The 142,841-nt window shown below is 46.9% G+C and overlaps 3 protein-coding genes across 16 annotated transcripts; all 3 read left to right on the top strand.

The window, feature by feature from the left end:
• The first annotated feature begins 296 nt into the window (after nucleotides 1–296).
• On the top strand, nucleotides 297–26,737 carry LOC134375546 (zinc finger protein 25-like). The gene is made up of 4 exons (XM_063094127.1): nucleotides 297–417; nucleotides 700–795; nucleotides 6,237–7,003; nucleotides 26,108–26,737. The coding sequence occupies exons 1-4, from the start codon at nucleotides 297–299 to the stop codon at nucleotides 26,735–26,737; spliced, it is 1,614 nt and encodes a 537-aa protein (XP_062950197.1).
• A 16,997-nt stretch (nucleotides 26,738–43,734) lies between these two features.
• Nucleotides 43,735–83,922, top strand: ELMO2 (engulfment and cell motility 2). Its single transcript, XM_063092028.1, has 21 exons — nucleotides 43,735–43,795; nucleotides 54,342–54,469; nucleotides 54,790–54,830; nucleotides 55,297–55,369; nucleotides 56,060–56,110; nucleotides 59,270–59,451; nucleotides 61,100–61,199; nucleotides 62,283–62,434; nucleotides 65,486–65,564; nucleotides 69,127–69,177; nucleotides 74,261–74,383; nucleotides 74,726–74,860; nucleotides 75,447–75,551; nucleotides 75,645–75,753; nucleotides 76,326–76,462; nucleotides 77,575–77,738; nucleotides 77,852–77,964; nucleotides 78,099–78,206; nucleotides 79,220–79,302; nucleotides 81,134–81,211; nucleotides 82,381–83,922. The coding sequence occupies exons 2-21, from the start codon at nucleotides 54,389–54,391 to the stop codon at nucleotides 82,579–82,581; spliced, it is 2,166 nt and encodes a 721-aa protein (XP_062948098.1). The 5' UTR covers nucleotides 43,735–43,795; nucleotides 54,342–54,388; the 3' UTR covers nucleotides 82,582–83,922.
• Nucleotides 83,923–85,521: 1,599 nt separating this feature from the next.
• On the top strand, nucleotides 85,522–105,249 carry SLC35C2 (solute carrier family 35 member C2). Of its 14 annotated transcripts, none has more exons than XR_010024414.1 (12): nucleotides 85,522–85,579; nucleotides 86,758–86,826; nucleotides 90,623–90,991; nucleotides 91,637–91,787; nucleotides 92,740–92,803; nucleotides 93,577–93,649; nucleotides 94,212–94,380; nucleotides 94,488–94,571; nucleotides 96,881–97,056; nucleotides 98,124–98,253; nucleotides 98,569–98,807; nucleotides 105,110–105,249. XR_010024414.1 is itself a non-coding variant. In XM_063107258.1 (11 exons), exons 3-11 carry the CDS (start codon nucleotides 90,872–90,874, stop codon nucleotides 98,694–98,696), a joined length of 1,095 nt encoding a protein of 364 aa, XP_062963328.1. In that variant the 5' UTR covers nucleotides 85,522–85,579; nucleotides 86,758–86,826; nucleotides 90,626–90,871; the 3' UTR covers nucleotides 98,697–99,368. The 14 variants fall into 14 exon arrangements, 12 of the variants coding, with proteins under 12 accessions (XP_062963328.1, XP_062963320.1, XP_062963361.1 ...); XR_010024415.1 differs by lacking the exon at nucleotides 105,110–105,249 and adding an exon at nucleotides 101,127–101,183; XM_063107258.1 differs by lacking the exon at nucleotides 105,110–105,249 and having other exon boundaries at nucleotides 90,626–90,991; nucleotides 98,569–99,368.
• The last annotated feature ends 37,592 nt before the right edge of the window (nucleotides 105,250–142,841 follow it).

Below are 142,841 nucleotides of genomic sequence, written 5' to 3'. Positions count from 1 at the left end.
TTATTTGCCTTAGTGCCTTCTGCAACTAGAACAGTTCCAGGTATGTAGAGGAAACTTAAATTGTTTGATGAATTAATAAATGAATTTATAAATAAATACAGAGACCTAGGATTCCCATTATGATTTCTGTTTCTCCCACAAAATATAACATAAAGGAAGATACATTTAGATAACTTTGTAACATTTTCTGGAAAACTTAACAGTGAACACAGTAGGAATTAGTTTCCTTGTGTATTCCCCGTGCCATCTGGTCTTGAGCACTTCAGATTGAGTGGATTGGACTATTACAGGGATCAATGTTGTTTGAGGATGTATCTGTGGACTTCACCCAGGAGGAGTGGCAGCTACTGGACCCTGTTCAGAGGCTCCTGTACAGGAATGTGATGCTCGAGAACTACAGGCACCTGGTGTCACTGGGTAAGCCCAGCTTCCCATGCAATTCCCAACAGCACACATTTTTCTATCTTAGGAACCAAATCATTGTAGAGGGTAATGAGTTTTCTGCTGGAAATTTTGTTCAAGACTCTTAGGGCACTTGAAAAAATACTGTATTCTCACTTCCCTGATGAAAGGGTCTGCTCTGATGAAGCACAGTTAAGCACCATCATTACGTAGTTTCTAAAGCTTCTTCCTTCTTGTCCTTCAAAGGGCCTGAACCCTGAGCAACTTTACCACGTCTCATGTCCTTTCCCATTACAGGGCACTGTGTTGCCAAACCTGAGCTGATATTCAAGTTGGAGCAAGGAGAAGAACCATGGATGTTGAAAAGAAAACTGCCAAATCAGGGACGCTCAGGTGAGTCGAGGTCAGAGAGAAAGAAGCTGGAGAAATCAGATCCGAGGTGGCTGGTTCAGGGATCGGTATCTTTGAAATGTATTTTAGAAATCTCTTCTAGAGGCTCTAGACTTTTAGAAGTGACTAAAGAGAGATGACCACCATACTTTAGGCATCATACCTCCAAATATCGGGGCTTCTGGATAGCTGAACATGTGGAGGTTCCTGAAGGGAGGCATGACCGGAAGGGGCGTGGAAGCTCGCATCCCTTCCCCTATACCTTGCCCTATGCATCTCTTCCATCTGGCTGTCCATTTGTGTCCTTTATAATAAGCCAGTAAATGTCACTTTCCTAATCTTTACCAGCCTGAGCTTCTGCCCGAGCTCACTCTCCATTTCATAGCCCACGTCAGCTAACTCATGCAGACCTACACCCAGGCCTCTTGGCACAAAGGGCAGATTTCATCTCCTCTCTCAATTTCATCACCAAGAGGGTTGTTGAGGTAGGACCCATGAGGCCACAATAGCAGAGGAGTGTAACGTGACCATTTCTGAAGACCTGGAAGCCCATCTTCTAAAAGGGAATCTGCTCAGGGTCCTCTAAGGGAAGGAGAGGAATCGAACCCCATTCCTGCTTCCTACCAGACGTGTGACTCTGGAAAATGTATTTACTCTCTGTAAGCCTGAACTTGTCCTCTGTAAAGTGGGAAACAATTGATACTTTCCCCACAGAGTCGTGTGGGGAAAATGTGAAAACCTGAATAAATGTTTGGCACATAGTATGACTCCAACCAATGTTTGTCCTGCCCACCATAATTCCTCTTCACCATAAAGACACTTTGACATAAAACAAAGAGCAGAACTGTCAGAGCATTAGGAAATGTAGCAATAAGAAATGAAACGCACAAGTATTTACATAATGTAAAAAAAAAACAACCTCCAAGTATCACTCTTATACATAAATGTTTGTTGATTTCTGTTTGACTTTAATAGAGATTTGCTTGGTTTTTATTGAATCCAGTTGCTGCTTTCCTCATCCTAGACCTATATTTCTGCTTTTCTCTCTGTTTAACACTCTGTAAACATGCATTTATTTCGTGCATTCCTTCACTCAATAAATATTTATTAAGCTCCTGCTATGCTCCAGTCACATTCCAAGCTCAGGAGATACAGGAGCAAAGTCTCCACTATCAATAGATCCACCTAGCAAATAAATGCATAAAATGTCCAGTAGTAATCAGCACTATGAAAAATTAAAGTCAGAGGCTGACAAGGAATGCTGTTTTAGGAAAAGAGGTTAAGGGAGACCTCTTTGAGGAGGTAAACATTTGAACAGTAGAAGGGAGTTTTGAATGAAGGGATGGAGTGATCCAAGGGTTATCTGAGAGATTCCCAGACCAGGGCACTGCAGGTGCCAGGCCTTGAGACAGGAGTGTGTTTGGTGTAGTTAGAGAACAGCAAGGAAGTTAGAGGGACCTGAGGGAGTCAAGTGAGGAGAAAGAAGCAGGTGATGTCAGGGAATTGGCTGGAGGAAAAGCTTTATAGGCCTGGTGAAGACTTTCAGTTTCACTGAGTGAGATAATAGGTAAGAGAATAGGCGACAACTTTAAACACTACATTTGGAGGTCAGGAGGACACAGGACTCTAGCAAGGGAGACTGAGAAGGACCATCCAGTGTGGTACGGGGAGAACCAGGAGAGAGTGGCATCCCCGGAGCCACGTGAACAAAGTGTTTTAAGAAGGAAGGAGTGGGCTGGCCGGTTAGCTCAGTTGGTTAGAGCGTGAGGCTGTTAACACCAAGGTCCAGGGTTCGATCCCTGTGCCAGTCAGCCCCCCAAAATAAATAAACAAAAGGCAGGAGTAAATTCCAATAGGCAGATGGCAGTGTAAAGGCAACATTGCCCCTTCTTTTCTTGCAAATTATCTAAAAGCCGCAAGGAAAATAAAACACAAAATGTCAACTCCATTTTCATTGGTGGTTGGAGGCAGCTGAAATCTCAAAGAATTTTTTTTGGTAAGACTATTTTTGTAGCACTTTTAGGTTTACAGAAAAATTGAGCAGAAAGTACAGGTGGTTCTCATACTCCTCCACCCACTCCACAAAATTTCTCCTTTTATTAACATTTTACATTAGTGTGGTACATTTGTTACCTTTATAAACCAATATTTAGCTATTATTACTAATTCAGTTTTCCATTAAGGTTTCCTCTTTGTGCTGTAGAGATCTATGGGTTTTTCCAAATGCATAATGTCATATATTTACTGTTGCAGTGTCATACAGAATAGTTTCACTGCCCTAAAAATCCCCTGTGTTCCACCTACTTATCCCTTTCTCCCTCCCTCCCTCCTGAAACCCTGGCTGCTACCACTGACTTTTTTTCCCATTACCTCAACCATTTATTATTTCTTTGCGTTGGGAACATTCAAAATCCTCTCTGCTAGCTAATTGATAGTATACAATAAATTGTCATTAATTACAGTCATCCTACAGTGCTATAGAACTATTTCTCCTGTCTAGTTGTACTTTTGTATCCATTAACCTACTTCTCACTACCCCCCACTCCCTTCGACTCTTTCCAGCCTCTGGTAACCGCCATTCTACTCTCTATTTCTATGTGATCAACTTTCTTAGCCTCCTCATAGGAATGAGAACATAAGAAACTTGAGAGTAGGTAAGTGGTTGGAAATGAACAATATATGGAATTTAAAGAGGCTTATCTAATAGGAGCCGACAACATTGTAGAATTGTGGGATGATCACTTGAACATGTATTGTGAATTTAGGTCTAATAATCTAGTATAAAATCTGAGCAAAAAAATGTAATGTCAAATTTTCTTTGCTAGCATATTGACTTCTATGTGTGTTTTACCTACTACAGAAAATTCATATGTTTGTAAGCATACAATCGATGTTACTGCATAAAATGTGAGTAGCAGAGGATAAAAATAATCATTCATAGACAGAATTGTTTGAGATAAAGACAAAAGTTAATAAGGGTGCTTGAACCGTGTTGAGTAGTCAGATGCTTGCTTGCGTTCTCATAGAAAAGAGAAACAAGAAAGGAAGAAAATATAAAAACATATTTAAAAATTAGAGTTCAAAAGTTATGACTGTGTAACGACCTGCACATGGATGCATATAGTATCTTCATTCATAATTGCTGAAACTTGGAATCAACCAAGATGTCCTTCAGCAGATGAATAGATAAATAAACTGTGGTACATCCAGACAATGGGAGATTATTCAGCACTAAAAAGAAATGAGCTGTCAAGCCATAGAAAGACATGGAGGAAACTTAAATGTATATTACTAAGTGAAAGAAGCTTGTCTGAGAAGGTTACATACTGTATGATTCCAACTATGTGACATTCCGGAAAATGCAAAACTATGGAGACAGTAAAAAGATCGGTGGTTTCCAGAGGTTGGGGGGGTGGAGGGATGAATAGGCAGAGCACAGAGGATTTTTGGGGCAGTTATAATATTTTGTATGGAGCTCTAATGGTGTACACATGCCATTTTGTCCGGACTCGTAGAATGTACAACACTGAATGAACCCTAATGGAAACTATGGACTTTGGGTGACAATGATGTGTCAACATAGGTTTGATTGTAAAAAAATATATGCCATTCTTGTGGAGGGTGTTGATAATTGAGGCGGTTGTGCATGCATGGGGATAGAGAAATTCTCTGTACTTTCCACTCAGTTTTGCCATGGACCTAAAACTGCTCCAAAAAATAAAGTCTATTTTTAAAAATCAGTATTGTGACAGAGCACAAGCATTTGGTGAAGTAAATCATCAGCAGATTGAAAGAAGGAAAAGTAGGATTGTCAATCAGGATATATTACTGTTAATTAACTCTGATAGAATCAAATGAGAGCACTGGCAATCAGAATATGGAGGTGAATTGGGTCCTATTGCGTGCATGGCTCATCCTCTTCTATATTTTAACATTCTCTTTGGACATTGTTTTTCCATATCAAAGCTGTATGAAGAGATGGGGCCTGAACTATAGGACTGACCACCTTTAGACCTGAGGAAACGAATCACTTCCTAACTTTAATTGAGGGTTGGTTTGCAGAATGGAAAAGAGGAGAGAGAGATTGGAAGCATGTAGAGAGGAGTTAGGATCCTCCTGCAGTAACTAAGGGACAGGGGAGAGAGGGATCAGGATCTAGTCTCTGATCTGCCTCCAAATCAAATCCTTGCTCTGATATTTCCCTTGATCACCTTTCAGTCTTCCTTGTCTCCCTACTCTGTGCCCCTATCTATACCCCATTTTTAAATTTCCTCCATCCTTGGGTCAGTCATTTTCCTGACATCCTTTGTTCTCAGTTCACCATTTCTCATGTTTTATTTCAAGCTCTCTACCCATTTTGAGGTCATATTTGTCACAAGCCAAAGCTATTTGTATAATTTTCAGCTTTCTCTCCCTTTTATATTACAGTATATGTTTTTGTCTTTGTTTTTGTATTATCAAACCAAAAGACTAGAATAAATATTTGCTTAGGACTTCTATCATTCCAGGAAATTGTGCCTGAAGCCCAAAAATCAACTCAGCATAGGGCACTTGTGCACAACCCCCTTCCTTAAGAAGTGTATTAAGATTTGCAATGTATGGTTAATTTTTTATATTTCTAGAAGTCCAGAAAGCCAATAACATGAAAGAAAGAAGCCAGAAAAATGAAGACAAATACTTGAGGCAAGCTTTATTTTTCAACAGCAAAACACTGACTAAGGAGAGAAGTAAGACCCTAAAAGAATCATTTAATATGGCCATGAACCCAGTGCCCTCCAGAAAAATCTCCTATAAATTTGACTCATTTGGAATAAGCTTGAAAAATGTTTCAGAATTAATTATTAGTGATAGAAACCAAATAAGAACAAAGTCTGATGATTTCAGTGGATGTGGGTTCCTTGAAACTAAGCATGAGAAAACTCATACAGGGAACAAACCCTGTGAAAATGTTCAAAAGAAGAAATCCCACAGTCATAATGAGGACTTTATTCAACGACAGAAGAATTCATCTTTGGAGCAATTTCTTAAAAATAATATTTGTGGGAAAGCCTTTCACAGAAAGACAGCCTTTGTTACATGTAAGAGAATCCACACAGAAGAGAAACCTGAAGGTAACAAACACAGAGGAGATTTTATCCAAAATTTAAAACTCAACTCTTGTCCACAAACCCTTAGGGAAAGGAAGCCACATGAGCCCAGTAAAAATGAGAAGTCCTCATGCATGAAATCAAAATGTGCACATCGAAGAACTCATATAGGGGAGAAACACTATGAGTGTAATAAATTTGGAAAATCCTTTAGGAAGAAGTCAAACCTTACTCAGCATCAGAGAACTCACACTGCAGAAAAACCCAGCAAGTGTAATGATAGTAAAATAACCTTAAAGAAGGAATCCCATCTTACTCTCAATCAGATAATTAACACAAGAGAGAATAACTGTAAAGGTGATAAATGTGAGAAATCCTTTTTTGAGAAGTCAAAATGTACTCAACATCAGAGAACACACTTGGGGAATAAACCTGATGAGGGTAATGAAAGTGGGAGGAACTTAAGTAGAAAGTCCCACCTCACACAAAATCAGAGAGCTCACAAAGGAGAGAAAACCTATGACTGCAATAACTGTGGGGAAAGCTTCCATAAGAAAACAGACCTGACTCAACATCAGAGCACACACACAGGAAAAAAACCCTATGAATGTAATGAATGTGAAAAATCCTTCTTTGTGAAGTCCAACCTCACCGAACATCAGAGAACTCATACAGGAGAAAAACCATATGAATGTAATGAATGTGGAAAGTCCTTCTGCCAAAAATCAGCCCTCACAGTACATCAGAGAACTCACACAGGAGAGAAACCATATCAATGTAATGAATGTGGGAAAACCTTCTGTGTGAAATCAAACCTTACTCAACATCAAAGGACCCACACAGGAGAGAAACCCTATAAGTGTAGTGAATGTTGGAGATCTTTCTGTGTGAAATCTAATCTCATTGTGCATGAGAGAACTCATACAGGAGAAAAACCCTACAAATGTCCTGAATGTGGGAAAACCTTCTATGAGAAGTCAGCTCTCACAAAACATCAGCGAATTCACACAGGGGAAAAACCCTATGAATGCAATGAATGTAGAAAAACCTTCAGCCAGAGGTCAGCCCTCACCAAACATCAAAGAAAAACACATAAGAAGAAAACTCCCATCAACCCTCTCCATGTGCCGCAACCTGCATCTGCAAGCCAAATCTGTTAAACATCAGCAAAATCAGAGGGCATAAGACCTTAGATGTCAACACACGTAGGAAAGTCTTTGTTAATAGGTTATAACTAATAGGAATTAGAGAATTAACATAGAAGTGAAACCATATGAATGCTCTGAACATGTGAATGCTTTCAACAAGTATTCAAAGTTGTCAAAGGAAAATATATAATTTTAAGAAATATGGATAAACCTATTGTTGTGGAAATACTGTTTAATGAGAAGTCATACTTCAGATGTGATACAAAACTTGCTATAGCAAGGATAACAGAAAATATTCTGTTCTTAGTAAAATGCAAAATGTGGACCTTTTGTGAAATCATGAATAATTCAAGTCATTGACACAGCAGCATTAAATATATATGTGAACACTTCCTGAAGAATACTGGGTTATATATGGGTATATAGTTTATGAATGTGCTATATCATATAAATTATCAGTGCTGATTTGCATATAGGAAGCCACCGCTGTCTCTGAATCACAATACAGTATGTAAGTGAAAACTGAATAGTCTTGTAACCTGTGGCCCAACAATTCCACTTCTAGATACATACCATAAAACAATAGTTCTCAACTGGGCATCTTCAAGGGTGTTTGGAAACGTGGTTTTGATTGTCAATATGACTGAGGGTGCTACAGGTATTTAGTAGGGTGGGAAGCCAAGGGTGCTAAATGCTATGGAATGTCAGTGAAAAGGCAGGAAATAAAGTCTCATCCACCACATGGATGCCAGTAGCTCCACCACAGAAAAACATTACCCTAGAGTAATTCTTTCTCATCTGCACCCATAAATATATGCAAGAATGTTTATTGCAACATTGTGATAATATTTATAATAACAGTTTTTTTTTAATGTTGGTATGATCATATGGTTGAAATAATTTACACCAATGCAGATGAATTAACCTCAGTTAAACACATCAACCTGGTCATATCTTAAAACGATAATGTTGAATAAAAAAGAGGAAAAATACAAATACTATCTTATTTCACTTATATAAAATTCAAAAACAAACCAATGGTACATTGCTTAGGAATACATATATAAGCAGTTAAACTGAACAGGAAAACAAGTGGATGATGGTCGCAGATTCTAGGATAGCAGTTACATTTGTAGAGGAAGGAGGGCTTACAGTTGGGGAGAGAGAGAAAAGAATCTTCACATTTCTTAAATGGGTCATGGGTACACAGGTATTTTTTTATTTTTCTTTATACCACATATATGCATATTTGTATTCATATATATTTCTGTTGATAGAATATTTTTTTTCAAGAAAAAGGCTTCACGTAATTGTATTAGAACATTAACACAGGTGAGGTATTGGTGCAAGAATCATTGTTAAGATTTTTTTCTTTCATTTATGATTTATCTGTAGCTAAAGTCTCCTTAATGACTTTTTCAAGTGTCTGTACCTCTAGTCATTTGGGCCTAGCCTTTTTTATTTTCTTGATTGTATTTTTTTCCCTTTTTTTCCTAGTAAAATTTCTCCTAATTTTAAAAAAAATAATAAAGTAAACATTGACCAAGAAGATAAAGAAAGTGTAAAGGAAAAGAAACCATCCAAGTACTGTAAACTGTAAACAAGTAAAAATGAAAATTAATAATGAAAGTTATCACAAACAACATGAGCTACTTGAATTCCCACGTCAAAGACAGAGGTAGTTTAATGGTGAGTTAAAAAACTAAATCCAATTATGTGTGGTTTGCAAAACATGTATCTAAAACCAGGTGACAAAGGGAATATAACTGTATAACTTACTACTGTATAACTTACTGATTAAGTTATATATAAGGGAATATATATATATATAAGAGAGCATCTGACTGTAAAAAATGTAGGAAATCCTTTCATGAATTACCATGTAACTTTAACAAACAACCGTATAACTTCAAGCAGCTGATTGAGAAGATGTCGAATGTTCCTGACACAAAGAGGTGACAAATGTTTGAGGTGATGGGTATGCTAAGTACCCTGATATGATCTTTGCATGCTGTATAAATGTACCCAAATATCATACTCCATAAATATATACCATTGTCAAGGGTCAATTAAGGAAAAAGAAAAATTAAAAAAGAGAAAGTTAAGGGATGGGAAAAATATATCTGGTGGTTTTTTTTTTCTCAAACATCCACCCACTAAAGTGTGACTACATAAGGGTAAGTCCTGTGATTATATTGTTTAACCCACTTGCAGGGAGTTGTAGTGTAGGGAGGATGTGGTTGTTTACAATGCTGTCTGCATTTGGCACATAGCGGCTGTGGCAGGGTCTGCTAGTTATCCTGCAGTAGCAGTATTCCTTTAATAGAATTCCCTACTGGACGTTAGAAGGGTATATGGCCATCCAGCTAGACTCTACATTTCCTAGCTTACTTTGCCACCAGAACAACAAGAAGGAAATGGCACTTACCTATCCATGGTAACTCCTATATGGATTATTGGGAAAATGTAACATGTATTTCCAATGAAGTTATTGAGAATTTATTCTCCTTTGGATAACACCAAAATACTGAAGGCCAACAAATATATAATAGTAGGGGATTTGCTAAATCAATTATGACACATCCAAAGGACAGAATGCCTTGCTATTTATTAACAATAGGTAATCTGCTATAGCATTTAACATTTATTTCTTGAGATCACTTAAGTGCATTTCACTGGCTGAGTACTCTAAAGAATTAGAAGATGGTTAAAGTCCAAGTCTCAGTTTTAGGTAGTGTAGTAAATTGGAAAGCATGAAGTTTGAAGTAAAGTAGTTCAGGGATTTAACCCCAGCATTTACACCTGCTACTTTTTGACATTGGATGACTTCACTTCTCGGAGCATCCATTTTCCTATTGAAATAAGGATGTCAATACCAACCTCACTGTAGATGTGAGGGTTCATTGATATGCTTAATTAAAATAACCTAGTAAAGTGTCTTGTAGCAGCAGTAGCAATAGTAATAGCAGTAGTGGTAATGACTCACCAGAATCTTGTTACACGGCAAGCAATAAAAGCAAGGATGTACATGCCATATCACATTTAATCTTCAAAATTGGCCAATGAGATAAGCTCTCTTTCCACGCCCATCTTAGAGATGAGAAAAACAAGGCTTATAGATATTCCCTAAAATTACTAGAGTCATGGGGAGCTGAGACCTCGTAGAGACCCCACTGAGTTGCATCAAGGTCTCTCTGGCTCCAACATTATTGCCCTTTCTTACATCAGTTTGCACTATCCTTGCCTTTTCCAGGTCAGAACATAATATTCATTCTCTTTCTAGCTGCTCTTTGGGAACTGACCTCTCAGAGTACCAGGCCACATGCTGGCCAGGCCACACTTGGGAAAAGCAGAGTTTCTAGAATCATTTCTTGTGCCCTTTAATGCACATTCCTAGGCTCCTATACAGCACCCTGCTCCAGATAAGGAAACAAATGCAAACCTAGCCCATGTGACCCTGGCCCACTCTGCAGCCCTGGAACCAGCATATCTGGAGCTGAGGCCATCTCTTGCCTCCCTTTCTCCGAGACCAAGTCCAGGACAGCCTAGGAAACAATAAGATTCCTCAATGTTTTTTTCTACCTCACAGTAACACAAGTCAATTCTACCCAACATCCTTCTCTTGTAGCCTCTAAGCTCTGCAGAGGTCCTATTCAAGCCACTTTCCTTCCAGTTTGGTTCCCAGGACCAGTACTTTGGGCCACAGAAATGTGGAGTTTTCCCCATAAGGCTGTAGACAGAGAAAGAGCAATCTGTCACCCCAAAATAGAACTGCACATGTGCAGGAGGAGCTGCTGAAATCTGTTCCTAGTGACTTCCTCTGGGTAATGGAAGACCCCATTTCCCATAAGCCTCTGTGGCTGCTCTATTAGTGATTATTCAAGAGTTTCTGCTTTATTGGGTACACTGAATGCTTGCTCCTCAAAGGTAATTTTTCCTGTCCCATAAATGCCTAATTCTTCCAGTATCCACAGATCTTATGATTAGAAATGGTTTAAACACAACCTCTGTGTGTGTGTGTTCATGTAGGGATGTAAAAATAGGAAGCCATCACAACAAATAAATCAATTTCATCTATTAATATAGATGAGACACATAAACTCTAGGAAATGTAATCCAACAATATATTGAAAGAAGAATAACAGTAATCAGCATTTCTTCCAGGAGTGAAAAAAACGACAAAAACAATCATTCAAAAGAAAAGCATTGGTCACCTTTGGAGAATGCTTTGAAAACTGGGAAATAAAAAGAAACAATTATTAATTCTGCCTTTCCTATATAAAGCATTCCTTGGGGCAGCCAAATATTTGCAGAGGGAACAGTTCTCTTTCTAGAAGTATTATGACTAACAAATGAAGAAATCATGTTAAAGTAAGCATATCACCATTTTGTAACCCCTGATGCATTAGTGGAGCTGGGTGATAATCAACAACTACTAACATTTAATAAAGAAGGGAGGCAACATTATCCCATGCCTCCTGATGAAAGAACACAACACCAAGTAATCATGCTTGAAACGTGAATCTAAATTTGATCAAGCCTCTAACTACCAATTTACATGAGGTGTCAGGAGCAGAGGAACATACTATGTGAGACTGCAGGGACCGCGGGAAAGTAAGACAAAGGACCTGGTTTCTTCAACAAATAAAGGGGAGGGGTGGAATAATCAATTGAAGAAGACTGTTAGATTAAAAGAAACGTAGGCGATCTTGATACGTCCTGATACAAGGAGGTGGAGCTTGGTTCCCTCCCCCTGAGTGTGGGCTGGACTTGGTGACTTGTGTTTGGTGAATAGAATATGGAAAGGTAAAAATAGTACCTTTATAGTGAAGACACCTGGTAGACACTACCTTACCCAGGTGGTAAGGTTAACATCACCAGTGACAAGTCGTGATATCATGTGCTCCCTGACATGAAGTGATGAAAGGGTACATCATACTCTGATATTCTCCTCAAAACCCATAACCCCAGCCTAATCTTGAGAAAACATCAGATAAACCTAAATTGAGGGACATTCTTCAAAATACCTGACCAATACTTTTCAAACATCATTGAAAAACAACACAAACTGTCCCAGCCCAGAGGGAAGACTAAAAAGACATAATTACTAAATGCAATGTGGTACCCAGGATTGGATCTTGGAAAATAAAGAGGATATTAGTGGGAAAACTGGTGAAATACGAATAGTATCGTACCAATGTTAATTTCTTAGTTTTGACAAAGACACCATGGTTATGTGAAATGACAACATTAGAGGAATTTGGAGGAAGGTTACACAGGAACTATCTATACTACCTTTGCAGGTCTTCTGTAAATCTAAAATTATTACAAAATTAAAAGTTTATTTTAAAAAAAATTTATAGAAACTACCATCCTCACGTATGAAAATTATATAAAAATAAGAAATCGTGTGTAAGACATATGTACCTGGCAACCAAGGAAATGGTTTTATTCAGGCTACTGCACTAGGGAGAATGTTCATTAATGAGGAATGTCTCAAAGAAAAGGGAGAAGACTTGGTATCCTATAGAACAAGGGAGTCATTAAGAAAAGGTGGAGGTGGGTCTTATCTAAGCCTTATAGGGAAGGCTTGGTATTTTTCAGTTAGCCAAATCCTGGAGCACAAAATTGGAGGGTTTTCTTAACCATCCCTATTTTCCTGAGCAGAGGACTCAGGTAGAGTTGAATGCATATGTTCAAAAGAAGAAACAAATGTTAGCATAATCTCACCTCCCAGGAATAACTACACTTAATATGGTTGTTTTTTAAATCTGTAACTATTAGGCAAATATGTCTTATGGCCATCTTTTTGCTCAGCAATATACTTTATAATGTAACTGTCCCATATGCCTATAATAATAAGATAGGGGGAAAAGTTCCCATTCGAAAGAACAGCAAACATATCAATATACCTAGGCAAAGCACTATAGGATATAAATGAACAATGCACAGAAGGAGAACTCTCAAAAGCTAACAGTCATATGAGAGATGCTCACAAACAGTAGTAATCCAAGAAATGCAAATTAAAGTAACAATGAGATATAATTTTACATATATTCAACTAACAAAAATTAGGAAGTTCAGTAAAGCTGAGTGTTGAAGGATGTAGGGATACAGGAACCTCATGCACTGACCTTCTAACTGGATACTTGGAGAATCCCCCAAGGTATACATCGTGATGGGAGACAGGCACTGGCTCCCACCGTGGATGCTTGAGGAACTTGTACATCTCCTTTCTGCACCCACTGACAGGCAGGGCCTGGGCATACTCCCTGGGATTGGCCACTCAGGTGAGTCTCTCCAAGACTTTGAATCAGACCTAATGGTGCAAAAACACCAGGACAGATGGAGATTCTTCCTAGAGGAGACAGTGGAGTCCAGGGCACAGGAGTGTGGCTTTGGTGTTAATACCTGTGGAAGTATCCTTCCCAGACTGTTTCTGTTTCTGTGGAGTATTCTCTCCAGCTTAGAGGCTCTGAGTCTCCGTTCAGGAGTGTTTGGTTCTTTGGCCCTTGACATCGATGTTGTGAGTCAGCCAACATGCTTAAAATAAATTCCTTTTTAGGTTCTGATGAAGTTACCTAGAGTCAATATCTTTTCTCTACCATCAAGAATCCAAACAGGAAAAGAAAAAAGAAAAAAAAGTACCAGGAGTGGTACATAGGTTAAAGCCCTCAGGAAAATGGATAGAATATGGAGTTGGTTACCTGGCCTGGTTGGAGTTGGAGGCAAAAAAAAAAAAAAAAAAAAAAAATCCCATTGATAATCAGAGACATAAATCTGGACTGCGGCATGCAGGAGAAAATCAGTTCATTAAATTATCTCCTGAGGTCACCTGGAATTAAGTGCTCATTCTTTTTGTAAACAGAAAATTCATCTACCCTTCAAATCGACTTTTTAACTTCTTGGTATTTGGTTTTGCACATATACACCAAGAGGCATGTCAAGAATGTTCCCAATAGCATAATTTGTAATAACAACAACCAAAAAAAGGGGTACTCAACCCAAATTCTCATCAACAAATGAATGGACAAATAAATTGTGGAATATTTACTTAATAGATTGTTATGGAGCAGTGAATACAAACGAACTATAGCAACACACAACATGGATAAATCTCTGCTGCATGTGTCGAGTGCAAAAATCAAAATAGAATGATACTCATTTTATAAATCTCAAAAACTAGCAAAACTGAGGGATATGGTGTTTTGGCATACAGATATGAGCAATAAAGCAAAAGAGCTAGGTGTAGACTTCTGCTTCCAGGAAGATGGAAGTTCTCCCAATTCCTCCATTAAGGACAAGTAAAACTGGACATTTGGGAAGTTTTCAGTCATTGTTTGTTTGAATACCTTTTCAGCCTTGCCTTCTTTCTCTTCTCCTTCTGGAAACCCGATGACACAAATGTTAAACCTTTTGTTTAAAGTCTCACAGTCCTTGAGACTGTGTTCATTTTCTTTTTTCAGTTTATTTTCTCTTTGTAGTTCAGTCTGGGCAATTTCTATTGTTATGTTTCCAGTTCAGTGATTCTTTCCTCTGCCTCCTCCATTTTGCTATTGAGCCCAACCATTTATTTTGGTTATTGTATTTTTCAGTATTTACAGTTTACAAAGCAAGCGTAAGAAGACTCTGGAAGGTGGAGAAAAGCAGACAGGCCAGCTAGGGCCCCAGGGACCTGGTGGTGAGTTCTCTGGGCTTTCGTTTTGCCTCATATATCCCAGACTGGGAACTGAAGAGCTGGCAACCTGGCAACACTTATGTATGGAGTGGGGGTGGGGAGGGGGGGAAGCAGCCCTAACAAAATCCTACTCTTTCTAGACAAAAACAAAAACAGAAAAGGGGCAGCCTTATGAGATGGAAAACTTTTAGACCACAACCTCTCTACTTCAGCCAAACGCCACAGAAAAAAACTGTGGCCCCCATCCACACTCACACTAGCAAAGGCAGAGTGGGGAGCCTAGATTTCCACCCTCACCAGGCTGTGAAGAAGCACCCCAACCCTCCCTGCTCCTGAGGGGTGTTATAGAGGGCTGAGTAGGGAGCCAGGGCTTTCACCCCCCAGCCCCCCACTCCCTGCAGTACCAGCGGGAACCACATGGGGCAGCCTGAACTTCCACCCCCACCCGGAAAACCTAGGGGAGGGTCAGGACTTTCACCACCACCTAGTGGCCATGAGGACACCGCCCCCAGTGGTGTCAGTGGAGGCCCCTTGGGGAGCAGTTCCCTCTGGGATGGGCAAAGGAAGCGGAGAAGAGAAGAAACTACACCACCTACATCACTGAGGCATCTGCCTTACATTTGTAGTGAGTACAGATTTTCAAAATCACCCCCCAAAATGGATTTCTTTTCTGTAACTTCATTTCTGCGTCCCCATTCTGCTAAATAAAGACCTAATCTAGTCCCATTCAGATAAACTCAGTCAAATTCTGAGATTTCTAAGCCACTTCATATGGAGAACTCAGACATATTTGAGATTATTTTCTCTCCCTCCACCTCCTGCTCTTTAGGATTAGTGCTAAACCCGGGGGCGGGGGAGGGGGGACACAGATACAGGGCCGAGGCAGTCAGGGCAGAGGGTGTTGCTTCTTTGCCCTATCTTGACAAAGATTGTCTCAATCTCTATCTGGCCTCCTGCTCCTAGGGCCGCAGGTGCGCAGTGCCCAGCTGGTCCCCGGCACAGGTGTTGTGTGGAGTTCCCCTGTATAGTGTCTAGATGGACTGATTCAGTGCCTCTTAGCTACCTAAACTGATCGTCCACGATATGGAGCGACGACATTATCAATCACTTACCAATCAGACTGTCCCTGCCATATCCTGACTCACGGAATGAAATTATAAATCAGCTTTATTTTTATTTTCCACTATCTATTTAAATCTGGAATACAAAACTAATTCTTTTCCTGCCCCTGGGTGAGATCTCAGGCATCCGCCTAACTCCTCTTAGGTAATACAACTAGTAGCTCGTCTTGCAGGCAGCTGCATAGGCAAGGAGACCTAGCATAGTTATGATTACACTGTGTAATTTCTTGCTCCCAGGGGAATGCGGTGGTTTATTTGCTATTTGTCATAGTGGTTATTGTTTGCTCAACACATGCCAAGCCCTTGGCCTTGAGTTCCTCAGCTTCACGGCAGGCCACCAGGTGGGTAGCATCTACCTGAGCCGTGGCATTGCCCCATGAGACTTGAAGTCAGGGGAACTGGCACAACTATGCTGATGCTCTTGCTGTTTCCTGCACTTAGAGTGACAAGCTTTCTCACTCTCAACATTGTCTGCTTTGGGCACCTCTAGAGTCATGGCAGGTTTGCTCCTGGCTATCTTCTGTGAGATTGGGACTCTTCTTTAATACCCTGGATGCTTTGCACCAAGTGAGAGCATGAAGTCCTTGTGGGAATCAACCTCCTGAGCTATGCCACGAGACTCGTGGGACACCTAACCCAAATTGCTCACATCTGTAAAACAGCCTTCTGCAGAAAGGCAGCCCTGGCAAGGCTTGACCCAAGTTATCCTCACCCCTCTTCTGCTCCAACTTCTAGGAAAAAAGGGAAATCATCAGCCAATAATGCCCCAAATATCCCATACATCTTCCACAATCCCACCCCTGCCTGGCCCTAATTTTTCTTTCAGTCTCAGGAGCCAAGGAGGTGACTCCCCTCTAAAGCTGGTCAGACATGGCTCTGGCTCTCCAGAGGGGGAGTCTGGATGGGCTTTGGATTCAGACAAACCTGACTCTCTGAATGCCAGTTTTACCACTTACCACTCAGTGGTTCTGTCTCAGTTATTAAGCCTCCTTGAGCTTCAGCCCCAAGCCTAGCTCTAAGCACGTGGCACATGAAGGGTAATAGCAGGAAAAATAGCAGCTAAATGAATGGGCTACATACCGGAGGATGTTCCTGAAATACCCAGCAGAGGGCTCTGGTGGCATGTGAGAGACTCTGCCACTTCTCTGTCAGGACTGAAAACTCTCTGCCTACCAAACAACCCCCTTCTGCTCATCTCATCACCCCATTTTCATTAACCTACATTAAGGCATACTGCTGGGGAAGCATTTTTTTGCAGTTAGTGTTTCATTATGCTCCACCAAAGAATCAAATCAGAATTTTACATTTTAATTACAATACCACTTTTCCCCTGCCTACTTTAATTTTTTTCTGATGGGAAAAAGTCATGCATTCTCAATAGGGCAATATAGCCCCCAAAGGGGTGAAATTAGTTCTTGGGATCGCCCCCAAATCTTAGAAATTACATTAGTTTGTGGCCCTCCGGAGAACCATAGTACATAACATATATACAGTATACTGTGGTGTTAAATTTTCATGGAGAGGGGAACAATTAGGAAAAAAAAAAATCTAAAAAGGCTCCTTGGGAGAGCTATAGCTTTAAAAACAAAGGTTGAGCCACACTGGAATAAGGGAACGTGAATCAAGAAAAGACACCATCATCATCCCACACTTGAACTGAGGGATATGTAAGGTAATTTTTTTTTCTAGAGTTTGGGGTATGCCATGATATTGTCAAACCTCAACAGTTCCTAACTGGAGATCTTGTCATTGTTCAGAGTGGCCTTACCTGTGAAGCTTAAATTCCCGTGTTTGACTCTGATTATCACCAAAGTTTCCTCCTACCCCTTCATACTCCTTCCTTCCCGTTACCTGTACCCTCCCCCCATCCCCAAGCAACCACTGATCTGCTTTGTGTCTCTCTAGATTAGCTAGCATTTTCCAGGGAGTGTATATAAAGGGAATGAAGCGCTATGTGCTCTTTCTTTTCTGGCTTCTTTTGCTCAGCATAATTATTTTGAGATTCACTCATGTCGTTGGGTGTATCAATAGTTCATTCCTGTTTATTGCTGAATGATATTCCATTGCAGGAATATATCACAGTTCATTCTTTCATTCACTTGTTAGTGGATATTTGGCCCTATCGTGAATGAAGCTGCTGTGATTGTTAATGTACAAGTCTTTGTATGGATATGTTTTCACCTCGGAGTGAAATTACCAGACTGTATGGCAAGTGTATGTTTAACTTTTTAACAGAGAGACTGATTATAAAGTCCCTTTCCCCAGGCAGTGGGGCCCTTTTTCCACTCCTCTGAAGAAAGGAGCCACCTTCAATGATTCAAAAGGATTTTTTCCTAGGAAGACTTCTTAAGTGATGTCAAATATTCACATCCATACTTCAGAGAGTACAGAGTTGACAACCACACCCAGTTATGCCAACATGATTTTCCGGAACCTCTCTCCAGAGGAAAGAAAACACACATAGACATGTGTAATCTCTGGCATGGCAGAATATATCTGCTAGAGAACAGAAATGTGGAAAATACATTAAAGTACTATAGGGGAGGGAAAACTTTACCTCTACCCTTTCAGCAATCTTTTCTGGCCAGGCTGGAGAATTAAATGACGAAAGACAGAGCGACAAGAGAAAAGAATACAAAATTATTTAATACAAGTAGTACCTGGCATGGGACCCTTCACATGGAAATAAAGGCCCAAGGACACAGCTAGAGATGAACACTTAAATACTGATTTAGTCAAAGAGTAGTAGGTTATACAAATGTGGCAGGGTGAAGGGGCTTGGGCTAGGGGAGTTAACTGGGTGGAGAATTAACTAGGAAGATAAGGACGAGTCTAGCCAGGCTTGTTTGTACAGATTCTCATTTGCCTCAACTTTCTGTTCTTGATGATAAAAATGTTACCTTCCTTCTGGTACAGGGAGGGCATCTTTCACATGGGAATTTTGTCTCCTTTTGAGAAAAAGAAGGAAGGTCAGAGAGATTTTCTTCTTGTACCTGCATCCTTCAAATGCCTTTAATGCGAAATAGTCACTATGCCCTAGTATCATATTTTTAACTCTTTCATTATAAAGAATAAAGTTCAATGGCCTGTAATACTGCCACTGAGAAGGACATATGGCGAACACTCTTCTGTATTTCAATGCAGTCTTTTTCCTGTGCATATTTTATGTAGAAAAGTATGACCCTGTATTTCCTGTACACTAAGATACACATTTTTCACAATTTAACTTTCCTGGTCAGGTGGTTGAGGGTGGTCACTCCACAAAGAAGTCACAGTCGTTCATCCATTTCAAGACCTGAGCCAGTTTGGGGATTTAAAACCCATCAGCTGAAGGAGAGGCTGGCTCCCTAGGAGAACCTGCAGCACCATGAAGGTAACCACATGCTGGGGAAAGAGGAACATGCAAACATTTTGAGAACTACTGGCACAGGATCCAGATTGAAATTGATACCCAGAGACCAAAACTGTTATTATGGCCTCCCTATTAAGTTGGGGGCATATGAAGGGCAGGAAATAAATGGAATCCTGGCCCAAGTCTGGCTTATAGTGGGTCCACTAGGCCCACGGGCCAACACTGTGGTCATTTCCGCCGTCCTCAATTGGAATAGACATATTGGCAATTGGCACAGCTCCCACACTCATTCCTTGGCCTGTGGGGTAAGAGCTATCAGGGAGAGGAAGGCCATTGGAAGTCTCTGACATAGTCCCCCCTCAACAGGCCCCCCCCCCCAACAGGCCAAGAGAGTAAATCCAAACAATACCACATCCATCCTAGGAGAAACGTCAGAGATGAGCGCCGGGTGTGGCAAAAATGTGAATGTGGTCCCTGCAAAACCCAGACATACCCTGGAGGATGACGATGGACCACTGCAAACTTGACCACACAGTAGCCTCAATGCAGCTGCCGTTGCCAGATGTGGCATCTTTGCTAGAGCAGATTAGCACAGCCTCGGGTACATGGTATGCAGCCATTGATCTGACCAATGTGTTCTTTCTCATTTCTGTCAAAAAACAGGATCAGAAGCAGTTCACATTCAGGTGGAATGGACAACAGTATACATGCACAGTCTTGCCCCAGGATTATATCAACTCTTTGGTCCTCTCTGATGATATAATCTGAAGAGACCTGGACTAGCTGGACATCCACAGAACATCACAGTGGTTCCCTCTATCGATAACATATGCTAATGGGACTCGATGAAGTGGCAAGAATGTGGAGGCCTTGGTAAGACACAAGTACTCCAGAAGGTGTGAGATAAACTCTTCAGAGATGCAGGGCCTGACGCATAAGTAGAAACCTTAGGGTTCTACTGTTCTGAAGCATGCTAGAACATCCCCTCCAAAGCAAGGGAGGAGCTATTGCATCTTTCATCTCCCGACACAGAGAACAAAGTGCCATACTTGGTAGGCTTCTTTGGGTTCTGGAAACAGCATATTCTAAATCTGTAAATGCTACTCTGATCCAAATACGAGGTCAAATGAAAGGCTGCTGGCTTTGAGAGGGGCCCAGAGCAGGAAAGAGATCTGCAGCAGGTCCAGACAGCGATGCAAGTGGCCTCAGAGCTTGGGTCATATGACCTAGCAGGGCCTGTGGTATTAGAGATATTAGTGGTCAGAAAGGACATGGAGGAAAGTTTATGGCAAGTCTCACTTGGAAAATCACAACTCAGATCTCTAGGGTTCTGGAGCAAGGCCATGTTATCTGCAGGAGAGAATCACACACATTTCAATAAATAGCTCCTGAGTGCTACTTGACCCTGGTGGGGATGGAGCACCTGACCAGGGGAGAGCAAATGACCATGCAGGCAGAACTTTCCACAGTGAGTCAGATTGTGTCAAATCAATCAAGTCATAAGATCAGGCGGGCCCAGCACACACCAGGATGGCAGGAGGACATGGGGATTGAGCACACGGAGGTCCAGATGGCACAAGGAGGCTGCATAAGCAGGTAGCCCAGACCCCCACCTCATCCACCTGTTGCTCCTCCCTCGGCTCACACCTATGGCTGCATGAGCTGGGGGAAGCATCCCTTATGACCAGCCGGCAGAGGAGGAAGAGCCCAAACTTGGCGTATTGGTCAGTTGCCCAATTTTGATGGTAAATGGACACATACATCCATCGTGGCCTCATACTGAGAATGTCATGGTGACCAGGGAGGGCTCAGATCCCTTAGGAATGGGGGGTTGGGGTTACACCACCTGGTAAGTCACCGAGGAAGGTGCTGAGGGTGAGGGAAGCTAGAATAGACAGTAGATGTTTTCTGAACAGCTATGCTCACTCTGCATTGCCTACCCTGGACTCTTGTTATGCAAGGAAACTTACATTTCTTACATATTTAAACCACTGTGAGTTGGGTGTCTGTTACATGCAATTCTGACTGACACAGTATTCCCAACAATAGCATATGGCTGGGTTTCGTTCTTCAATCCTATTCTGTGGATGTTGGGTTTTAATAGGAGAACTCTACTCACTTGAGGTTAGTGTAAAAATGGATATAAATTATTTTGTTTCTTCTCTTTTAATTTAAGTTCACTCTTTACTTTGTTATTTTTCTCTCTTCCTTTTTCTTTTTTTTGCTGGCTTGACAACATGGCCATTTGCTAAACTTTTTTTCTTATAGATTTTGATATTCTATACTTTCCCATCCCACAAATGATTATCATTCTTGTTTCACATTCAGAATAAAATACATAATTGCAATGATGTAATCTTCCATTATATGAATTAAGAATAACATCTATTTCCCCACATTAAGATGACCCATTTATAATACATCTCCATTCTCCCCACCCCCTAAAATAATTAAATGCTGTTATTGTCCACTCCATCTGTCCCACCCCCAAATATCAGGCTGAGATCTGTTAGTACTTACAGCCCTACATTACTCTCAGTCTTTCCTTAGCATTCTTCTTCTCTTAGATGTCTGTGGATATAATTACATCATCATTTGCTTCCTGTATGGCAGATGAGAAGTCCAATGCCAATCTCATTGTTTCTCTCTTTAAGTTACTTATTTTTCCTCTCTGGAAACTGATAAGCTTTATATTTACATTGCAATTTCAGGAATATTTTTCAGGACATGCCCAAATGTGGGTACTATTCTTTATAAGTTCTGTTTGGAATTCAGTGAGCCCTTTAAATCTAAAGATCAAGTATTTATTGGAAAATTTTCAGGGAAATTTTCCTTTATTATTTGATTAATTATTACCTATCTTCCATTTACTTCATTTTATTAATTTCCATTTTTCTGATAATAATAAATCCAACAGTGTATAAGTCAAATGTATATAATTATTTGGCTGCCTGCATCATTCCCTCAAACTTTGTATATTTCACCTCATAACTTTTATCTCTTTGAATTTTTGACTTGTGTTTTGTTTTTTTTCTCCATTTGATACTCCAGGTCAGGTTTCAATAGTGACCATCCTCTCCCCTGATTCATCTCCTGAAATTTTCAGTCTAAAAATGAGATTTTCCTTAGATACAGAACATGTGCATGCGTGTGTGTGTGTGTATATGTGTGTGTGTGTGTGCGTGTGTGTGTGTGTATGTGTGTGCGTGTGTGTGTGCGTGTGTGTGTATATGTGTGTGTGTGTGCGTGTGTGTGTGTGTATGTGTGTGTGTGTGTGTGTGCACGCACACACCGTATTTGTAGCTCCTACGTGTTGTTATCCTCTCTCCTCCAGTAGGTATGTAGTTGCTGTTCTCTGTGACATGCCAGCTCTTTCCCTTTCTCACTCTAGGTCCCCCTCGATGTGCTGGTATTTTCCTTTGCTGATGCATCAGGGCCCACACTCAGCTGCTGGGAATCTACAGCAGGGTCAGCCTCTTGACTAATGGATGGTCCAGCAGTCTTTGTCTTGGTGGGTCCGTGGGGCACCAGCTGGCAAGTTGGTGGTCCAGATCTCCCTCTGCTCTCTAGTCCCCTTAGCTGCTAAGGCTGGCATTTTCCCAAGAAAGAGAAGATTCAGCAGACTTGTTTATTCCTCAACAACTTTTTGAGTGCAGGAGCAGTGAGCCTAAAGAATGCTCACATGGGTAGATGAAGCTGCTCCCTCAGGAGGTCCTTGGATTTCTGTAAGTCAAGTGTTCCCCAGTTTCACTTTTCTTCTGATCATCACTCCTGGGCTCTGGACCTCTGGTTCCCAGGCTCTCATTGGGCTCAGAAGCAGAAAGTTTCCCTGCTGGCTCCCTTTATCCAGACCCCAGAGACGCACTAGATCTTACTTCTGCTCTAAACCCCAGAAATTCCTTGGCTCACACAAGGTTTAGTACCTGGTTTTAAATTGAAAGATGAGGGCAGCAAGGATGTATTCAAGCAATCATCTCCCCAGAATTCTCAGAATTCTACTACATGCCAAAGGACAGAAATACTATCAGCTGTTTCACAGACCACAGTGCAATAAAACTAGAAATTGCCAATCAAAGAACAGGCAAATAAACAAAAATCTCACCATCAACAAAACCCTGATAGACACTAATATCCAAAACTTACTCTTCTAACTATCCATTGGTTAAAGAGAAAATCAAAGTAGGAATTATTTCTAATGAATGAGAAAAGTAGAAATTATTTCTAACAATGAGAGCACAATATATAAAAATCTATAAGCTGTGATCAAAGGAAAATTCAAAGGAAGATATATAGATTTAAATAGCTGTAATAGAAAAGCAAAGCAAAACAAAAGATTCAAAATAATGAAATGATCCCAGGTAGAGACAGCAGATTGAACATACAAGTCTAATTTTGTTCCCACTGAAACACCAATTAAAATAGAGAGTAGGGATTTATTTTCACCTTTATATTTTGTAAAATGTCAAATCCCCAGAAAAGGCAGAAGAACACTACAATAAATATCCATATATAAACCATCTAGGTTTACCAGTTGTTAAGATTTTGCCACATTTGCTTTATCTGTCTCTTTTTTTTTTGTACATACATACACACATACACATTTTTTTTCCTGAATCATTTGAAAATAACTACTGATGTTATGACACTTTGCTTTTAAGCATGCATCCCTTAAGAATAAGGACAATCTCCTATTGTCAGAACTGCCTTCCCTAGAGGAAAAACACTGAAACAGAGATGCTCACATGGGAAATTTATTAGGGAAGGCTCTTGGGATCAACATGCATGAAAGGAAAGGAAGAAGGATTGGGCAGAACAAAGAAGTAGGCTGTGGTACAGATTCAGTAAAAGCAACCTCCACCTCCTTGAGGAGTTTTGAAGCTGTGATGGCACTTCAGTGTTGTCCCAATATGGAAAGAAGGGAGCTGGGCCTGTATACCTTCATGTCAACAAGTAATTGGACATGGACTGCCCTGGGAAAAGGCATGACCTTGGGCAAGGCAGGACTCTTCAGCCCAAGCGCTTCCTGAAGAGTGTGACAACTGAGGACTATTTTGAGGATGAAGTTCTTCACTCTTAAGGGGGGATCTGGGCAGGGCATCAAGTGTCCACTACAGTCCACCCCTTTCCACACAGAGCCCCTTCTTCATTTAGGATCTAGGAGCTACAACTCCAATATTCTAGTGGGCATCTCTTCTGGAGGAAACCTATAAGAGGAAGTGTAGAAGGTTAGAAATCTTGCTTCTCATTTGATTTTAGAATAGGGTTTTTAGGGAAATGCATGTATAAGGCAAAAGCCCTCGGGTAGGAGGCAATGGCCTACGGCCAGAGAGCAAAAGCCCATTTAATCAACTCTAATCACTGTTTAGGTATGAGATTGTACACTTTAATGATTTTAGAGCTAACAGGTGCTTGTCATACCAATCCTGTTAAGAGATTTTACGAATTGCTGAAGGAAAAGATGTGAAAAATATGTTTGCTAGGGGCAAGCTGTCTGTTGGGGGAAACTTTAAAAATAATTATACTTAGATTTTATCATAAGAATGTAACTTTTGCTTAAGGAGAGGTTATACTTTAGATAATGAGCCAGTTTGACCAACTTAGCTTTTCACTAATTATACTTTGGAATGTCAAATTGTTAATTTTACTGATGTTACTAGTTTCCATTGCTTAAGCTATACTTAGACATAGATAACTTTTGTAACACTGCTCATGTCCTTGTGTCCCTTTGTAATGATTTAATCAACTGAATTTTCTTGTGAAACTTCCTTGTCTTTACAATAAAAAACAGGAGCTAACTTTGAATGGATGCTGTACCCAGTTTTCTCTGGGGTACAGACCCTTTGGGCTTCTCATCACATTCATGGTGCTTTGAGCGATCCTTTTTTCATCTCCATTACACAGTGAAAAGTGTAACAAAGAAGGGTAGATAGACAAGCTACAACCCCTGCCAGTGCAGCTGGTCTCAGGGCTACGAGTGATACTCTCTCAGTCAATGTATTCAGGATCCAAAAATTGGCTCTGGTCCAGAAACAGACAAAAAGCATAAGTGGCAATATTCATATCAGATATGTTGGAGGTTGAGAATAAAGTTCAAAACTAGATAAAGAGGGACATTATGACTATGCAGTTTATGAAGAGGATGTAATGGGCATAAAACTTTCTGCACCAGACAGACAACATAGCAGGTAAATATAGACAGCAAAAATTATTAGAAATACAAAGACAATCTCATAAAAATACAATTTCAGTGGGAGGCTTCAATATATCTCTTTCGTAATTGGTAGCTCTGATAAGGAAAAGAGGTACATAGAAGAATTAAAAATATAATCCACAAACTCAAATAAATAAATATTTCTTCAAACGCAGAAATACATTTTCATACATACATGAGGCATTTACCAAAATTTTTCATCTACTTGATCACCAGGAAAATCTTGAAAATTCAATAAATCATATATTTTTAGACTGCCTTTTCTGCTCATCATCCAATAAAAAAAGAAGAAAATAAAAGATTACCGAAACCATGCTAACAGCTTGGAAATTAAATGTAAGAAATATACTGTTAGGTAACCCTTGGATCAAAGGAAATCAAAAACGTAATGATGAATTATCTAGAAAACAATGGAAAGGAGACCTCTTTGTTGTCTCTTACCGAAGACAGAGAAAGCTGTACTCAAAGGAAATTTTGTAGGTTTCAACAATAAGTGAAAGAATTTGATATGCATATAATTCAGTGTATGCATTGCTCCAGATCTGTAGCCACCCTATACCCCACCCTGTTTCCCTACGTCTTCTCTTATTCCCTCTGACCTCAGTCATTGCCCTGCTTTGGTGAACATCACATTGGCCTTACCATGTGAGCCAGTTCTCAGACTTCAACGTGCATACGAAGCACCTAGGAATCCTGTTAAAATGCAGATTCTCACCAGTCCACAGAGGCTGTGCCGCTGTACCTGGCCAGCCGTGCGGGCGACACCAAGCACCGGAGGCTGAAGTTCTGCAAGAGCCACAGTCTCCTGGGCTGGGGACTGCCCTCAGGTGGCTTCCACAACCGCTACTTCATCCTCAACCACAGCTGCCTGCCGCTCTGCAAGGAGGTCCGGAGTCACCAGCCCGCCAAGAGTCTCAAAGTCTACCTGGGGGCGAAGAAGAAACTCCAGCCGCCCACCTGCTGGGGCTTCACGGTGGTGCAGGAAACAGAGATACATGTGTCATCCCCTACTGCCTCTCATCTCAGCCACAGCCCTGAGCAGTGGTACCTCTGCTGTGACACACAGATGGAGCTTCTGGAGTGGCTTGCCACCTTCCTCTTGGTGCAGCACGATGGCCCAGTGTGGCCCTCAGAGTTGTCCCGGGCGGTGACTGAGGTCAGGCTGGGCAAGCGTGTCGTTGATCCCCCTGGCGGCACTGGAAACGAAATGCGCCGGAGCATGTCTTCACTGCGGACCGCCTTTCTCTCTTCCGCAGCGTTGGAGCACAGGAGCTCACTCCTGGCTCTGGGACTGCGCGCCGGGAAGCTTTCCTATTCGGTCACCCTCGTGTCCTCCGTGCCTGTGTGAGCCAGCAGGGGGCGCGCGAGGTAGCCGCACTCCGCACCCCACATACTGACTGCAGCGTGGGGTTCCCTAGCCAGGGGTGGGAGCAGCAGGGTCTGCCTGCGGAGGAACCCCTTCCGGCCCTATCCAGGTGCTCAGAGCTTCTGGCCTGGCCTGCTCACCCCCAGGGTCACCGACCCTGAGTTTGTTGGGTTGGAGAGATGGACCTAAATCAGGAGCTCTGGAAGACTATCATTCTTTAGAGGCTGGAGGTCCTGGGGCCCCCGCTGGAAGGGACCCCATTCCATTGCCACAAACTCCACAACAGCGAAAAGCAGGTGCTCTAAAGGAACACTCAGCTGGGGTGGGAGGGAGCTCTTGCGTAAGTTTCTACGGGGCTGAGAGCTGGACTTTGGTGACTTTAGCCCCACTTCCAGTCTGGGCTGACTGGGAGGGCCCAGTCTGCCTGATGCCCCTTTCCCACTTTGGGGGCTTTTTAATAAAAATGCAGATTGCTTCAGTAGGTCTGGGTGGGGCCTGGGACTCTGCATTTCTAACATGCTCCCAGGTGCTGCTGCTGCTGGTCCCCATCACACACACACACACACACACACACACACACGCACACACGCGCGCACACACACACACACACACACTTTGAGTAGCCAGTATATGCACCATCATCCAAAAGCCATCAGCCTGATACAACAGTGGAATGGCCTTGCCAAGGTTTAGTCAAAGGATTGGCTTAGAGACAATACCTTTGGGGTTGGGGGTGCTTTCCTCCAGAATATGGTATATGCTGTAAACCAGTGGCCAATGTACAGTGTGGTATCCCTAGGAACAAAGGACTTGGCCGTTTGGGGATCTTCATGCCAGTAGATTAACAGGCAAAGAAAGAAATGGCTATACCAGCTGAGATAATCCACCCTGTAGCATGAGAAGCTAGGGTACCTGCCACACAATGGGGACCTAGAGAATCACTGGGGCATCTCTTAGGACTTCCAAGCAAGCGGACAGTTGCTGCAACTACCATTAGACAAGGACAAGGGTAAGGGTTCAGATCCCTTGAGGAAGGTCTGGGTCACTTCACCAGGCAAGCAACACATTTCAGTTGAAGTGATGGCCAAAGAAGAGGGAAGTCCAGAATGGGTAGCAGAGGGACTCGGTGAATTTGCGTTACTACCCTGAAACAAGTTACAGCAGCACAAACTGTAGCTTGGTTTGCCAGTCCTCTACAAAATTTTCAGGAACTGCAACAGACAGGACTGACTTGTATCTCTCCTCTTGGGAAAGAAATGCATCTTGTTCTCATACATGCTCCAAATATTATAAGGGGGTAACAGTGGGTCTGAATGGTGAAGGGGTGAAAGATAGCAGACTTGACATACACCACCGTAGATCTCTCTGTGACATCCTCTCCCCAATCCCTCTACTCACCAACCTAAGGCCTAAATCACTTGCCTTGATTACTAGATGGAAGCGACTCCCTGGTAATGGAGCCAAGTCAATGCCCCTGCTGCTGACTACACTACAGATGGAGGAATTCCACAGTAGCACTGTCAGAAAGGGAGAGACAAACTACCACATGTACTAGGTAGATTGATCTGTGAGGCTTTGGCTTTCCCAGATGCAGTCTGGAGAGAGCAGATAATATAGCCTGGCAGGCCAGAGGGTTAATGCCCTGTGGGGCAGACTTTGAACCACAGGAGATGATACTGGGGACAGGAAGAAGCCAGTGGATAAATTCTCCACACCTGCTCCTCCTGAGGGTGTTTCAAGACAGAGTAGCTCATACAACCTCTCTGAAGATGTAAGAAAAGGGAACTCATTAAGATAAAAGGTGATATTTTAGAAATAGCAGGAAAAAATAAATCCAAAATCCATTTCTTCAAGGGAAAAAAATTCCCAATATATCAGTCAAGGTTCCATATTGCAAGCAACAGACTGACATGATTAAGCAAAAAGCGAGGTTATTAAAAAGATATTGAGTAGCTCACAGTATTGTTGCAAGGGCTGAAAAGCAATGCCCCAAACTGTATCCAGTGCTGCCTCTGTCTTCACCACCCCCCAGTGACAGGATCTTGGCCTTGCAACCTCTTCTGGGACTGCCACCACCTATGGAAATGGAAGCTCCATGCAGAACTTGATTCGCCATGTAGCGCATTTCCAATTCATTCCACAAAGGTCACATATGCACATCTTAGCTGTGAGGGAAGCTGGAAATCTGAGGTCTAACTCCTACCCTGGAGAGATGGAACTCATGATCGTGAATTTCCCCCAATATAAAAAGCTTTTCAGAAGTTGATGGGAAGTGATGAGTAAGACAGATGTCTCCTACAAGCAATAAATTAGATACACCCTCTTGAGGCAGATAAAAGATAAGGGAAAGAGAACAAAAATATTTAAGAAAGAGTTCTGGCACAACTGGTTATCTGGAACAGAGCTGTCCAGTGGAAAGATGTATGTGATTAAAATTTTTCTAGTAGCCACATTAAGAAGTAGAAAGAAGTAGGTGAAGTTAATTTTAATAATATTTTGTTTAATTCAGTGTATCCAAAATACTATTATTTCAACATATAATCAATACAAAAGCTATAAATGAAACATTTTACATTCTTTTCTTTTCATACTAAGTCTTGGAAATCTAGTATGTATTTTAGAAGCTCATTTCAATTTGTACTAGTGACATTTCAAGTGCTCAATAGCCGCATGTGTCTTGAGACTCCTGTATTGGACATCGCAGAGATAGAAGAAATAAAATTGGGACCCTATTTCATATCATTTAAACAAAAATAAATTCCAGATGAATTAAAGGCTTAAATCAAAAAAATAATAAAACTATTGTAATTTTAGAAAAAACATGACACTTTATCAACCAAGCACTCAGTGAGATCTTTCCATAAATCAGATGGCAAATAAAGGGTTAATATATATATATGTATATATATACGCACACACACACACAAAGAGCTTTTGCAAATTAGTATCAGAATAAAAATAGTCAGAAGCTATCATTAGGCAATTCACGGAAGAACAAATCCAAATGGTGAAAAAAAAACATGAAAAGATGTTGAATCTCTCTTGGAGTTAGGGAAATGCAAATTAAACAACAATGAGATATCACTTTACTCACATCAGACTAGCAAATCAGGAGTGTGATAACACCTACTACAAGCTGGGAAGGGATGCTCTTCACCACATCACCACCAGCAATGACCTTGTTGGAATGCAATCTGGCAACATATATCAAAACAAAACAATTCCACGTGTTCTTTCAACCAGCAATCCCATGCATGGGAATCTATACCATAGAAATAAAAATAGCAGAATATATGTGTGTGCAAATACTCACATCAACAGTGAACACGATTGCAATGGGGGAAAAAACCTGAAAACAAAATGAATGCCCACAGGTAGAAGAATGGTTGAATAAATAATGGTGCATTTATATCATGGTATATTATGCTGGCATCAAACAAGAATAATTTAAACCTCTCCCTACTGACTTGAGGGCACTTCCATCTTCCATTTCTGAAAGAAGCAGAGAAATTTGTTAACTATGGTTCCATTTTTGCAAGAGATAGGGAGAGAAATCTACACACTATATATAAATTTAGATATAATTTTATGAGCATAAAAAAAGACATAGAAGGATATAATCACTCTGCTAGCAAGGTTACCTGGGAGCAGGGGAAGAGGGGAGAGAAAAGGGGAAAGGGGAGGTTAGAAGAAAAAACAATCATATCAAGTAAGGACAATTTTTGTAAAGTTATGTGTGCTTGAAAAGGGCAAACATATATCTCTATATATTCAGTGAAGCTTGTTAATCACGGTATTCAAATCCTCTATTTTCCTTACTTGCTTTTTTGAATACTTGTTCTGTACATTTCTAAAGGTACATTAAAGTTTCCCTCAAAGCTGTGGATTTATTGTTTTCTTCTTGTAATCCTATCAATTTTAGTATTACATATTTCAACCCTATGTTGTGAGGCATATACAAGCATAAAGTCTAGACTTATTGGTGGGTTGAATATTTTGTCACTATAAAATATTCTTTTTTGTCTTTTCAAATAATTCTGACTATTTTTGCCTTGAACCCATTTTGCCTAATGCTAAGATTGCTTGCACCACTGGCTTTCTTTTTGCTGGCATTTGCCTGGTATGCCTTTTTTCCATCTCTGTATTTTCAATCTTTCAGTATTAGTCTGTTTTTGCTGCCTATTATCCAGCAGCACACAGTTTGACTTTTTTTTTTACTCAATTCAGAAGTCTCTGTTTTTTATCAGTGAATTTAATAGATTCACATTTGTTATGGTTATTGATATATTTGCACCTTTCCTACCAATTTACCTTGTCCACCAATTTACCTGTCCTTTGTATCTTATATGATGTTCTTGTTTCTTTTTCATCCCTGTTTTTTGGTTAGTTGATAGCATTTTATTTGTTCCCAATTAATTTTTCTTCTAATGACTTGGAAAGTATATGTTCTGTTTTTATTATCTTTATATTTTTGGCATACATCGTTAAACACATTATTAAGAATGTCTAGAGTAGATTAATATCTATGTCTTCTCACTAAATAAACTGAGACTCTTAGCATGCTCTTATTTCTCTCTCCTACCTCCTTTGTAGACTTTATAACTCCCCATCCTATGTTATCATCTCAGATTTTAGTTCATTATTATAAGTACAGATATTTCATTCTACTTAAAAATAAACTTTACCATTGGGTAATTTTTTTTCTCTGGAAACATTCAGAATTTCTTCTCCGTCCTTAGTGTTCTGAACTTTCATCATGATGTACTTAGATGTCAGGTTTTTCACATTTTTTCGGGAAATATTCACTGGTACCTCTCAATATGAGTATTTCCTAATTTTTAAGAAGTTGCCAAATGATTGCCTGCTTTAAGGACTCTCCTTCCTCAGTTTTCTTCTCTCTTTGTGTAATTTACATTAAGCAGGGGGCAGAACTTTTGCATCGGTCCTTCATGTCTCTTAACACCTTCCACTCTTTCCATCTCTTTGCTGTTTTGCACTGCATTCCGGGAGAATTCCTTAGCTTGATCTTCTGGTTCACTAATTCGCTCTTCAATCCATTTTGATATTCAACACATCTATTGAGATTTTTATTTAGAGAATCAAACTTTTTAATTAATAAAACCTTTAGATTTTTTTAAATGGGTGCAAGAGGCTCTGTCATTTGTCCAAGATATGTAAGATACTTATTTCATAGCCTCGTTCTGTTTGCTTTCTTAACTCTGTTTCCTCAGGTGTAAGTTATTTGGTTTGTTGAATTTGATGTTACTGTTTCATGTGTTGGATTTCTCAAATATTTGGTGACTCTTGGCTATGTTTTAATTTAAAAATTTAAGATTTCCTATTAGCGTATTTGTGAGTGCTTTCTCTACTTACCACAGTCTAAATCCAGGGATAGTGAAGGGAAAGAAATTCGTCTTCCGGCCTTGGAGTCTCTTGTTTCTCAACACACCTGCCTACCCACCCAGGATAAAGCTTTTCTTTCCAATATTAGCATTTGGACTCATTGCTGCCATCTGCAGGGAGATGCTCATGTAACTTAGTGCTTAACCAAAGGTAGGGGGTAGGGGTGGTGTGATCATCGCGACTGGATGCTTCTATTGAACCACTCCAAACCAATCACCTTGTTTATCTCCCCACAATCCCCTACATGTCTTCACTGTAGGTATCCACCACCCTTAGAGTGACTCCCATTATTTACTGTTGTTTCCTTGGTGTGTTTTGGGCTGTGTTTACTTCTCTTTAGTCTTATCATTTGTGGTTTCTAAACCATGGGAGGAGGGCATGCCTTCCTGATTTTCCATATGGTTTTGGAACACATACACACATTTCTGTCATTTCTGGGTATTGGGGAAGGGGGAGCAAGGCTGCTATATGTGCTCCACCTGCCATCTTGACCCAATCATCCATATACTACTTTTATCAGGAAAAAATGATCACACTACCACTTACTGCGACCCTCCTTTGTTTCAGGACAGCTGTGTTCCTGCTATGAGTTAATGTCCTCTGGCTGTTCCTCCTTGTTTCTCCACCAGAATCTCCAATAAAGTCATGCTGACCCTTGTGGCAAGGCAGCCATGGTAGGAAGACTGACCTAGCATAAAGTCCATGGTGGAGAGGAAAGAGCACAGGATCTGGAGGGAGATAGACCACTTCCTAGCTGCATGGCCCTGAGCAGTAGTTGAACTAGCAGTAGTAGTTGTACTAGCAGCAGTAGTACTGGTAATCTGTTCAGTAACAAGCATATACTGATCACCTGCTACACCCCAGACAATATGCCATATTAACTGGAATCCCTCACTCTGGAGATAGGACTATCATTGCCCCTTTTGAACAGAGGCCAGAGGGGTAAGCCTCAACCTCACCATCCTTTAAACAGGAATGATACCTACCCCTGTTTCATCTTGATAATTAGCATCAACAAACATGACGCCTGGCATGTACTGCACACCGAATACCTATTTGCTGAACAGGCAAAAGTGAAATAATATATATAAAATATCTGGCACATAAAAAAAAAAAATAAATAAATAAATAAAATAAAATATCTGGCACATACATGGTAGACACTCATTAAGTGAAAGTATATTGCCATTATTATCATCATCCTTTTATTAGTATTCACAGTGATAGTGACATTCAAGGATTTTACATTCTTGGTTTCAAATACGTGAGACCACCCCCACCCTCCCACCTCCAGGTCTATGACATGGGCTGATTTATAACTTTGATGTAGCACGAATTTGAACTACAAGTTGCAAGGCTGGTGAGTGGGAGTGGGAATGTGCCCAGCATCTGTCTCCCAAAATGGCTTTATGTTTGTATTTAATATATGAATCCAGTGAACCCTCACCACTACCCTGAAAGGCAGATGCCATTATTCCAGTTTTATAGGATGATAAACCTGAAAAATTACAAGCTATGGTCACAGGGCCGTGGTGTAGGAAGCAGGCTAAGCAGTCAGACAGATGTGGTTCTTCCTGACTCCAGAAACAGACTCTCTGAGTCTCAGTTTCTTCTTCTGTGAAATGGGCCTTACAGCACCTCTTTTGCTCACTCTGCTGGAATTCTTCTCATCGCTCATCCTTCAATCCTAGGACAAATGCATCGTGGCCACTTTCAAGGACTAGACCCATTCAGGCTGGACTCTCAGCACATTCTACCACGTCCTCTGTCCCTTCACTCACCAAAGGCACCACACTTTACTGAGATCAGCTAATTGTGTGTGCATCTGTCCCCATCAACAAATGGGGAGCAACTTAAGAGAAGTACATGAGGAGACAATAAGTGACTTCCCAAAATCTTAGAAATGAGGCTGCCTTCTGATAATTAAATGACTTTTTAAAATGGGATGGAAACATTTTAGATATAGAGTGTCAACTGAGCCAGTTGTTAAGCTATTGACTCTTAGCCTTACACCCACCCTTGCACACCGTGCTGTGTGGTGCCAGAGCTGGGGTTCTGAAAACTGCCCTTCTGCTTTGCCGGCAGTCCTCTCTTAGTCTCTGCTCAGGGGGTGGTTGGGGAAGCTGCAAGTGTGGAAGAGAAAAAGGACTTGCTCTTTCCTGTTTGCTTTCTATGGAATTCCTCTGAGCATCGCCCCAGCATCCCTTATTCACCTTGCAGCTACAGCGTCGTCCTGTAACACCAGCTGAATCCAGTTTGCAGGTTTTTCAACAGGTGCAGACCAGTTTCTAAGTCTTCGTAACTGCAGTGTCTTCTTTGTTCCTTTCAGCCCTAGGGACTGCTTCCTGCAGTCACTACCCCCATGAGAACTTAGAGCTCTTTTGATTCTTTTTAAGGTACCTACTTAACAACTTTATACCCAGTTAACAATTCTTTGTATTGATTTATCTGTTCAGATTGCTGATGTAGTTTCTCTCTCTAGACTACATCCTGACTGACACATCCCCTTGAAGGGGTAGAACATGCCCAGGACAAGATATGACTATACACCTAAATAAAGACATAAAATCTCCAGAGAAAGAGACTGTCTTTCAAAAGAGGGTTGTTCAGCCATAGAAGCATGGCTCCAGGAGAGTCTGTAGCATAAAACCAGCAAGACACCTCAGCAGTTGACCAGAGAACAAACCATCATCATCTGTAGCCTGGATGACTGTAAGGACCTCTGTATAGACTGAATGCTTATGGCCCCTCCTGCTCCATTCATATGTTGAAACCTAATCCCCAATGTGATTGTATTTGGAGGTGGGGCCTTTAGGAGATTATTAGGTTATGAGGGTGGAGCCCTCATGAATGGGATTGGTGCACTTATAAAAGAGACTCCAGAGAGATTCTTTGTCCCTTCTGCCATGTGAGGACACAGTGAGAAGACAGTCATCTACAAACCAGGAAGCTGCCCTCACCAGACACCAAATCTGATGGCACCTTGATCTTGGACTTCCCAGACTCCAAAACTGTGAGAAATAAATGTTTGTTATTTATAAGCTACCCAGTCTGTGGCATTTTGTTATAGCAGCCTGAACAGACTAAGACAACCTCTATTGGAGAATAAGCCCACCACTCAGTATCTGCAACCAGCTGAATTTATTGCTTCTTCAAGCACAAGAGCATTTTGATGGCCAGGCATACTCTGGCTGAGCAAACTGTTGATCTTACATGGGTTTTAGGAAGAATTTTATTTGGGGATCGGGTTGCTTACCACTGCAGTGAATCTGCCGCAGATTAGCTGATTTTCAAATCAGATGATTGATCGGTTTCAAAGGTAAGTTCAGCGACATGAGTTGCCATTAACCTATTAGGTTTAAAATGAGTTCTTGTGGTTACTTACGACGAGGACCATAGGACATCAGTCTTTTCTTACAAGTGTGGGGGCTTTGTGATATTCCCAGCCCACTTGGACTTCTTGCTTCCATCTTTGTATCCTACTAGCCATTCTCAACCCAACCTGATCACAGCAATCAAGCAGATCTTTTTCAAAACTCAAATCAGACTGTGTTATTTCCCTGCTTACAATCCTCCAGTGCATTCCCATTATACACAGACTGGATGGAAACTCTTGACAATGGTACTGACAAGGCCTGCCCTGCCTTCACTGGCTTCTTCCTTCTCCTCATCTCTTTGCTTTTATGATCCAACCATCCAATTCAAGTCATGATCTTTTTTTACCTCCCACATGTTGTTCCTTCTACCTGAAACACCTTACCTTTTATCCTTTATCTAGAAAGTTCCTGTTCATTCCTCTGGTCTCAATATAATCATCACCTCCTCAGAGAGGACCTCCATGATTATGCTGCCCTCCTGCTTTGGTTGCTGGAATGTAGGGAAGTAAACCTAATTATTCCCCCATAACTTATCACAGTTTATAATTACAGTTATTTATTTGTTTGTTTGTTTATATACTGTTTATATACTGTCTCCCCTGAGTGGCTGTGAATGCCTGGAGGACAGGGACCTTGTTTGTCTTGCTCACCAACATATAGCTACCGGCTAGCATACATTGAGTGCTCAACAAATATTTGTGGAAAGAACAGATAAACTATCACATATGGAGATCTTCCTACAATAAACAGGAACCTCTGTACATGGTCACGTCCTCCGGGCAGACCTCCAAAGGCAAGAGTGAGCTTTCATTTCTCCTATGACAGCTGCTTGCGTTTTTCAACAAACGGGCAGCTGCTCTAGACAAAACAGTCCAGTCCAATAAAATTGGTGGAGGTGTCTATCGGAGCAAAGAAGCATAGACCAGTAAAGGAACCCCCAAACCCAGCCAGGCTCTGGTCTCCAGGACCCATCTTACAATTGGACAGGATAATGGCAAGGGGTGGTAGACAGAGGGGCCTGGGTCAGCAAGGCTATGTCACTCTCCCTGCCCCAACAGTCACACGCACGCGTGCACACACACACACACACACACACACACACACACACACACACACACACACCTGTTTGGCCCATTAGTAACAACTCCCTTTGACCGAATGCCTTTTTTGAGGTAGAAGCAGGGCCTTTACTTGCTTTCCTTCATGTAACCCCCTCACCATCCCCATGGGTTAGTTCCTACTACTGTTAACCCTACTTTAAGTGAAGATAACGAATTTCAGAGAGGTCAAGCAAACTGCTCCAGGACCCACAGCAAGGATGGCAATGTTCAGCCAGCAGAGCCATAGCAATTGTTAAAACATTATAATTCTTCCATATTACTTGATAAATAGTAGCTGCCTCAGATCCTTGAGCAGTATCTCCACTTCCCCAGCAGCCCTGACCTCTTCCTCCACCTCTACCCTTCCCCCTTCCCACATTCCAGTAACTAAAGGGGTCAGGCTTTGGCCATACTATGAGGACTGTGAGGGGTGTCTTCTTGTACCCAGCCTCAAGGGCTTTCTGTTCTGATTGGTCAGTACTCGTGCCTCTCTAGTTGCTAAATATTTTGCATTATTAACTAAGACTCTACTCTGCTTCTGCTGTAACCAAGGTCTTACTGGTGGACAAGATGATCCAAAGAGCAAGCTTAGCCTGTCTGGGGGCTTATCTCCCATCCAAATGGGATACAGTAGGTACTAAGACCAGTCTCCCAGAGGAGTCTACAGCCTCCTGGAGCTTGAACACAGAAAGCCGCAAACTCACACCAGGTCCTAGCATGGTCCCATTTTCTAAGCAATTAGTGAGCATGTGAAGCTCTTTACAAGGAGACTTGCCAGGGGGCGCTCTAGACCTCAAGAATGGTGATGTGGTTTCCAGAGCACAGACTCCCAAGGTCAGAGTCTACTTCTTCAAGTCCCAGATCTGCCACTTAAAAGCTGTATAGCAAATTACTTAACCTCTGTGCTTAAGCTTCACTCTTGTGAAAAATGTGAAAAGTGATAATAATAGTTCCTAATTCAGAAGGCTGGGGTGAAGGTTAAATTAGATGCAGTATGTAAAGTCTCTAGGAGTAAATAAATTAATGTAAAATTCTTAAAACAGTGCCTTCCCCACACCCCAATGTTATGTTGGTAAGCAGTGGTCACTATTGTTTACTGTGTGTGCTAAAAATTTTTGCAAATCTCATTGAATATGCTTCCTCAATATCCTTCTGCCCCACCAGACACACACACACACACACACACACACACACACACACACACCCCTTGCTCGCTTTAGATGTTGGATGATGGATGATGTTTTCCTGTGCCAGCAGAGGGCGCTGGTCTCCCACAGGCGGCTTGAGCACATGGGCTGACAGAGGACCGCTCACAGCCATCCCGGAGTCCCCCGCCCCTTCCTCGGCTTCCATTCGCATAAACACACCATAACCCCCAGTTCCTGGAAGAACGATCTTCGCAAATTAAGTTATTGTGAGTTATGTGAACACTCATCCTGCAAGAGCTGATCCTAGACTGGCTGTCTGCCTCCTGCCCTTTGTTTCCCGCTTAAAGAACCAAGTCACCATGAATTTTCTTAATGATACTTTATTCGCCTGTTTTAGCCATTTTTCTTCTCTTTCTCTCTGAGGCAGAGAGTTGTCTTAAGGGAGACAGCGCAATGTTGCAGAAAAGACACAGGCCTTGAAATTAGACAGAACTGGATTTGAATATTGGCTTCACCACTCAACCAAATAACCCTGGGCAAATGTCCACACTCTCTGTGCCTCAGTTTCCTCACTTGCAAAATAAGGGAGAGAACAGCATGTACTGCACAGGAATGTGAGGGTCAAATGAGATAAATTATGTAATGACCTTAGCACATAGTCTCATCTGTATCCAGGCTTAATAAGTGTGAAAAAAGAATGAATTGAAGAATAAATGCCCATGCTTGTTGTTTGCACTGGACAGTATAAAGAGTAAGACATGCACTTTGAAGTCAGACTGACTTGGGTACCAGCCAGGCTGTATGGCACCAGGCTTATTACACATCTATAAACCTCCATCTTACTCACCTGCAAAATGGGCACACTAGTACTCTATAGAAAGTTGACATTTTTAATTGTAATAACATATATAACAGCCTCCAATATAAATCTTGGCACAAGTAGACCGACGATAAATGCTGGTTCTACTTGTTTTAGCAGATTAAGACAAGTTTTGACAGTTATGAGCTATTCTGGTGTGGTAGCAGGGATTGTACTTTGACAATAATTGCATGTCAGAAGGGCCACACTTAACGTATGAGTGTTCAGAAAGATTCAAACATAAGTCAAGTTCACAGAGAACTTCCATTTATCCATGGTTTATTTTTGTCTATTCAGTGATAAGGCACTGGCCATGTATTATGTACTAGGCACGCTCTAGGTACTGGGGACATAGCCATAAACAAGACAGTCAAAACCCTCCCTGTCGTGGAGCATACAACTAATGTAGAAGTCAGAAAACAAAAGTAACATGACATCAAGTGCTAGGAAGAAGATTAGAGCAGGTGAAGGGAACTCGGCAGGGTGGAGGGGCTGGAGCTAGAGTGGTAGGGGAAGACTTGTCTGAGGAGGTATTAGAGCATGGCCTGAATAAAGTGAAGAAGTCAGCCACGTGATGGCCTGGGGGAGAACCTTCCAGCAGAGGGAACAGCCAGTGCAAAGGCGCAGAGTTGGGAAGAAGCTCTGTGTTCGAAAAATGGAAAATTAGACGATGAGATTTGAGCAGAGTGAGCGAGGGGGAGAGTAGGAATAGATTAAGTCAAAGAAGTAAAGTGCCAGATCATCCAGGGTCCTGCGGACCATGGTAAAGATATTGTCTTCAGTCCTCACCACTCCGCAGATGGGCCATATTATAGTGTGCGTGGATGCTGATGGGAATGCCAGAAGCCCTGACGGTGCAGGGAGGAAGGGATAACTACAGAAGCAAAACTTCTGAGTAGGTGAGAGGACATGCAGTCTTAAGTATGCCCACAGAGTTGCCCTTCCATAGCAGCAGGGGTGGAGCATTTATGATAACAGGAGAGAAGCCAGAGCACATAGGTGCTAATGCAGGTAGACTGGAGGACTTGGAGATGAGAAGATGAGATAGTTTTCTCCTTATCATTTCTTTCTCCTTTTTCCCAAAGAAATAAGGTTATCAATTAAAAATGGGGAGTTGAAGGCAGAAGCCTCTGGGCAAGTAAGAAGAGTGAATGGGCCAAGGAAAAATAGTACAGCAGAATTGCCCACAGTGGGGAGGACGCACTTGAGCCAGAAAAGTTCTGTATTTTTCTGCAGCCTCATTCAGTTGCTGGCACAGGTACAGAATTGGTGGTGAGTTGGGTTTAAGCAGAGTTGGGATTCTCCAGATGAGTAATTGGAGAGAGGAGGGAATGTGCAAGTTGAGGGTGAACACAAGGGAGTGACTGGAGGGAAGACCAGGGCTCTAAGCTTGGTAAGGGGGTAAGTAAGGCCACAGAAGGGATGGCACATTTCACAAATGTGGAAGGTCCGATGGATTACAGAACTGGGAGGGGCATTTTGATATGCCCCAGTTTCAGATCTGATTTTAGGGGAACTGAAAATAATATAGATAACTCACTCATACAATAAATACTTATCAAGGGCTGGCCAGTAAGCTCAGTTGATTAGAGCGTGGTGTTATAACACCAACATCAAGGGTTTGGATCCCTGTATGGGCCAGTCACTGAAAAAAAAAAACTTATTAAAGGATAACTATATTTTTAAATTTTTTTAATTTACATTTTATTTAGAACTTATTATGTGCCAGGCACTGTGATAAGTGTTGTATATTTACTGTCTTTCATTTAACTCTCATGATCATACATTAAGTCTGGTAGTATTATTTTCCCCATTGTATAGATGAGGAGACCAAGGCTCAGAGAGATATAGTAACTTACCCAAGAATACACAGCTGGTAAGTGGCAGCGAGGTCTGTGTGATTACAAAACTCAAGGTCTTAACTACTATGCTCTACCATGTGCTGGACACTATGTTGGGTTTGTGTAATCATGACATTCAGCTTCAGGTACTCCTATTTGATCCCAGCCTGAAAATAGGGCACTCGACCTCAGTTGTCCAGTGGTAGCAGTGGGGATGAAGGTGGAGGTGGAGCGATTTGGAACTCCTCACTTGTATGCAGTTTTGGTGGAGCTGTAAATCAGGGTGCCTGCCCTCCTTAGCTAAAGGGCAGATTTGTTAACTGAGCTCAGCCAATCGGACTCTTGCTCCAGAGACTTTGACTCTGATCAAAGAAAGCTCTGATCAAGAAAGAGGAGAAAAGGACAAATTGATTCATGTTGGCTACCTAGATGCCCAAAGCATCTCCAGTCTCTGTCTTTTTCTAAACCTGGTTCTCCAGCTTCCTGTCACCTCTGTGAATTAGCTACTATCCTGCCAACAGAATCCTTTTCTGCTAAAGTTAGCTAGAATTGGTTCCTGACACTTGCAGTCAAAGAACCTGCACTGGCATATCAGGAAAAAAAAGACAAAGTATTGTAAAGCTAAAGTGAATGATTCATTCCTTGGATAAATGTGTATTGAGCAGAGCCAGAACCAGGGGCAGACAAGTGAGGCACCAAGGACATGAAATTTAAGGAGGCTCTTACACTCAGGCTTGTGCAAGTTCAAGGTTGGCTCTAACAGAACCCAACCCCCCCCCCAAAAAAAATGTTAGTGGTTTAAAGAGCAAAGATTATTTCTCTTTTATATCAGAGTATGAAGTGAGTATTACAGGTCAGCAGGTAGCTTTCTGCTCCATGTGATCACTCAGGGACCTTGGCACCTTCTATGCTGTGGCTTTGTCATCTCCCAGCACATCATCACCATCACAAGGTCAAGGCCGGGTCCAGCCAGTGAGAAAGAGAAAGAGTAGGGAAGAGGCAGGCCCACTGACTAAATGGCCTTGGCTGAGGTTTCACACATCACTTCCACTGGCAAGAATTAGTTACCCAGCAGTTCTTTGTTGCAAATACAGCTGGGAAGTGAAGCTTAGCTGGGCAGCCATGTACTATGGAAGGCAGGGAGATTTTGAACAGGGACTTGAACCCTGGACCCTCAAAGGCAGGGAGATTTTGGCGGACAGCTGGCAAACTCCACCACAATCATTACCCACATAGAGCCTATTTTCCAACAGATTCTATTTTAAGTAATATTAAAAGCTGCTGGGTATAAGCGTCATGGGGGCTCACTCAGGCAGGGAGAGGTGTTCATGGGATGGAGTAAATGCGGAAGGCAGAGGGGAAGGGGAGAATGTTCCTAAGGAGGGGAAATTCAGGAGCAACCACGGGGCTAGGGGAAGGTCAGATGGACCATGGTCTGTCATGTTGTGATGGGGCAGGAAGGAGTTCTGCTAGACTGAGGTGGAACTCTCATGGAACCTCATAACACAGTATGGTAGACAGAGGATAGAATTTGGAGTAAGGAAAGCTGAATCTGAATTCTGCTTCCTGAGTTGGCCTCAAGTATGTCTTTAACCTTGCCAACCTTAGATTCCTCCCTTTTAAAATGATGAGGATGATAACAACATCAACAATAATGATACATTAACAATAAACAATGATAGTATAAATAATAACAAGGTTGTTGTGAGGATCCCGCAAAGCAATGATCTATTTTTTTTTTTTTTTAAGGGGAGGCTTTTGTATCCAGCAAAGTGCTGTAAACCAGGGGTGGGCAAACTACAGCCTCAGGACACTGTCTACTTTTGTAAATAAAGTTTTACTGGAACACAGCCACACTAATTTGTTTATACATTGTCTGTGGTTGCTTTTACACTGCCACAGGAGTGTTGAGTAGTTGTGACATAGACTGTATGGCCAAAGGAGTTCACTATGTGGACCTTGTGGAAAGTTTGCTGACAACCTCTGCAAGGGCTTTAGCAATGTTGGCTATGACTAAGCCTCAACCTCCCTTATTCACCAGTAAAACAGGTCTGATAAAAATCATCCTCAATTCCAAGATGTTCTGAGAATCAAATGAAACATGTGTAAAGCTGCTTTGGTGACTGTGAAATGCCATATAAATGGGAGTCATTATTTAGTCTCTGCAGTTTCTTTATCTGTAAAACAGACGACAAAATACCTACCTCCAGGGATAGCTGTAACGATCTGAGAGATGAAATGATTAAAGGAGAAACTTTGGAATCAAACAGGCATAGATTGGCGACTTGCTCTGCTCATCACCAGCTGTAGATCTTCTATCCTCTCCGAGCCCCAGTTTCCCCATCCGTAACAAGGGATTAGCATACTATCTACATCACCGGGTTGCTGTGAGCATTATGGGAGATAGCAGGAGTGAGTCCTTGGCGCGGTGCCTGGCCTTGTTCCGATCCGCAGGTGCAGTGACGAATGCCACCTCCCACAGATCGCTACCAACAGTACAGCTGAGCTGTCCCCCTCTGCCTCTACTCAGCGCCCACGGTCAGCCCAGGGTGCCGGTATAATTAGCTCCATCTCGGTGGTGAGCAACCGCGGCTCACAGCCTCTGACACGACTGTCACCTCCCACTCAGTTCCCCAAACCACAGTTATCCTCACTGTTGAGTGTGCGTTACGTGCCCGCTGGGCACAGGGCTGAGTGCCACCAGAGGACAGCTTCATACTCACACCTCTGATCTGTCACAAAGAACCGAAGACTTTTCCTTCACTCCCAGGCCGTACGTACACACACACACACACACACACACACACACACACACACACACACACACACACACACACACACACACACACCACACACACACACACCACACACACACACACACACACACACACACACACACACACACACACACACACACACACACCCCACACACACACACACCACACACACACACACACACACACACACGTTTGGGGACTGGGAGGAGGAAGCTGCCTCTTGTCTTTGCTAGGAAATCACGTTCCTCCAGACCCTATGGCCCTCGTGGGAAAGGCATCCTGTTTCTTTAAGAGGCCTCAACTGGGGGGCGGGGACCGCAGGCGTTATTCCCCGGCAGCTGGGCCCGCCCTTTCTTGAGTGAAAGACAAACAACCCAATTGAGCAAAGAGGATTTAGCGTGACGGCGATACGGAGCAATAGGAGACCGGGCCGGTCTGCGCGGGGCGGGAGTCCAGGAAGGCGGGGCGGGTAGAGGCTGGAGGAGCCGCGGCAGCCGGACCCGGGCTCCGGAGCTGGGCCTAGGTCGGGCTCCTGGTGAGTGAGGGGCGCGCGGGGGCCGGAGCGCGAAGGGTGGCGGAAAGGGGCCCGGCCCGAGGCACGCAGGGGGGCGAGGCCGGGCTGGGGGCTGCGGCCTGCATCTGCTCAGGGGCGGAGGAGTTGGGTAGGCGCCTGGGCTGGACCGCGCGGGCTCGTCAGGCCCCCGAGAGGTCGCGGCCGATTTGGGTCCGGCGGGCCGGAGGGGAGCCTTGGTCCCAGCCCGGGAAGGGGCGCCGGGTGGGAAAGAGGATGGGACGGGCCGTGAGGAGCGGGGGCTGGGCCGGGCAGCGGTCGGAGGAAGGAGGGGTGAGAACCTGGGGGAGGGAGGGAGAGGATGGGAGAGGGCTTGAAAGGAGCCCGGAGAGCCCTTGGGGCCGGGTGGTACAAGTTCGAACCCAGAGGTCATGCTTAACCGCGTCCCCTCTTCTGCGGCCCATCTTCCCGCCCCATCGATCCTGCCGGCTCAGTGGCCCCCCGATCCATCTGTTGTGCATCCCCACCGCTTAACCTCTCAGCGCAGGCCGCTCTCGTGTCTTTCCTGGACTTTTGCAGTGTCCTAACTGGTCTGCCCATAAGTACCCGGGCCGCTGTTTTGCTGACCCAGGCCCATAGAAATCTTTTCAAAATGCAGATCCGATCGGGACACTCGGGCTTAAAACTGGCCGGCTTCCCACCCCTTGCAGGGTCAGCCCCAGATCCTCTCCCAACCTCTCCCGAGTCTCAGTCTACCAGTCCCGCTTGCTCAGTGCTCTGCTCACACTGGCCTTTTTCTCTTCCTTCTACATCCCACGCTCTGGCCTTCCTCAGGGCCTTTCATTTGGTCTTTCTTCACCCTGGGCTTAGTCTAGTAAAATCCTTTCATCCTTCAGATCTCAGCTCAAGTATCACTTCCTCAGGGGAGGCATTCCTGGTCCCTGACTCTGACCAAGTCATTTCCCCACTTCAACACCCTGTGTGCTCCTCCTTCACGACACTTGCACAACTGCAGTTTTATATTTATTTAAGAAAGTATTAATGTCTGTCTATCCCGGCAGATAGTAAGGTCCGCAAGGGAGAAGATAGTGTCTGGTTTTGTTCCTTGTTGTTATCTCCAGCATCTCACACAGGACCAGGCACTATAAATATTTACTAAACAAATGAATGGAGCGTTGGGATTTGGCAAGAGGAAGGAGGTGTGAATTGTGGTCACTGATGTCCTACCCATGGGGGAAAGAAATCAATATTTGGAATACTTTTTTGTGCTAGACTGTAGACTAGAGTGATGCTGTTCAATAGAAATATAATGCGAGTCATTTAATTTAAAATTTTCTGGTAGGCATATTAAAAAATAAAAAGAAACAGGTGAAATTAGTTTTATTAATTATTTAACTCATATTCTAACGTTCTAATATTGCAACATGTAATCAACATAAAAACCTTATTAATGGGATATATTACATTCTGTTTTTGGTACTAAGTTTTTGAAATCTGGTGTGTACTTTGCACTTAAGACGGCCTGTCTCACCTCACAGTAGTCTCTTTTCAAGTGCTCAATAGTCACATATGGCTGGGGACTGCAGTATTGGGCTGTGCAGTGCTAGACACTTGTATATATTTGATGTCTTTTAATTTCCTCTAGAGTCATTTGCGGTAACTATTGTTACCTGCGTTTTACTGATAAAAACAATGAAGCTCCTAAAAGTTACATTATCTGCCAGGGATCGTTCTAGAGTTTGTGAATGAAGGAAGTGGGATTAGGATCTCCATCTGTTAATCTTGATTCTGGTCTTTCTGTATACCTTATGCTATCCTTAGGAGGTGCCAAGAAAGTTTGGGGATGCAAGAAGTGGGGACCAAACTTCTTATAAAAACAATGGCACCAGCATATTCTAGTTCGTTCCGTGCCAAGATAATATGTCCGGGTGTATCCGTATGCTGCCGGGGTGGGTCAGGAACAAGCATATTTGATGCAGTTAAAGAAAAATATGCAAGACAACTCTCCTTTTGACCTAGTCACCATACTTCAGCCCAGCCTGCACCAACTCAGCCTGGTAGAAAAACTTACACACACAACAGCATCTCAAAGGTGCTGGAACTACTAGGCTTGAGCTTACAGTCTGGCTGTTCATTTCAGCAATTGCTCACTGTGTATCTCCCATGAAACCAGCACTGTTCTAGGCCACATGTGGTGACTGGGGAGTATAAGGCACAGCTTTCATCTTTAGGATGTTTTGAGTGTACTTGGAAAGACAAGACTGGATCACATAAAATGACTAGATGATGCGCAAGAAAGCATGTGGTGTGATGAAGAACCAGAACCAGTGCTGTGCAAAGTGGCTGTCTTGGCCAAGCTGCCTGATGTGTTTAAAAAGTTGCATTTGAATTCTTCTAGGCAGGGTGGTACTTTGCAGTTTGCCCAGTCTCTACATGGAGGCTGCTTTGTTTATTTACTTACCTGCCTGGCTTAAGGCATTTGAATTTATAACCCCATTCGTCAGGCTGGTTTAATTTGAGTCACTAGAAAAGATTTGTTGAGCACCTGTTATGTGCCAGGCATTGTACTGGCTGCTGCTCTGGAACTGACTAAAACTCTCCAAGGTTCTTCCACCAGGAAATAGTAATATTAATAATAGAACAATAGCAACAAACACTTTGCCTTTTATATTGATTTTCCCCCTTGATTGCCTTCACATGTGATCTCTCATTTTGTCAACAATATACCACAGCCTGGCAGGTAGGGCTTTTTTATGCTGGGAAACATGGTTACAGTATTTTTGCAATTTCTTCAAGTTCACACAGTTAAAATTCTGCTTACTCTGTGCCAGGTATTATGCTTAATGCTTTACATATATTATCCCACTTAATGTTCACAACAACTTTACAGGGCAGGGTTGGTTGTATCTCCATTTTACAGATAAAGAAATTGTTAGAGCTGAGATCCAAACCCAGGTCTGTCCCACTCCAGAACAAAAGTTCATAATTGTTAAGTTACACTGCCTCACTAGAAAGTTAATGTTGGAAGAAACCTCAAAAACATCTAGTCCAAACCCCTCATGTAGATCAGGACCTGAGGCCCACAGACGCTTCTACTGTGGCCGAGCTGTGCTGCAGAGGGTGGACTAAACCAGAAGGGGGGCCTAGGCCTTCTTTTGTCCCTAACTGGTGGTGTGGCCTTGCCAGCTTCTCTGGACCTCAGTTCCCTTATTTATAAAATGAAAAGGCTTGGCCTGATTTTACAGTGAGAACAATGCTATGTTATGTTCGGTATTGAAAGAGTCAGGCCCACAGGCCAAGATTTCAGTCATAACCCAGGACTCTTCTTAGCACCCCATACTCCCTCCCTAGCCAGGCTCCATCTCCCTGTGCAACCATGGTAGTCTGTTGATGGGAAACAGTTTCCTAAAGTTCATCTATATTTTCTGTCTCAGTTTCTGTTTCCTCTCATTTCCCAAAACTGAAGCAAGTATTTTGTAAACACTGACCCCTTCTAAAGCCATCTCCTCATTATTGTAGTTAGGGATCTGGAAAGTTCTAGACAATAGATAATCCTCTGTTAGTAGTGTTTTTCTTCTCTTTTAAAAGCATTTAGGTCTGGGGTACCCTGGAGGGTATTTATGATGTGGAATTCTATAGATACAGCTGTGTGCTGAGCACTGCTGCAAACTGGCAGGGGGAGTAGACACAGGCTTTATGAGTCCTTGCCCTCAGTTTGCTAATCATCCTGGAGCTGTGGGTCTCAACCTTAGCTGCCCTGGCTGCCCATTAAAATCATCCGGGGGAACTTTTAAGTGACCTGAGGCGGGCATTGATGGTGCATAACCAGAGTTGACAACCACTGGTCTAGAGCCCACTTCCCAGACTTCAGCATGCACACAAACCACCTGGGATCTTGTTTGAAGTGGATTCAGATTCAGTGGGTTTTTCTGCATTACTGCAGGTTCCAGGGACGCGATGCTGCTGTTGTACAGATCACACTTTTAGTAGCCAAGGAAGAGACTGTGCTCCGAGAAAGAATTATAAATCAGTAGGATTGTGAAGGTGTGTTTAAAAGGCTGAGGACACAGATGAGGGTGCAGTTAATGTTTTTTCTTATATTCTCAGAAAGCAATAGCTCAATTAATTTCACCTGAGATGAGAGGATCAGGAAAGCCACATACAAGAGTGATTGTCTGCGCTGAGCCTTGAAGGTTGAGTAGAAGTTTGCCAGCTGGACAAGGTGGAGGGAATAAGAGCACAGCAAAGTACAGACACAGAAGGGCATGGTTTTTGAGGGAACAGGTGGTCTGGTGAGACGTACATAGTATCTGCAAGGGTGAGTCTGAAAGCCAGTTCCATCCCGAAAGCTGTGGTGGAACTGGAATGAGTTGAATGCTCTACTAAGGAGTTTAAGCACTGTTCTTTAGTATAGGAATGCTACAGATCCTTATCCTTCTATGCAGGATAAGAGGAAACCCAGGTGGTTATTAGGGTAGGAGTTAAGGTGAAGAAGCCCACGTGGTTACCCTGTCCCCATACCCTTCCTCACCACACTTGTGTCTCTAGGCAAGTTAACAGCTTTTAAACATGTTTGGGTGAGTCCTATGCCCAACACATTTCAACAAAAAGGAGAAACCTCAGCTGCCATTGGTATGGTGGTCCTTCCCAGGGTTTCTAGCAGTAAATGTCAGTAGCTAATCTCTGCTAACTGAATTCCTCCTTTTCAGTACCTCAGAGCCTCATCCTCATTCAGTGGGCTAGACTAAGGGAAGTTGAGTCACTTCTCAGATGAGAAGATTTCAGAGAGGGAAGCCTCTACTGAGATTGTGTTCTTGATTAGAAAGAGGGTGTGACCTCTAATTGCCTTCCTGGTGAGGTTGCATTCTGTCTCAGGAGACATAAACCAAAGTTACCCATGCCTCCCCCACCAAATCAAAAGTAAAAGAACAGAACAAAAAGCACACATCCATCCTTATCCTTAAAGGAATGGGGGAGGGTGGGGAGCTGGAAACCTTCTGGCATTCTTCATCCTGAATTCCTGACTAATGGGAGGGGTTCATCTTTCACTTCCTTCCTTAAGATAGGCTCTCCTACCCTGCTGTCAGAGTCCACTCCACGAAGCAGTCACTGCTGGATGATTGATAGCACTCCATGGGGCCTTTTGTAATGGTGCTGATTTTATAAGCACATCTTCCAGAAGCCACTTAGAGACTGCTCCATTGGAGATCCTGATGGTTCTATTTTTCTGTTGCTTCCCCAGCTTTGTCTGAAAAGCTGGGCTTTCCATTCTTGTGCCTTAGAGTAGCATTATATTTTTTAGATCAGTGTGTGCCTCTCTCCTGTTTTGTGGCATTTTGAGTTTTCCAAATCATCTTTTTGTCTGCAATGCTCTAAAGGGGGTGGGAAGGAGAAAGGTGGAGAACCGTTTAATCCAGAAGGGGCCCCTGGGCCTGGATTTGAAACTACAGCTCCCTTACCCTGGCTGTTTGCTGTTGAACTACAGTACTGCTGAGCTGTGGAGCAAGAGGCTATTTATAATCCTGAGAATTTTGCAATGTTATTGAATTGCTCCGACCTAATTTCCACTTCCTTTTGAAAATGAAAATGAAGAGAGTAAGCAAACACGTGCTGGAAGGATTCCCTACCAGGAGATCCTTTATCCTGGAATATTATCTGGAGAATATTATTGCTTCTGATTGCCCGTCTCCTGATGTTTCCATGGGGAGAAAAGCAGAGAGCTATTTTCCCCTTTCTTTTAACTAGAGTCAGGGGTACTAAATTTGATTTTCCAATAAGACTCCTTTTAATGTTAGATATGAAAACAAAATTTTAAACAATGGAAGTACTGTGTAATTGGAAGATGATGAGACAGGGAGGGAACACCCGACAACCTGAACAGTTTATGCCAGTCCCTGTCCATTTGGAGCCAGCCCTGGTGGAAGAAGTCTACTGAACCTTAACTGTAGGCCAGGTGTGTGCTAGGTTACGAGATGACAGGGTTGTATCTGTCGTGGAGGAGGAGCTAGTGAAGAAGAGAGATGTGTCCATATATAACTATAATAGAGTATGACAAGATCCTTCATAGAAGTAGGAGCAGCATGCTGTGAGAACACAGTGGCCCCTATCCTAATTTAGTTTTCCTAGGGAAAGGTGGAGAAAGCTAAGAATGGTACAGAGAGGAGGGGACATCTGAACTGGCCTCTGAAACTTGAATAGAAGCTCTTCCGACAGTCAGTGGGAAGAAGAGAACGTGCTAAAGGACAGAAGAAATGAAAAAACATGGCCTGCCTCATGGAAATAGCAGGTAGTCCAGGGAAGAGTCTGGCTAGATTATGAAGGACCAAATACCACACAAGGAAGTGTGGACCGCATTGTTTAGACAGTGGAGTACCATTTCCTGTGACAGCAGTGAGCTCTTGTTATATAGGTCTCTTAGCTTCAGCATGCTTTAGCTTCAGATACACAAACCAAAAATCTCCACTGAACATTTACTATGGGCCAGGTACAGAGAGAGCCACCTGCTTTCACATGGCTTTCCGACAGCACCAGACAACCTGGGATCACATTCTAGCTGTGCCACTTACTAGCTTTGTGACAATGAGCATGCTACTTAACTTTTCTGTGCCTCCATTTTCTTTTTGTTTGTTTGTTTTATTTTGTTTGGTGGCTGGCCAGTACAGGGATCGAACCCTGGACCTTGGTGTTATCAGCATCATACTCTAACCAACTGAGCTAACCAGCTAGCCCCTGTGCCTCCATTTCCTTATCTGTAAAGTGGGGATAATTACATACCACACAGGGTTGCTGTGTGGATTAAATGAATTAGTATATGTAAAGCCCTTAAATACGTAATTGTTAGCTGTTATCATCATCAAAGGACGTATTATGTAGAGGAAAGAGAATTAACTTTGGAGTCATAAGACTTAGCCTTGAGACCCAGAACTGATGTGAATGAATTCTTCCTTTCTCTCTCTCTTTCTTTCTTTCTTGGAAAAACGCAGAGGGAGGTGCATGGAGGACAAGTTTTTCAATCCATCTGAACTTTAGTTGCCTTACCCGTAAAATAGGAATGTTTTTCAGGGTTCTTGTGAGCATCAACTGTAATAATGCCATAGAAGTGAGTAATCAACCATAAAGAGGCTGTCTACACATTTCTACTACATAGAATGTGGTTACTACAAAGTCACCATATAACTGATCTGTTTTAAACAACCCAGACTTATCTAAGTGGGTTTTGTTCTTGTTAATTCAACCAGTGTTAATTAAGAGCCAACTCAGTACCATCTCCTTAGGCCAGTGATGCTGTGTCTGTTCTGACCTCCATTTTAAGGTTTCTTCAGAGCTTGGGGTTAGTCTTTATCCTTTGAGTTGCAATGAACAGAAATGCAGGCTAGCTTAATTTAAAGGAGTTTTATCAGCAGGATGCTGGGGAATTTAAGGTACCCAAAGTGTGAGAAGTGTAGCCATGGAATCTGGAAACTAATCAGGCAGTGTTTTTTTCCATCTGTTAATCGGATTTTTGTGTTTTCTGGGTTTTGGCCTCAGCTTGTCTACATATTTCTAGATTCTTCCTGCAGAATGACTTCTTCTTCAAGGTTCTTGGTTTTTTCTTCTCCATACCTTTGGCTTATGAACGACTTTGGCTTGCCATGGTACCTGCTCTGAAGCTGAATATGAACTTACTGCTCCAGGGCTGTTTAAAACCCAGTTCCTTTAGTCTGTGTCTTGTATGTTTAAGAGAAAGAATTGGAGTAGTCCAGCTAAAGCTGGGTGGTCACTTTGGTCCCATCAGCTATGGCAGGGTTGGGGAGAGTGTCATTCAGTACAAATATGTTGCCTGGGCTTTGTGAGAAAGGACAGAGTCACTGAGAATGGGGCTTATTGGTATCTCTTGAGTGCTCCTGATGGTTGCAAATCTCTATGCTTTAAAATGGGTATGAATTTTTGGAACAGCTAAGAATCATTCAGGGCTAGCTTTAATAAATAGAGTCAGCCTTAGACATGCCATAAAAATTAAGTAATATCTGTAAAATAATGTAATACTGTATAATAACGTAATAACTTTAAAGGAATGAGCTTTAGCTTGTTTATCTCCAAAGGTAGTATTCAGAAAGGAGTTCAAAAAAATATGGTTTGTTTCTTAGCAGCACCTTTGAAATAAGGGTATAGCTTCTTTTGGTAAGGACTTTAAAATGGGCATCCTCATTTGGATTTTTTAAGTTCTACTGTAGAATCATGAACTTTTAGACTTAGAAGGTACCTGAGACACACTTTAGCTCAGCACTCAGATCTTACAGTAGAAGAAAACTGAGACTTGGGTAAAGGAACACGTCCACATTGCAATGGAACTAGGATTAGGTCCTGAGTCCTTCGGCTCTAAATCCAGTTGCTTTCTTCAGCAGTTAAATCATCCCAGCCCAGTGGTCTTTTGATTGTACCTATACTGCCTACTTATTTTAAAAAGAAAAAGAAACCAAACTAAATACCAAATGGTCTAAAAAGCCATGCTATACAATTCCATTTATATGAAGTACAAAAATAGGCAAAACTCATCTGTGGTCATAGAAGTCAGAAAGAAGTTGCCTTTTAAAGGACTAGAAGGTAAGGGGATTGACTGGAAGGGGATATGAGGGAATTTTCTGGAGTGATAAAAGTATTCAGTGTCTTTTTGGGTGGTGGTTACAAGGTGTGTATATGTATTTAAATTATATATATTCATATACATACATATGCACATATATATACACTTAAGCTCTATGCATTTTACTGTATGTAAATTATATCTCAGGTTTTAAAAATGACCTCACAACTGTGCAGTCATACCCCCTAATTACAGCAGATTTGCTGATAAGGATAAGGATGCCTGCCCTAGGCCTCCAGAGATTCGTAGTGACACTGCTAGAATGAGAACTCCCCGCCTTCCTCTGTCACCAGAGCACAGCGTATCAACCAGTAGTTACGCTAATGGGGCCAGTTTCTTTTCAGAGGTTTGTTGTGTGTCTAGGCACATAAAAATTACACAAGAAAAATTCTGCCTGGAGCTGCAGAAGTTGTGGAAGCTTTAGGAGCCATCAGGCTCAATCTCTTTAGGCTTGATTTAGTTGCAAGGAACAGAAATTCAGGCCAGCAAAGGGGAGAGAGGAAGAGCACTGGCCAAAGTCAGCTCCAAGTTCTGTCTGCCCTTCACTACTTACTACTGGTTGGGTAAACTTGCACACTTAACCAAACTCTTCAAATGGAGGTAATAATCCTGTTCTGCCTGCTTTATGGGGTTGCTAGAAAGACTCAACAAAATAAGTGAAAGCACTTTGAAAACCACTTTTTACGTTGTCATGTTCTGGAAATGCTGGCATTTTTGACAGTTGACTTCTTTTGAAGCAGCCCACTCTGATCAGGAAATGGCCATGAAAGCTTCCCTCTTTCAGAGGCCTGTGGGTTTGTAGGGGATGAGACTTTTACCCTTTTTCAGCAGAGAGATTTGTACTTACCAGACTGCAAAAACTGACATTGTGTTTAGGCTGAAAAATTGATAGCATACATGAATAACAGCCTAGCAATAGCTATGCTACATATGCCAGGAGAGGCAGGCGGTCCCCATTAGTGCAGCATGAATTGTGGGTGAGTGGAGGGTGCAAAAAGGTCTTTTTCATTAAGAGAGAAGCCTCTCCTGAGCAAGGCAAGGAGTGTAAGTATACATTGAAATAATGCATCAGTCGAGTGACTTCCCATCGTCAGACCTTGGAGAGAGAATGCTTTAGCTACTGCTTAGAATACCACTAAGCTATCAGAGTTGCCTAGGATACCAGTCACGTGGGCCCATCTTCCAGACTTGCTCAAAATGATTTATTTTCCTTTATTTTGGAGAGAAGTGGAGGAGGGGGTCAGAGGTACTTCTAACGCCTTGTGGTCCTATAGCGAGGCCTTTGTGTGAAGATAGCCTTACCTCCCAACACTTGAGCCCTCAGCAGCCCTTGCCTTTGGCAGTAGAGACTAAAATAGCATTTCCTGTCCCAGTTCTCTTCCCATTTTCTGAACTTTGCGTCATCCCACACAGAGGAGGCTCCACATTGTGTCCTTCGAGGGGGAAGGAATGGCAGCAAAGAGAGGAGACAAGAGAGCTTGTAGTTGGGCCCTGCTGACACTGGCATCTTCCTAGGATAACTGCAGAACAGAAGTAGCCTGGCTCCTTCAGCTAACCACTCACCCAAGAGAAGACTGTCCATTCTTACCTGTTTAAGAGCATATGCTTCTCCTCTCCCAAGGTCCCAAGACAGGAATTTGCAGTAAATACGCTTTTCCACCACCGAGTCTTCTTGACCCTTACTCTGAAGTGTCACATTGGCAGATTTTGCTACGGGCTGATCTGCAGGTGATAGATAGGTTTGTCCTATTTCTACTTGCTAATTTAATCTAAAGAAACAAAAGCCCAAGGAAAGGTTGTGTTATGATCTAGAAAAATTCAAACCAAGTAGTTCCATATGTTTCTTTAGACAGTATCTGTCTTCAGACTCTCCAAAATACATAACAAAAGTGAAAAATGAAGGCATACACTGTGACAGTTTCCCTCTCTATGATTCTTTCTCTCCAGGCAGCTGTGTCTGTGTGTGTGTCTTCGAGAAGTAAGGCCCATTTGGAATGATGCCCCCACCATCAGACATCGTCAAAGTAGCCATTGAGTGGCCAGGTGCTAATGCCCAGCTCCTTGAAATTGACCAGGTATGCTCCTAAAATGAGAAGCAGCGATGCAAGAAGAGGGATCTGGGAAGCATGGCAGAGGATGTTTTTAGGGATTGGGACCATTGGCATCAAGAATAAGAAACAGCAACAGGAAAGCTAAGCTTTGGGCCTGGCCCACCCTAGGGAAGGTAGGTAACCATGGCTCGGGAGAGGCTTCCTCTTCAATAAAAGCTATCAGGAAAGAAGTTCATTCTCGTGCCCCAGAATGATCCTGCTTGGCAGCCCCTCTCATCAGAACCTTGACATGTGTATGACATAAAGTTGCTGGTGAATGATCTCTCTCTCTCTCTTTCTTTCAGAAACGACCCCTGGCATCCATCATCAAGGAAGTTTGTGATGGGTAGGTGGAAACTGACCACATTTTTGACAATGGTTGCTAAGACTAAAGGAGCTCTGCCAGACCTTGAAGGGAATTCTGTGAAGGATCTCCAGTTAGGCAGGTCCCCTGTGTGGTGCTCTTGTGGATCGTTTCTTATGAAGGAAGTATAGTTGATGAGGATGTCCCTAAGACTTACTATAAATCTTAATTTTTTTCCCTTAAGTCCATGAATGCCCAATTTAAGGTACTGGTGAGATCTGAGACCCACCCTCGATGGTGTGCAGCTCATTTTGTGGTGCTAATCTTCCAAAAAGCTGAGGAGGTTATTTTTTCAACATCTCAACCTAAAGCTTTATTTTTTTTTCCAATGTACTTCAAACAGGCCACCCATTCCCTTGAGCTGCTCTATTGAAAATTATTTATTTGCAGATTCTGGACAGGCCCAAAGGAATGGCCAAATGGGATATGCTGTTTTTCTCTTACATAGGTGGTCATTGCCAAACCCAGAGTACTACACCCTCCGTTATGCAGATGGTCCCCAGCTCTACATCACCGAACAGGTTAGTACAAAGAGAAGCAAAATAATACAGGCCTTGCTTGGAAGTGAACCAGCCAATGTTTATCTTATTTATCATCCAAATAGCTTCCATTTATTGGGTAAAGAGCTGCTCTCTGAGTAAATTGGGGAAATGCCAGCCCTTATTCTCCTCTAGTAGCTGGGAAAAGGTGACTTTACCTCCCAAGAGCCCAGGGCACTTGAAGAGGATCTTAGAAGCTCTTTGCCAGGGAACAAGCGGGAGAAGAGGGTCTGACTGAGAGCCTCAGTTACAACTACAATCAGTCCTCTGTATCCATGGGTTCTGCATCTGTGGATTCAACCAACCATGGATTGAAAATATTCAGAAAACAAAAATTCCATAAAGTTCCAAAAAAGCACAACTTGACTTTGCCACACCAAGTACTATGTTGAATCCACATGAATAAAGTGATGTGTAGGCACTGTAGGTGGGTACTTCAAAAAGTTCATGGAAAAAGAAAAATAGAAGATAATAAGAATCTTTCCATGAACTTTTTGAAGACCCCTCATATTAGATATTATAACTTATCAAGACATTCCTCCTCAAATACTGAGGGATGACTCTACTTTAAAAATGACAAAAAGTTCTTGTTGATTTAGCTTGTTCGTACTATTTTAATATTTTATCTTAGTTTTGTTTTTTTGTTTTTTTGTTCTGCTCTTTGCTACCCAGACTCGCAGTGACATTAAGAATGGGACAATCTTACAACTGGCTATCTCCCCGGTAGGTATTCTTCCTTTCTTGGGTTTATTCATTTAACAAACATGTATGAGTACTGATCACGGGCCAGACTCTATTCTAGAATCTAGGACTGTGGAGATTAAAAAGTCCATCTTTGCTCTTAAGCCCAGTTGAGGGTAAAGAAACAAATATAAGGCCTCTCTCAAGGGTCTTGAGAGAAAGTTGCTTAGGGAGTCATGGGCACTCAGAAAAAGAATCACCTAACTCAGCCTGGGAATTTCTGGAAAGCCTTCCCAGAGAAGGGGGTCACTGCTCAAATGGATATTAAAGGAGAAGCAATATTATCTGGAGAAAGAAGAAAATGAAAAGTATTCCAAGTAGAGAGATCAACACATGTAAAAGCATAGAGCTGTGCTGTGTTTGGGGAAGGCAGGAGTGCCAGTGACTGCTAAAGACCTGTAGCAGTCATTGAGAAGCCAGATATCGAAGGTTCCTGAATGGCCTGCTCATGGGTTTGGATATTATCCAGAAGGAAACTGGGGACATTGAAAGATTTTAAGCAGGAAGGTACATTATGTTTAGATTTAAGTTTCAGAAAGATCACTTTAGTGACAGTGTGGAATATGGGCTAAAAGAAGAAAGGTTGGTGGTAGGAGGAACCTTTAAGAGGCTGATGAGGAATGTTAATAAATAGGCCAGTGAAGGCACATGGCAACGGAGATGAAAGGATGGACATGAAAAATATTTAGGAGGTAACCTTGACGCATATGGTGATACACTAGATGTGGAAAGAAAGGGGAGAACCCAAGATGACCCCTGATTTCTGCAAAAGCAGGCCTTAAAGGTAACTAAGGAAGCAACTAAAATGGTAGAAAGAAAACCAGGGGTATGAAGTGACTCAGGAGCTGAGGGCAAGGAGAGTGTCAGGATGGAGGAAGGTGTGGTCTGCAACTTTTAATGACCAGCGAGATGAAGAGACAGAACAGAAAAGCTGTCTACTGACCTGGGAGGTCAAGAGGTCACTGGTGCTCTTCACCAAAACAGTTTAGGTGGGGAGATTGGGTGGCCAGGTTGTGGTGGATTGAGTAAAAGAAAGATGAAAAAGTGAGGACTTTGAGTATACCACTAGATCAAGAAGCTTGGTTTTAAAAGGAAATAGAAAAGGTGGTAACTCAAAGGGGATTAAAGAATCAAAAAGATGTGCTTTTTAAAAACATTAATGTGTTTCAAAAATCAAAAAGTTTGACAGATACAGTGAAAGATCTCCCTCCCACTTCTGTCCCCCATCTACCCAGTTTTCCACCTCTCCGACCCTGCACAGTTTTTGACTGTGCAATTTTCAATGTGTCCTTGAGAATGTGTTAAGGTGGAAGAGAGGAAGGTTCAAAGTGCAGGAAAGGGGTTAACTAATAGAACAGGAAAGGACCCAAAGTCCAGGTGGAGTCCACCTTGACTTGTGGGCCTATGAGGAAGAGGATCAATATTGGGGCAGCTTTGATTATATTTGTAGAAGGTGGTCAAAAATTAAGGACACAACAGCACCTGTTTTCTTGATGAAGCGAGAGACCATTCTGTGGGGTGGGGGTTGGAGTAGTATCAGCTATCATGTACTGAACGCCTATATTTTGCTAAATCTTCTGTATATTGTGTTGTCTGAACCTTACAAATACCTGAAGAGATAAGTACTCTCCATAGCTCCATTTTGCAGAGAAGGAAACCGAGACTTAGAGAGGGTAAGTAACTTGCCACTTGTGACACAGCTAAAAAAGTAGCCCTCAAACCCAGGTCTGTCTGACTTTAGGCCAGTATTCTTACCACCGTGTTCTTCTGCCTCCTTCTCTTCTCTTGAGCTCTTCTCATCTTAGGGACTTCATCCTTCCCTCCTAAGTTCTGCTAATTTAATATGACAGTCTGGGAGTTACTCACTTTCGTGGAAGTGCCAAAGCATTTTACAGACCTCTTACCCAGAGTAGTTGACTTTCCCAGAAGCACATCTCTCTGGAGTAGGAGGCAGCAGCCCAGAAATGCTGTCTCAGGGGGCAAATTGACATTTGGAGTTACAAGTTTCTAAGTGTGATGCAGACCAGTGCTCTCCAAATTGTTCTATCCTATGACCTTTTCTCGTGGTGAACATTCTCTCAACCATAGAGATATTGGAAGATTTCTGTATCATCAAGAGCAGTGTGCTGTTAAGGGCTGTCTTTGTGATAGTAAAGGAGGAGAGGCAAAGAGGGGAGGGATCCAGGCCTGACTCCTTGGCCGGCAGCAGGAACGGGGCTCCGGGCATTTGCTTAACACTGAGAAAAAAGAAAGACTCCAGGGGTGTTTTTGTTCTTACGTCTCTTCCTTTCCAGGAGAGAACATTAAATTAACACCCCCAAAATAGAGTATGATGAAACAGTAGATTGTGAGGCACTATGAAGTTAATTTCAGCAAAAGGAAAGATCAGTGAACACTAGAGGAAAGATTTTAGCCATAGCTTTCAGGAAGGAGGCAAGCATCCTGCTAGGAACAGTTCACATGCTGGGAGGAAAGTTTGCTTTCCCCAGCCATCATTTTCTAAAAGCTATTTTGAAATTAACTGTTTCTGGCTCCTTGATATTCTTAAAGTTTCCAGGGAGTATCATTTTCAGAAACAATGATATGGACTTTGAGAGAAAGTTTTTAAAAAATTGTCAGGCTTATCACATTTGATTAAAAGGGACCTTAAAGATCATCAGAGTAAATTCTCCACCCAATGCAAGAATCCTTTCTATAGCATTTTTGGCATATGTTTGTTTAGATTCTCCTTGATTGCTTCTAATGGCAAGGAGCTCAATACCTCAAGAGAAACCTTTTCCACTGTCTGACAGCTTTAATTAATAGAAAACTCTCCTCTGTTAAACCAATATCTGTTTCCCAGTGACTTGCCAGAGTTAGTGTATCTCCCAGATCTCTCTTGTATTCATTCCCTTGTTAGGAATTTTTTTAATCCATACATCAGAATGGTATGGAAAAGATACAGATAATGACAGATTGGTCTTGGCATACCGGTAATTCCCTGATAATCCAATAAACATTTATTTAGCAATTCCTAAGCAGTGTGAAAAACTGGTTCTGCCTCAGGTTTGGATGTCCACAGAAAGGCCCCTGTGAGCTATCCATAGAGCAGCAACCTGTCACAAGGAGCAGATGGCATATGTCTTGTTTTTGGTCTCACAGTCTCGGGCCGCACGCCAGCTGATGGAGAGGACCCAGTCTTCCAGCATGGAGACCCGTCTGGATGCCATGAAAGAGCTGGCCAAGCTCTCTGCTGACGTGACTTTCGCTACTGAGTTCATCAACATGGATGGCATCATTGTGCTGACGAGGCTCGTGGAAAGTGGAACCAAGCTCCTATCCCAGTAAGTCTTCCTGAAGTCTTGTTCCAAGGGATTTCAAAAGTTTACTGCACTCCACAGGGCATCTTGTTCTTGTTTCCATTGAGTCAAATAAGGAAGTTATCAAACATCTTCTGTATGCAGAGCAGTGTGCCAAGCACTTGAGTCCTTACGGGAAGGTCTAATTGACTATTGTCCTAAATCTTGTAGTCTGGTTGGGCTCTTACAAATTAACAGTACAAAACAGCACTGCACCAAGTGTGTAGTAAAGATAGAGGCTATAGAAGTCAGAAAGAGAGAGGTCGGTTCGATGACAGACCTGTTAATGTATGGAAATGCTTAGCCTGATGAGGGTTAATGAGCAGACTGTCCATTTTCTCCCAGAACAGGTGCCTTTCTATGCTTAACCCTGCCTTCCTCCCACTCCAGTCACCCTCCATTCCATACACACACTCACAGACACCCATGCGCATGCCTTCCTTTGTGTTTACCACAGGTTACCCACTACCCATTCGTCATCTCCCTGCCACTCATTTTCACAGGGAGGAGGAGATCCAGAACTTTGTAATACTCCATGAATGTCTTTATAATATCCAGAGTTAAGATGCACATAGTGGGAAGCTATGCCTTGTGATCAGCAATAAATAAACAGATGCTTCGGCTCCCATCTAAGCCTGCAGAGTGTACACTGGCAGAGAGGGAATCAGAAATCTTCTCTTAGCCGATAGATCAGCTGTTGAAACTTTCAGCCAAATTGAGCAACTAATCATAGGTATTTGTTTTAAGTCTTAGAGCTTCCAGCCACACTGAAGTCCTGAAGCCTTTGGCTGCCATCAGCACTAACACAGGAGTTCTGCAGTCTCCGAGAGTGCAGAATTAGCCTGGCCTTAGTTTCCTCCTCTTTAACATGGGGATAATAATGCCTCCCTACAGTATTGTTGTGAGGGGTATTATTAATGAGAATGTCTCTGAACATGCTTTGTCCATGGGAAGATAGCTTGTTAATTCTAGAGCACTATACAGATGTGTAAAGGGTTAACTGTATAAGGAGGAGAGACAAAGAGAAAACATTCTGATCCTCATTCTCTACCAGCACTGTAGTAAGGGCTTTGCACGCATTGTCATCTTGCCTTCACAACAACCCTGTGAGCATAATGCTCTGAGACTGACTGAGTTTTACAGAGGAAGAAATCGAAGTTTGAAAAGATGAAATTTTTGCAGTTACTAAATAGTTGAACAGGAATTGAACCCACATCTATACTTTGTACCCTTTGTCTCACACTCTGCTGCCTCCTGGCCTAGAGGTTAACATGGGACATAGGCTCCCCTGGGTTCTCCCAATAAGTTTTGAAGTTTGACACAGGTCTCAGATCTTCTTTGATCTTAGGAAATAGATAAGTGATTCTGTTTTCCTGAGAGGAAGCAATATGGAGAAGGATAGCCTAACCACCCAGCAACGTTTTTTTTTTTTTTTCCCGATGGGTAGATACTTGGGCTGAATCTGCTCCACTTCTGGCTAGATGTGCACACAGGCACTTACAGTCACATCAACTGATTTCCCAGGAGGTGTTTACATTGAAATCCATGCCTTTTGTGGCTGCCTTGACACCTGTGTTCCCCGGATCTGAATCTTGGTGTTATTTTGTGTGTGTGTGTGTTGCACATGTCTCAGCTACAGTGAGATGCTGGCATTCACCCTGACTGCCTTCTTAGAGCTCATGGACCATGGCATTGTCTCCTGGGACATGGTTTCAATCACCTTCATTAAACAGGTGAGGCCTCCAACATTTTCTTTCTCTCCTCCCTCAGTTGCCAGTTGTTCCCTGGGCTTTAGGGGTACGGGCAACACAGCCATTCTGGTGAGGGTCACATTTATATCCCCACATGTTTCATCCTTAAGCTCTGCTTGTCCTGTGGGTCCTGAAAGATTTACACTTGTTATGCTTTCGGGGCCTGCACTGAGATGACAGGCCTGGGCTCTCAGAACTGGATATCGTTACAGAAGAATTGGATCATCAGTGAAACTTGGGGTAAAACCAGCCAGTCAGCCAGTACCATCCCTGAGTCTTCTGACCTGCTTCCTGATCTTTCCTTTCTCTTTGGATAAAAAATATGCATTTCATTTGCAATTTGCCTTCTATTTACAAATCGGCAAGGTAGCCTGTTTGGATTGTCAGACTAAACTCAGGGAGCAGGAGGGGTACTTCTGGTTTTGCCCTCCTTTCTTCTACAAGAAGGGGCATAGTCAGTTTGGAAGAGTGAACTAAAACCAATGAATAATATTATATCCACTGATCTAGAATTTTGCCTATCATTGGCTTGGGACATTGGGAACTTCCCAACGTGGGAGATGTTTGGGCAAAAGTGAAATGACCGTGTGTCAGGGATATTATAATGGAGATTGAGAAGAGGGTCCTTTCTACCTCTCAAAGTCTATGATGTTCTAAGTGTGTACAAGGAGAAAGTGTGTGTATGGGGAGAAAGTGTATGTCAGGAGAAGAAGACATGGAGATGAAATGAGATCCCAGTATCAGTAAAATCTTCTGCTTTTCTATACTCAGCTTCCTCACACTGGAACCATTATTTTGGAAAAAAGGGATTACGCTCTTAGATTTTGAAAAAACACAATTGAGCAGATACTGTAATCTGGGATTGTGAGTTATCCATGCCTAGCCAATTCCTGGCACATTGGCTGGAGTGTAAGCCAGGTACCACTATACACTTAGCAACCACTGCCCCAATGTGGGCATCACAACCAAGAGGAGACAGCTTCAAGGGCTGGCATCAGATACCTGAGCTGTCCAGCTCTCCCGGGCCCTGAGCTTCTCAACTGATTTGCCCCTCTCTGGGTCTAGATTGCAGGGTATGTGAGCCAGCCCATGGTGGACGTGTCCATCCTTCAGAGGTCCCTGGCCATCCTGGAGAGCATGGTCTTGAACAGCCAAAGTCTTTACCAGAAGATAGCAGAGGAAATCACCGTGGGACAGCTCATCTCACACCTCCAGGTGTGAGTAAGAAATCCTTCCCACCCTTCCTTTGCTTGTGTCTTTTCTTCTCTCCTCTTATTTTGTTCAAGTCTTCCAATGTTACCTCTCCTTTGCTTATATTCCCAGCTGCTGGTCTGCTTGTCCAGTCATTTATCATCTCTCCTACACTACTGCCAGAATTCCTCCTGTAATTCAGGCCTGACCATGTCATGCTCCTGCCTAAAATCCTCTGTGCTTCTCCTTGCCCCTTATACTGAAGTAAAGGTCTTCTCAGTCTTCCCATATCACCCTGGTACTCGACAGAATTCGATGCTTTCTCCCCATGGCCCCAGTAGTCTCCGTTTGTACCTATGATAATTATATAAAGTACTGTATATTTATTATCTGTTGCCCATTTTAAACTTTGAGCTCCCTGGGAACAGGGACCATTCATTTTTGTATCCTCTGCTTTCATTTAAGTACAAGCTCAATTAGTATTTGTTGAATGAATGCTTAACTGAACTAACTGTGCCATGGAGAATAGCAAGAAGTATCATACAGTATGCGAGTTCAGGATATTAGCTCAAATCCAAGCTTTGCACATACTAGATCTCTGCATTCAGCAAGTTACCTAGTCTGTCTGGTCTGAGTTTCCCCATCTCTAGACTGGGGTTAATCATGCCCACCTCTGAGACTATTAAGATCAAAGGAGATTTTTTTAAAAAAAGGTCTAGCATAGTGGCCAGCACAGGTTAGGTAGTCAGTAAATTCAGGGGTATTTTGCTTTAGTTTTTTGAGAAGCTTATCACAGTCTAAACCATTTTGCCAGATAATAAAACCAGAATGACAAGTGAACCCATTGGAGTACTGTCCCTCTCCTCTTCATTTTTGTTACTTCACTTTCAACCAGTCTGTACAATTTAATGGGGCTGGGCTTCCCAAAATAAGGGTGGTAATACTATTGATTCCTTTCTGACTCTTGCTCACTTCTAACTTCTTGGACATTGACAGAGTGCTGCCAGAATCCCTGCCAGCTCCAGGGGAAGTCACAGCTCCCATATTTAGGAGTTTATAACAACCCTGTCTTCACTCAGCTATGTTCCCAACTGTTACTTCGTTACACTTCCCTCGGTGTAATGGAGATGAAAAAAGAAAGAATTATTCAAAGCACCATGAATGCCATGAGAGGCCCGAAGTGACTGCACTTCAGCAATTCCTCTGTTAGGAGGAGAAAGCTGAATGTGACAGCCCTGATTCAAAGTTAGCTTCTCATTTTTATTGTAAAGATAAGGAAGTTTCACAAGAAAATTCAGCTGATTCAATCATCAAAGACAGACATAAAAACAAAGGCAGTGTTAAACTAGTAACAACAGTAAAATTAACAATGTGACATTCCAGAATGCAATTTGTAAAAAGCTAAGTTGATCCACCAACAAACAGCTTACCCTTAGCAAACATTTTCTTTCCCTACAGCAATTTCCTCAACATATTTAAACAACAATCAGGCAGCTTCCTCAACATATTTTAACAACAATCAGTAGGTTAACCTGCACCATGGACATCTGCCCTTAGAGCCAGCAATTTTGCTGTGTTATAATTCTTTATCTACAACAGAGACTTTAGCCCAGGGAAAGTTTCACGTCTTTTCTAAAAAGTTAGGCCCTGTGAAATACAGGGCTTTATTAATGGTTAGTACTCTCCACACCCAACCTGTTTTTCCCCACTAATCCAAGTGAAAAGAAAACACAATGATTTATTTGCAGCTCTGATTTCTCCTTGTCATTTAAAGGAGTTCTTCAGCCTCAGCTTTCCTACCCAGAGAGCCAACAAAGTTGATTAGGGTGAAGGGGACATTGTAAACTCCAGATAGAGAATTCTGATTCTCCTGTAACCTCATACCTACCTCTATGTTTATTTGTCTCTGAATTGGGACTGACCCCAGTTGCTTCCTTAAGGATGACAGAGGAGCATGGCATTTCTCAGGGGTCAGTCGTGAATACCTTCAGCCCACAGCTGTCACCAGAACTTACGTGCTCTGTTGTTTGGGCTAAAGAAGCTACGTGTCCTCTGTTAGATTCCTCTGTTAGACAGGCTCTGTGGCTATCTTTCTAGAGGGACTGATGGGCTTCCTGGTCCTGCCTGATGATTCCTTTCTGACTCTTGTTCACTCTGCCTGACCAGGAAGCCCACCAGCCCCTCTAAAAAGATAGCCACAGACTGTAACCACAACATGGCAGGTGAAGACCTTGTCTTGCCAAGTGCCAGGATTATGAGATTCCAGAGAATGGTTGTAGTTATTTTGTTTGCTCAAAATAAAGTAAGATAAATTTGTAGTCAAAGACTTTGAAAATACAGAAAAAGACTTTGAAAATACAGAAAAGCACAAAAGGTCAATTATTTGCCCATTATCCCACCTCCAGACATAACCATTGTCAAGCATTAAATTGAATGTCTCTCCAGTCTTTTTTTTTATGCATATTTTTAACAAAATTGGGATCTCATTATACATACTATGTGTACCTTGATTTTTTTTTTTACCTAGATAATATATCTTAAACATTTGCCCATGTCAAAGATTCTTCTTAAAGGGTAGTTCTAAACCTTTTTGGCACCTTTGAAAATCCAATAACAAACTGTGGACTCTTACATCTTTGGAAAAAATATCTCATAGCCAGCTGACTACATAAAATAATTTCTGTGGTTCACAGAGAATCTAAACCCATCCCTGAATCCCAGGTTAAGAATCATGACCTAAACCATGATTTTTAGTAACTACTTAGGATTCTCATATGTATAAACAGAGTTGTTAATGCAGACATTTGTATTACTTACCATTCTTTCTTTTTTTTGATAGTACTTTAGTGAAATGCCTTGGTCAATAAATCTTGCACAGCTCTCTGATTACTGTCAGAATAAATTCTTATTAGTGGAATTGCTGGGTCAAGAACATGCCCACTTTTAATGCTTTTGAGACTTAGCCTTAGATTATTATTTGATTGCAATCTGTAAGTGATTGTTTTAAACTGTTTCTAAGCATCATCTTGCTGCGCAGTCTTCTAATCTCCTTCTGCCTTCTTTTTCCATTGACACAGCTCCAACCAAGAGATTCAGACCTACGCCATTGCACTGATTAATGCACTTTTTCTGAAGGCTCCTGAGGATAAGCGACAGGTCTGTGGCTGCCTTTTCAAACTTTTCATCTAGGTTCTTCTAAGAGAATTCTCACCCCACTCGCTCTTTGCTATGAGGAGAGCAGAAATTCAGCCATTTTCTCCAGACTCCTTCCTCCTAGCCCTGTGTGGTCAGAGCCCAGCAGGCAGCTTTGCTAAGTGTATTAGTCTGTTTTCTGTTGCTTATAACAGAATACCAGAAACTGGGTAACTTATAAAGAAATACAATTTATTTCCTCCAGTTTTGGAAGCTGGGAAGTCCATAGTCCAAAGGGCATGTCTGGTGAGGGCCTTCTCCTTGGTGGGGGCTCTGTAGAGTCCTGTGGCAACACAGGGTATCACATGGCAAGAAATGGCATGAGCAAGAAACTTAACATGCTCACTTGCTCTTCCTGTAAAACCACCAGAACAACTTCCAGATAACCTGTGAAACCATTAACCCATTACTGCATGAATGGATTATTCTATTCATGAGGGCATAGTTGTCATTATCCAATCACCTCTTCCAGGCCCAACCTTTCAACACTGCCTTAGTCTGATTCCCACCCTCTTAATACTGTTACAATAGGGATAGAGTGTTAAGGAGTTTGGGGGGGATAGTCAATCCACAGGAAGATCCAGGGAAGAACTAGGGCAGAAGATCAGCTGAGTGTTAGATCATAGCAGGGCCTGCAAACTGTTTCCTCTGAAAAGCTGGAGAGTAAATATTTCCCACTTTGGGGGCCATGTGGTCTGCGTGGCAACTACTCAACCTTGCCATAGTAGCTAAAGCAGATTATAGGTAAACGAAAGAATATGGTTTTCTCCTAATAAACCTTATCTATACAAATAGGCAACAAACCTACAGTATCCATAGTTTGCTAACTCCTGAGTTAAAGGATCAAGAATAAGGAAAAAGACACCTTCTGGGCATCACTGTTGAGCCCAAGGAGTCTGAAATAAATGGGACTTAGCACTAAGTTTCATGTATAAAGATCCTCTAATCTAGATTCTAAATGTCTTTCTTCCCTTATTTATTAGCTGTGTGACATTACGCAAATTGCCCTGCCTCTCTGAATCTCAGTTTCCTCAGCTGTAGATGGAAGTGACAATATCTTCCCTGTTTACCTGACAAGGATGCCATGAGGAAAAACAAGACCCGTACATTACAAATGAGGAAACCAGAAATCACCTGGGCGGTGGAACAAGCACTGTCTTAAGAGTCAAGGGGCCAGGGACTAAGTACTTTTCCTGCCCCTGGCTGGGCAAGTATTTTTAACATGTCTGGGTCTCAGTTTCTCTTTCTGTAAAATGAAAGAGCCAGTTTAAATGATCTCTAAGTTCCCTTCCAACACTAATATTCTACATTTCTCTGATAAAAATCCAAGTGATGTACAGAAGACTTTTGAATTCTCTGTCAATATCATGGGCTCAGTAAGGTGAAATCCAAGTGGGATTATGTACCAAGAGAAGCAGAACCAGAAGCATCTCTTGTTCTGTCTGTCTGTCTTTTTTGGATGGCTTGGCTCTGTTAATCTCTTCCTTCCCAGTCCTTGTTTGAATGTAAGCTGAAAGCTCATTCTGTCTGCTCTCTGTGCTTTTTGCTTTCTGCCGGCAGGACAAGCACCTTAATCCTCTAGACCTGCCTGTCACTGTAAGTAGCACTGCCATGTGGAAAGGGCCCCGGCTCTCTTCCAGGTGGGGAAGTCAAAGCTGGACAAGAATCATGGTCTGATCTAGATGTTTAAGGAACACCAAGACCCAGGGAAATGCGTGCTGTAAATCTCATTTGTCGGGACACCTAGGAAAGTACTGTAGATTAGAGTCACAGAAAGGATTGAGGGGATGCCTGCCCCAGGGAATATGGCCCAATCTTTCCTTTTTAACTTGCCTTTACATGGGTCTGTGGTCCAACTAGGGAAGGTCAGGTTCAAAAATAGCCTGTGACTTTCATCTAGATGATACCATGATGCATCACCTTCCAACTCGCTGTAGCAAAAGAGTAAAGGTAAATCCATGCCCTTTTTGGTTCTTACTAGACTGTAGGGATTTGACAAGGTTTGGGTAGTTGACAAAAGGGAGTTTGGATGCTTATTTCTTGATCAGAGGAAGCCTTAGAGAGGTCAGCTTTACAAAGATATGAAAGAAGATAAGTGCTTCCCCCCCAGCACCACAGAGAAGCTTTTGGTCTAAGACCTTTATATTCTAGCTATAGACCACTGTCAATTACCCACTTTGTGAGCTGTTCACAGCAAGATTTAATCTCGACTGACCTCCCATTGCTACCAAAGAAGTCTCGAGGCCACCTTTCTCCTCTGCCAGCCAGTATGTGCTCAGGGAGCACAGAATAAAGCTTAGTGTTCCTGGCAGCAGCAGCCATTTGGAATATGGCTAGAAATCTAGCAGCAAGAGAGAAAGGCCTTTCAGCTCTGAGAAAAATGACAGAGCTCAGGGGTATTACTCCATAGGAGAGGTGTGACAGCTCCCTCAGGCCTACTGAGTTAGAATTATCTATAAAATTAAATGAAGGCAGCAGTTTAGAAAGTAAAGTCATACTAATTAACATTATTAAGAAAGGATGGCTGACATTGGAAGGAGGAGAAAGAAGAATTATAAAAAGCTGTCAGAAAAATTAAAAGCATTGTAATCTGGGACCATTTTGTTTAGGGGAAAATAGCTTCACATTTCAATAGCTCCTCAGGGTATTAAAGTGTCACAACACAGAATAATAACTGATGTTCTTTTTTGATGAAGCTGAGTACTTGGGAATGATTAAATTATAATCATTATAGTCTCTTCAGAAATAAAGAAACGTATATAATATATTTTTAAAAGATTTGCATAACAATGGTCAAAATAATGGTTCTGAGAGAACTCTTAAAGCTTTGCTCTCTGGAAGATTCATTTATGTAGGATACTTTATTTCCTGGGTGTGTGCTAAATAAATAAAGTGTTACTCTCAAAATCTGAAACAAATATAATTAAAAAGGTGAACATGTTTTGAAAAATTACCCAAAAGCACCTAACACATTGCTCTTTAAACCAGCCAGAGGTGAATCACAGACTACTTACTGTTTTAGAGTGGCTGCACCCCAGCCCCATCTGCCGGGGAGGAGGCGGTGGCAGTGGGGAGGCTGAGCCAAAGCCCTTTCCTCAGTTCAGTGTCAGTACTGCATTAGCCTTCCTTCCATCCTGGTGGTGTCTGCCTGGAACAACACATGTGGCTTGGAAACCATCACGCTGCTCTGTGCTCCACATACAATGTCCGTTGCCCAGCATCCTTGTCACACGAGTGTCTTGTCCTCAAGCAGTCCACGTTCCTCTTTGAAGATGATCATGGCATTAGGAAGGAAAACTCTATTTGAGTTAATTTGCACTCACAAAAAAGAAATAAAGTGAAGAATTTTTCAGAGTGTAAAATACATTGAATGGTCAGTTTCTTCTACTCACACACTTTTCATTTGAAAGGAAAAAAAATTAAGAAACAGAAAAAGCCTCAAAGCTATGATGTCACCTTCCTCTTGATAGTAGTCACAGGTGTGTGCCTGCCACCCTGCCTTATATTTACTTATTTTTCTCCATAGGATATGGCCAATGCATTTGCACAGAAGCACCTTCGGTCCATAATCCTGAATGTAAGTTCCTGGGACACACTGTATTGTTACTATTGTTTTGTCACTTTTAATAGCAATTATTACTATTATTATAGTTCTTGTATTATTACTGAAATTATTATTGAGTGGGGAGGGCAGTCAGAGGGAACTTATCAATATGTACTAAACACTTCTTAAACTGGAAAGCTTTTTCTTGTAATCCTCCATGAGCAGAGTTGTCTCCTAGAGGCCATGCCACCAGGAACTGCAGAGCCTGCAGAGAGGGACTAAGGCCAGCTATACTGTTTGTTGCCCAGCAACTCCAAAATTTTTATCCACAGAGAATATGTTAAAATAAGCACACAAGAGGAAAGTAATTTATCCAGTTAACACCAATCATAAACCTGAATTGTGTAGGGCATGGACAGAGATAAATAACAGAGTGTGTTTGCTCTCAAAGACCTTCTGGACCAGTGGGAAAGACTAGTAATCATAGCACAGTGAGGTCAGTGTTTCATAGAGTTTGTGGTCTCGGAGAAGACAGAGAGGGGCAGTGAGTCCCACCTTGAAGGAGAGGGTGTCAGGAAGCCTTTAGAGGAGTGTCTTCAAGTGAGCTTGAGGGAGAAGTACGCAGACCAGAAAGAAGAGGAATTCCAGCTGTAGGGCGGCTGGAACCTAGAAGGAGTGTGCAGCTGAGTACAGGGTGGGGCAAGGAGCAAATTTGGGGTGAGGCTGGAGAGGTAGCAAGGACCAGAGCGTGTAAGGCCTTCATCTTAGTCCTAAGGACAACTGAGGGGATTTGATCAGGATGGTGAATAACCAGATTTGCATTTTAGAAAGATCACACTGAAAGATCTTTGTGTTTCCTGAGTGATGTATGAGGGAGGTAGGTAGAGTAGGAGTTGGTGGGGGGTGACCTGGAAAGAGGTCTAATTCACTGTTACCACAGTGGTGATGCCAAGGTCAGAGATGGGGGTGGTGTGAGCTGGGGAGGAGAGCCAAGGACCTGGATTAAAAGGAAGCAATTTTATCAGTTGTCAAACATAAGGGAAACTGGGAGGCCACAGTGAAGGGAATAAAATGAAAAATCAGGATTCAAGTGTAAAAGATTTAATAATGCTGACTTTGGTGTTGACCAGCCCCTGCTGTACCATTTTCCAGTTTTTAATCTTAAGCAATCCACTTAACTTCTCTGGGCTTTGATTTGTGCATCTGGATGTGAGGACTAAATGAGCTAATATTATATATGGTGCTTAGCAGGGGGCTGGCACTGGGTAAGCAGTCTGCTCGTGTTGGCAGAGCAGGATGCAAAGGTGATAGAATTCAAGAAGTAAGCTCTGAGCACTTGTGAAGTTGAGCAGTCAGCTGCTCTAAACATGCAGAGTCTGCCAGACTTCACCTTGCAGAACAACCTTCTCCTTGCTGGCCGCCTCCCTGGTCACAGCCCTGCCCCCAGCCTGGCAGGAGGGGCCCTGAGCAAGTGCTAGAACACTGCCCACATGTGACAGAGAGTGAACAGGCTTGCATGTATTCCTGTCTACTCTTCTGAGCAGCTGTCCTGGGCACCCTCTTCTGCATGTATGGGAGTAACGGGCCCTATAGAGGGAGTCTAATTATGTTCGAGATGTAGTATTTACCTCAATGAGGTTAGAAGTTTAGCTCATTTCTGGACAAACCTTGTGAACAAGCAAAGATTCCACTGTAGAAGACAATTCAGCATTGGGACTCAGGACTTAAATGGTCTGCCAGGAAATGATTGATACGTGCTGGCTGAAGTCCAGGAATTTCATGGGGTCAAGCCAGAGAGCTTAGACATCAGGATATCTACAGTCAAGTAAGACTTCAGGTAGAACTTCTAAAACTGTAGCTTATCAGACTGGAGCTGTACTTCTTTACGCCATTGATGACCAGACTAATTAATTACCTTCCCACCATGGTGTCTCTTAAGTTTGAGAAAGAATAAAGTGAAAGAAAACCAAGATCACATTAAATTCTACCTCTCTTCACAGCTGTCTTAGAGATTATGGAGAGAAGTGGAGAGGTAGGAATAAGGATAGACAGATAGGGAGAAATCAGGGTAACCTGGGCAATGAGAGAGATTGGGAAAACAGGGACGGAAGGGGGCATGGAGCACAGAGCAAGAAAGTAACCTTGGGGAGTTGTGGGAACCCCTGAGACTGAGCTGGGAAGAGAGAGCTTATGCTTGGAACCAGAGAGGGCTGGAAATAGTCACGGCAGGTGGGGAAGAGGGTCTGGAACACATTAGCACACACTCTGGTTTGTGGAAGTGCTGTCCAGAATGGCAGCCAGTGGCCATGTGTAGCTCATGAGTACTTGAAGTAAGCCTAGTGTGGCTGGGGAACAGTTTGATTTTAATTTCAATACCCATATGTGGCTTGTGGCTCCTTGAGTGAGAAAAACGCTGTTTTTTCTATTCCTTTACTCAACACAACAATCAACACAGAAATAGACTTCTGTGACCATACGTGTGGGGATTTCTCCCCATCAGCAAGCAAATAATCAGTTCTGCAGTGGACACCAGCTGGGTGTTCTCCATTTCAATTCTGACACTATCTACATGAAAATAACGTCAGATCCCACAGTCTTGGGACAGATCCCGTGGTCTCCAAGATGGCCTCCCTCTTCTGATGCCAATCGCAAGCTTCAGGTTGTTTTACCTGTGCTTCTGACCAGCTGGCTGTAAATTGGGGTTCCCACAAGCCCCCTCCTTGAGTTCAGTTAGTTTGCTTGAGTGGCTCACAGAACTCAGTGAAACACTTACTTATGGTCACCCATTTATTATAAAGAATATTACAAAAGATACAGATGAAGAGATGCATAAGGCGAGGTTTGGGAGAAGAAGTGCAGAGCTTCCATGCCCTCCCCAGTCATGCCACCCTCCAGGAACCTCCATGTGTTCAGCTATCTGGAAGCTCCCCAAACCCAGTCCTCTTGGGCTTTTATGGAAGCTTCATTATGTAGGCATGATTGAAATATTGCCAACCGGATAGAAATGTGACTGGACAAAAGGGTTATGATCCAACACTAGCAAACTAGATGGAGAAATCTGGCAAGGCCTATTTGTTCAGGTTCTTCTGGCCTCTCTGTGCATCCTTCCTCCCTCTGGGGTATGGGGAAGGACCCCTTCTGGAATGGGAGTCTTATGGCCTACAATCAGCCAGCATAGGTCAGAGAACTTATTTATGGCCAGCTCCAAGGCAAAAAGATGGGGGAAAGATTAGTATATACTTAGTCTTTACCCTGGCATCAGGGAAAATGGGTCTGGTTTCTGTGACCCGCCTTGGGGAAGAGGGATTCTATTTTCTGTGGCTTGCCTTAGGGAGAAAAAGGAGCAGGTGAAAAGAGGGCAGGAGAAGGTCAGAGAGATGCCATTTTCTGAGGCCTAACATGCCCAACATTATAACAAAAGAACAACGGTTATTGGAGTTATGAGCCAGGAACTATGGACAAAATCCAATAGATATAATATCACACTACCATTCTGGGCAGCGCAGATCTAGAGAAAGAAAGAGATGGAGATGGAAGAGCACTCTCGGGTCATACGACAAGGGAAAAGGTCTAGAGCAGCAACCTTAAAAGAGGAATGGGGAGATTAAGTTCAATGGTGCATTCTGTTTAACCCAAGATACCCAAAGCATTATTATCTTAATATGTAATAAACATGAAACATTATTAGTAAGACATTTTACATTTTCTTTTTTCACACAAAGGCCTCGACATCTGGTGTGCATTTTATACTCACAGCACATTTTGGTTTGGACCAGCCACATTCCATGTGCCTAGTAGCTGCCAAATTGGACTGTACAGGTCTAAAGAGAATGATCTACAGCCAGAGCAGGCTCTAGAGAGAACTAATGTAAAGTTAGAGGAACCTTTAAAAGGATATTGATCTAGAGTTAGAGAGCTCTAGAGTAGTGCTATCTGGTAGAACTTTCTGTGCTAATCGAAATATTCTATCTCCGTAGTATCCAACATGGTAGCCACTAGCCACGTGTTACTGTTGAGCACTTCAAGTGTGGCTGGTTCAACCGAGGAACTGAATTTTTAACAAAAATTAGTTTTAACTGATTGAAATGCAAATAACTGCATATGGCTACCACATTGGACAGCACAGCTCTAGAGACATAGAGCTTCTGAGTAAGAGAACATGAAGGACACAGAGGTGGGACTTGGGGGAAACTGGATGAGAGTCTCATTTGGGAGAGAAGAAACTAAGAGTGACAGGATTCAAGATGGCAGGTGAAACAAGGAGAGGGAGGAGAGATACAAGGGAGCAAGGAGAGAGCAGGGCATTGCTAAAGTGAGAACAGGAGAGTGAGTGACAAGAATACAATCAGGTGTCCATCAACCACACAGAGAGAGACGAAGCATGCCAGAGAAAGATGGGCAGAGAAGACAAGGGGACCTAAAGTGGGGTTGGGCATCAGAGGGGCAAACGGAGGAGGTGATGAACTGACAGGGAAGTTGGGGGCACAGAGAGAGAGTGGGGAGGACAGAGAGGAGGCAAAGGGACACGGGGTTGGGGATGTGGGTTGGGAAGGACATACACAGTAATGGGAGAGAGAAGGAGAGGGACAGATGTCAGAGAGAAAAGAGGGAGAGAGGACTGTGTGAGGGGCTTGGGCAGGAGAGTTAGATGTTCCTCCCTTGCATGGGTGTCTCACTATCACTTAAAGAAAATGACCTCTTCTAAAGCCTCTCTACTAGGTGAAGCCATCCAAGACAACTTTATATTTCTGAGGGAAAAACAACTCTTTCCCCATGCACACTGTCTGTTGTCTTGGTTTTAGTGGTCCTGTGAGGTGCCTAATTGGAGTAAGGTCCAGTGGCCGATGTCTCATGTCACAACCTTGAGAAGGTAGCCTCCCTGATCTCTGGCATGGTGCAGAAGAAGGGATGGTACCCTTCGGGCCTGCAGTGAGTCATCCCTGCCTGAAGCAAGCCCATTCATGCTGCATCTCCTTCTAGAACATGAAGTCCCCATGTGTGGGAGGAAAGCTCTGTCCACTGCCCGGCGTGCTTTCTTTTTCATTAGCGTGGATGTGGCTCTTCAGTAAAAGAGACAATCAGTTCAGCCCCTGCTTCCTGGCTTTGCTTTTTCTAGCATGTGATCCGAGGGAACCGCCCAATCAAAACTGAGATGGCCCATCAGCTGTATGTCCTTCAAGTACTGACCTTTAACCTTCTGGAAGAAAGGATGATGACCAAGATGGACCCCAATGACCAAGTAGGTGCTAAGTGGGGCAGAACCTTCCTGGCTGAAACCGTGAACTATGTCCTCACAGCTGTGATGCAGTCTGCCCTTGCTTAATCTGTGTGCCAGGCACCGTGCTTGGTGTTTGTCTACAGAAGTGGTTTGCATCTGCCTTTGAAAATCTAGTGTGGTCTGCACCTGTTGGGTGACCTTCTGTGGGCCAAGCCCATTTCTCTACTGCTGTGGTAGAGGTGATGCCTCCTAAGAGACTGATTGCTGCCAGAGTTTGGCCCAGAAAAGTCTGACCCACTGTTTCTTTTTCTTGCTTCTTTTAGCTAGCCGATTCACCTGCTAACTGTCTATTTCACCTCCCAGGCTCAAAGAGACATTATATTTGAACTGAGGAGGATTGCATTTGATGCTGAGTCTGATCCTAACAATGTCCCCGGGAGTGGGACTGAAAAGCGCAAAGCCATGTACACCAAGGACTACAAAATGCTGGGATTTACTGTAAGTACCCCAAAGTGCAGGTGATTGTAGGCCTTCTCCCCTGACAGGAAGTCAGAGGGCCCACCCAGACAGAGCCCTGACAACCCCTCCTTCATAACAGTGACTGAGATGGATGATGGTAAGAAGCTGGAGGGGTCTTGATGCTTGTTTTGCTTGTGGTCAGTGGACTTCTGAGTTCATGTGCAACATTTGGCCCCATGAAATAAATTCATCTCAAGGAGAGCCCAGGAAGTCAGCCACTGGGTAGAGGGGACCTGTCCTCTTACTGAAGCAGCTAAGTTCTTTGCAAAGCTAGAACGAATATTGCGATAAAATACAGCTTGATGATAATTGGGTTAAGTATTTATTGCACACTTACTCAGTGCCTGGCAACATGCTAGGCGCTGGGGATGTGGAATGAGGCAGCCACAGTCCAGCACTCTTGGAGCTTCCAGTGCAGTGGTAGCACAGGAATGTGGAAAGAGCTAGGACAGAGGTGAGTACAAAGCACTAGCAGCATGGAGAGGAAGGGAACAGGGCCTCCCCTCCGGTCATACCCCACAAAGGGAGACTGCTGAGTCTCAAATTGGTGTTTTTATTTCTCCAGAACCATATCAACCCAGCCATGGACTTTACCCAGACTCCTCCTGGAATGCTGGCCTTAGACAACATGCTCTATTTGGCTAAAGTCCACCAGGACACCTACATCCGGGTAAAGGCAGGGGGCTGGACTTCTCAGTCCCAGGGCCACATCTCTTGACTTCCTCCCTCACCTACTAATCCTCCCTTTCCTCTTCCCCCTTAGATTGTTTTGGAGAACAGCAGCCGAGAAGACAAACACGAATGCCCCTTCGGCCGCAGTGCCATTGAGCTCACCAAAATGCTCTGTGAAATCCTACAGGTTGGGGAACTACGTAAGTCTCCCTCTCCTCCTTCAGCTGTTCCTTGTAACAAAGAGCCTGGAAAGACTCAAGCTGATAAACAGTTAGATGTTCATGGGACTGGACAACCTGGTTTTTGGGGTTTTTTTTTTTTTTTGGTGGCTGGCTGATATGGGGATCCAAACCCTTGACCTTGATGCTGTAACACAGCACTCTAACCAAATGAGTTAAGCAGCCAGCCTGGACAACCTTATATGGTTTTTTCAATCACTGCATGAATTGATAATCCATCTTATCCTTATTTATGGGAATCATGGTTGTTGCTTTGGTTGAGCTGGGGATTTGAGCCATGTTCAAAAAGCCTGTATGTAAGGGCTAGCTGAGTCTGTGACAGGGTAGAGGCAGACCAAGAAAAAGCACCATGGAGGAGAAAGCTAAGGAAAGGGAGAAAGACCCATCTGCCTGCACTCCTCATTAGCCAAAGTCCTTGGTCAGCTTTTGTCCCTCAGGACTTTGGTGCAGAAAATCCAAAGTTTCTGGATGTGAGCTCCCAGGCCTCTGCAGACAGAGCCTTTCTTTACCCTTTTCCTGCTTTCCTTTTGTAGCAAATGAGGGGCGCAATGACTACCACCCCATGTTCTTCACCCATGACCGAGCATTTGAAGAGCTCTTTGGAATCTGCATCCAGCTGTTGAACAAGACCTGGAAGGAGATGAGGGCAACAGCCGAGGACTTCAACAAGGTCAGTGTCACCAAGCTGCTCTGAGGCCCATGGAGGGAGACTATCACATGACAGTTTTTGTGCCTGGGAAGTCCCTGAGCTGGAAAACCAGCTTGGTCTGCAGTGCTGAGAGAGCCTCAGTCTCATCTGCTTGTGACTTGCTCTGTAATTCTGAGCAGGTGTCTTCCCCTTGGTGCTCTAGGCCCTCATTTGCCCATTTAAGCCAGTGCCTGCCCCTACTGTCCTCCTCAGGAGATAGGAGAATAAGCATAGCAAGAATAGCTGTGCTTTATTGAGCACTTACTGTGTGCAGGCACTGTTGTAGTTTTGTGAAATGGAAACCTTAGGAGAGGCAGAAGTGGATCGACATGATATGCATATCGTGGGGACGTAACTGATAGTCATTCGTTGGTGATTTCTGAGTGCCCACCCTATGTAGAGCAGTGTGCTAGGCCCTCAGAAGTGATGATCTAGGAGTTGAGTGTTTTGAAGTTGATCATCTCATAAAAATTTGGAAAGTATAAAGAAGAAAAAGTTGCCTATAATTCTACCACCCATCAACATTTTCTTTGTGTTTTCCTCTACTCTTTTTCCCAATAGATTTTTCCTTCATTAGTGAGCCCATACTGCACGTGCAATGTTAAATTTCTTTAACAGCTGTTGTTTTAGGGGAACTAACACATTTTTTTAACACATCACAGTGTGCCAGGCTCTGTGCTCGCCTTCCGCACAGCATCTCATATTCTTTATGGCAGCATATATCAGAAGATGTGTCTTCCTTTCTCTTACTTTAAAGATAAGTAGACACAGGCCTGAGATTGTTAGTGACTTGCTCAAGGAACAGATGAAGGGACAGAGTCAAGATCTGAACTAGTTTATCTCTGACTTCAAAAAAACCTATGCTCATTTCCCCACGCTGTTGACTAATTGAAATATATGAGAAATAAAGCATCTGTCAACACCAGTCATTTGACCTGAATAACCATCTAAGGTGTTCCTTAATCACCCAGCAGATGTCTGTAGTGCCTGCTCTGCTTAAGACACTGGGGTAGGAGAGAACCTTGGTGTTCCAGAATTAGCCTGTCCATTCATCAGAACAGTGATGGGAGTCAGCTGCCTTCTTTTCCTCTCAGGTTATGCAAGTAGTCCGAGAGCAAATCACTCGAGCTTTGCCCTCCAAACCTAACTCTTTGGATCAGTTCAAGAGCAAACTGCGTAGCCTGAGCTATTCTGAGATTCTGCGACTGCGCCAGTCTGAGAGGATGAGTCAGGATGACTTCCAGTCCCCGCCAATTGTGTGAGTGCCATCCCAGATGGGAACTATGGGGGACATGGCCCCCAGCTCTGCCTGCCACCAAGAGCTCCACTGTCCCCATGACCTCTGCTGATTCTGGTGCGTGTCCACCCTAGGGAGCTGAGGGAGAAGATCCAGCCCGAGATCCTTGAGCTGATTAAGCAGCAACGCCTAAACCGGCTCTGTGAGGGCAGTAGCTTTCGAAAAATTGGGAATCGCCGTAGGCAAGGTGAGAGGAGACATGGGGCACTGGGAGGAGCCTGTCTGGCTGGACCCCACAGGGAGCATCCTTTTGCCCTTCGTGTGCCCGGCCCCTTCCCACGATTGCCCTTGCTCACCTGCTTGGCTTCCCTTGTGTTCCAGAACGGTTCTGGTACTGCCGTCTGGCACTGAACCACAAGGTCCTGCACTATGGTGACTTGGATGACAACCCTCAAGGAGAGGTGACATTCGAATCCCTGCAGGAGAAAAGTAGGTTTATATCTCTGTTGATGTGTCATGGTAGCTGGACTCATCAGTTCTAATCCTAGAAGTTTCAAACTGACTATCTGGTCTTAGGCCTATTATCTCTCTGGATCTGTTTTCTAACCTCTCAGAAATTGTCTCTACCTGGCCTACCTCAGGGCTGTTTGGAGAATTAATGGGACCACAGGTATGAATGTGTGTGTAGACAAAAAAAGGTATAAGTTGAAAGGCAGTAGTTAAGAGCAAAAGCCCTGAAACCAGACTGGCTGAATTCAAATCCTGGCTTTGCCCCTAATTAGCTATTAAATTCTAACTAATCAGTTAATTCTCCCTTCTGCCTTGGTTTCTTCTCCTGTAAAATGAGCATAATAGCCACACTTTCCTCCTAAGAAGATTGCATGCATAATGTACAATCATGTGCCACATAATGACGTTTCAGTCAGTGTCTGACCACATACACTGCAGTGGTCCCATAAGATAATGACATCTATACCAGATAGCCTGTGCATGTGTAGTTTTGTGTGAGTACACTCTATGATGTTCTCACAATGACAAAATCGCCTAACAATGCAATTCTCAGCACATATCCTTGTCATCAAGCAACACATGGCTTTGTACAAAGCACTTAGAAGAGAGGCTGGCAGGTAGTAAGCATAACTTAGCAGCTGCTGCTGCTGTTTGCTCTGGTGGCATTGTCATCTTCATTAATGTGAAGGGGAAGTGAGGTGAGTGTCCAAGGCCCTATTTCTTGGGGAGATAAATATAAAAGCCCTGAAGTGAGCCCCAGTTAGATTTGACACAGCCTCACCAGGCGATGGTCTGTGCCAGGGAAGTGACCAAGGAGGAGGGAATGGCACAGGCCACCCTCTACCACACCCTCCCTGGACTGATAAAGCCCTGTGAGTTTGGAGCTGAGGCTTCCAGGGCTCTATGTGCCAGTGTTTCCCTTCCAGCCCTGATGCAAGCACTGACCACTGTGTAGCATAAGCCTTCAGAGACTAATTCCTGTCATTTATCAGTTCCTGTTGCAGACATTAAGGCCATCGTCACTGGGAAAGATTGTCCTCACATGAAAGAGAAAAGTGCTCTAAAACAGAACAAGGTCAGTGGACCCGCTGTCCTCAGTTCAAGTGGCTGTCAGTGATACCTGGAGAGTACTGTTTGCAGTGGTGGCTTTTCAGGGGCATGTTTGCTCTCTTCCTTTTTCTCTTTAAATTATTTCTGAATGTTTTATTAAGAACTTTGAACATACACAAAAATAGATAGAACCCCATATATGCATCACCCAGCTTCAGCAGCCATAGCAAACTCTGCCCATCCACTTGTCCCTCTTCCTTATTACTTTGAAGAAAATTCCAAGTATCATATCATTTCATTTGTATTTAGTATACATCTCTAAAATATAGGAATTCTTTTAAACATAATCGCAATACTATTATCATACCTAACAGGAAATAAAAAGTAGTTTTTTAATATCAAATATTCCATTGATATTTGAATTTGCAACAATTGTCTTATAAATGTCATAATTACTCTATGTAAAAAGATATAAATGTTTATGTAAACACACACACTCTTACCCACTTTGTTTAAATCAGAATCCAAATAAGGTCTACACATTATCGTTAGTCTTTTAAGTTTCTTAATTCCTAAGTTCCTCTCCATTTTTTCCATCTTTTTTCTTTGCAGTTTATTAAACTATTTTGCTTATTTGGTAGTTTCTTAGCATCTGAATTTTGCTGATTGTCTCTCCATGGTATACTTGTTCCTCTGTCCCAGATCTGAAAATTGGTAGAGGGATCTGGAGGTCTGATCCAGTTCACATTTTCGTGGCAAAACTACATCGTAGGTGATACTGTGTTCTGTCAAGAGGCACATGTCTGATTGTCTCTTTTTGTGAGGTCAGCAGACTGGTGATGCTCAATGCCTCGTTCCATTGGTAAATTGAGGTTGCAAATGAGTGAGGTTCTAATGCAGTCATTTTTTTTTATTTATTAGCTGAACTACTTCTCTGACGGGAAACTTGCCTTTATCTGCTGTTGGTTTCCCAGTGGTGCAGTTTATATAAGAAAGGAGGATAATGCTTGATTCTTATTTACCTATTTTAAAACAATGAGTTAGTTCCCTGGTTTCATTCAACAATGACTAATTTTGTGTGTGTATATGTGTGTTTTGTTTTTTAGTATTATTGTGAACTCATGGATTTAAGCAAATTATATTTGTTTTAATCCATTACAGTTACAGATGGTCCTAGACTTATGATGGTTCGACTTCATGATTTTTTGACTTTACAATGGTGCAAAAGCTATATGCATTCAGTAAAAACATACTTCAAGCGCCCATGTTTTTTACTTCCAGTACAGTATCCAGTAAATTACATGAGATATTCAACACTTTATTACAAAATAGGCTTTGTGTTAGATGATTTTGCCCAACTGTAGGCTAATCAGTCCTGAGTTTATCAGGATGTAACCCCATCATAAGTTGAGGAACATCTGTACCTTGTTGATGCTTAAATTGTCCCCTCTTTGTCTGCAATTTTTTCCTGTGGTTTTTTTAAACTTTCCTATGCCAACTATAGCATGCTAGAAGGAGGAAGTCAGTCATCTGTGTAATATAAAATAAAAACTTTTAGGATAACACACAGTCATGGACTCTGACATTCAAAGGTTCTGAGAGTTTAAATGACTTTTCTCCAATCTTAAAAGTATCACTACATCTTAGGTGTTACATGGACAGGAAATGGGAGTTAACTGATTCTGGGCCCCAGCTCCAGCCATACCTGTGTGCGTGCCTAGGGGCCCTGATGGCATCACATCTGAATCAACATATTTGGAGATGGTGCCAAGTTACTAGGACTTTGGCCAAGGTCTTGGTGTGCAGAGTCCAGGCCATTTTGTTGCTCCAAGTAACTGAAACGCTTTCTCCTTTAGGAGGTGTTGGAATTGGCCTTCTCCATCCTGTATGACCCTGATGAGACCTTAAACTTCATTGCACCTAATAAGTATGAGGTGAGCAGTGTGGCACTGCCTTGGACAACAGAGTTCTCTTCACGATTGTTCAGCTGGAGGGGACAAGTGGGCAGAACAGGAACGTTCCCTTAAACGCAGGTGGTCACAGCATACCATGAAGGCTGTTGGATGCCAAGGGTCTACCACACTGTGAGCCTTTCACCCTTGAGCTAGGCTCTTCATGTTACTCTTTAGTAGCAGCTGAAGGTTGTCATTAGAAAGATAGGGTCAACTAGGGGTGACTTTTTCTCCTGGGACTAGGAAAATTCTCTTCTCTGGAAAATTCTCCAGTTTCTCCATGGCCACCTACCCAGGTGAACTTGACAACTCCTCCCTCCTCAGGGCTCCCAGTCACGTGTTGTAGTGGATTCAGCCTGGGCTTCGAAGCCAAATGGATCAGATTCTTCTGACAGGTTCCATCTGCAGCACTGGAAGATTCTAGATATTAAATGAATAACTGCAGTTGAGACCCTGTGTGCTTGATGAGCTCTGAGAGCAGCAGTGGGAACTAGAGTTGAGGCTTCTGGAGACACTTGGGCAGGGCCTGAGCTGCCAGTGGAGTTTTGTTGGGAGGAAATGAAGAACAAGCAGGAGAGGAACCAGCTGGGCAAAGGCATGGAAAAAGGAAAAGGGCAGCAGAGGGAGCAGGAGCTATCAGGGAGCGATGGGTTGACAAGAGTTCTCTGTTATTCCTTCTTATCATGAGACCCTCCAGTTCAATTTCCTTAGTACATATTTTTTAACATTTATTGACTAGAGATTTTTTTACTTTTTTTAAAACAAAATTGAGATCCTGCAGTGATTCCTGTTTGTGTCCTACTTTTTTCACCTCATGTTTCTTCCCTCTCATTTTTGATTTTGGGGGCAACTTCAGGTAGGTGATGCCCAGTACTCAGGTCTTATTTTATTGTATTCATTTATTGCATTTTTAGGTTATATTTCATATTATTTTAAGGAGTTTTAATGTAAATCCCCTCATAAAAACCAGAAGATCTCTTAAGAAAGTGAATGATCACCTCTCAATTTATCTTCGGTATTATTCCAAATCAGTTTTGCCTGTACTGAATAGTGCCAAAAGGGACCACTGCAAGTCAAATCAGAAAAGGGACCCTGGGAGGATCTCCTAACCCAGGGTTACCATGTGACATTTTGCAACTTGCTCCCCACAGTACTGCATCTGGATTGATGGCCTCAGTGCCCTTCTGGGGAAGGACATGTCCAGTGAGCTGACCAAGAGTGACCTGGACACCCTCCTGAGCATGGAGATGAAGCTGCGGCTCCTAGACCTGGAGAACATCCAAATTCCCGAAGCCCCGCCGCCAGTCCCCAAGGAACCCAGCAGCTATGACTTTGTCTATCACTACAGCTGAGCCTGGAGCCAGAGACGATGGTACCCAGGAAGGGATTTAGGGCCCAGGAGAAACATTCACAGCCTGGTGCCTTGTCCTTTGCTTGTACAGATTCTGTAGTAATCGTGGTGGCCAGTAAATGCCAGCCATTTCTCAAACCCACCTTGGACCACCCAGAGCTTCCTCTTGGTCCCTGTCTACTAAGAGTCATGAAGGCAGGATGCTCTGCCCTCCCCATCATGAAGCCTGGGACTGGGCCATGAAGAATGAGCAGCAGATGCTCTTGCCTTCCAGACCAAGAAACTACTTGAACTGGATTTAACAACAGCCACTTACCTTTTCCTATTGAGCCTGCTCTCTGGTCGGCTGGACCCTCATATGCACAAGAGCTGGCCCAGGAAAGGCCACCCGCAGAGGACAGATGTGCTGGGCATGTTGAAAGCCTTGGAGTAACTGCCTTTGGATGACCCGTGCCGGTGTCTCAGATCTAAGTACAGGCTTTGGGCCTTTGCTTAGTAGATGCCTTGGGCCTTTGCTTTTGTCTTCGTGAGGGTTCACTCCATCCTCGTCTGGTGTCAAGATGCTGCTGCTTCTGAGGTTTGGCTCTTACATCTCTGGTCTCTAGAACCACCTGATATCTCTTGCCCATGCAAGTATCAGGGCAGATGGAAATTTCTCCCTACAAACTCTGTTTCATACTGGCAAGTCAAAGACCTCAGGTTAAGTCCTGCCCTCTTAGTTTCCAGAAACACTGCAGGTAAAGCCCGGCTGAGGCCTGGGCCTGGATTGTGGTGAGGTCACTAGATTCCACCTCCTTCTCCCCATGTTCATATCTTTTCCTTTCTCAGGGAGAAATCTCCCACCTAATCTGAATTGCAGCCCCTTCCCTTTTCCTTTCCTTTGGCCTTCCAGACCCCGGGAAGTTTGTCTTCCCTTCCTCTCCTTCCTAGCGCTGTGGTTTTTTGCCATTGGCCATGATTTCAGGGAGCTGGCTGAGGCCAGCTGAGGCCACAGCTGCGCCAATGGGGCTTCCCTGGTGCTGCAGGACTGTAAACCACACGCACAGCCTCTCTCCTTGGACATACGCTGACACAGTGGCATTAAGTATTGGTAGCCTGGCATAGTAGGTACTATCCAATGAAGAGTGTAATATATATTTTCTTTACTATAGGCCATACTTATACAGACATGTATATATATTTATATAAGATCAACCTATCCTAGGATGGAATGTTTAGGGGAAAATAGAATTGAGGGGGAAAAAGTAACATTTCCAGTTATGAGCCAAGATTGTAACCAGAGAGCAGCCAGGAGCTTCCTGTCAATAACCATGTTTTCAATAAATACTCTTTCATGTACAAACTGTGGGTCCTATTAACAGCTGTTTCTCTGCACTTGCTACCTGCCCAAGGGTGGAGAGTTCACCTTGGCATGCCTTCATTTCAGTGTGACTGGGAGGCTCTGGATAGCTCCAGCTGGAGCTCTTAGTTACCTTCAAAGAGCCCCTTTCTCCTCCTCATCCACCCTGCTCCCCCACCAAACCCGCCACCCCCCCCCCCCACCTGCTGGTTAGGATGCTCACAGATTGTTGCACCAGGACAAAATGTTTTCTGCTCAGCCCTGCCGAGTACAGCAGGGAAAGGCATACCGTACACCCCCATGAACATATCCTCCCTCTTCTCCCTGCCAGGGACATAGCCAGGGAACAGCTCAAGTGCTTGTTCCTTACAAAGAAGACACGTTCTTCACCCTGTGTGTTGCCTGCATTTAGTGCCCAGCCTTCCAGCTGGTATTTTAGGCTGTTGTTCCAAACCTCGACCTTGGTAGCTGGGAGGCTTGAATGAAGGTGGTGATGAAAATAGATACTTTCTCTTGCCTCTGAGAGAGAAGGGGGTGAAGACAAGCTCTTTGAAAAGGCGTAGAAAGTGCATGCAGTACAGGCCTTGAGGACTGAATAAAGCCAAGACCTTGGGCAGTGATGGGTACCATTGTAGGTGCTTGGTAAGCATTGAATGAACTAATGCCTGCGTGATGCCAGCTGGCGGCGGTGACAGCAGCAGTTGCACAAAGCACTGCTTACAATCTGGCCTTGAGCCTTCTGTTCAGAGAGGCCGGGGAGCCCAGCTGAGTCACTTGGAAGGACCCATGTTTGCAGCCAGTCTTAGTGCCAGAGAGCCTTGGAGGAGGCGGGCAAAAAGCCCAAAACTGGCTTTGGTGTGCAGTAGTCGCCTGCCCTGGCCTATTGGTTCTCTCTGTGCACAAATGCTGCCCCTTTTAACCCATCCTCCAGGAAGAATATAATCTGAACTCCCTAGGCTGGCATTTGGGGACCACTGCAACCTGCCCCTTGGCTACTTTAACGGCCATAGTTTTTGTTACTCTGGTGATAAACAACCTGGGCTTCGAGCATGGCTGAAGCTTTCTCACCCCCTCCTGTAGGATTTTTCCATTTCTTGGCTGGGATGCTCTCCCCTTATTCAACCTATTGAAATCCAGATAATTCTTAAGAAGTTTCAGGCATACAGAAAATATTTCACAATTAATACTTCTGGATCTTCTAAGTCTTAAAATTTAATGCCCTTGACAACACTCCCCAGCTGGCTTCAGCTCTCATAAGAAAAGCTCATGAGAGATTTATCTTCTTGGTTCGTCCCATGGTTGCCCAGCACTGGGTTTGACATAAGTAATTTGTTCAATGAAAGTCAGATGACGTTTTTGGGATGCTTGCTGTGTGCAGGCGTTGTGGCTCCAGAGCAAGCCCCTGTGTGAACAGGGAGACAGGAGAGACAGTGACAACACATGGCTGTGCTGCGCGCTGGGCTAGAGGGGCTTCGCCGAGATGGGAGCTGCGCTGGGACCGGGCGGAGAGGGGAGGCAGGACCCCGCAGCCGCGGTGGCCCCGGCCCCGCCCCCGCCTCCGCCCCGCCCCTCGGCGGCTGCCAGCGGAAGTCACCTCCCTTCCCCCGGCGCGGCGGCGGCGCCCAGCCTCGCACTTCCGGCGGGAGGATCCCGGGCCGAGGTGAGTGGGCGCGAGGCTGGGTTCCCCGCGCGTTCCCTGAGGCGGGGAGGGCCGGGGCTGGACCGGGAAGTGGGGTCCCCGCCCGGGCTCTGCGCGCGTTGGCGCGGGGCTCGCCGGTGTTCCTGCCCCTCCCCGGGCCTCAGTTTTTCCGTCTGTGGGGGGAGCAGGGTCTCCAGGCGCCTTCCCGCGGGCCGTCGGCCGCGCGCCGGTTCTCCTGGTGTTTACTGAGCTCTGCTACGTGCCGCCCCGCGCCCAGGCGGGAATCAGGCAGACACCGCGCTGCCCGCCGAGAGGGCGCCCCTCGCCGTGGGGGTGGGGCGGGCTTTGAACACGTGAGCAAACAAGGAAATGTCACGTGGAGAGAAGTGCCACGAGGATGGGGACCTTAGGGAAAGTATTCATCAAAGCTGAGGTCTGTCTGTGGAAGGGTGCTGTAGGCAGAGAGAACAGTAAGTACAGAGAGGGACACAGACTGGATGTGTTTGACAAACTGCAGGAGGCCACTGTGGCGGTGCTCGGGGCAGTGGTAGGAGAATGAGGTTGTGGAGATCGGCAGAGGCCAGATCGGGGGAAGCCTTTCTTGTGGACCCTGCTGTAGAGTTGGCATTAGCCTTATGAAGGCGTGGTCTACTCTGTGCTTAAGCCATCTCTCTGGCTGCTTTGTGGACTCCAGGCTGTAGGGGTGAAAGAGGAACCAGGGGGACCAATTAGACCAGTTGCAGTCAGTAGATGAAAGATCATTGTGGCTTAGACTGTGGTCGGGGTGAGGGGTAGAGGTGAAGAGTAGTAGTTGGGTCAAGAAGTATATTGCAGGTGGAACTGACAGGGCAAGATTTGAGGAATGAAGGAAAGAGGGTGATCAAAGATGATTTCATCATTGATTTGGGGGTTTGACTTGACTAACCCGGTGTATTATGCTGGCGTTTACTAAATGGCTTTGGAATAGGTTGGGGGCATGAGGAATAATTAAGAAATCTTAGGGCATTTGAAGTTTTAAACATCTCAAGTGGAGCTACAAAATAGGCAATTAGATATACTAATCTGGAACTCAGAAAAGATTAGAGCTAACGTAAAGAATTTAGAAATCACTGGGAAGTTGATCGGGTGGGATGATTACTTAGTGTGAGAATTAAGAAAGAGAAGCCAGGGTTCAACCCTCAGACACCCAAGTTTTACAGGTTGGTTCGAAGAGGAGGTGCCTGCAGAGAAAACCAAGAACGAGTCCAGAAAAGCAGAAGAAAAACCAGGTGGGGTCGTGGCACCCAAGAGAAGGTTTTTCCAGGAGGAGGAAGTGGTCAGTTGTGTAAGATGAGTATGGGGACTTGGCCCTTACAACAGAGGGGAGAGTGTGGTGATGCATTGGAGCAGTGGGGACTGCCTGAAGAGAGGTGGGGAGGTGAGGAGGTGAGGGAGTGGAGTGGCGGTGCAGGGACCACTGGAGAAGTTTTGCTGTAAGGTGACCAGGAGGGGAGTATAGCCCTACCGTGAGCCAGCATTAAGTGCCCTACCTGATGCCATGGGCTCCCCTCCCCAGGAGGCAGATGATTTTATCCCCCTTTACAGTTGGAGAAACTGAGTCCAGAGGTGACGTAATTTAGGGTCATGTCATAAGTAGAGGTACCATGATTTTATCCCAAGTCCCTAACTCCAAAGCCCACACTTTTAAGCACTAAGCCACACTGCCCATGTTACCATCAGGGAGCGTGAGGGGAGCAGGTGCTACAGCGGTGGGCCAGCCCCACCCTGGTGTGGCTGCTGCTCCCAAAAGCTGCTCCCTGGGTAAAGTAAGGCAGAATATAGAATTTTTTTCCCGAGCAAGTGATATTTGAAAAAGAGCATTTATCTCTTTAAGCCTGGTTTCCCTTATCATAAGATAAGGGTGGGGACCTTATCAGTTTCACATTTATATCTGTAGTGCTAGGTATACAGGGGTGCTTAATAAGGACACATTGAGTAAGTGGCTAGATTTCCAAGGGCCCTTCTAGCTTTGTGGGCTTTGTAGGTAGGTGACCTGAATGCTAATAAGAAAATGAGCGTTGTTAACTTTGAGACAGTGCTCCCTGTGGCTAGGGTAGTCATGGGGCCTTCATGGAGGTGGGGGACCTGGACTGGGTCTGTGAAGGACAGTCAGGATTTGAACAGTGGTGAAAAGGGCATTGCAGTGTTGGAGCAGGAACTGCAGTAAAAGCGGAAGGTACAAGAAGTTGATTCACAGAAGGGTGAACAGACTGCTCTGGCTTGGAGAGTCACCAGAAGGACCCGTGGAGGGAGATTCTAGAAAGACAGTTCTCTTAGTGCCAGTGTGCCCTTGTGATTACCTGTGTAGAATAAGCAGTTTTGATCTGCAGGTGACATTTGACAATGTCTGGGGACATTTTTGGTTGTCACACTTGGGGTGGGGGTGGAGGGAGGATGCTACAGGCATCTAGTGGCTAGAGGCCAGTGATGCTGCTAAACATCCTACAATCACAGGACATGCTTCCTCTCCACGAAGAGTCATTCGGTCCCGAATACCAATAGTGAAAAACCCTGGCGTAGAGGAAGGCGTGTGGACCTTGAGATCTGTGAGACATAGGTGTGATGCCCATGTGCCCCGCTCTCTAGCTGTGTAAGCAGGAGTCTGGCTGTGGGAGTTGTAGGAGAAGCAGAGAGAACCATGTCGAAGACTACTGCAGTCGTTTGGGGAGAGGATGGTAGTGGTGCAGGTTGGGAGATGTGATCATATTTGGGGTATTGTTGAAAATAGAGCTGACAGTATTTGTTAGTTGAGTGTGGGCTGAGGGCAAGAGAGCAGTCTGGATGAGAACGAGGTTTTTGGCCTGAGCAACTGGGTGAATGGACAGTGGTGCCATTTGCTGTGATGGGAAGGGGGAAGCAGAGCAGGTTTTGGTGGAGGGTAGATACCAAAAACAGGAGTCAGTTTTGGACACTTGGGGTGTGAGATGCTTGATAATAGACATCCAAGTGAAGGGGTCAAGTAGGCAGTTGAGTGTTCTTCTGGGGTTCATGGGGAATCAGCTGGGATATACGCCGTGGAGGTGTCAGTTTACAAAGGCATTTCAAGGAGTGCGACTGCGTTAGGTCAGTGACCCAACCTATCGGATCCAACACCCCTTTATTACTGATATTTCATAACACCCCCCTTTATTATCCTGAAATGAAACTTAGGGTTAATAAAAACTGCCTACACATAACTTTAAAAAAAAAAATCAACAATGCCATCACTATAATGTAAGAGGAAAGTAATTGACAATAAAATAAAATGTGTTTCAATATGCAGGTTCCCAGGCACAACAATAGAAGTCACAGTGAAGCAGCCACTTTTTCCTCTCTGCATAACCTCTGGGAATGTGGTTGCCATGAGCACAGGCTGATGTAGCCATGTTGTGTTGGCATCGCAAAAACCATGAATGCCATTGCTGTAGGTGCTGTGGTTTTTTCCGGAATGGGAACTCTTGGTACCATTTTTACAAAGAGTTCAGTCTCCCCTCAGTGTATGTGGTAATCATATTCTTGGAAATCTTAGTGCATAGTAGAACCATGGGGAAATTACTTACATATAGAACAGTTAGGTTCCAGATTCAGGTAATTATAAGCCAATTTTTCACCTATGTGACTGTTAAAGTCATGCAGGATGCAGATCAATTCTTCGTTACAGGACTGCTCCTTCATCATTCCTGCTCACTAAATGCCAGGAGCATCCTCCACAAACACCACCACAGGTTCCCAAAGCTCCTCTGAAGAGAACTGCAGCCCTAGGGAGTCCTTTGGGCAAAGCCTTGTGCCAGCTCCCAGTTTGCCTTGGGGGAAGGGGAATGATAACAGAGGTTCCAGAGCACAGAACAGAATGTAGTTACTCCCTTCACCAAGGTCAAGTGTTCTGATCCTAATACCAGCCAGCTGCCAAAAAAAACAAAGGACTTGGGTGGGGGGAGGAGGGGGCAGTGTCTGATTGATGGTTCTAAGAAGGCTTCAGGAAGGAGGTGGCATTTCAGCAGGGTGGGGGTGTCTCAAAGGAGATGGGGAGGAGGGGACATACAGATGCTATAACGCTGGACCTTGCGCTCCTCAAGGCACAGACAGGCCCACCTAGTTCCCCCACCCCCACCCTGAGCCTGGCATGCTCTGCGCACTCATTAAGCTTGGCATGATTGATAGAAAGGCAGGGAGTGCTTTAGTTTCGCAAGACCCTAAGGCAGACACTGCCTCTATGGGCGTAGTTATTAGACGCTAGGGCAAGATAGGTACTCGTTTCCTGGTCCATTTTTAATCCATGAAGACTGGATCAGTCCCCTGAAAATCATGTGCATGCTGTCTGTTGCTGAGTCTCCAAACTGAATCGAGAACTTAAAATATGCCAGGTGTATATAAAGCCAGTGTGGCCACTCTGGTCCCTATCTTTGTGGAACCTGTAGCCTTACAGGAGACACAGACATTACTCAGATCACACCCCTCACAAGTGCTATGAGAAAAATAGGGGAGCTGTGAGATCCACCAGTATCTCGGGGGCCAATGGTAGGGTGGTGTCCGAGGAAGTGACATTTGAGCTGAAGATGAGTAGGATCAACTGTGGAAGGACTGAAGGGGACAAAGCATTCAGTTCCCTTGGGCAGCAGAGGAACTGTTTGGGGAACTGAAAGGCGGCCGGTGGGACCAGGGCCCGGAGAGCCTCTGGCTGAGGCTGGAGTCTGGAAGGAAACCCCAGGAAGGGTTTTGGTCTTTATCAGAAGAGAACTGGAAGCTGCTGAAAGGTTTTAAGCAGTGGTCTGACATGATCAGATATACATTTGTAAAAGGTCACTTTGGTGGCAGCTCAAGTAGAACAGCTTCAGGTGACGAGTGGACGTGACATGTGGCTCTGAGTGCCTGTGCTGGTGTGGGCTCCTTGCTGCCCAGTCTGGGCTCAGACCCACTCTAGTAGGTAGGAATGGGGTGGCCAGAGGCAGGCCCTTGGGAGGAGTCGCACGGCCTTCATGGGCACCTGTGGCTCCAAGAGATGCAGTCTCTGCCTGAGCCACCAGAGCTGCCTTTTCATTTTTCCAGCAGCAGACCTGGGGACCTGTGAGCCCTGCATCCAGTCAGCTATGGAAAGGGTGGGCTTGGGCCACCAGCCCCTGAGGACTCCGCCTGGGGCTCCGTTGACCATTGGAATCATGGAGGGAAGAGAACTCCTGTAGCCAGGAGAGGTTCTTGCTGAGAGTCGTGGTCCAGCTCAGCCGGCCCTTCCCACAGCTGTCTTCAGGAGGGTGTCGCCCCCGCCGACCAGGAGCTAGGGTGCTGCAGCTTCCCCGGATGGGGAGGTGGGCCCTGGACGTGGCCTTTGTGTGGAAGGCGGTGTTGACCCTGGGGCTGGTCCTTCTCTACTACTCCTTCTCCATTGGCATCACCTTCTACAACAAATGGCTGACAAAGGTAATGGAGGGCACCGGTGCAAGCCCTAAGGCCAATGCAGGGGCTGGGACAAAGATGGCCTTAACCATGGCTACAATGCCCCCTCGTGTTTAACAGCAGGAGGGCACAGACTCACCTGTCAAACTGGAAGCCAGTTGTGCCTGGTGATGGAACAGGGTCCTGGAAGCATGCCATGCCAGGGGTTCCCCTAAATGTTTTGATCAAGGGGAAATTAAGGAGGGGGAAGATGCTAAGGGATGAGCTAGGGACACTTGGGCTCGAGGCAGCAGCTATTTCCCAGCCAGTAGAGAAGTATTCCAGTGTTTTAGTAATTGATACAGTGTGTCGGCCCACTGCGGCTCTTACCTGGGCATAGGCATGGAGAGGGCTGAACAGGTAGCTTGCAGGTGTGTTAAAGCAGTGGAGAAAGCACCAGGCTAGGAATGAGCCTCTGGACTGTCCCCTCTGTGTGACCCAAAATTGGGACTACTAGTCTCTCATTCCAAGTGATTGTAATGTAGCTGAGGGCCCTCACATACTGCAAAGCCCTCATGAGCCCCCAAATCAACCCCACTGCCCACAGCTAGAGGTGAGGAAGAAGAGGAGCTGGAGTTGGGGCAGGCTATCTAAACTGACCCTGGGCTGTCTGCTTTGGGCTCTGTACAGAGCTTCCATTTCCCCCTCTTCATGACGATGCTGCACCTGGCCGTGATCTTCCTCTTCTCTGCCCTGTCCAGGGCGCTGGTTCAGTGCTCCAGCCACAGGGCCCGTGTGGTGCTGAGCTGGACCGACTACCTCAGAAGAGTCGCTCCCACAGGTGGGTGCTTTGGGGTGGCAGAGCCCCGGCAGGGCAGGGCTGGAGAACCCTAGGCCAAGAGCAGGAGAGAAGCCCTCTCTCTTCCCACCCTGTGCCTCCTCACCCATCTCTCCTGCCCTCACTCAGCCCTGCTGCTGTCTCTCACAGATTCCCTCCAGGGAGCTGTGGCCTTTAGCACAAGGCGTCACCCTTCGGCATGTGCACTGAGCCCACAGTATGTGCTGAGTCCTGGAGATGAAGTGCTGAGCAGGCGGGGTCCCTCCCGTTGAAGAGCTGTGACTGGGCCCTGCAGGGCACTGCAGAGCACAGAGAAGGAACCAAACCAAGGCCGGGTGTGGCTGGTCGGGGAAAATTCCCTAGGTCAAGTGTTGAGTAGGCTGAGACCTAACAGATGAGTGGGACTACCCAGTCCTGGGAGGGGTCACTCGTGGGCCCGAGAGAGTTTTGTGCAGTTTGTGGAGGTCTGAAAGGGAACTGAAAGTGTCTCAAGATGCTGAGAACTCAGCAGTGGTGAGAAGAAGTAGGAGAAGTGAGAAACGAGAGTGTTGGCAGGGGCCAGATCCCTGCTGAGGAGTTTGTGTCTCATCCTGAGGGAGAAGGGTTTTCACTAGGGGGTTGACAGGGTCAGATTAATACCCCTCATCTGGGGGATGTTCAGAACATTTAACAAAATGGGAACAACACAAGCCCCGGCCAATCAGAACAGACTCCTAATGCTGGAATGCCATCCTGCCCCCCATTTGGGGGGAGCCAGGTGTTAACCTCTTAGTTGCTGGGTGGAAAGGCCTGAGAGCCCTAGAGAGGGAGCTGTGAGGTACAGGGCAAAGTAGGGTGAGAGGGGCATTTCTGTGCCTTGGGGACGTGTTTTAATAACCGGCACCCCCATGCCGGCCCACCCCGGCTGAGTGTCAACTGTGCCCATACCATCGGTGGGTGCCCCTTAATTCCACAGCACTGGCAACGGCACTTGACGTGGGCCTGTCCAACTGGAGCTTCCTGTACATCACCGTCTCGCTGTGAGTATCACCACACCCTGCCACCTCCCTTCAGCCTCGAGCTTTCTGTCTGTCTAGTTGGCTGTCTGCGCCCCTGGCCAACAGGCCGGCCACTCCACCACTGTGGAACCAGCGCTTGCTCTCTCAGCTCCTCCCTGGCAGCCTGCAGTTCTCTGGGAAGTCGCCAGCTTCTTCTGTAAGCCCAGCGCACAGGGGTGCTGTGCTTGCCTGCCAGCAGCATGGGGGAGCCAGGGGACTACAGCGTCAGCACAGCGTAGTCATAGCAGGGGACGTAGGCAGCAGCACAGCGTGGGAAAGGAAGCGACTGGTGTGTGGTGTGTGCAGCCACGGCCCAGCCTGGCGTGGGCACAGCAGGCCACGCGGTAGTCAGTCTTCTGCTGTTCTGCTTCAGAGAGCACAATCCCTGCTTTCTCTCTCCTCCTCTCGTCCTTCCTCGTCCTGGTCTCTGCCAAGGGCTAGGGAAAGCCTAGGACTCGCGAGCTCAATGTCAGACTTGCAGCTTCTTCTCCCTGGTGATAATCAGAGGCCTCTTAGTCAGGTTTCTTCTGATTAAAGGTCACTTACAGCCCAGACAACTCAGGCCGGCTCCTTTGGTCTTTTGTGCCCAGATTGCCCTGCTGCCCTGAGCAGAGGAGCTACTTGTGCTCAGGGACGTCGGGGGTCTCCCCCACCTCATCCCTTTCCATCCCACTGATTTGTGGCCTGGGCTCCTTTCTGGGGGGTGGGCTGAGCCCAGGCTCCAGCGATGCATTGTGGATAATTTTCACCTCCAGGTACACAATGACCAAATCCTCCGCCGTCCTCTTCATCTTGATCTTCTCTCTGATCTTCAAGCTGGAGGAGCTGGTGAGGCCCCAGCTTGTCTGTTGTCCCTCCCGCCCCCACAGATTCTAAGAATGAGAGGGAATCTGATCAGTGGCTGTCCTTGTGACAGAAGAGACAGGTCCAACCCAGGTGGCAGTAACTCCCTTTTCTGAGAAGGGACCTAGACATAGGGGCAATATTCAGAATATCTAGAAACTAGTGTGGCAGGGTCATGACCGAAGGAGAAAGCATTCAAGGAGAGTCTGTGTAGAGCAGGGTCCTGGAGCTTCCTGTTGTGCAAGGCTGTAGCCATTATTTGCTAGATGGGGTGGGGTGGGGGGGCTTTGGGGGCCTAGCACAGCTGTTAGAAGGCACTTCAGTATTTTAGAACAAGAGGGATATTGGGTACATACCAGCTGAATGTCAGCCCTGCTTACATGAATGGTCAAGGACTGTCCTGGACCCCTCAGGGTGGGGGTGAGGGTAGAAGGGTTTCTTGCCCCAGGGGAAGCCAAGATGGCTGCTGACCCCCCAGACTCCAGGTGTGGCAAACTCTTGACCCTTGAGACCCACGAGTTAGCTGCACCTGCTCCCATCCTCCTAGCGCGCGGCACTGGTCCTGGTGGTCCTCCTCATCGCCGGGGGTCTCTTCATGTTCACCTACAAGTCCACACAGTTCAACATGGAGGGCTTCGCCTTGGTGCTGGGGGCCTCGTTCATCGGTGGCATCCGTTGGACCCTCACCCAGATGCTTCTGCAGAAGGCTGAACTTGGTGAGTGTGTGCCACTCATCCCCTAAGAGATGGGCCTGGGCACAGGCAGGGTGGAGGCTGTGCCGTGCTAGCCAGACCTGAGGATCCCCTGTGTCCCCATCCTGCAGGCCTCCAGAACCCCATCGACACCATGTTCCACCTGCAGCCACTCATGTTTCTGGGGCTCTTCCCTCTCTTTGCCATATTTGAAGGTATGTTGGGTCGTCCACCTCAGGGGTACCTCAAAACAACACATCCCAATCCTTGCTCTGAGCCCCCGCAGGGATTGCCGTAGAGCTTAGCGAGATGAAAGGTGCAATCCCTCCCCTGGCAACATGTTGTCTGGGGACTGGGCAGACACATAAAACAGCTAGAATCCAGCATGCTAAATGCTGCATAGAAAGTATGTATAAAATACAGGGGATGGTAATGACAGTGAACGTGTGCAGAACCCTAAAGGTATGCCAGGAATGTTGTAATCATTTTAAACCTACTCCCTCATTTAATCCTCCCCCAAACCCTGTGGGGCAGTACTATTACATCCCCATTTTGCAGGTGAAAGAGACTGAAGTCCCGAGAAATAAAAATAACTTGACCAAGGTCCCATGGCTCATAAATGAGCCAGAATTTGGACCCAGCAGCCTGGCTGCAAGCCCCACTCTTAACCACTCTACGTACTGCCTCTGAGAAGGAGCAGAGAGTCGTGAGTTATTTGTTTCAGGGGCGTAGAGTGGCGAGGCAAGTCAGAAAGGCTTCCCAGACTGTATTTTGGAGGATGAGTGGGGTTTGAATGGGGGCGGAGTTCAGCTGTGTCCAGGCATGTGACATCAGGGCATGTATTCAGGGAGTATGGGCTGCACAGAGTCAGCGAGCATGGGCTTCTAGAGGGGTGCTGGGGCCAGGGCCAGCATGCAGGAACGTGGGGATATGAGCAGTTGTCCCCTCCACTGTCATCTTCCAGAGAAGAGGAGAGGCAGGAGAAGTGTGTCAGCTGGGAGGGGCAGTGCCACCTTCCTTCCTCTGATGTGTTGGGATTAGTCTTTGTCCCTTGTCTGTTTATTCTTCCTCCCAGAGTCCTGTCTGTCCTCAGAGTCATTACAGAAAAGTCTGTCCCACATCCATTTAAGTTTCAAGCAGTGAAGCGTCTCGAACCTCCCTGAGAAAATTATTCTGCAGCCCCGTTGTCCGGGAAACTTCTGCACAGAGCCTTGTTTTTTTCCTTTTCAAAATCTCCCCATTCCTTCATTATGCCCCCTTGTACCAAACACCGCCCTCCCCCGCCCCTCCTGATATTTACGCCATGCCCCATCTCTGCAAACCCTCATCCGAAAGCCCCTGGTAGCCGTCACTTAGCAAAGCTGCATGGATTTAGCTCCTTTAATCTTTTCTGGTAAATTAATCCCCCAAGCGCCTTCATTACTTAGGTTGCTCTTCCCCGAATTCCCTTCGGTTTGCCAATGCCTCTGCAGTACTGCTGAGCCCAACACCAAACACGATGTCCTACATTGTGAGGCTGTTTGCCTGGGGGGGCCGTCACTTTGTATTTCTTTAGTGCTTCCTTCCAAAAAATCTCAAAGTACTTGTCCAGCTTCCAGCTACCACAGATATCTCTGTCGTGCCCAATTTGGGCCTAACCTTTACCCCCTGCTGATACACCATGGGGACTTTCCTGCTGGGAGGGATCCAGCGAGTCATTGTCTCAGATGGACAATGTTGGATGGTCTGTGACTCCTCTGAAAGTCTAAGCAAAATACTGTGTGTGTGAGTATGTGTGTATGTTTCTAGAGCAAGTAGCCCTGGCTTTTGTCCTGTATTTATATGTTCGTATATGTTTTCTTTGGGGGAAATGTTTATCAAATTATACTACTTGTTTGAGAAATAGCAGTCTGGTCCCAGTTCTATCATTTTAACAATAGGGAAACAAGTCCGGAAAGGGGGTATATCTCAGCCCAAGTCCCTGAGCTTTGTAATAGCAAGACCCATATTAAAATGGAAATTTGTAGGGGTTGAATTTTATCCCTGTTTGTAGTGGTCCAGCTGAAAATTTAGACTTGGGAACCCCCGCTCAGTGGGCCAGAGCCTTGTCAGTCTTCACTTGATGGGCGGCCGGCCTCTCTTTGGTCATTAGTTATCACAACTACAAAGACCATATGAATTCACCTCCCCTGACAAAGACCAATAGGTCAATACTGTCTGAAGGAGCAGGGCACTTCCGTGCAGTGTCTGTGCAATGCCATCCCCTTCGACTTTAACCCAGAGGCTCCTAGGGCCCTCCCCACCACTCCCTTCAGGATCGCTGGCTTGTGTTGTCCTGGGGCTCTCTGGCAACCATCACTTCTTCCCCAGTTTCCCCAAGTCTCAGGCCACCTGCGTGGCATTGTTTTGTACTTCCCATCCTTTTTCTCAGTTGCTCAGTAAGTCTTCACTACAACCATGGCAGATCTCATCTGGGTGGCGGGCAGGGCTGCCAAGGCTCCCCCATAACCTGGCCTCCCACTCTCTCTCCCCTCATTGCTTTCAGGTCTCCATTTGTCCACATCTGAGAAAATCTTCCGTTTCCAGGACACAGGGCTGCTCCTGCGGGTACTCGGGAGCCTCTTTCTTGGTGGGATTCTCGCCTTTGGTTTGGGCTTCTCTGAGTTCCTCCTGGTCTCCAGAACCTCCAGCCTCACGCTCTCCATTGCTGGCATTTTTAAGGTACAGACTTGGAGTTGACCCCGGTCCTATCTTAGGGGCCCCCCTATAGGGTATTTCTTACAAGCAGTGCCCGTCCCAGCTCCTGCACCCCAGGGCCCTGTGGAGAAGAGACAAAGTGCCTAGGTGGTGCTCAGTGCTATGCTCACCTCTCTCCTAGGAATGGGCAGATTGTGTACTCCACAGACAGGGAAGCAGACACGGAGATCTGCTCCTAGACTGGGATTCAAAGCCAGGTCTAACTCCACTAGGGTGCGTTTCCTTTTGATGTTGAAGGCCAACTCTGGCCATTTGGCTGTGGCCTGGAGCCATAGATTGAGAACCCCCAGCAAGTAGAGTTCCACGATCGATTAGCAATGTCTGCCATGGGCACAGCAGGGGATAGTTATATCATGAGTAAGTGCCACACATCTCCAGTCTTGCCTTTACTGCCCCTGGCACACTCGCCCCCCTTTCCCTCCCCCACCATTTCTCCACTGATCCCTGGGTACTAGAACAGTGTTGCCTAAAAACAGAAATGCAGGTCTCCCCAAGGGTCTTCTGGTCACCAGCCAAATGATGAGGCATAAGCTGTGGCTCTCAGAAGGAGGTGTCCTGCCAGTCCCATTGGCAGTCACTATTTCTGTAAAACCCCAGGACCAGGATGTGTCCTGCAGAGCCCAGTGTAATGCTACATCCTGCATGTGAGGGCATGGAAGCTCAGGGCTCCCCATCTGCAGATGCCTTCCGGAAGGGCAGCTGTCTTTTATTCCTGCGGATATGGTGTGAGCTGGACACCCTGCGCTGTCATCCCTGGGTTGGGTTTGCCTCTCATGTTCCTGACAGGCTTTGTGAAAGGCACCTTCTTTACTGCATCTCAGGAACACAGCAGGAAGCCAGCAGGACAGTGCTACAGGCAGGCCTGGTCCTCTGACCTCTACCCTGCAGGCCAACCTATGCCGCCTGGGCTGGGGAGTCTGGGAGGGTCTGGTCTATCCTATAAGTGTGCCCAGCTCCCCAGCTCTTCACCCTCCTTTCAGAGGCACCAGCTCCTCTGCTGACCACTTCCCTTCCTGCTTCTCTGCCCCCAGGAAGTCTGCACTTTGCTGTTGGCAGCTCATCTGCTGGGTGACCAGATCAGCCTCCTGAACTGGCTGGGCTTCGCCCTCTGCCTCTCGGGAATATCTCTGCACGTTGCTCTCAAAGCCCTGCACTCCAGAGGTAACCCAGCACCCCGTCCAGAAGCCTCTGTTTTCTGATGTCATTTTCCCCATAACCCAGCACTGGCAGAAGAGCCAGGTGGCTCAGACTTCCCAGAGCAGTTCCAGTGCCCTGGCTGTCTACGCAGTTTAGCCACCTCTCCTGGCTGCTGCTCTAATTCAGAAAGGGTGCCTGGTGGTTCTGCCACCATCCTTCCTCAGGGTCATCACCAGGGAGTCGGGCATTGGGGCCTGGGTGACTCAGCACACACATGAATCAGGACAAACCAAGAAAACCATTATTGGGTCCATAACTGTGGTCTCTCTCTATCTCAAGGTGACAGCAGCCCTAAACCCTTGAAGGGGCTGGGCTCCAGCCCTGACCTGGAGCTGCTGCTCCGGAACAGCCAGCAAGAAGAAGATGACAATGAAGAGGAATACTTTGTGGCCCAGGGGCAGCAGTGACAGTCCAGGGAGCAGTTTGGAAGCAGGCTGCCTCCTAGTCCGTGCTGCTGCTGACACTTGACAGTGTCTCAGGGGCCTGGGTGGCTCCTCTCAGCAGCTGGGGAGCAGTAGGTCAGTACTCACCCAGGCGTGACCATGTGGTAGGGCTAGGTCAGGGACTCATGGCTCCCACCTTTAATTGCTTGGGAGTGTGGTTAAGCAGAGGGGCGAGCACAGGCCAGCCTGGGACCTGGCTGGAGCTGGGCTCCAGCTGTGCTGGAAGGAGTGGCTGGTTCCGCTCCACTGTTGGCCAGGCTCTGGTAGCCAAGACTAATTTCAGAGGCATAGCAGCTTGCTAAGGGCAATGAGTTTGGACTGCAGAGCAATTGGGAAGGGGACATGGAGAGGCTGGGGCCTCATCACCTGGACAGCGCCATTTTTCAGAGAACAGATTTATTTATAGTTTGGAAATAAATGGTTTACGGTCCACTGGCCACCCCGTGTTGCCTGGAGGTATGGGGGCAGGAAGGGGGCGGTGTGTCCTGGCCTCTGCCTTTCTTTCCCTGCCTGGGTCTGTCTTCAAATGACTGGTCATAAGCCAGGCCTGCTGTGTCTCTTATGTTCCTGTTTGAGCTCTGCTGCTGCCCTCTCTTTGGGGCCCCACGACACCTGCAGGCAGGAAATAAATGAATATTTACTGAGTACAGTATTCTGGAGACTGCATGTTTTCACAGTGTATATTTGAATCCTGGCTCCATTGCCTACTAGCTGTGTTATCGTATGCAAATTACTAAACCTCTCTGTGCCATAGTTTTTTCATCTGTGTAATGGAGATAATAATACCTAAGAGTTGTTCTGAAGATTAAGTGAACTAATATTGGTAAGAGATTACATGTTATTTAGATGTTTATTTTTTAAATCCTTTCAACAACCAAGAGACCAAGACCTGGAAAAGATAAAGAATTTTTTTTTTTGCCCACACACTGGTGCTGAGACAAAGAACCTCTTAAGTAAGTGGCTGAGCCAGGATTCATTGCCAGGTTTGTGTGCCTCCGTGTGTGTCCATGGACGTCACTGATCTGTGCTGCCTCCTGGAAGGCTTTTTGGGCTCTGGGACCTGGACCTTCTGTCCACCTACCTTGGACAAGTCCCACTTCTTCTCTAGACTGCAGCTCTCTCTCTCTAAGATGGGGGGAGACAAGACCCTGGCTCTGATATGCAGTGGTTCTGAGCCCAGGCCTGCTCCTGTGAGCTGGTTCTCCTGCGATGGGACACCTGCTGTCCCCTGGGGCCAAGTCTTTCCAGGCAGAAGTGCTTTTAGGCACTCACGGCAGGTGGCGCCAGTGCACTGCACTTCGGTTCCTAGAGCCCAGCCCGACCTGTCACCACTCTAAATCCAGGCAGAAAGGGGGTCCTTGGAGGAGGACAGTGGGTGTCCATGGGTGGGCACCAGGATGGGGCTTGTTATGAAATTGTTCTAATCATACTGGAGCCACTAAAGCTTACTCAGTTAAGCCTAGGAGAACTTTAATGCTTTAGAAATGGGTCTGCAAACTTTTTCTGTAAAGGGCCAGATAGTAAATATTTTCGGTTTGGAGACCATATGGCATCTGTCGCAGCTACTCAACTCTGCTGTGGTAGTATGAAACCAGCCGTAGACGATACAGAAACAAAAGGGTGTGGCTGTATTCCAGTGTAATCTTTATACAAAAGTAGGATCCAGCTTGCTCACTGGTTTGCCAACCCCTACTGTAGCAGAATTGTTGAGTCCAACTCCCAGTTTTACAGTTAGGGAGATAGGCCCAAGAGGGGGCAGTGACTAGCTCGAGGCCCCATAGCCTCCGTGCCCAGGAGGAATTCTAACCAAGATCTGCCTCCAATTCATTCCCAGCATAGACTTCAGCACGTGGAGGTGTAGCACCAGGGGCACTCTGAACAAAGGTCCTTATCTACCTCCTGCTCCTCTGCCCCCCTTGGATTTGGCAAGCTCAGAGGCCAGGGTTAAAGGAAGCTCATGCTCCCGCTGGGTGGCCTGGAGAGAGCTAGCCAAGGGGGGGCCGCTTGTGATGCAGGCAGCTAGGGCAGTGGGAAGAGTCTGCCAGAGCCCTGCTGGCTCAGGTGGATAAGAGCTTCCTGTCTGCTCCCCACCGCCCTCTCCTCCGGCACAGGGAGCAAGTGCTGCTGTCTGGTGCAGTAATTACAGGGTGCAGAGCAGGGAGCCTCACCGTGAGCATGTTGGGTTCAATGACAGCTACTCATTTAGCAGCAATTACCAGCTGGGCATAGAGGAAGGCTGCCTCTCCTCCTCCCCCACCTGGCCTGCCCGATCACCTGGCTTCCTGGGCCACACAGCATCCTCCCTCGGCTTTGAGTCCTAGAACCACCCATGCTGTCTGCAGCCATTGCATCTCAGGGCTGCAGCATTGCCATGGCAACTTGGTGCTTGCACAGGTTGAGGGAAGCTGAGGATGTGACTTGTCTCTCCAAGGCTGTGGCATCGGTCTCCACACAGCCTCCAGCTCCAGAGCGTCTGCAGAAGGGGAGGAGGGCAGAGGGCTGACCTGGGGATTCGAGTTTTAAGTGCTTACATGCCACTACCTCTCCCGGGAGCCTGTGGTGGAAGGAAGGTGAATGCCCCCAATCTACCAGAACGTCTGCAGTTGGTGCGGCGGTGGGGATGAACAGGCTGGAGTTTGCCTGTGGGAGAGACCTGAGTCGTCAGGCAGGACCCGGCATTCCTTCGTCTTCATTCCAGTACCCTTCTCTACCTCGAGGGCTCGGGGATCATCTCCATCTGTTTCTGCTCCGTTCTGCTGTGAAAAACCTGAAAATCGCAGTGGCCTGAGAGTAGAGTTAATGGCACCAAGAGAAGGCTCTTCGTGGTACTTGCCGCAGCCCTCTGCATCGTGGACTAGTGGTGGACTGAGTTGGGTTCCCAACTTGTAGTGCAGAGAACTGAGGCCGGGGACTCCCACATCATCCATTTAGGTCGGCAGCATTCAGTGAGTGCTGGCCATGTGGCAGACACTGCTGGACTTGGGAACGGAGACATTTGTCCTTGGAACCATCCTTCCTCCCAGCCCAGGGAAGTGTTGAGACGGGGGGTAGGGAATGGGGAAGAAAGAACAGAATGGACCATTCACTGGGCACCCTCTTCGCCCTTCACATAGGTTTGTGGGGGTGTTTGGGGGTTTTTTGGGCTTTTGGTTTTATTTTTGGCAGCTGGCCAGTCTAGGGATCAAACCCTGGACCTTGACGTTATCAGCCCCACGCTCTAACCAACTGAGCTAACTGGCCAGCCCTTACACAGGTTATTTACTCCCTAACAACCTAGTGCAGTAGGAATTGATGATACTTATTTCCTAGCTGTGGAAGCTAAGCTCAGAGAGGTTAAGCATAACAGTGGCTGAGAACACAGCCTCGGGGACACCATCAGACTTGGAGTCGCATCTCCTCTCTGCCCTGTGATTAGCTGTGTGATATTGGGCATGTTGCTGGTCTCCTCTGAGCCTATCTCCTTGTCTATAAAGAAGAAATAATAATATCATCTCCTAATGAAGCTAGTGAAGATGAAATAAAATTATGTAAGGGACTTTGCACAGTGGCAGGCATATAGTCATTAGCACTCAGTAAATACCAGCGATGAGGATGTCACATAACTTGCCCAGGTGACAAAGCAAGTGAGGGGAAGAGCCAGCATTGGAGCCCCAGCCTTCCAAGGTCCCCATCCTTGCTATGGCGCAGACGAGGCTCTTAATGGATATTTGTTCTGTGAAGGAATTTTGAATAATGGAGTCTAAAGTGAAGATTTTACAGCTTCTAACACTGGAATGGTTTGCCCTGTAAGTAAGCAGAGGCTGTTCCCCAACACCATGATGACCACCCATGCCTGCCAGCCTCCAGCCTCCCAGCCATCCATTGAGCCTGTACCCTACGCACACAGCCCTGACATCAGCCAGGCCCCTTCACCCCAATTAGCTTGACTTCTGTTTCCATGGTTATTTACAGTTTTGTTGGCAACAAGTACATTCCCCAGAAACAGGCACGCAGCTCCTAGTCCCACTGACATCCTGCTGGTGGGGCCATCCCTTTCTCCTGGATGTCTGATGAGGACTCTCCTGCTGGGGACAACAGAGGGACAAAACAGAGAACCAGAAGAAAATGCATTAAAATGCATTTAATAAATGTTTCCGGAGCATCTACAATGTGGCCTGCCCAGTGATAGCTGCTGGATGTATAGAAGTCATTAAAACACCATCCCTGCCCTCAAAGAACTTCTGCAGGCCTTTTTAATCCAGTGGGTTCCCTGGGAAGTAGACTCAGCGATGATTAGCGTGCAGATTGTTTATTAAAAAGTGGTCTTGGGAAAAACTGTGGAAGGGAGGAGAGGTCACAGAATTTGGTAGAGAGAGGTGAGTTTTGAGGCAGTCCCAGTGAAGTCCTCAGCCACTCCCACAGGCATCTCGAGCTGCAATGGCCTTTCAAAGTGGTCCCAAGTTGGGGTGAGAGGTTTAGGCCTTTCCACCCAGACATTGACCTGTCATTGGAAGTGGGCCCACCCCTGCAAGGGGGTGTGACTTTGGTGAGGCAGATTTCTTCAAATCAAGACAATCCCCAAAGAGGGCTGACAGCTGAGGGCTGTCTTCTAGCAGTGCTCCCAGCGGCTGGGGAATAAGCCCTTATTCCCAGAGGGGGGTCTGAGTACCGCACCATAGCACCCACCACACCCAGGGTCCACAGGATGGATGGGTGGGTGGATGGATGGCTGAGCAGGTGGGTGGGTGGGTGGATGATGGATGATGAATGGATGGATGGATGCCACAATAGAAGAATATATGGGAGACACAGAAAAGGGAGTGACCAATCCTGTCTGGGACAAGAAGAGAGCAAAGACACCCAGGAAGAGCCGACCCTTAGAACTGAGTCTTGAAGACTAAGTAGGAGTTGCATACCAAGAAGGGGGAAGAGCAGACGCAAAGGCACAGCTCTGGGTGAGTGTGAAGATGGTGTATCTGGCCACTGTAAGAATTAGGTCACCACGGCCGGCCAGAGGGGCACCTGGGGAGAAAGGAGGGAGAGGGGGACTCCTGACCCTCCTTTGACAAGCCCACAGGTCACCAGGAGCTTCCCTGATAGGGACTGTTCCACCGTGTTCTCTTGAAGAAGCAGGCATCTCCCCTCCTCTCACCAACACTCAGCAGTGGCAAGTGTCTCTAGATTAGCGAGGGGAACAAGGGAGGTCCTGAAGATAATTTCATACACGTGAAGCACGCTGGGTCATTCACAACGTCCTTTCCCATCCTTGATTTCCTTTAGCCCTGTAGTCCACCCCGGGAAGCTGTTGCTATTAACAGCCTCACTTTCCAGATGAGAAATGGGTTCAGAGAGGCTAAGTAACTTGCCCAAGGTTACTCACCTCGTTACACCAAGCAGGGAGCCCACCCACCAACCAGGGGTTCACATCCCCCAGCCCAGTGCTGGTTCTTTCCAATTCTCCATTCTGTGCCTTCTGGCTGGAGTGGCAGGCAGTCTCGCTACCCTCCTGGGATCAGGCCCCTCTGGTTAGGGACCGAAGAGTGGCCCACCGCAGGGAGTCAAGTGTCTGGCAGGGCGGCATCCTCCTGGCAATATTTTGCTCTGGGAGGAATCCCCCACTGAGCCCTAGCCTCCAGTCCTGTTCCTGGGCTGCCCCATGAATTAAACATGCCCCCATGGTTAACTCAGTAATGCTTTTATTAATAGTTAATTACTCAACACGCACTGGGGAAATGAGACTCACTCAGGCCTTGTAAATTAAGGCAGTGATCTCGTGAAGGAAGCCAATGGGAGTTCATTACCCAGGCCCCTTCCATCGCTGTACCTCTGGGCTTGCCATTTAGTGATGCTAAACGAGACCTGCTGGGGGGATGTGAGGGGACAGGGGCCTTCTGCAAGGGGAGCTGGGAACTGGAGGATGAGCATCCGCTGGTTTGCTTGGAGAAAAAGGGCCTGAGGAGGGGCAGCAGGAGTGTCGGCTAGGAAATGTTACTCCTGCACCTTGTGGCTTGTCATTGTCTGTTTCCTGTCACTGCTGGGGACTCAGTGCAGCCTTCAGGGATTCCCAGCCAGGGCAAGGCCACCTGTCTTGGGTGTGGGACTCCCTCACTCAGTCTGGGCCTGGGCCTGCCCCAGCTGGCAGCATCCCCACGCCCACCCCATCACCCACAAAGACCCCAGGCGGAAGGGATCCAAGGCTCCCTTCATAGAGCCGAGGTTTCTCCCTCCCCTGCCACTGCCTTTCTCATTTCCCAAGTGTTGAGGCTTCCCCATCTAGGTTTTTGTTGTAGCTGAAGCCAATTTCCTATCCTGATTCTGCTGCTGAGCTGGATAAGGGGCTTGTTCTAATCTGGTTTGACTTTTCTGAGTTTAATTTTCTCCCATGTTTTGTTTCTCAGGAGAGAGAAGCCCCCCTATTTACCTTCCTAGGAGAAGAATGCCAACGTCTGCTTTGAAACTACTATGTGCTGGGACCTGTCCCCATAGTTTGAAGTCATTAGCTTTAATTTCTGGCCATATGACTTTCCCACTGACTCCACCTCTCTGGTCTTCATCTGAAGATGAAGATGATGATAATACCTGTGTCTGGACTTATTGTGATGACCAAATAAAGTGCTGAGAACACTGCTGAAAGCATAAGTTCTAAGTGGCAGCTAATACCATTATCTTCTTCACAACCATTCTGCCAGCCGGACATTACCCACATTTTACAGATGTGCAAAGTGAGGTTTTAAATACATTCTTTGACTTGCCTAAGGACACACAAACCAGAACTTCATGTTTCAAAGCTCATTTTCCTCCCATGGAGGCAAAGCAGGGAGCCGATCCCCCCTCCAGGAGAGTGCACTGGCCAAGCCCCAGGAGCCAAGGAAGATCTGCCCATCTGTCCCCAGGACACGGAGTGCACCAAGGTGGTATGGGATGAGACACAAGGGGCATGGGCTCTACACTACCACCTGGCTATAACTTTAACCCCCAGAGCCTCAGTTTCCACATCTGGAAAATGGGCTCATGGTGACACCTACCTCCTGGGGTGGTCATAAAGATTTCATTTGAAAGTACCTGACTTCTTGCAGAACTCTCTGCACCTGGGTTTCTTTATAGGTAATGCGAGGATAAATAAAAAACCTCTCACTGGCTTGTTGGAGACCCCACAGAGATAATGAGCACCAATCTGCCTTGCAAACAGGAAAATGTCAAATAAGTGAGCTGCTGGTGTTCTTGGTCAAGGCCCTCAAAAACAGATTTTGGCAGAGTTTCTGGAGGTTAAACACTACCCCAGGTGGATGAGGTAACCCCTGGACTAATAAGGGTGCTCCTAGGTCAGGCAATGCAGAGGGTAGGGGACAGGTCACTGTCCTATACCCACACCAGACATCAGCCACTCTGCCAGGCAGAGGTCAGCTTCTCAGCTATGACACCCCAAACTGCCAGTGCCACACATGGACAAGAAGTCTGTGGCGGGAGATTGAAGTGTCCCTGGTTAGGGAGCATGAGCCACTGAGGAGTGCAGCTCGCGGTTCATATATAATATGTAGCGTCAGATTTAAATGTCACTACTGCAGGCGGCTGACCCAGGCTCCCACACAATGGGCCGCAAGGGGCGCCTCCGCCGCCTCTTCATCTTCCTGGCGGTAGCTGACCAAAGGGAGGGAGATTTGGTTTCTTAAAAAACTAAACAGTTGTTGAGCACTCTGGCGTTGCCTGGGCAACAGCCGAGGGGGAGAGAGAAGCATCTTATTGTTTAAAGTTATTCTTGCTCGGTTTCAAAGGGCTGCTTTGAAAAGACCACATTCTCCAAGCAGCCCGGCTGGTCCTCTCCAGGCCCTGCTGTGCAATCCCGGCTCCGGCCCTCACGCCCTTGTTCAGCCCCCATCCCCACTTCCCAGCCTAAGGCTGTGGAAGGGGTCATGGCTGTGCTGGACGTCAGGTCTCCGAGACAACTTCCTTCCCTAACTGTGTGCATTCACCCCCAGCCCAGCGGGATCATGCGGTATAAACACACTGACATGCTGTTCTCCTCCAGCCACTGGCTGCTTTCCCAGCCATCCCCGACCTGGGCATATGGACAAAAGGGCACTGTGGTGGCTCAATGACTTAGGGGTCAGCTCACCACAAGAGCCTAACTTGGGGGGCGGGGGATCTCGACCACGTACATTCCAGAGGTGGTATCTTTATTTTCAAGCCTAGCCAGGGCCAAGATGAAGGTGGCTGTGTCGGGTCATTACTCGGTGGCAGTGGCTGAGTGCAGCCACCAGGATAATTTGAGACCATGTCAAGTGGGCTGGTGTCCATGCCCCTCTGCCCCTCCTCTGATGCTGTATTGGAATCATTTACTCATCCCTCTTCCCCATGAGACTGCCAGCTCCCTGACAGCAGGTCCGCTCTATTCATCTCTGTGTATTCTTGTAAGCTGCCTCAAATCCTTTCGGGAGCAAGGAAAATTCTGAAAATCGAAATGAGATGTACATACATTTTTAATTAAAAAAATGTTTAGATAGTGAATACATACACATGATACAGAATTCAAAATGGTCAACAGGAATAAATACCTATGTCTCTTGGTGCCCAGTTTCCCTCCATGGGGATAGTCATGGTTCCCAGCTTCCAGTGTATCCTTCCAGAGATATTTTGTTCATATAGATGCAAATGGGCATCAAATAAGATATGCTGTTCATGCTCTAGCCCTTGTGTCTAGCACAGGGCCCAGCACATAGTAGGTGCTCAATAAAAGTTTGTTGGCTAGGTGGTTGGGTAGATGGTTGAATGGTTGGATGGATGCACAGATGAACAGACAGATGGATAAAGGATGGATGGGGGTAGGTAGTTAGGGGTGGTTTTTGTAGTTTTAGTTCTCGTTGCCCAAGAAGATATTCCTTGAGAGAAAGATGGCAGGCCCAGCATTAAGCATGTTGAGTCTGGGGAGGCCTGTGTCACTCAAATGGAGATATCCAATAAGCAGTTGGATTTGTGGTTGTATCAGGTGGGAATTTTCTTTTACTGCTAATAAAAAGACCCAGCTACAATGGCTTGAGCCCGTAAACATTTATTTTCTCATCATAAGAAGTTCAGACGGAGGTTCAGCCCTCAAGAGTATCAGGGCCAAGGTGATTCCCTTGACCTTTTCCTCATGGTCCCAAAAATGCTATTGCAGAAAGAGGCCTTCAACCACCATGTCCATGTCGAGGGAGGAAGAAAGGGGAGGAAGAGAGGGGAGAGGATGAGTCAACCTCCTAGAAAGAGCCTGATCCTGGAAGTCCCACCCACAGCTTCTAATTATATCTCCATGGCAACTCTAGATGTAAAGGCGGCTGGGATGTGTGGCCTCTCAGCTGGGCACACTACTCCCCAAAATAATATTGGGGATCTATTGGTAAGAAGGAGGGAGAAATGGATAAAGCATAGGCACCTGGCAGCCTCTGCCACCAGAATCAGAGAAGAGCCCTGGGCCAGAGGATTGTGAGAGCAGGAAGGTGCATCACAGGGAACAGCATAAACCAAAGCACAGAGATGCGGAAACTTGTGGCTTGTTCAAACCAGCATCTGTCCTGTTGGCTCCAGCCTCAAAATGCCCCCTGAGTGGGACCACTTCCCCCACTCCACCGTGGTCCAAGCCACTGTCATTTCACTGAGTGACTGCGGCCACCTCACTCCTGGTCTCCCTGTTTGCCCTCTTACCCACCGCTCAGTGCTCCGTTCTCTGCCCACCTTCTAAAGTGATCCTTCTGATAGATAAATCTGAATGCATTGCTGCCTGCTCAGAACCCATCAGCAGCACCCATCTCACTCTTAATACAAGCCCGAGCCCTTACCGAGGCTGCCAAGGCCTTGCATCAGGTGGTCCCTGCTCCTCTCTGTTCTCTCCCCCATCGGTCACTTTGCTCCAGCCGCCCTGGAGCCCTTAGACTTGCTGTTTCCTCTGCCCACAATGAATTTGACTCGGAATCTTTGCATGGCAGCTCCTTTGCCTCCTTCAGGCTGCTGATCAAATACCACTTCCCCAGAGAGGCTTCCTTGACCACTCTACCTAAAACCCACTTCCTCCTCCATCACTCTCCACTCTGGAGTTAACCCATTTTGGGCCATGGACCCCTTGGCGTCTGGTGAAGCCTACGGATCCCTTCTCAGAATAATGTTTTTAAATGCATAGAAGAAAATACATAGATATAAAAAAGCAGCCAATTATATTGAAATACAGTTTTCAAAATATTTATAAAACAAATGGGTGATATAGTACTATATGTGCTTCTTTATTAATGCATTAAATAACAAGATCTAGCAGCACTTCTATTAACTACCACGATTTTGAAGCAGTGATGAGTGCCAATGATATTTCGAAATGCGTGCTACCATAATGCGCTAGAAAATACCTGATTTCTGCTGGTGACAAAGTCAAAGGCACTGCTAATACTACCGTGGTGTGTTGCCAACATTTGTAATTGAAGAGAAATGCTATATTTCAGTTAGAGGTTAGTGAAATAAAAATGTAATTTTCTCCCATCTAACTTCACTGACCCCTGAATTCTATCCATAGACCTCTTGAGGGGCAGGTCTGCTTTTCTTTTCTTTAAAGTCCTTCTCACTGCCTGACATCAGACATTTATTTGTTAACTTGCTATGGTCGATTCCTTCCAGGAGAGCAGAGATTTTATCCGTTCTGTTCTTTGCTGTATCTGTAGTAATAGAACACTGCTAGGCACATAGGTGATCAACAAATTTTTAAAAAATAAATGAACAAGCAAGAGATGAGGCTGGAAAGACAGGGAGGCTGGAGCCAGGTGTGAGAATCCTTGAATGCCACGCTCAGGAGCTTGGCTGTGACCGGTGGCGAGGGACTCACCCTGGGAGGGGAGACCGACCTGGGGGAGGTTGCTGTCCCCATGGCAGCCAGGCTGACAGGTGGGATGATGGGGGAGGTGAGCAGCCTGGCTGCAACTGCCTCCCAGAGCCAGCTTTCTGAGCGAGACATGAGCATAAATGTCCCTGCATCAGTCGTGTGCACCAGCAGCCACTTCACTCCCTGCTATCCCGCCTCCACCTTCTGGCCCCCTGGATGTTACCCGGGGACATTGGAGCAGCTGGGCCCAAAGTCCTATCATCATTCTTAAGTGTTTCCCAGACAATAATGGTGCACCAGGCAACAGGACAGGGCCCACAGTGTTGTGGAGAAGGAGAGGCCCAAAGACACATGACACATTTTGGGGACAACTCAATGGCAGCCACTGCGGAGAGACCCAGTGTATCAGACCCTGGAACCAAGGAGGAGATGGGTCACCCCTCCAGACCAGGGCTGGATACTCAAGGCCATGGATTTTACAGTGACCTGAGAACCCAGGGAAATAGCCAGCTTCCGCAATCAGACCAGCTTGGATGGAATTCCAGCTCAGCTGCTTGTTTCCTGACTGCATGCAATTGAACAGATCTCCTAACTGCTCCGAGCCTCAGTTTCAATCTCTGAAATGAGGGTGGCTCTTGTTGCATCATAGTTTTGGGTGAGGATTCGATGCAGGAAAATAATGGATCTAAAGCAGCCAGCTTAGTGCCAGGTGCTTGGTAGACATTTACCAAACGGCTGCCCTCATCACTACTAACATACAGCAAACAACTTAACAATGGGGCCCATAACCTCACTGCCACCAGCGTCCCTTCATAATCTGCCTTGTCACCCTGCCCAGAAAAGGGGGTGGGGAGAATAAGATGGTAACGTAGGAGCCAATAAGTCAGGAGTAAAGAGAAAAGACAAGTTTTGGAGTCAGACAGATCCGTGTTCAAATCCCAGCTCTGCAGCTTACAGCTGTGTGACCTTGGGTAAGCCACATCATCTCTCTGAACCTCATTTTTCTCATTCATAAAAGGAGAATACCTTCTTCTGATAGTGCTGTAAGGATTACTGGACAAGAACCATGTGTGAAAGGCCCCAGGGCACTCAATCAGCAGTGGCCACGAATACATTACATTATCACAGTCCCTGTCCCAGCCCTGTACAGGAGGGGGGGTGGCTAAGGAGGATACAAATAACAGTAATAAACCCTGGCGCTTGTCAACCATTTCAAACTCTAGAAAGCACTCTCCTATCCATCATTGCATCTGAACCTACTCCAGCACTTCGGGAATGAGAGGACTGAGAGTTTGATCCACATTTGACAACGGGGGATGCACAGCTCAGGTAGCAATAAACTCACAGAAGCAATCTGCTCAAAGGTCGCACAGCCGGTATAGTTTAGGGCAGGATATGAAACCACGTAGCTCAGCTTTTCAAATTAGACTCTCACTCATTCATTCACTCAATAGATAGATAGTTCCTGAGCTAAGCTCTAGGGATACAGCAATAAATAAGGCAGACATAGCTCCTGCCCTCAAGGAACTTAAGAGTCTGGTGGACTCAGGACACAGGGAACTCTTCCCATGCTTTGCTGATTGGAAGGAAGGCCCATATTTGCTCGTGGAGGATAGATCAGCAAGTGCCTGAGTCCAGAGGCATGACCAGGTATAGAAGCATTCTCTGCACTTGGGGGTGAAATCCACTCATTAATAAGCCCGGGAATAGATACTAAGAACCCAGCGTGAACAAGAGTCCTGAAATAAAGTATTCCATGACCAAATGCATTCAGGAAAAGCTACACTGTCTCCAGCCCTCTCTGAGAGTGACACTGCTCTTGAACGGAATACTCCATAGACTCTTTGGAAAGTCCTATAGAAGAGAAACCCATGTAAATTGATGACCCCCAAACTTACTTGACCACTTTTTCAAGCCACACCTACTAACTTTGGAATATGCCGGGCAGAAGAAAGAAAACATCATCTGGAGTCAGAGTGACTTGGGTTCAAGGCCCAGCCTTGGACAGGATTTGCTTGTGATAAACTGTCCAGACATTATAAACCAGAGGAAAGAAAGTGACTTGCCCAAGGTCACTCAGCATCAGACCTAGAGTCCAGGTCTCCATGCCGCTGATACCATAAGAGGCGTCCTTAAGGCATATGCTTTCTGTCTGACAGAAGTGGCTTTGACAACCTGCTAGGTGGCTGTTAATTTGGGGGCTGCTAGTCCATACCATGCCTTTATGCAAATTACAAAAAGGCACCGCCTTCTTCTGAGCCAACAGAATCCCTGTCAGGGCACATGGATTGACAGAATAGAGTATGGGCACATTTGCCCCTTGGCCAAGTACTCTTGTGCAGGATACAACCTGTACAACTGTGCATGGCAACCCTCGTTAGCCCCATTCTCCTCATTCCTCCTTACTCCTTCCACCCTCGGCCCCTGCCTGTGAGGAGGCATCCTCCCCTGGGGTGCTGGGCTGAGGCCAGTGTGAGGACAGCCCAGCCGTTGGGCTATACTTCCCAGGCCCCAAAGTGGCATCGGCCAAAGGTGCTGACTCAGCAAACTTTAATTTATCTCACAGGCCAGGGGTGCGTGTGAAGCAATTAGTGAAATAATGGTTATGTCGCACTAAAAATTATTTATAGAGTCACCGTGCATGCAGCTGTGATTAAATTAGACAACCAGGGGGACTTTAACTGCCAGAGGAACTGGCATCCCAGGACGAGGCTCCAGCTGGCTGGGGACAGGGCAGGTTCACTTCTCCTATCCACTCACCTCCCCTGCCAGACAGCTGAGCCAACGCTGACCCTGGCAGGGATGTGGAGGATCTGTAGGGGCAGGGGTGTGGGGAGGAGTCCCCATCCCAAATGGTCTGAGCTGCCAGGACCCTTGGGAATAAACAAGCCTAAGACTTTCACACATTTGAAGCTTAGCAGCAGGAGCCTTGGTTCGAATAGTTTTCTGTGGACTCTCAATGAATAAAGAGAGGTGGTCTGAGTGTATTAGGAGAGATGGTCCTGGAGCTCCGTGGACTTGGCATTGACCCCAACTGTGGCCCCTGAGAGCCCACATCTGGCCTGTAAACCACAGGTCAGTCAATCCCTCTCATTTCACAGGTGGAAAAACTGAGGGCCAGAGATTCCCTCTCTCCTGTTCCCCTGGCAAGCATCAGGATACCTTTGATCTAGCCCTGGGTCCTAGGTGAGCCCCTCCCCATCTCTGGACCTCAGTGTATCCACCTGAGAGGTAAAGTGTTGCACAGGTGGCTTCTACAGGAGGGAACAGATATTAATTGAGCACCTAATGCATGCTGGATACTGTTCTATATTTATTATCTTATTCATGTTTCTTTATATTCTTGTTAACTCCTCACAACATTCCTATAAAGTATTATTGATACCACTTTACAGATGGTGAATCTGCCCACAGCCACACGAGGCAGAACCATGTTCTAAAGGCCCATTAGACTCTAATGGTGAAGCGCTGTGGTGCTTTAAGTATACTGGGGTGCCTTCTGGGTGCCCAGATACTTTGTACCAGACAGTGGGCCAGACACTTGAGATGCATCATCTCCTTTCATCAGCAGCCCCCACAGGTGCAGGTGGGGAAACTGAGTCATAGGGTGTTCAGTGATTGGCCCCAAGACCCCTGTAAGTGGCAGGGTTTGTATTTGTCTACAAGAGCTAAGGGGCTTTTAAAGGGGCTACAAACTTAGCTGCAAACGGGGGCCCAGCAAGTACCATAAAGGGACCCAGATGGCAGCTGTGACCATCTGGAGTCACTTGCAGCCTCTGCTTAAACTCCATCTCTCACCATAATGCGGCCCCAAGTTCAGGACACTCCCCACACCCCCCACCTAGGAGCCACAGACCTTTGCCCAAAGGCCAGAGCTACCTATATGATTCCAGGATTCTCCCAGGGACCAGTACCAGCAGCCCTGGGGGAGGGCAGCAGGGTGGGGAGTATGAGCTGTGGGTAGGAGGCCCTTGGAGTGTTGGCTCTAGGCCTGGCTCAACTGCCAACCCCAGGACCTGCAACTCTGGCACTCCCCCACCCCCCACCCCCAGCTAAAGATGTTTTCAGACTATTTCACAAGTGTTCTAACCTCAGTCATCTTTTAGCGGCCCCCGGCCCTCTCTGGACCTCACTAGCCCTGCTTCCAAACAAGCCCCTGGAGGCTCAGAAAAGTGGGGCCCTCACTTGCTGTGTGGCTTTGGGCAAATATCTTTACCTCTCTGAACCTCAGATTCTCCATCTGTAAACTGGAAACAATAATACTTTACAGGAATATTGTAAAGAGCTAAATAAGAATATAAACATGAATAAGACAGTAAATATAAATATAGAACAGTATCCAGTATACACTAGGTGCTCAATAAATACCTGTTTCCTCCTGTAGAAGCAGGGCCTTGAGGCCAGGCCCCACAGAGTTCCAGGCTCCAGGACCCTTCCCCAGCTTCCTTCTCCTGCTCTCTCCCAGCAGCTCCCCTGTGCCTCCCCCACCAGCTTGTCTCTTCTGGCTGTGACCACAGTGGATCCCTCCCTCCAATCACAATTCTGCCTGCCAGCGACTGCTAACAGGGCGAAACTTGCTCTCCAGATGTCTCCTGCCCAGTGGCACGTACTCACAGATCTCCACAAACCCCACCCCCTGGGACCCCAAATGTAGAGGGCTAGGTGGGAAAAGGTCAGGGAACTGAGAGGAACTGGCTGACCTGGTGCCTTATCTCCCAGCAGATCCCCTCAGGGAGTAACCTCTGACCCCACAGGACTCCCCTCCCCTCACTGCCCTCCTGCCACTTCTCAGAGTGGCTCCTCATCCAAGTCAGGGCTGGCCTCGGGGTTCTCCCAGGTGCACACGGGTCCAGTCCCCTCCCCCGGGGCTGGCCTGAGCCCTGCTGCTGCTTCTGGCCACTTAGCATGCAGCCCTTGTTGTGCGGCTGCAGAAACCAAATGAGATTAGCTTGCTTGCTAAAGCAAGTCCCCACTCGCCACCACCCACGGCCCTGCGCAGCCGCCAGCTGTTCTGGGGAGCCTCCCACAGCCGAGCGGGCCCAGCCCCAGCCCCCGCTACCCCTGCCCCATCACAGTTGGGGCCAGCCAGGGCCAGGTGGAAAAAGGGTAAAGGGTCCTGCCTGGCTTTGTAGCCATCAAACCTGCCACCTCTCCCCATCCAGACCTTCTGGAGTCAGCAATGGGAGGCAGAAGGGGGGTGCAGAGGGAGACAGATAGGATTAAGGATCCTTTCTTGCTTTGTGTCCTTTGCCAATTCTCCAGCAAACCACCAGCAGGGAGCAAATCAGAAGAAGGGCCTGGCCCAGCTTCATCGACACCGCCACCTCTCCTGTCGGGGTTGGTAGCCGGGGCCACCCAAGAGCAACAGCCCAGGCCCACTTCTCTCCCTCCACCCCTGCTCCCATGGCCACTGGGAATCAGGCAGGAAGGGTCTGCCCCAGCCCCAGCCTCCCTGTACTCAAAGCGAAGCCAGCAGGGAAGAGTCCAGCTCAGCCTCTCAGCCCCAGTCTAGCCTGAGGAAGCTTCCAGGGGCCTATGAAGGAGACTGGCAGGAATGAAGTCTTCAGGCAGGCTGAATTCCCAACCAGGATCCCCGGGGAGGCAAGAAACCCCTTTGAGGTCAGGACTCAGGTGGGGGTGTCTCATGGAGGGCTCCTGTGTCCCTCCTGACACCTGCTGCTGCCTCCCTGATTGGCGCCCAGGCTCACCAGAGTCTCCCATCCAGCATCTCTGTAACTGCCCCATCCCCATCTCTCCCAGTTTTCTATCCCACAGGCCACCTGCCCAGCCAACAGTAAAGTGCTCCAGAGGCCACCCTGGTGGTCCCGAGACATCCCGAGGCTTCATTCCTGCCTGGGCTCCCACCAGGCTGCTGCCCTGCAGGTCTGAGTTTGGCACCTGCCAGCTGGAGATGGCAAGTCCCTGACTGCTCTGCCATTCCCCTGGCTGGTCCAGGTTGGCCCAGCTGGATTGGATAAGGCTCCTGCATGAGGGAGGGGCTCCTCCCGTCTCCTATCCTCGCCTGGAAGGGAAGGTGCCCATGAAACCCTGTCCGGCACACACCTCACCCCCACCCCCGGCCCACATCCCTGCCTGTGTTGTTGTCTTCCTTCCCCAACTCCCCCCACCCCCTGCAGCTCAGGCTGCCAGCTCCCATGCACAACTGCACCTCCCACTTCAGCCCTGTGCACTTCAACTTGCACTTCTCTCTACACCTGCTTGCCCTGTGGCTTTCGGCAAATTACCGAACCTCTTTGAGCCTCACTTTCCCCATCTGCAAAATGGAGACGATCCCTACTTATTTCTGGAGCAGGTGTGTGGCTTCAGTTAGATCGCAGCTGTGCATGCCCACGTGAATTATAGAGCAGTCCAAGGGGTTATTCATTGCGGGTGATAGATCACGGTGCCTCTTGGATTTGCCCCAGCCATGCTGATGCTCATCAGCATGGTTCATTTGGAGTGGACACAGCCCCTTCTTTGATGGAGAACAAGGTCCCCTCTGGCGTCTAGCCACAGGCATAGGTAGGAGGGAGCCTCCGGATGCAAAGGTGGGAGGGTGTGGATTAGAAGCCCATCACGAGAAATGGCTTTCTTATCACGACACAACCTGAATTGCCAGGACCAGCTCTGGAAATTGAATTGTCTCCCCCTGCTCAGGGCCTCCCCTCCACTACCCCTTCCCTCTGCTCCTGGTTCCCTCCCTAGCCCCAAACCCCATCTCTGAAAGCCCTGTTAGGAGAGACCAAGAGACAGCTGCAGGAAAGAAGCTAGTAGAGAGGGGAGCTGGGGTTCTCAGAAGCTGGGGCAGAGACTGGGGGGCCAGGAGGCAGAGGTGGGGATAGCAATGAGGCCAGTGATGAGGCAGGCATGGGGAGACATGTGGGGACTTCCCCCACCAACCCTGCACCTGTCAGGCCAGAGTTTTGGCTGGCCAGGTTGGACCCTCTCCTCCCTGCTGGCCCCTTTCCAGCCACCACCTTGGCGCCTCTGCAGGGCCTGGGGAAGGGCCCTAATGGCCAGGGCAGAACCCTGGGCTGGAGCCCACGGGTGCTTGGAAGCAGTTCCAGTGAGTTCCTGGCAGAGCCAGGCTGCAGGTGGTGGGGAATGGGCCCCAGGCGGCCGGGGGCAGCCAGCTGTGTAATCAGGCGCTCTCACCACATCCAGCCTGAGAAAGGATGTGGGCAGGGCGGGGCTGAGGCCGGCAGAGGAGGCCCTGGCCCACCTGCCGCCAGCTCCCCAGGCAGGCTGACCTGGAGCCTCCCCTGGGGGCCTCAGAGTGCCAGGAGCTCAGAAGGAGCTACAGGAATCTGGGCAGGGGGCCTGGGCCCAGTGTATAGACTTCTACAGCCCCTGGGGCTCAGCCTAGCCCAGCCCCCAGGCCTGATGGAAAATCAGAAGCTAAATGCTGCTGCCTCCTAGCCTGAGCTGGTCCTGGCTCCCCTTTCCCAGCCCAGCATCTCCATCCTCAGCCTGGAAGTGCACGGTCCTCTCATTAATTGGTGCCCGACTTTTAGCCAGGCAGTAGCCCCTTCCCTCGGACCCCTCTCTCCTAGCCCCTAGATCACCCATCCCCCTCTCCATGTGTCCACCCATGACTAGTCTAGTGCAGACAGTCTGGGGACAAGGAGCTACAGGAGCCAGGGAGCCCAGCCCAGGAAGGGCCCCAGCCCGAGAATCATGAAGCTCCTTTCTCTACTCAGCCCACCCTCCCCAAACACACACACACACACACACACACACACACACACACACTCTCTACACTCATTCCCTCTTGAATCATTCAGGATGTGTTGTTGAATCCCAAGTTCTGCAGACCTCCTAATCCAACCTCCACTTTACAGGTGGGGAAACTGAGAGACCTTAGTTTGGAATTGGACTTGTCCAAAGTCACATGAAAAGGGAATCCTTCTAAGGCCCAGCCAGTCCTTCCCTCCAAGGGTGACCTCCCCTGAGAGCCCCCACTGGCCTCAAGACTCTCTTCTTGGATGTTCTGGGTTCTCTTGGCCTCTCTGCTCACCTGTGCCTTCCAGACCTGGCCAATTGCAGGCTTCCAAAGTTAATAAATCAAGGTGACTTTGGGGACAAGAATCGGCCTCTTTCTCCCTTGTCCCTCCCATTTGCATAATCCTGGCTGGCAATATGATAATGATGTTTGTTAAAGACAGAGCACAATAAATTAATACCGTTAAGTTGTTGCTGCAAAATGCAAAGCAGGTAATTTACTGCCAGCAAGGAACAGAGCCTTTAAACTGTAATGGATTAACTTTCCCAGCAGCAAATGTGTCCCCCGAGGGAGGGAGTGGGGGAGGCAGGGGCAGGACTGGGTTGATGTCAGAAGGCCTGCCAACTTCCCAGTGTCAGGCCTAAGGTGTCCAGGACCCGATCTTAGGCCTCCACCAGATGGCAGCCCCTTCCCCATTGTACAGAAGGAGAAACTGAGGCCTAAGCAGGGCAGGGAGCTATGGAAGGCCACAGTGAGGCCCTGGTGGTTACCTGGAGACTTCAAATGACAGCACATTCCCCTCTGGAAGAGGAGGCTGCAGATTCCCCATTTGCACACCCACTCCTGAACCCTCAGAAGGAGCCCCTGACAGACTCTTAGCCTCTTCTTCCTTGAGGATGACTAGAGAGGTCCTCCCAGGCCCAGCAAAGGCCTTGGCCCCAAAGTCAGTCCTGGCCCAGGCCCTGGCTCCTCTCAGCATCCACACCATGGCAAGGAGGGAAGCATCCTGGGTTTGGTTAGGGCCAAGGGGAGGGGAGTTGGGATGAGAGAAGGGGTAAGCCAGGAATGAAGGTCAGATCCTGGCATGATGCCCACCCCAGCTCCTCCTCAAACACCCACCCTCAGATCCCAAGAGGGGAGGAGGAGAGAGGAAGGGGTCTCAAGAAGGGAGAGGTTAATTCTGTCTGTGGATGAGGGGGAGGGGAGTGGGGTGACGGCAGTGGGGAAGGTGGGTGGTCAGTGGGAAGGTTGGTAGCAGGACAGGCTGGCAGGCCTGAAGAGAAGCCCGGCAGTGGACCAGGGCCTCTCAGGGGCAGCCCCCGCACTGGGGCTCAAACAGCTCCTTGGTCCTGAGGAGAATTGCAGCAGCCCCTGCTCAAGGCAGGCTGGCAGGCGGGTGGGTCTCGGGGACCCCAGCAGAATTCTAATTTCCCATTTATCTCTGCAGCTTCTCCAGTGATATTAAAGGGGCGACGCTCTGCAGTTGGCTCCCAGGCTAATTGGATTTGGGCCTCCTCTCACTCCTGGGTGCAGGAGGGGGGTGGAGGGCTAGGGCAGCCCTGACTGGGGGAGGGGATGCTCAGGACCTGCGCTGGGGCTGGGCTCAGCCTGGGTGGCTGTGGCATCCAAGTCCAGACCCCTGGGTTATAGTACTGACTGCCATGTGGCCCTAGAGGAGCTTCTGCCTCTCTCTGGACCCCCCGTTCCCTCATCTGAGGTGATGGTAATGATAACACCACCACCACCCATCACTTACGTAGCATTTCCTAGAAACCAGGCACTGTTCCAGGCGCTATGCGGGACAGTACTTTTCACTCCTCTATCCTCACAACAGCACAGTAAGTATTATGTTCCCTTGTGCAGATGAGTAAGCTGAGACACAGAGGGGTTAAGTAAGTCGCTTGGGGCCTAGATAGCACCCACTGAGAACCTTTCAGGTTTATAGGGTGTTTGCAGCCCCAGTTTTAAAAACCTAGTTACACCCAAACAGCCCTGGGTCGGGATTAGAATTCCCTGTGCCCATTTCACAGAGGGAGAAACTGAGGTCTGGTCTGGAGCTGCTTTTAGCTTTAGAATTCTGTCACTCCCACAAAGGACTCCCTTCCATTCCCTCCCACCCCAGGATCCAGGGCATTTCCAAGGTAGAAGGCTTGGTTTTCAGATGGTGCCTTTGGTACAAGTGTCTGAGATGGGCAGGGGACCTTGTTCCCAGCACCTACTTGCCTCCATCAGCCCTGCCTCTCTACCTCCCTGAGCTGAGGCCTCCATCCTAGTATCCTCCAGGCCTGTTGAGGTCCCTTGTCCCTCACTGCTGAGCTGGAGGAATGGCCTCACCTCCTTAGTACAAATTTGTTCCCACATGAACCCCCGATGAGAATCACACACCCCTGCGGCTCCACAGTGAGAGAACAGAGAAGGGAGGGAGCTGTCCCCCAGAGCCTGTTCCCTAGTGACCCTAGAACCAAGCCCTTTACATGTGCTACCTCATATCATCCTCATGACAGACCCACAAGCTGGTGCAGCTCACATGCCCATTTTACAGACAAAGAAACTGAGGCTCCCGTGAAGGGCTTCATGCAATGTCATACAGTGAGGACCTGACTGAGCTGGGATTCAAACCCGGGCTTGTCTGTATCCAAAACCTAAAATCTTAACATTGGGTTGTCCCGTGCAAGAGACAAGTTGAGACTCAGAAGTGCCAGTGATGGAGGCCCTGGAACTAGGACCAAGAAGGTGACTACAGAGGAAGGAACCCTGGACTGGGAACCAGCCAACCTAGGTTTAAATCTCTACTTGGCCCGAAACACTGTGTGGTCTGGGCGAGTTACTTTCCTTCTCTGAGCTCAAGGGCAAAATGGAGACAATAATAGTGCCTATCTTATGGGCCTACTATGAGTGTCACAGGAACTATAAATAAAGCATGTATCACAGTGCCTGACACACAGTACATGTTCAATCAAAGCTAGTCATCGTTTCTGTGGACATTTTCATAACAGCCTCCCCAGACTGCTGGGGTAGCATGTGGGAAGAGCTGTGCTCTACATCGTGGTCTCAGAAATTGTCAGAGCTGGAAGTATCGAGCCCAATGCCCTCATTTTTCCAATGGGGAAACTGAGGCCCAGGGTCACAAGTGAGTGGTAGGACCAGGACTCAGCCCCATGTCTCCTAACAACCTCCCTGCTCCAGCCAGGGTGACAGTTCTCCTTCCAGTCTCCTTTTGCCCTGTGTCCGCATCTGTGTGTCCAGGTGCCCCTCCCCTGTGAGGCCAGGTAGATGGCTGACCCTGGCAGCTCTTTTTAGTCCAGCCTCTGGCAGGAACCAGCCAGAATAAATTCAAAGAGACCCCCTCTGGAGGCCGCTTTTGCCATGTCTCCCATCCAAATGTTAATTTTGCCAGGGCCTTGATAAATCTTCCTGTCGTCTCCATGCGCTTGAGACGTAGATTTCATCTTATTGAGAGGCGACACTTCTGCCCTTTGGTACCAGCTATCAATTTCAGGCAGCGACCAGAGTGGAGAGCAACAAAGAGCCAGGTCCTGTTAATCCCCTTTCTGCCACCCAATTCTTCCCTCAAACTCTGTGGGACCAGCACACTTGAGATGTCTGCTTCACCTGCCCATCCAAAGAGGTTTTGGGGCCCTGCCCCCTCGTCCTTAGCACACCCGGCTGACTTGCAACTGCCAGCACCTGCACCTCTTTGCCGGAGGCTTTCCCAGACCTCTAGAGCCACTTTGCTGCCCATATGGCAAACTGGAAGAGCAGGAAATTGCCATCCAGTTCCTAACTAATGACTCTTTGGAGTATGAGTACCCCAGCTCCCTCACCCTTTGCAGGATGGTGGGGTGGATAACTGTGAGGTGCGAGTTCTACACCGCCTCGCGGGATTCCCAAACGGAGTTGCCCACAGCCCCCCGTCCTGGCTGCCTCCCTTCCCTATCTCACTTCTCACTGACCTGCTGCTACTTCCTGGGATCACTTCCCAAATAAACTACTTGCCCTTGAATCCTTTACTTGGGGTCTCCTTCTGCAGAAACCCAAACTAAGATACTCACCATACATATTTTAAGCACCTCAAGATGGAATGCACTCTAATCAGCAATGGAGATACAAGAGGTCTGACATTTACTGAATGCCTACTATGTAGCAGGGACCATGTGTTTCTTGCTTCTAGACCAATTTTTTATTCAAGCTGCGAGACAACTCTGAGAAGGCTTCTCCCAGTTTTACAGATGAGGAAATGTGCTCAGAGAGGCATAGTGACTTGCCCAAGTTCACACAGCCAGTGGACAAAGAATCAATATCCAAAATCAGACAGCACACTGTGCTATCCACTCCCGTCTACCTCCTCTAGGTAGAGGCATGAAATGGAGGCAGGATTCACTCCCAGGTGTGATCAACAGTTCAGCTGGGTGAATTTCTCCAGCGGGCTTATTGTGAGGCAGCCTTCTGCAAGGTACTAAGGACACCACAATAAAATGGTGCAGTTTCTGCTCTCAAAGGGACTGGGGATCTGGTGGGGGAGATAGATCCATGAAAGACAGTACAGCTGGACGCCTCCCGGAATGCTCTACCGCATCTTCCCTACGAGGTCCTCCTTTTAGAATCATGAGACATTCATGCAGGGAGGCGGCTGAGAGGCTGTCTATATCAACACATTATTACACAGATGGGGCAACTGAGGCTCCGAGAGAGAAGCATCCACCCAGGTTTGTACTCCATGACCAGGGTTCTTGTGTCTGAACTCTGCTGAGCATCGCCCACCCCCAGCCCACAGCTTGGTCTTACCCAGCAATTCCCCAAGAGAGCCAGAGGATCCCTCAGGCTCAAAAGCAATTCTCCAAATTCAAATCTCAAAGTAAAAACAAACAAACAAAAAACAGATTTTACTTATAAAATATTTAAACTTCTGTACAATCTAAGAAAAAAATAAATGTATAGACTTAGAAGAAAATATTTGCATATAGCAAATAAAGGGTTAATAGCCTTAACAGGCAAAGAGCTTTTACCAATCAATAAGAGAAAGACAAATGATAAAATAAAATGTACAAAAGATATGAGCAGAAGATGCCAGTCTATGGAGTCAATGCCAGAGCTTTGGGCTTCTGAGAATCCTGAGGGTGGTAAAACTGTTATTACTTGTTAAATAAACGCTTATTCATTATTAAAAGATCCATTTGTAGTGTGGGTCGCATATTACTGCTTGTTAAACCCTTTAAAGCACTGGGAGTCCTCCCAGATGCCTTATTTATAGTTACAATCACAGAGGAAGGCAGCCAAATGCCAGAGCCATGGCCCCATCATGGGACCCACTTCCTGTTGCCTCCCCCAACCTCGTGCCTTTGGTCTCCCAGTCCCAAGCAAAGTGGCCTCAGACCCAAATTTCCCCTGCAGCCTGGATGAACTTGACTGGGGAGTCAGGATGCCTGGGCTCTGATCCTGGCCCTGCCCCTCACTGTCTGTGTGACCTCCACCCCTTCTCTGGACCTCAGTTTTCCCATCTGTAAAATGAGTGGTTGGCAACAACATCAGAGGTCACTCCAACACTGACACACTAACATTCTAGGGTCAGAATGTGTTGGGGGAGGAGATGCGGCATTGACCATCTCTCCTGCCCTCATCTCCTTGCAGAAAAGCTGCTGCTGATCTAATCAACTGAAACTCAATTAAGGAGCCCTTTTAAGTGACCTAGGACAAAGATCTCGCTTTACAGACATAAAGTCAGAAGCCCAGAGAAGAGCAAGTCCTCAAGTAAAGTGGCCCAGCCCAGTCAGGACTGGAGCCTGGGAACCTGAGTTCCTTCCTTCTCTTCCTCCCTAGGAGGGAAAGAAGGAGGTCAGGGCTCAGGTGCTGCGGTTGCTGGGAGTTTTCTCTGCCTCCTGCTCTCCTGTTCTCGTCTCCCTCTCCCTGTCCCTCCTTGATTCTGTGGAGATCAGGGCCACAAGCACAGTGCAGCAGGAGAATCTTGTCCACCCTGCAGGGTCCTCCCAGCCAGCCAGATGCCTCACCTCTGCCCTGAAGACCACCTCTGGTCCTGAGAAGTGACTCAGCACTCCACACTGCCTGGCGCTGCCTGCTAGAGACGCTGTCCCCAGGAGGGGCACCTACATGGAACTGAACACCTGCTGTATCTCATCACGTGCTTTATATCCTTTCTTGTTTGGCTTCTCATCACTCCCAGCAGGGGGCAGTGCGTGCCCTGTAATGGCTGTGAGATCAAGGTTTGGGGCCAATTCTACCACGTACTGTGTGACTTCAGGCAAGCCATGTCACCTCTCTGAGTCTCTCAGTAACCAGGGCTGTTATGAGGAAACAAATCGATAATAAATTAAAGATACTAGCACAGTGCCTAGGACCTAGGGAGAGGTCAATAAAGTGTAACTACTGACTACCTTAGAGTTCTTGGAAGAGACAATATCCCAGTGGCAGGGCATTCAGATCATTCGCTTTCAAGGGGCCCATCCTGGTGGTCCCCAATGCAGGCCAAGGTCATGACCCCTCGTCAGCTCCCACCTGGGGCTGACCCCAGCCCAGGCTAGCCTTGGGATATAGTCCAAGACCAGGATGCCAGCGTCAAGCGTGGGTGGGAGCCTGGAGCCCAGGAAGACACACATGATCAATACTAAGCCAATCTCCTACAAGATTACCCTGGCCTCTGGTATCCAATCGTAAAGAAAATCACTCAGCACACTAGGGAGATGTGAAAAATGCTGCAGATTACAGTTTGGGATGTTCTGAGTGAGAGTGAGTGAGTCTGGGATTGTTTTCTGCAGTAAATAATTCATCCTCTTTAAACTTTGTTTTTTCTCACCAACTCCCTCCCTCCCTCCCTCCATCTCACTGCCTCTCCCTCCTGCTCCCTCCCAAGTCTGCTCTCTAAGGCTTCCACCCCCCATCTCTGTCCAAGGCACCTCCAAGCCAGCAAGGAGCTCATAATACAAATGTTTTGAGTCTGTTAATGACACAGGTGATTACCTTTTGCTGCTAATTAGTAACACTGTCAAGGAAAACTTTGTTGACAAGACCAAGGACCACGCAGGCAGGAAAGCCTAGGTAGCGAGGCAATGGGAAAGTCTGCAGCTGTGTTGGGAGCGAGGCATGGGGCGTGGCACCAAGGAGGGTCAACCTGCTGGACCAAGGGCAGTCTGGCCAGGACAGTGCTTACTGTGGAGGAATCTGTCTTTTGCCCCATCTGCTACATCACTCAGGTAATGGCTTGAGCAGGGGGGCTGGGATCTGGCCAGGAGGCAGGTGAGTGGAGGCCAGGGAGAGAGATCTGGCTAGTGGGGACCCCTTCACCCTCACCACAGACACTTCCAGGCCCCAAGTCAAAAACCTGGATCAACTCTGTGACCCAGGGCTCAAGAATAGCTGATGGAGGGCCATCATGGAATCTCAGTGCACCAGTAGCTGGGTCCCTGGCAGATGACCAGTCAACGCACAGACCCTGAGAAGGTGCTGGGCACACAAACACAGATCAGACTCTGCCCTGATCTCCAGGAACTCATAGCTTGGTGGAGGGAGATGAATAATAACAGCCAACATTTCCTAAGCACCTACTATGTGCCAGGCACTGTGCTAACTGCTTATGTACATTACTTCTTTGATACCTCCCAACATTCCCATGAGGTAGGTACTTTCTTAGTTTTGGGTTTGTTCATTTGTTTCTTGGTTTTTTTGGTAGGTACTCCTTTTACCCCCATTTTACAGATGAGAAACCTGAGACACAGAAAGGTCAATTAACTTGTCCAAGGAAGGTCAAGATAAAGCAGAACCAGGATGAGAACTCAGGCAGCCTGGATCTAAAGCCCACTCATATTAACCACAAGACCTCTAACAGAGAAGTAAAAAGACAGTTTCAATTCAGTATGAGCCATGCTAGAATAGGGGGTGTCTGGGGGCTGCAGGAACACTGAAGTAGCACGTCATGCAGTCTTGGGTGATCAGTGGGGTTTCCAGGAGGAGGTGAGGTCTGAGAGACCCCTGAAAGCTGCATAGGTGTTAGTTTACGAAGGTGGAAAGGAATTCCAAAAGGATGGGGCTTGGTGAGCAAAGCACAGACAAGAAGGGCAGAAGTCAGGTGGGCCAGTGATGTTTGAGAATAAGGAGCATAGTGGGAACCATGAGAGACCCAGCCGGGGAGCTCAGAGCAGGAGCTGGATGCTGCACCTGAGGGCCATGGGGAGCCATGCAAGGAGAGCAGCAGAGAAGACGTGACTTTAGGAAGCTCCCTCTGGCTACAGGATGAAGGCAATTGTGGGGTAAGAAACCGGAGGCTGGTGATAGGCCAGGAAAGGGCTGGCCAGGGATTGGGCTCGGGCTGTGTGCTGCTGGGATAGGAGAGGAGAAGGCAAATTCAGCGAGTGATTTGGGTGATGGATTGGAAGTGGAGGTGGAATGAAGGAGAGGGAGGAGTCTAGGGCATGAGACGCAGCAAGCTCCCAGGCCGATCTAAGAAGGGCCCCTTTCTTCCCTGGCACAGAGGAACTATGCCAGGCATCTCAGGGCTGGGCACAGCCTCCAATTCAATCCCCGCTTGGGCTGCTGCGGGGGCCCAGATGCCAGGAACTGATAAGGAAACAGTTCACAAACCTGAAAGGCCCCCTGCCCAACTCTATCTCCTCCTTTGGCACCTAAAAGTTCCCGCCCCCCAACCCATTCCAGCTTCATTCTCTTGGGTTAAGCATTGCCTGTTCTGTGATGGGGAGATCTTCTCATGCCTTGAATTCTTCTTAGGCAGTGTTCTTCAACTCAAATTACATATCATCTTTCTTCAGGAACAGCTTTCTGGGGTTTCCCAAGGCAGAATAAATTGTTTTCTCCTTGTGGTCTCAGAGTGCCTTGTATGTGTGCACAGCCTGAAGATATTGGAGTGAGGTTTTTCAGTCTGTCTTCTGCATTAGCCTGGGTACCCCTGGAGGGGCAAGGTCACAAGGGATGCTTTGGTTTGTATGTGTTCTCACAAATGAGTGTGATTTTGTACAAGTGCATTTTTAAAAATGTCTCCCCTTCTAGACTGTGAGCCCTCTGAAATTATTTTATTTCATCTAATCATCATATAGTAACTTTACCTTTTTTTTTTTTTTTTTTTTGGTGTACAGCTCTAGAAATTTCAACACATGTATAGATTCATGTAACTACTGTCTGAATGCACTTCTAATTCTCATAAATGATAATGTGCTATAGATCCCCATAGGTTTCTCACTCCTTTCGTTGCTTGTTTTAAAAATCCATCTACGTCTGTCACTGTGCACTTGTCTTGTCTGTTGCTCTGATAGCTGCCAGGACCTCCCAGGGAGGGAACTTGGGTTGCCTTCAATTCCCCCCATCACAATGTTGAGATGAGCATCCTCAGATTTGTCCCTTGTGGCATGCTGGGAATTCCACTGAGGTTTATACCCAGGAGCAGTATTTCTGGATCATAGCATATAAATAATGATTTCTAAATCCCATATCACTCACAAGGGTGTCCCAGCCCATCTTGGGGGATGACGCATAACAGGCTCTATAGAGCTGGCACACACCAGCAGGGCTGTACCACATGTTCACATGATGGCATCTCTCCATTCGAGTGGGCAAATAGCTGCTTCCCTGTCTCTTGAGTCTCTGGAGGCTCAGCCACCTCCATGATGTCCAGCTCCTCCAGGAACCCCTGGCTCTTCTCAGGATCCAGCAACTAAAGTGCTATGCACAGCTCAGCAGGGCCTCCAGGGTCCATTACCAACTGTTACATATTTTAAATTTCATCCTTGTCCATAACTGAGCAGAGGTTGAGGTTCAAGTCCTTCTCCGCCAGTCCTTGGCAATCCTCCTCCCCTTGCTGGATCCCACAATATGAGCTCAGACCCTCAGAGCTTGCCACGCCTTCCCAAGGCATACCTGTATAGTGCTGGTAGCCACCCTGGGAGCTAGGAAGTGGTTCTCCTCATCTGACAGATGGAGAAATGGAGGCCCAGAGAATGGGAGTGACTTGCCCAAGGTCACGCAGTGACTGAGGAGCTGAGCTGGGACCCAAGAGAGTCTGAAGACCAAGGTAGTTCCCAGTGAACTCCTGCTTTGAGGGTCCCCACCCCACCCCACAGCACTTGCAGTAAAATGTACTACCTCCCACCTCAGACATCTTTTATGCATGAGTTTGGAAAAGGTGAGCTAAATTGTGGTTGACTAATTGGCACAATGCTAGGTTTTGCAGACATTTAATTAAACACTCATTAATTTCGATTTTGCAGTTTTCTTTTTCTATTTTGGAGCTTTTTTTTTCCTCTTTCACATCTCCAACTTTTCTGTAGGTCCTCGAAAACTGCCTGAACACTGCATACAGGACTGGGCCCCACCAGTAACTGGGCCCAAGTCAGTCTCTTGGTCTCACAAATGGGCCTTTTGTAGCCTCCCAGGCTATGTTCGATATGGAGAAGAAGTCTTCAAATCCCATGTCACTCACAATGGTGTCCCAGCCTATCTTGACAGAGGCCAGTCAGCTGAGATCCTGCCCTCAAGGGCTCCAGGTCTGTCTCTGAGACATTTCCCAAAGTGAAGCCTCTCCAGTCTTCAGGGCTCAGCCCAGAAGAGTCTCTGGGGCTAGCTGGTGGGGTGTGGATAGGAGATTCCTGAGGGGAGGCAGAAAGTTATCGGGTTTTTTTTAAAAGGGTGTGGAGTGAGAAAGAGTGGGGACCTTGAATGCCAGGATTCCAGGCTTAGAGCCCTGGTCCAAATTAATAATAGTGTCATCTACTACCTACATCTATAGAGCACCTACTGGATGCCAGGCACTGTACTCCTGTCATCCTACTCTATCTCCACGACATCTGTGGGATGCAGGCAGGGCAGACATACAATATATTCAACGCTTGGTAAGTGTGTGTGGATAAATCAGAACATCACCACTGGTGCTGGACCGGGTCCCAGCCCAGGAGACTCACAGCTAGCTGCTTTCTCTTTGCACCAAAGGCCTCTGACAGGGCCTCTCTGCTGCAGTCTCCAGACTCAAAGGGCCAGAGGCAGCTCAGGCAGAAGGAAGAGAAGGGTTAATCAAGCCACAGCCCAGCACAGGCACATAGCACCACTCTCAGGCCAGCCAGCTTCTGGCACCTGCCCTAGCCTTTCATCTCCCCAGGCTCCAGGTGAGAGAAGCCAGCACCAGGCCCTCCAAGGACCCAGCAGTGTGGCTTCCCTTTGATTTCCATCGAGGCCACCTGCGTGGAGCTCAGAATCAAAAGCAGGCAGCAGTGGCCATTGCCCCAGCATCCCCAGGATGCAGCCTCATGCTGTCTCCTCCACCAGCCTGGCCCAAGCCTCTGCCATAGGGGGAGGCCTCCTGCCAGATTCTTGGGGACAGGCCAGAGCCAGAGAGGGGCTGAGGGGGGCTCTGGGCCTTGGGGGGAGAAGTGACAACAATGTAAGGCAAGGGCACCAGGGACTCAGACCCAGAACAGTTCATGGGGGGAGGGGGGAGTAGGAGGAGGTGGGGCTGGGGAGAGACTGGGCCCCGGAAAAGCACAGAGCTTGAACGTGGCCTTTCCCTGAAGCATTGGCAACCTCGTGGGGTTCAGGTCTCAAGGTGAGAGCTGTGGTGGGGGGGGGGGGTCAGTGAGAAAAAGCAACGAATTTAAAAGGAATTAGTCAGGAGGAGGTGACAGGCCCATTCTGAAACAAGATGAATGGGTTTCAGTTGGCGAAAATGATTCTAATTTATAATCTGCTGCTTGCTGCCGCTCGCCAATTAATTCTCTATAGATACATAAATAGGCCGCGTGTTTGCTTTGCTTCAAACGTAATAAACATTACACTCTGTCCCCTTCTTTTGTGCCGGTTCCTGTCACGGCATTAGTCCCCACAGCTAATTCCTCACACCTGTCTTTGGCGCTCAGGGGAGCGGGGCTGAGTGGGGAGAAGTGCCCGGCTCCAGGAAACTCCTGGCACCCGGAGATAAATTACCCATCCACGCGCCGCCGGCACCCGCGGCCAGGCTGGGCTTCCCACGAAGGACAGGCCCGGGCAGGGGGCAGGGAGGGAGGGAGGCACAGAACCGATGAGCAGATCATCCTTACTCTCTGGTCCTTCTTCCCATGGCTTGCCCCCAGCTCACTCCCTGGGATCCAGACCCCCCAGGCCCACCCCTGTTTCTGGCTTTTGCATTTGCTATTTCTGCCATAGTAGGCCACCTCCTTTGTGTCTTTCTTCACAGAGCCACCTCCTTTGTGTCTTTCTATCACCTTGGTAGAGAAATATTTTCCTGACCCTCCTTCCCAAAATTGACACACACCCCCACCTTCAACTCTCTCTGTGCTTTTTCCCTGCTTTAAGTTTCTTCTTAGCATGATTGCCATCTGACATACTATTTATTTTACTAATTTATCTTGTTTCCTGTCTTCCCCAAACGGAATGCAAGTCCATGAGAGCATCCCTATGCTAGGTGCTATATCTTCAGTGCTTGGCATATAGTAGATGCTCAATAAATATTTGTTAATGAATGAATGATGTGGGGATGGGGTGAGAGGGAGCAGCAGATGGGGCCCAAAGATTGACAAGACATCTCACTCAGGCTAGTCATCTCCCCTGACCCCTGAGAGGTAGATAAAACAGAGGCAGAGGAGGGGGGAAGGAGGGGATGACATGTCCTAGGTGACACAGCTAGTTAGTGGCAGAGCTGGGATTAGGTTCCTCATCCTGGGCTCTTCTCTAAAGCAGCTCAGGCCAGGAATATATGACTCACACTAATTCTTCCAGGCAAGGTGTTGAACAAACTAAAACTCAGGGAGGTGGCTTGACTTGCCCGAGGTCACGCGCTCATTTATTCAATAAAACGGTTGAGTACTGTGCCCTTACATGCCAGGCAGTGTTCTATGAGATGAGGATGTAGCAGCAGAAAATCCCATTCTAGAGTGAGAAAGAGGTGCTGGATGAGTTAACATATAAATGTAAATGTCAGGAAGTGATGAGAGTGCAAAGATAAACAAAGCAGGGTGGAAAGATAGAGCGTGATAGCATGGGCGAGGTAGATGGGGTGAGGCACCATTTTACTTGGGGTGGTCAGGGAAGTCCTCTATGGGAAGCTAACAGCTGAGCAGGAACCCCACTAATGAAAAGGAGGCAACCCAATGAGTATGAATCCAGGCTGGGAATTCACTCGGATCCGTCCACTCCGAAGGTGTGTTCTTCCCCAGCCAAACTGTGTTGCCACTAAAAATAAGCATTCCAAGGGCTAGCCGGTTAGCTCCGTTGGTTAGAGTATGGTGTTGATAACACCAAGGACAAGGGTTCGGATCCCCATGCTGGCCAGCACCAAAAAAATAGTTAGATTATTTTAAACTAAAATAAAATAAGCATTGCAGTCAGTATAGGATGACCAGTTTACTGTAACGCAAGAAGCGCTCAACTCTGAGTAGGTGACACATGAGCTGGGGCCTGCAACCTGGGTGAGAGATAACAGATAAGCAAAAGATGGAGCAGTGGTCTCTCAAGGAATGACCACAGGGGCAAAGGCCTGGAATTGAAAATAAGACATTCAGGCAGAGGTAAACTGGGCCTGGGGGAGGACGGGGACAAGCCCTGATTTGTATTGTTTGTCAATTTTCATGATGTAAATACTCTCAACATGGCCAATTACGAAGGCTTGCAAAACTGGCTTGCCAAATTCCTGAAAAAAAATTAACACTTGGGTTTGATCGGCCAGTACAAAGCAGCTTCAGCGCACCACTGCTTCAGGTACCTATCAGTAAGGGGCTGACCAGGCAGCGTCCCTATGGGAAAGAGCAAGAAATGGCTTGGAAAAGTGTGTGGAGCAGAGAACCCTGAGCCCTAACAACTGGAAGGGCCCTTGGTCATCATGCAGTGATCCCGCCACTCCTTCTTTGTTTTACGCAAAAGAAAACCAAAGCCAACAGAGAACCAGAGACTTGCCCCCAAAACACACAGAGACTTGGGCCCAGAGCCAGACTGAGAGGTGACCTTAGATTTCACAGGGTAACTAGCACCTTCCTGCTGCTTCTGACTGCCTGTTCCTAAGGGGTCATGATCTGTGATGGCCGCATCAGTTCTGACAGCCAAGGACTCTGCTTCCTCCGTGAGGCAGGAATAGGGAAGCAACCAGGGACATATGTTCCAGGTGTGGTGGCATGTAGAGGGGGGAGAGCATCATGTTATCTGGGGGAGTGACACTTAGGCTGGATTTTGAAGGATAAATAAGAGTTTTCCAGCAAGAGAAAGGAGGAGAGAGAATGCCAAGTGGCAAGAGCAATATTGTAAAATCTCAGAGTGTTATTTATAAAAAAAAAGCTAAAGTGGTTTGGCATCACCAGGATATAAGGTGCCAGAAGGAGCAGCAAGAGATGAAGCCCTGTTCCTCCGGCTGAAGCTGTAATGGTGGGTTTTCAAGTGCCTGCAGAGACGCTATTTTTAGATGGGTCCTCCTGTCTTACCAGGACCAGGTGATGAGATGGTACGGCAAAGCCTGCTTGCCCATGGATAAGGACCTGCAGCTGGGGAAATGCACAATTCTCCAGCCTCCCAGCCCGGCCCTACTCGTGCTCTGTGAGCCGCTTGCCCCACGATGGGTCTCTCCCCCTCATCCTCTTGCTGGTCCCCTTTCCCCTCCTGCCGGCTGCTCTTCTCCAGGCCAGGAATAGAACCTCACATCTGACAATCCTCAGCGGTGTTTAAATTTAATGGGCCTTCCTGCTTTTTTCCTCCTCAGCACCTGGGCTGGGTGCTCTACAGCAGCCCTGGGGAGAGGCAGGTGAATAATTCAGGGAGAACGAGTGTTTGAAGTGTTGTGTGTGTGTGTTGGGGGGAGCTGTCTCACCGTGCCCCCCCAGGGATGGGGGTTCAGGAGGAATGGTCCAGGTGCTCAGGCCCTGTTCTACTCTGCTGTGCCTTTAGGGCCTTTCAGGAAAGCTCAGGAACCCTTGTTTCCATCTCCACGCAGCCACCTGCAGCATCAGGCCTCAGGGCTGCAGAAGCTGTCTAGGGCTAAAAGGAAGGGAGAGGAAAAGAAGGGCAGCACGCCTTTCCCAGTGGGCTGCCCTGGCTTTGGATCTGGGTCCACAGAGAGAGAGGAGGGACAGAGTGTGTTTGAAAGGCAGAAGGTTGGGTCCTAGCCCCAGACTGAGGTTACAGGAGCGAGGTTAGGGAGTTGGGATGTGGGCTCAGATGGACATGCTGAGATGGAGGGTCAGGCCAGGCCAGCAGTTGGATGAAGCTGGGCTCCTGGCCCAGGGTCGTGGCTGCTGTCCATGGTACTGCTGCCTCTTAGGCCTTGGATGGGTCCTGGATTTGGACAAGCTCCCTAGGGGCTGGGCTCCTTCTTTTTCCACTCCACCCCACCCTACTCCCACAAACAAAGTAGCCTTTCCATTTTCTAGCCCTGGCACCTTTCCAGCGTTTTCATTTATTTATTCACGTATTAATTCAACAAATATTTATTGAGCATCTACTATGTGCTGCTTCCACAGGATACAGCAGTGAACGAACTGACTTAGTCCTTAAACTCCCAGAACGGTGTTCCCATTCCTGTGCCCACGCCCCTGGGGAGAAAGAGTGGAGGTGGGGGAGGGAGCCGGGTTTTAATCCCTGTTCTTCCCCCGACTTGTTCCGAGTCCTCCAGCAAGTCAGTTTCCCCCTCTAAACCATGGTTTTCCCCTATGTAGCATGGGGCTGATAATCCCACTTTGCCGGGCTGCTGTCGCTCTTCTTGTTATTAATTATAGCGAACACTTATTCTAAGTGCGTGACATGGATTCGCTCATCTAATCTTCACCCTGGCCCTTTGTCGTAGGAACAGTTATCGTCATCCCTGTTTTACCTAGGAGGAAACCGACACGTGGAGAGGCAAAGTCACTTGCCCAGGGTGACATTGCTGGGAAGTGGCGCTGATGGGATTTGAACCCAGACAGTCTGGCTCCGGGGTCCTCGAAGATTAACGCGCTGAGGTGTTTCAGGGCGCAGCGGGCGATCGGAGCGTGCGGCTCCTGCACGCTCGCGGCTCCGCTCCTCTCCTACCGCGCCAGGGCCCAGAGCCGGCCTGGTCTCCGCGGGCGGCGCTGCCAGGCCGGGGGCGGCCTTTCCCTCCCCCAGGGTGCCCACTGCCCCGCCCGCTCCCGGCCTCTGCGCTCCCGTCGGCCCCGGCGGAGGAAGCCGCGCTCCGCAGGGGCGCAGAGCGCTGGAGCCCCTGGTGCGGCGCCCGCCACCCGCGTCCGGTCCCCGCTCCTCTCCTGGGAGGGGCCGAGGGGCGCCCCCACCGCCCCCCGGCGGGCTGGAGGCCCCGTCCCCGCGCTGACATTTCTTTGGTTGTTCATGTCACGGCCCTTCAGTCTGCGCAGTTTTACAAATGTGCTGGCGAGATGAAAGGCGCCGGGAACAGCGACTGGAGAGCAAGTTCGGAAAAGCTTTTAACTTCCAGCTCCCACGGACAAAGCGGGAGGAGGGGAGCGAGGGGGAGACGGGGGAGGGGAGAAAAGAGGAAGGAGAGTAGAGGGAGAGGGTGGGGGAAGGGAGGAGGGAGAGAGGGGGAGGGGGGAGGGAGGGAGGGAAGGAAGGAAGGAAGGAAGGAAGGAAGGAAGGAAGGAAGGAAGGAAGGAAGGAAGGAAGGAAGGAAGGAAGGAAGGAAGGAAGGAAGGAAGGAGAGAAAAAGACAGAAAGGGAAATGGGAGGGAGAGGGAGAGGGATTGGGGACAGAGAGAGCCAAAGTAGGACAGGCAAGAGGGAGCCAGAGGGAGACTGGGGGCAGGTGAAACAGAGATAGGAAGGGACGGAGAGACACCGAGAGAAGACAGACATAGAGACACAGCTAAGAGACGAGCTAAGCAGAGGGGGGTGGAGAGCTAGAAGGAAGAACAGAGGGACAGTAGAAGGAGACAAATAAGGAGACAGACCCAGAAACGCTGGTGCAGATGAGAAAACAGAGATGGGGTAGAGGGAGTCAGAGAAGGGACAGGTGGACACTGTGTGAGACGGCAATAGACAGACATAAAGAGATGAACAAGAAGACAGAAAGGAGAGATGGGCTGCAGGTGGGGGAGGACAGAGAGAAGGGAGGCCCTGAGGGATCCTGCCAAGGTGTGAGCAAGTGTGAAAAGGAGAAAAGAGCAGCAAGGAGAATAGCAGCGCCTGGAGCTAAGAGCAGCCCCCCACCCCCACCCCAACACGCCCATACACATGCCCTTCACTGACACCTGCTCAAACTCGCAGCGCACCCTGGAGCAGCCCCTGCTGTTAAGGCGCTCAGACTAGAGCAGTGATTCTCAACTGGGGGTGATTTTGCCCTTCAGGGGACATTTGGCAATGTCTGGACACATTTCCAGTTGTCACAATGGGGTGAGGGGAGAGCATACTACTAGCATCTAGTGAGTAGAGGCCAGGCATGCTGCTAAACAACCTACAATGCACGGGACAACACAACACAACAAAGAATTATCTGGCCCAAGATATCAATAGGGTCGAGGAGGAGGAAAACTGGGATAGAGGGAAAGAAATACCTATGGACCCAGATGACTACTCTAAAGCAAGAACGTGGTCAGTGTGCCAAGATGGGGCTGAACGCCCTTCTGATGGAGGTGGAAGGAGGAATCTCACAAGCTTCTCCTCCCAGAATTGTTCCCTAGCCATGACCCTCCCCCAAGTCCTTCCTCACCCCATCCTAACCCCTGGAAGAGTAGTGTCTCCTTATTTGTAAACTCACAATGCTGTAATATAAAAATGTACAGGTTCAAACCTCTCACTACAAAGCACTAGGCATTTCACTTGCCCGGAGGCAATACTGCATACCAGTTCACTATGCAGGCTTTGGCCCCAGCCTGCCTCTGTTTGAATCCCACCTCTGCCACAAACTAATTGTGTGACCTTGGGCAAATTTCATGGTTTCTCTGTGCCTTGGTTTCCCCATCTATAAATTTATAAATTGGTTGCCGTGAGAATCAAGTGAAACAATTCATGTAAAACATTAAGCACCGGGCTTGACACATGGCATAACTGCTAACTAGCTATTGTTATTATCTCATTTTATCTGCGTATGAATTGCTGTGGGAAGTGGCCTGCCCAATGTGTCTGTGTAGGGCAGAGCTGCTCTCAGAACCAGGTCTGTCCAGTTCTTCTTCTATCATATCACTCTGCCTCTTGCTGCACCTGCCACACTGCAGCAGAAACCCCAGCTTACCTTCTCCCAAATTGGAGTGCAAAGTCAGACCCAGACACTTACACAGAATGTAAGACCTGATCTTATCATTTGCCAACTGTGTGATCTTGATATTTCAACACAATGCCTCAGTTTCCTCATTTGTAAAATGGGACTCATACTAGTATCTGATTGTTGTGAGGACTTAAAAGCAAAGCCATGACACACAGCAAGTGCTCAGTAACCACTGATGGTGACCTCATTGTGTTCTCAGAGCCCAGCAAGTGCCTGGCACAGAGTGGACGTTCAGAGAAGGTTTGTTGAAGGAAGAATCAGAGATAATGGTGGATGTGAGCCCGAAAAGAGTAGATGTTTGGAGAGGGAAAGCTGAGAGTTCTAATACGGTCATCAGGAGAAGAGAAAGAGACCAGAACAAAAGAGATATGAGAGCAGTTCACGCTACAGCATTTATCAAGCACCTACTGTGTGCATGCAGATGTGAGAGCAACAGTTTTCCAGCCTGAACGATCTGTGGATGGTGCAGTAGATCTGACTCCTGAGATGAACAGCACACACCCAGGCCTAGAGGGAGAGGAAGAGGAGGGGGAGCTGGAGCAAATGGTAGAAGTGAGTCGGAGGAGAGGGAGAGAACAGAAATGAAGAGATGCATCTTGAAGGGCTGGCCTCTGGTCTCTGAAAGCTGGAAAAGTAGAGGCTAAGAACAGAGAGGAGAGGGGAGGAGAGAGACTGAGAGAAGGAGGACGAGACAAAGGCTGGGCTGGGAGAGATCAGTGAGGGAGAACAAACCTAGAGAAGGACTTAGGGGAGGGAACAGAATGGCACGATGGAGAACAAATCTCAAAATAAACAAAAGAGTGAAGGAGTTTAGCAGGAGGGGCTGGAGGGGCAGCCAGCAGGAGAGGTGATTCCAATCACCAGGGAGAATGAGAGGAGAAGGACCAGGGCGTGGGGATGGAGATGGAAATTAGGGAAGGAGGCAAGGTGGGGAGCAGGATGGGAGTGAGGTACACTTGGGTTCCTGAGGGCCCACAGGAGTCCAGGGGTCCTGGAGGGTCCTGCCCTCTCTTTGTCGTGAACTTCAGCAGGTGATTGCAGATCATTATGTGTCTAGTCAGTGACAGCCTGGCAAGGACACAGGTATAAAACTGTCATGTCTCCTGTTATCCTTCATCTATCTATCTGGCAGTCATAGAGGTGAGACAGAGGCTCCTTGGGCAACCCCAGAACCCAAATTCAAGGGTGAGTCCATGAAATCACTCTTCCTATTCCACCATCAACAATCTCATACTGAGAACTAAGGGGCAAGGGTGGGGGTCTCCTCAGTTAGGCCTCATCCCAGAGAGATGAGACTGTAGGAAAAGCCATGCAGCCAAAAGAAAGAAACTGGGCCAGACAGAAAAGACATCAGGCAGCAGGCTAGATGGATTTTTAAAAGAATGGAAAATCCAGCCTGCAAGGTGTTTCTAGGCAGTGGGAGGAGGTTTTTGGGAGACTCTCCAAGCCAGAAGATGGGGCTATCTTGTCTTTCTTGCCTACTCACTTTGTTGGTTGTAGGGATGTCCAGCATGCCCCTGCAGAGGAGAAATAGCCCACGTGGCTCTCTTCCTGGGACATCTGACCTCCCACCTGTCTGGAGACTCCAACCCTAGGCACAGGTGTCTGTCCACCTCAATGTGCAGTGATTGTTTCTGGAACTGGCCAGTCTGTAAAAGGGACCTTTCTGGGCAGCCAGCCAGGGGCGGCCACTACAGAAGCCTGCTCCCCACCCTGGCCTGTGCCCCCTTTCCCCTGAAGCTGGGCTCCCATAGTAGTGGGGGAAATGGGAAGCCCCAGAGGCAGTGAAGTCAGGTGGGGATATAGGGTCGGGTCTCAAATTGAGGCTTCCGGGGGAGCTCCCAGGAGGGGAGGGAGATGTTCCCCCTCCTGGGGGCGCTCCCTTCGCGCAGATCTGGGGTTGGAGGAAGGAGGGGCATCGCCTCCCCGGGGGTGCGGGGGGGGGCGGGCGGCGGGTGTTCCTGAGACTCTGCTCGAGAGATGGACAGGTTGGCCCCTCCTGACGAGGGAGGGGCGCGATCTGGGGGCGGGGGCCGGGGCTCCCGAGCTGCGGGGTCCGGGCCCGGCGGCCGCCTGCAGCTCGGCGCTGCGCGGCGCTCCTGCCCGGCGGGCGCTGCATTCTCCGAGTCTCCACCAGAGGCTGCGGGAGGAAGGAAGGGATCCGTCCCTTGCACACTTCCCCCCTAGTCAGACACGCACACTCCCTCGCTCCCGCTCGCTCACTCCCTCGCTCTCTCTCGCTCACACACACACGCGCGCACACGCCGCCGCGGCTCCCGCTCTCCCTCCGGCTCCTCCGGGCGGCCGCCGGGCTCCGGACTCGCCCGCCCGCGCCCGGGCTCCCGCCGCACGCAGAGTCCCGAGGCAGCAGGACTGGGGGAGCTCCCGGCCCCTTCCCGAGGTAAGAGCGCGGGGTGCCGCGGGAGGGGCGGCCGGATCGCCGCCGAGAGGAGGCTGCCCAGCCGGGAAGGAGCCCCCTGGCCGGCGGGAGCGGCCCGGCAGGCGGCGCGGGGGGCGAGCCTCCAGCCGCAGGGGGAGCCCGGGTGCCTGCGCTCGGCCCCTGCGCGCCCCCACCTCTCGGAGGGGCGGGCGGGGAGGGAGTTTCCCACGTCCAAACTTTCCCCGGCGCGGAGCCGAGTCGCCTCTCGGCCCGAAGCCCGCGCCCCCCCGGCCCCCCACCTCGCCGGCCATGCGATCCGGAGCCTCCGGGACCCCCGCGGGTCGAGGGGTGGCGGCGCCCGGGGCCGAGCCCGAACGCGAAAGAGGCTGGGGAGGGGGCGTACAGCTCTCACGCGGGGGCCGGGACCCCCACCCCGCTACCGGGGCTCGGCTCCCGGGCCCCTCCCAGAGGCGGGGTCCGAGGCCGGGAAATACCGCACGGCGTGAACGTGTGCGCGCGGGTGTGTGTGTGTGCGAGGTCGTGCCGCGTCCGGAGGCACCCAGAGGCAGACTCCAGCCGCGGCGACACGCTCGGTTGCGGCCACCTCAGGGAGGGGGAGCGGGCCCGCAGGTACCCCTGCCTGCCCCACCGGCGCGATCCCGCCGCCCCGACGGCCGGACAGGCGGTGAGCAAAGGGCAGCGCTGCCCTCCTCCTTAGGACCCAACTCCGGGGACACTGTCCCCGCCACAGAAGAAGGACGGGGCCCCGACAGCCTCACGTCCAAAGGGAGTGCCACTGAGGACTGACCCTCGGGGCTGGGGCGCTGAAGGGGAAGAAGCGGACTGTGTGGGCGCGCGGGGTGCCGGCAGCCCTCGGAGGGCACAGCCCGAACCGGTGTCGCTTGTGCCTCCGGACTGGCCTCCCCACTCGTTTTCTTTGGCACTGTCTGACCCCTGCCCAGCTAGGGCGCCGCGGGAGACCGCCAGGCGGGCCTGCAGCGGGAGCAGCAAACCCGGAGTCCCTCGAGGTCTCCCCGAGCCGCAGGGGCACCCTCTGGTGGCGGGCAGAGAAGCTGCCTCTTGCAGCCGGCCGAAGGCTTCCCACACTCGCCCTCCTGAGAACCTGCTCGTCTTCTCTTCACCCCTTCAGAAGTCGCCAGGGTCTGTGCATGCCAACCGTGGGTCTGATTCCAGCACTCTCCATGTCCCTGGGGCTGGCCAAGGTGTCCCAGCACAGGCAGTGGCTTACTTGTGGGCTTTGGCCGCTGCCAGCCCTCTGTGTGGACCCCAGCGGCTTTCTGGATCTCATCCCCTTCTCCCCCTACTAGTCAGCGCCATTACCCTGTATCAGCATCACCACTGCCCTAGAACCTGAAGGCTCCTCCCTAACCATCAGGGACTCTGTCCTTTATTAGTGCTCCATATGTCCATCAATACCCACTCTGCTCCCCCCTTAATTACCCCTATTCTACAACCCGTTTTGGAATTTGGCTTCTAAGCCCATAATGACATCCTTTGATCTTTGCCCAGCTATGACCATTTCCTTCCCTACCCCCATCTTCCATTCTGCCTGCCTCAGTTTCTCTCCGCAGCAGTCGCCTATCCCCTACCTCCTCTCCCTGCCCCAGCCACTTCACTCCTATTTCTCTCCTTCTCCCAGTGTCTGGGATGCTCCTGTTCCATTCCTTGCGGAAAGGAAGGCCATTGTCAACATTTAAACACTGCTTCCCAGGGGTGTCTGTGTGCCTCTCTGTGACTACGGCGGCCAACACCTGTGGGGCAGGTGCTTTGCAAAGTCAGCTAGGTTTCTTTCAGCTAAGGGGCACTTGCCCTTCCTGGGTAGCCCTGTCGGCTGGCTCCTAGAGATAAGAAACTCCCTCCCTATTCCTGACTGTGAGCACATTGGAGACCACCTGGGCTGCCCTCTTTCCCATTTTAAAGTATTGGAAACAGAGGCCCGAGATCACATTATAAGCTATAGTTACAATAGGAACCCAGGTGTTCTGACTTGCAGTCCTCACCAACTCTCTTTATGTTGGACAGGTCTGGGCAAAATGGAGCAGTTTCTTGCTTTCACATTGCAGGCAGAACAAGACTCCTGCTTAAATGCAGCATGAGGTGTTTAAGTTAGACCTCCAATGTTCACAGGCCAGTGCCCGGGAAAAGCTGTTACATGCCTTTGGCAGAGAAGCTTAAATGACAGACACTGAAGATGAAGCTTGGCCCCTAAAAGTGTGTTGTGACCCTGGGCAAGTCACAGCCCTTTGGTAAAAACTCTGTGTGCAGAGGGGTGGCTGTGATCTCAGGATGTTTCTGGTGGTGGTCTGGAATAATTGTGCCTCGAGGCTGGACTTCCAATCCCCTCCCACTTCCCCAGGCTCTGATTTTTCTGAGCACTTTGCAGGAGCTCTGAATTCTGAAGCCCTCTGTGAGGGGCCTGGGCTGTAGCTGGGGCAGGGACCCCAGGAGGACCCGTCTCCTCCCGAGTTAGCAAAGTTTGGAGCAGCCAGTTTATTTACCACACGGGTGATAGGAGTCAGCCAATTAAATTTCCTTTCTTCTCTCTCTGTTCCCTTTTTTCTTCCGTTAGGAAGCTCCGTTTGGAAATGCAGCCTCAAGTATTGAGAGAGAGAGAGAGAGAGAGAATGATTCCTGTTTATATAACTTGGACAGCAGCCAGTGCTGTGTGGCCTGAGAGGGGGCGGGAGCTAGGATGGAGTCAGGTGTTTCCTGGAGAAGAGAAGACCCTAAGGAAATGGCTGGGCTGGGCCCTTGGGACTGAGGGCTTCCCCATTCCTCCCCAGAGCTAAGCCAGGGAAGTGCTAAGGGTTGGGGACAAGGCAGGGAATCCACTCCTAACAGTCTGGGAGGAAACCCAGGCCTCAGATTAGGCTCAGGGAGAGAAGCCTCAGGTCCCCAGCAAGGGTGGGCATGACCCCACCCCCCTGCCCCCTTTCTGGGCTCCTCAGAGCTCTCCACTGGAGGTCTCTGCTTCCTAGAACCTTGTGTTTTGATTCAGATCTCTCTAGAGAAAGCTTAGTTTTTTGTTTTTTGTTTTTTCACCATCAGTACAGGCTCTGCCCTCAACTCTTTCATCAGGGCAGTGAGTATAATAGGACTTTGTCTTTTCTCCCAGGGAAGAGGCAAGGACTGACAAGGAAGTTGTCTGTGGAGTGGTTTGAGCTGTATGCATCTGGTGGCGGGGGCGGGGGGTAGTGGGTTGGTGTTTTTCTCATTGAAGATGATGCAGAGCAGCTGCTGGGAAACAGGGTTGCAGGACAGGGAGGCTGAAGTCACGGCTGTCATGTACAGTTGGGCAAGTTGTTAACTGTCCAGGGGCACTCAATATGCAAGGAGAGTAGGAGCTGAAATCCATTTTAAGTTCCACTCGACAAGCCAGGTACCCTAAAAGTAGACCACGTCCATCTGGAGAAAGGGACACTTTTCTCTAATTTGCAAAAACGCTTCATATACTCACCAGCCATGGGTCTGCGGAGCTACTTGCTCCCAGAGGAGGGTGCTTTCTTGAATTATCACAAAGGTGGCCCACCTGAAGTGTTAAGGATATATACACTGCTCACTCCTTAGCCCAGTTCTCTTATAGTGGGGACACACCTTTCTGAAAATGTGAGTCTAGGTCTTGAACACATGGGGTGCGGGAACCTGGAGGAATTCCCTTCCTCTCCCTGGTTTCCCTCCATGCCCCGTCAGCAGCTTCTTCCTGCTGTCACATTGAGATTAGGCTGGGAACTTCTTGCTTCCTCACCAGACCCCTGAGCCTTCAGCCATCCACTTGCTACCAGTTCCTTCCTTTGTATAATATAAACAGCTGATTAAGAGTGGGCATTGGAGTCAAACCGGCCTGGACTTGTGACTTGCTGGCTGTGTGACTGAGCAAATTACTTCACCTCTCTGAGCCTCAGTTTCTTCCTCTATGAAAAGAAGAAAAAAGTAATACCTACCTCACTGTGTTGTTGTGAAAATTAAATGTGCATGAGTATGGATGGTACTGAGCACAGTGCCTGTGACACAGGACACTCCATCAATGAGGCAGTAGACCTTGAAAGTTGAGTCAGGACTACCAGGATCTGTCTCTGCCCTCAGGATCCTTTGTGGGACTGCCTTTGCCTCAAGGGAGGTGGAAACTGCTCAGTCCCTACATTCAGCCAGGGGAATAGGAACATGTTCTAGTTTCCCACAGATTCATTTCATCCTAGTCTCTACCTTTTCTCTCCTCCCACCCATCCCATGATCCCTGCTCTGCCTCAGACCTCACGAGCTTCTGCCTACACCATCGTGGCAGCCTCCTCTCTAGCCTCCAGCCTCTGATGCCTTCTCACTGCAATCCTTACTGCAACCAGAGTGATCTTTCTCTAATGCAGGTGGGATCATGTCACTTGCTTGATTAAAGCCCTTCCATGGCTCCCCATTGCCTACTGAATTAAGTCCAGACTCTGCACCATGACATTCAAGGTCCTTGTAATCCATCTGCATCCTCCTTCGTCTCCCACTGAGCCTCCAATCCAACACTCCGGCATTCATCCACACCTGCCCTTCTACCTGAATGCCCTTCCCCTGGAGATATTCCAGAGCATTAAAAACCCAACCCAAATCATAACACCTCCTTGTTTTTACCCATCCATTTGTCTGTCTAACCATCCATCCATTTATTATCCAGTTTAAAGTACATATCTCCATATATGTTTAAAACGTTTAATATGTGCTAAGTGTTGTGCTAAATGGTAAAGATATGATGGTGAGCATGCAGGCTGAATCCAAGCTGCCAGAGTCTGGTGGTCCAGGGAAGGAGACAGATAGTTAAAGATTCCCATGACCATGATAAGAGCCAATGGGGGAAGGGGGTGCACAGCAGAGGCTTCCAGGAGGGAGTGATGTTTAAGCAGAGACCTGCACGTTGAGTAGCAGTTATCTGAGGGAAGAAAGGGGGAGGAGGATTGGGGGAGGGAAAGCAGGCTCCAGGCGAAGGTGTAAAGTATACCAAGTCTCCGAGA

Source organism: Cynocephalus volans, chromosome 1 (genome assembly GCF_027409185.1).
Source record: "Cynocephalus volans isolate mCynVol1 chromosome 1, mCynVol1.pri, whole genome shotgun sequence".
In the NCBI taxonomy this organism is placed as follows: domain Eukaryota; kingdom Metazoa; phylum Chordata; class Mammalia; order Dermoptera; family Cynocephalidae; genus Cynocephalus; species Cynocephalus volans.
Note: the sequence above shows the minus strand (reverse complement) of the source record. Positions and strands in the feature narration are given on the sequence as shown.

Excerpts from the sequence above, each read along its gene's own strand:
- LOC134375546 (XM_063094127.1), top strand. The coding sequence starts at position 297 with ATGTTGTTTGAGGATGTATCTGTGGACTTCACCCAGGAGGAGTGGCAG. Across the intron at positions 418-699 it reads CAGGCACCTGGTGTCACTGG|GGCACTGTGTTGCCAAACCT; the intron begins GTAAGCCCAGCT and ends TTCCCATTACAG. Across the intron at positions 7,004-26,107 it reads CTCCCATCAACCCTCTCCAT|TCCACAGAGGCTGTGCCGCT; the intron begins GTGCCGCAACCT and ends GATTCTCACCAG.
- SLC35C2 (XM_063107258.1), top strand. The coding sequence starts at position 90,872 with ATGGGGAGGTGGGCCCTGGACGTGGCCTTTGTGTGGAAGGCGGTGTTG. Across the intron at positions 94,572-96,880 it reads TCTCTTTGCCATATTTGAAG|GTCTCCATTTGTCCACATCT; the intron begins GTATGTTGGGTC and ends CATTGCTTTCAG. Across the intron at positions 97,057-98,123 it reads CCATTGCTGGCATTTTTAAG|GAAGTCTGCACTTTGCTGTT; the intron begins GTACAGACTTGG and ends CTCTGCCCCCAG.
- ELMO2 (XM_063092028.1), top strand. The coding sequence starts at position 54,389 with ATGATGCCCCCACCATCAGACATCGTCAAAGTAGCCATTGAGTGGCCA. Across the intron at positions 69,178-74,260 it reads TTCGGTCCATAATCCTGAAT|CATGTGATCCGAGGGAACCG; the intron begins GTAAGTTCCTGG and ends TGCTTTTTCTAG. Across the intron at positions 77,965-78,098 it reads TGGGAATCGCCGTAGGCAAG|AACGGTTCTGGTACTGCCGT; the intron begins GTGAGAGGAGAC and ends CTTGTGTTCCAG.